At 42.2% G+C, this 144,179-nt stretch overlaps 6 protein-coding genes and 2 pseudogenes across 11 annotated transcripts in view; 4 read left to right on the top strand and 4 right to left on the bottom strand.

Annotated features, from left to right (window-relative positions):
* atp6ap1a (ATPase H+ transporting accessory protein 1a) overlaps nt 1-3,338 on the bottom strand; it is a 15,126-nt gene extending 11,788 nt beyond the window's left edge. Inside the window, exon 1 of the mRNA XM_061219970.1 lies at nt 3,068-3,338. Coding sequence (XP_061075954.1) covers nt 3,068-3,189 — 122 coding nt within the window. The 5' untranslated portion in view covers nt 3,190-3,338. The remainder of the gene's footprint in view (nt 1-3,067) is intronic.
* Nucleotides 3,339-5,328: 1,990 nt separating this feature from the next.
* Nucleotides 5,329-14,371, bottom strand: tafazzin (tafazzin, phospholipid-lysophospholipid transacylase). Of its 2 annotated transcripts, none has more exons than XM_061219761.1 (11): nt 14,299-14,371; nt 13,162-13,301; nt 12,072-12,200; nt 11,424-11,469; nt 11,084-11,169; nt 9,031-9,111; nt 8,742-8,783; nt 8,275-8,337; nt 7,821-7,873; nt 7,598-7,675; nt 5,329-7,427 (listed from the first exon to the last, which is right to left on the bottom strand). In XM_061219761.1, the coding sequence occupies exons 2-11, from the start codon at nt 13,268-13,270 to the stop codon at nt 7,323-7,325; spliced, it is 792 nt and encodes a 263-aa protein (XP_061075745.1). In that variant the 5' UTR covers nt 13,271-13,301; nt 14,299-14,371; the 3' UTR covers nt 5,329-7,322. The 2 variants fall into 2 exon arrangements, with proteins under 2 accessions (XP_061075745.1, XP_061075744.1); XM_061219760.1 differs by having other exon boundaries at nt 14,018-14,346.
* Nucleotides 14,372-16,080: 1,709 nt separating this feature from the next.
* On the top strand, nt 16,081-25,987 carry LOC133109805 (mitochondrial carnitine/acylcarnitine carrier protein-like). 3 transcript variants are annotated; one of them, XR_009704795.1, is made up of 10 exons: nt 16,081-16,209; nt 17,599-17,694; nt 18,038-18,165; nt 19,054-19,144; nt 19,284-19,401; nt 21,454-21,526; nt 21,621-21,730; nt 23,335-23,456; nt 24,731-24,878; nt 25,653-25,987. XR_009704795.1 is itself a non-coding variant. In XM_061219418.1 (9 exons), exons 1-9 carry the CDS (start codon nt 16,099-16,101, stop codon nt 24,791-24,793), a joined length of 912 nt encoding a protein of 303 aa, XP_061075402.1. In that variant the 5' UTR covers nt 16,081-16,098; the 3' UTR covers nt 24,794-25,040. The 3 variants fall into 3 exon arrangements, 2 of the variants coding, with proteins under 2 accessions (XP_061075402.1, XP_061075403.1); XM_061219418.1 differs by lacking the exon at nt 25,653-25,987 and having other exon boundaries at nt 24,731-25,040; XM_061219419.1 differs by lacking the exons at nt 16,081-16,209; nt 17,599-17,694; nt 25,653-25,987 and having other exon boundaries at nt 18,042-19,148; nt 24,731-25,040.
* On the bottom strand, nt 25,897-36,885 carry LOC133109804 (deoxyribonuclease-1-like). Of its 2 annotated transcripts, none has more exons than XM_061219416.1 (9): nt 36,727-36,885; nt 32,209-32,377; nt 31,669-31,757; nt 30,704-30,790; nt 30,229-30,341; nt 29,714-29,826; nt 29,319-29,476; nt 27,206-27,302; nt 25,897-26,734 (listed from the first exon to the last, which is right to left on the bottom strand). In XM_061219416.1, exons 2-9 carry the CDS (start codon nt 32,368-32,370, stop codon nt 26,612-26,614), a joined length of 942 nt encoding a protein of 313 aa, XP_061075400.1. In that variant the 5' UTR covers nt 32,371-32,377; nt 36,727-36,885; the 3' UTR covers nt 25,897-26,611. The 2 variants fall into 2 exon arrangements, with proteins under 2 accessions (XP_061075400.1, XP_061075401.1); XM_061219417.1 differs by having other exon boundaries at nt 36,601-36,734.
* Nucleotides 36,886-54,921: 18,036 nt separating this feature from the next.
* On the top strand, nt 54,922-84,352 carry LOC133110233 (protein-glutamine gamma-glutamyltransferase 2-like; annotated as a pseudogene).
* Nucleotides 84,353-86,870: 2,518 nt separating this feature from the next.
* LOC133109467 (uncharacterized protein K02A2.6-like) lies at nt 86,871-91,529 on the bottom strand (annotated as a pseudogene).
* Nucleotides 91,530-103,172: 11,643 nt separating this feature from the next.
* LOC133109659 (protein-glutamine gamma-glutamyltransferase 2-like) lies at nt 103,173-120,725 on the top strand. Its single transcript, XM_061219113.1, has 13 exons — nt 103,173-103,277; nt 104,384-104,551; nt 105,951-106,193; nt 107,721-107,839; nt 108,079-108,207; nt 109,621-109,798; nt 110,122-110,257; nt 111,216-111,328; nt 111,762-112,004; nt 112,766-113,050; nt 113,314-113,477; nt 116,218-116,351; nt 120,024-120,725. The coding sequence occupies exons 1-13, from the start codon at nt 103,268-103,270 to the stop codon at nt 120,181-120,183; spliced, it is 2,082 nt and encodes a 693-aa protein (XP_061075097.1). The 5' UTR covers nt 103,173-103,267; the 3' UTR covers nt 120,184-120,725.
* A 10,825-nt stretch (nt 120,726-131,550) lies between these two features.
* LOC133109657 (protein-glutamine gamma-glutamyltransferase 2-like) overlaps nt 131,551-144,179 on the top strand; it is a 17,447-nt gene continuing 4,818 nt past the window's right edge. Inside the window, exons 1-11 of one of the 2 annotated variants that reach the window (XM_061219109.1) lie at nt 131,551-131,678; nt 133,177-133,347; nt 133,857-134,099; nt 135,503-135,621; nt 136,554-136,682; nt 137,323-137,500; nt 137,976-138,111; nt 138,538-138,647; nt 139,565-139,807; nt 140,780-141,106; nt 142,537-142,700. In XM_061219109.1, coding sequence (XP_061075093.1) covers nt 131,669-131,678; nt 133,177-133,347; nt 133,857-134,099; nt 135,503-135,621; nt 136,554-136,682; nt 137,323-137,500; nt 137,976-138,111; nt 138,538-138,647; nt 139,565-139,807; nt 140,780-141,106; nt 142,537-142,700 — 1,830 coding nt within the window. In that variant the 5' untranslated portion in view covers nt 131,551-131,668. Of the gene's footprint in view, nt 131,679-133,176; nt 133,348-133,445; nt 133,746-133,856; nt 134,100-135,502; nt 135,622-136,553; nt 136,683-137,322; nt 137,501-137,975; nt 138,112-138,537; nt 138,648-139,564; nt 139,808-140,779; nt 141,107-142,536; nt 142,701-144,179 lie in introns of those variants that run through there. The other variant, XM_061219110.1, reaches the window with a different exon arrangement.

Below are 144,179 nucleotides of genomic sequence, written 5' to 3'. Positions count from 1 at the left end.
TTGAGGCAGCAGTATGACATTGGCTGGGACCCTAGGGGTATCAGTTGATACTGGCAGGGCGGTTGTTGTGCCTGTTCTTGTCAATGACGACAGAGGTATCAGCTAGTACTTCACCCTGCTGAAGTCTTACTCACCCTACCAGAGATATTCCTGAAGGAGGAGGAGGGGTCCGCAAAATTTTGCTGAGCCCACTCCGAGCATGGTTGCATGAGGGTGAAAGACGGATGGTGGATGTTGTAAAATATGTTGGCGCCAAGCAGTCATGTGCCAGCTCTATTTGGGTGAAGGCCATCTGCTGTGAAAAGGTCTCTGCGCTCCCAGAACAGATTAAAATAGTCAAGCCAGGCCCAGTGGTCTGCTGACCGATTGCAGGGATTGGACCCCATATGTGCACCTGTGTGGGTGCTTTGCTGAGAGAACCCAGGGGCGACATTGGCTTAGGCGGTAAGAGCAGTTGTCTGGCAGTCAGAGGGTTGCCGGTTTGATCCTGCCCTGGGTGTGTCGAAGTGTCCCTTAGCAAGACACCTAACCCCCAAATGCTCCTGATGAGCTGGTTGGTGCCTTGCATGGCAGCCAATCGCCATGGGTGTGAGTGAGTGTGTGAATGAATGGCTGAAGGCGAAGCATCAATTGTACAGCGCTTTGGATAAATGCACTATAAATGCCAACCATTTAACATTTACCATTTAACTCAACAGGTGGCTAAAGTCTCATTTTAACGGTTCAGAAAGTCATTATCCTCTGCTTGTCCAATGACTATGTTGACAGTTAGACATTTTAATAAAATTTCAGGATTTCTTTCAGTTATGTTGCTAAATGTGGTGACAGATAAAACAGTGTGTAATGGTCCTCTTACATCTCACTTCCTTGATTGGTAACACTTTACAATAAGGTTACATGAATTGGCATTCAATAATGTTGTTAACTAACCAACTACTGATAAGATATTCTGTACAGTTTTGTTTATGAGTTTGTACATGATTAATTAAAGTTAGCAACTACATTAGTTAATGCCAATTCATATTGGAATGGAAAAAAAAACATCATGCATTTGTTAATGGTAAACTAATTATAGGTTTATCCTATGGTTTGCTAATGTATACATATTCATGAAACTAATACGATAGTTAGTAGTTAACAAATACCTTAACTACTGAAAAGTTAATTTCATGCTTAATTAATGTATTCCTACATCATCAATTCATGATTAACAACGACATTAGATAATGCCAATTCCTGAAACTTATTGTAAAGTGTGACCCCCTGATTATAGAGTCACCCAAGTTTTTGGCTGGGACGACGGCTGGACGGTGAACTAACCAGAATTAATGTATACCCTTCCAAAGGTAATTGCCAATAGTAGGATTGTGCTATTTGCAGAAACAATATTTTTGTTGCTGGAAAAGAAAGCTGATTTTAAGCAGAATTTAGGGGTTCAAATTATAATTTTTAATACCATGCTGTTAGATCTGGAAGCCCACACATGAGCATCTGTCTGTACCACTACAAAATTATGTTACGAACATTCTACTTGTTTCATCAGGTTTTCAATTTCAAAAGTTATAAAAAAAAAAGTGATGAGTTCAAAGAAGATAGACAGGTCATTACTTTGTCAAGAAAATAACATTACAAGCTCAGTTCTTACTTTCTGCTTCTCAAATGTATATCTGATATATCTGACCATTTTATTAAAACCAAGCAGGAAATGTAAGTGAAAACTTTAAAAATGGTTTGATAATCTCTCTGCACTGGCCTACCTGTCTCCCACAGCAAACAAGTCAGCTGGCTAACAATTTCCTGAGCAACAACTGCCATTGACTTAAATGAAAACCATGTCTGCTAACCAGTTTGCCATCATAACAACAGCCTGCTGATGCAAAAGTAATCTGCAATGTTAACTGGAGGAGATGATCACACTACTGGTTTATGTAACTGGTAAAACAGGAAAATTGCACAAATTCAAGCTCCACCCTGCCAACAAAACACCAGCATGGTGCTTATCACAGTCTGGCATCCTGGCTTTTAGTTCGCCACAATAAAAAGCGCATTTCTAAACTCTGCCTTTAGTGCACATTCCAGATTAGCGGAAGACTTTGCGGGTATCGGGGGGCTGAATTCCTGGAGACTAACGGACCTTCCGGGAGAGGTGGTATGTCTGAGATACATAAGAATTAAGCTAAAACAGCAATAAGCTACAGCTAGAATAAACTGCAGCAGGAATAACATACAGCTACGAGGTGCTGAACGGACAGCGCTCTGAAGCACGAGTAGTCCTCCTTCAACGGCACACTGCCTTGTATCCTGCGATAACAGCGCCTAGTTTAGTAAAACGGAGGGAGGATACACAGAGCAACCTTATCCGTGCTTTCTGCAAATTGATTAATTCACACCGCCTACCACAGTCATATAAAAAACATAGGCTACCACAGTCTTAAAAAACTCCCCATTCCTGAACATTCAGTCGGCCAACTGATTCAAAGAATTTAGAATTTAACAATACAAAAAAGAGATTAACATTCCTGTCTCGCAAAGGAACACAAACAAGCAAATGGCATGAGGCTAATGGTAGGCTACATCTAGTGTAGAACACGTTCGATATTTGACGAAAATGATCGGCTATATAGCCAAGAACCCGAGCGTATATTAATGCGCCTTGAAAAAAAAGTTTTTTCGTTCTTCTGGCTAATTCTTTATTTATTATCTGCGCCGATGTAAATGCATGTAGGCCTTGCTATGTTTGTTAGCGGTGGGGCTACACGGCGACCTTCAACGGAGAATAGCCCGATAGCTGGCTCACTCATCGAGATAGCTAGGGTATTATTTTCACACCGCTTATGATTTGTAGTGTCTATGATATTCCTAGACATACCCAGGCAGAGTATGCGGTATTGTAGCAGGCTAAATAGACGAATGAATAGGCAAAAACAATATGCTCTCCCACAATGTTCTGACCAGGCAATCGGACAGCTCACTGGATAGGCTAACCATAACGTTAGACGTTTAGAGAGCTGGCTAACGCCAACTATTTTTGATATCAAGCAAAATAAATAGATAAGCGCTTACTTACCCTCCACCGGACCACATTATCAACGGCACCTGGTCGCTGCAGCATACCGTTAGAAATAAGCAACATAAGGCTGCACAGGTGGATGTTGTGAATCTAAACCGGTGCATCTTCGCGTCGGCCATCTTCGCGTCTGTCTCCGGCTATGACGTTAGATGCACCAGTCCTACTGTGCTACCCCAGAGAGAAGCCTCGTGTGCGTATCGGTTTCTGTTACAGCCAATCGTTTGATCAATACAGGTTTGCAACCTTCATGCTCCATGTTCCATGTTCGTGGCTATCAGTTACATTGCAGTCCGGAAGTATTTGGACAGTGACACAGTATCTGTGTTTTGGCTCTGTACTCCAGCACATTGAATTTGAAATAAAACAATCACTATTACGTTTAAGTGCAGACTTCTACATTTCATTTGAGGGGTTTTATCCATATTGGGCGAATAGTGTATGGATTGTAGCCAATTCCATACATTGCACCCCCAACGTTAAGGAACCAAATGTAATTGGACAATTGCTCAAATATTTATTGGACAGGTGTGTTGTTTCATCATTAGTTCATGCATAAAAGAGCTATTAAAAGTTCTAGTTGATTCTAGGAGTGCCATCTCCATTTGGAGTCTGTTGTTATCTTTCAACATGAGGATGAAAGAACTGTCAATGCCAGTAAAGCAGGCCATCATTAGGCTGAAAAATCTGAAAAATTGATCAGAGATAGTCAAAATCAACTGTTTAGTACATTGTTCAGAACCAAGAATGCACTTGTGAGCTCAGCAATGGCACACAACCTGGAAGACCATGGAAAACCAATGTAGTGGATGACAGAAGAATCCTTTGAATGGTGAAGAAAAATCCCTTTAACAGATCAAGAACACTCTCTAGGACTTAGGTGTAGATGTGTCAAAGACACCACCAGGAGAAGACTACACCAGCATAACCTCAGAGGGTTCATCACAAGATGCAAAGCCCTCACAAGCCTCAAGAATAGAATGGCCTGGTTACAATTAGCAAAAACGTACATTAAAAAACATACATTAAGTTCTGGAACAGTGTTATGGACAGATGAGACAAAGATCAACCTGTACCAGAGTGATGGAAAGAGGAAAGTGTGGAGAAAAAACGGGAACAGCTCATGATCCAAAGCATACCACCTCATCTGTCAAACATGGTGGAGATAGTGTTATGGCTGCCATTGGAACTGGCTCACTTCTGTTCAGCTGGATAAATACTGACGTATACAGACCCACCTACAGATTAAGATTGTTAGTGGGGGGGGGGTCACGGATGGTGCAGTGGGGGGGGGGTCACGGATGGTGCAGTGGGGGGGGTCACGGATGGTGCAGTGGGTAGCACTGCCGCCTCACAGCAAGGAGGTCCTGGGTTCGAATCCCCGTCGGCCGGGGCCTCTCTGTGCGGAGTTTGCATGTTCTCCCCGTGTCTGCGTGGGTTTCCTCCGGGTACTCCGGTTCCCTCCCACAGTCCAAAGACATGCACGTTAGGCTGATTGCAGAGTCTAAAATTGCCCGTAGGTATGAGTGTGTGAGTGAATGGTGCGTGTGCCCTGAGATAGACTGGCGACCTGTCCAGGGTGTATTCCTGCCTTTCGCCCAATGTATGCTGGGATAGGCTCCAGCCCCCTGCGACCCTGATCAGGATAAGCGGGTTCAGATAATGGATGGATGGATGGATGGTTCAGATCCACCACCACATCAATAAACATTGTTTCAGTGTTGTTTCAAAACACTGAGGGGTAGATCCACAAAGCTAAAACACTGCAGTTTGTGCTACTGACTGCGCAACAGCTGTAATCTCTGTCTGCCTCATATGACTGCACAATTCAGTCAAACACAGATGCAAATCAAGGAGCCATGGAAACATGTGCAAATCGGGATCCAGCGCTGACAAGTACAACATTTTTAGACGCAAGCCAAAACATTTACCCCCATCAGATTAGCACTCATAAGACTTTTTGGGCAAGGACCACAACAATCCTCTGAGTTTGTGCCTTGTTCAAGTTTTCTTTAGACTGGAAAACAGGTCTTGGTGTTGCGTTAAGCAAAACATTTCTCCCACAACGAGTTTTGAATCACAAGAGCCGATTTAATAACGTTCATTGGCTTGCCTGTCATTTTAAAAGGGATTCACTTTAGTCTGGAGCTTGAATAATGACACAGGAACAATAACAACTGAAAGGAACTATTGAGCCACAGATGAGATTGGTTGAATGACCAGCGAATGGACAGCTTCAATATTTCGGAGAATTCACAGAATCAGATTTCAAATGAATATTTTTTTTATTAAAGCAACATTGTTACTGGAGTTGTCCAAATATCTGTCTCTGATTTGCAAATAGCATATTTAAATTATAGCAGAATATAAATTACAAGTGGCAGGTTCAATGTCATCAAGCAATTCCAATATGCCTGTAATGAGAAATTCTGTCTCAGAGGGACACCCTCGTACAGAAGATCTACAGTAGGCCTAGCATGTTAGTGGCATCTCACTCTTGTAGCTATGTCAGCTACCATGAACACCAACAGGCTTAAAGCAGTGCATGGCTTTTAAATAGATGGTGCAGCATTACTGCCAAATTACAAGTTGGCTTAAAAATGCCGGCTTACCACGAGTGGTAATGTTCACTCACCTTATGAATCAGACATGCCCTTTATTGAGCTGCAATTGCACAAAATGTTGCAGTTTTGGCACTAAAATGGATGTAGGTAACAATTTAAATATGCATAACTCAAGCAGCACAATGTGTTGCTTTTTCCCCTGATACATAGTGCAGTTGAAAATGTTTCAATTATCGAATAAATAACTGGTCAGTGATCAGCATGACACTTTAGCGCGTGCTATGGATAATTCACATAAAGAAACCAGTAAAAGTTCTGCCAAGGAATAAGTAATCTTACAGCAGAATGGGCATTTGAACAGAGAACAGCACCTCAGCTAAAAACACTGCACTACAAATCCCAGCATTTTGTCTGTTACTCAAACGCCACAACTTAGTTTTCTAGTTGCTAAAATGTTTAAAAAGCACTCTGTGACCTGGCAAAGGCAACGCAGCATTCTTTTTTCTGAAAATACCTGAAAAAAATCCAAACTGCAAACAATTGTAGTAGCATCTGCTACCAACAGTTTGTGTGCGTTTCTGTGGAGCCATTTCATTGGGCTTGGGACTGAAAGGGTTAAGATCTACTGATGACAGCTGATTGGAAGGATGGCGAGGGCTTGGTCCTGATTGGTCTATTAACCATTTCTCCACTGCTAAGAGGGGATCATTACTCAATGTACTTAAATCCATCAGCTGTTCCCTAGCAACGCCTGCTCATGCCCAATCCCGGTATAACACTCAAAGTACAAAATCACTCTTCATACCATATCGCGCTTTACTGAATAAAGGACACTCGAACCATAATCTGAAGACTGTAATGCTGCCAATCCATACTGGGCTCACACTGCGATGCACTGCACTCCCATGTCCCTCTGACCAATTCATCCCCAGCAAATGGCAGCCTCTCCTCTGCACTACAAATCCCAGCATTCTGTCTGTTACTCAGCTGCCACAAAATCAGAGTCTTCTACTTTCTAAAATGTTTAAAATTGACTTTTTGACCTGGAAAACGTGACATTTTACCAGGTGCACCAATGAAAATATCTGAAAGAAATCCAAACCGCACACTACCATAGTAGCATCTGCCACCTACAGTTTCATGTTGTCTGTGTAATTCCATAAAGGCCACTATGTCACTGACCAAACATAGGGAACCGAAGAATACAGAATACACCCACAGTGAAATAAAACTGACCAAACCTCTCTGAATTAAAATACGTGATCATTTTCATGTTCAAATTATTTCATGTATCAAAGAAAACACGTTTTCATATTTCTAAGACTTATGACAACACAGATCAGCTGCTCTCGGGAGGGTGGAAAGGTCATTCTGGAGGCTATTTCCTGTTCCTGTGAAACCCAGCTCTGCCTGAGAGGTGCTGCAGAGCGGGAAGTGGTCATATTTGTGTAACCCAGGTTTAAAATGCATTAACCTGTAGAACTGCAAAGGGGTTCATGCAGAGGTTACACTCGCCCCTCGGCTCAGACGGAGTCAGGCTCGTGATGCCCTCCTGGCTCCGAGGAGCTCAGATTACTGCAGAAAGGTCTCAAAGCTGCCAGCCTTTCACACAAGGCAACCGTGATCAGTCTTCCATCTGGTTCAGGTGTGTATGAACTCTCAACTGCATGCAGGCCGAACACGAGGCCTGGCTATCGTCCGGTCTTCTGTATCCGCTGGTGAAGGGACTCTGCTTGGGACTTTAAGCTGCGAAACTCCCCCTGGATGAAGTCCGTCACGGCCTTCCTCACCTCCACCTGGACACAGATACAGACAGGTGACTGAACACACCTCCGGGGCATGTATATTAATACGGGTACAGACTGAACACAAGTCAGCAACAGGAAAGCCTGTCAGTGCACATGTGACACACACACACACACACACACACACACACACACACACAGGCACACGTGGAAAATCTCACTTGGTTTTTGTTCTCAGACTTCAATGTTTCCAGCAGGTGTGTCACAGTGAAAGGCTTCCCCACCAAAACAGTTATTTTCTGAAAAGTGAAAAGAACAATTTCACACACAATGATAAACTCAATCATTAGGGACTATGTAATGAATGTCAATCCTTCAAGGGAGGGGGGAAGAGATAGTGAGAGTGAGACAGAGAGAGAGAGAGAGAGAGAGAGAGAGTCTTACTTGTCCAGTCCTTGGGATGTAAGGGGCTTTATTTGGAAGAACATCGTTCATACCTGCAAGGGTAAAAACACGACAAAAACAACCTGTTAAGACTTTCAACTGAGCCGACCAATCAGATACTACATATTCTCTACTGGCATCACCTGTAGTCAGATCCACTAACTCAGTGTTACTATGCTTAGCTATACTACACAATAGCCAACCAAGTGGCTGTTGTTCTGGTGGAAACGCCTGTGGCTCTCCTGAACCAGAATCTACCTGAGAGTGACTCACCTGTGCCCTGTGGCTCTCCACAAGGTCATACTACAGCATACTCATCCAGACCTCCTATGTAGCGCTATACTCTGCTATACTTAACACTACATCAGCATACAGTTAGATCCAATGTAGTGGGAAACATCATCATAACACTATAGGTGTACCAGTACTACAGTGCCGTATTCAGCCGACTCACCTACATGCCAAAGAGGGAGGATTATTGGGTGAAGTGAACAGTCTGCTATCAATCGCCCAACTCCTGCAATTAGAACAGTGGTTACAAGGCAATATCGCTGCAGAGAAGTTGTAGAATTCCTTGTTGTTTAGGTGTTGACCTGTTGAACAATTACACCAGATCTGGGTAAAATAGGTCATTGTTTTGGATTAAAATACTTTTCTATGCTCTACTGAGCTTGGCTGGTGTATTGGAAACCCAAGCACAAACCCAACCTTTTGGTACTCTTGGTTGGATCAGTCAATCGAGGGCAGAAAAGTATTTGAATCCAAAACAATTATGTATTTCACCCAGGTCAGATATCAATAGAATATGACAATATAGTACAGATAAAGGACAACACATTTTTTATTTCCCCTTTCATTCCCAAGAAAATCCTCAGGCAGAACCCACATAGTCTGTGCTGTTTGAGATTAAAAATTACTCACCCCATTTTAACCGGATAAACTCCTGGGTCATATTCACCTTCCCTGCAGAGGAAATCATAAAACATCTTATGGCTGATTTGAGAATACATTTACATTTACATGATATCAATACATTTTCATTATTTACCAATTTGTCATTTTAATACAGGATCGTACTGAAATATTACCTGAAAAGTCTTGAAAACAATATTTATCCACTGGACAAAGACAATACTCAGTTAAGTTCAATTTGGTTAAATGCTTAATGAGTCATACAGCAGTATAGAGTCCATCGGGGGTACTGTCCTACCCTCTGGGAAAACATGAACCCATTCCCCTCTGTTTAGCTTCTCCAGGACGAAATCCATGCCTTTCTGATACACTCCATCACCTAAAGACACAGTACACGTTAAGACACCAGACTGCACAAAGTCCCCCATACAAAAACAAATTCATCCAAATCAACTCCAGAGTGCACTAAAGGGGTAATGGTGGGGTACACGGTGAGTGGGGTACTGAGTGGGGTACAGGGTGAGTGGAGTACAGAGTGGGGTACACGGTGAGTGGGGTACAGAGTGGGGTACAGGGTGAGTGGGGTATACGGTGAGTGGGGTACAGGGTGAGGTAATAGAGTGGGGTACATGGTGAGTGGGGTATACAGTGAGTAGGGTACAGAGTGGGGTACAGGGTGAGGTAATAGAGTGGGGTACAGGGTGAGTGGGGTATATGGTGAGTGGGGTATACAGTGAGTAGGGTACAGAGTGGGGTACAGGGTGAGGTAATAGAGTGGGGTACATGGTGAGTGGGGTATACAGTGAGTAGGGTACAGGTTGGGGTAATGGAGTGGGGTACATGGTGAGTGGGGTATACATTGAGTAGGGTACAGAGTGGGGTACAGGGTGAGGTAATAGAGTGGGGTACATGGTGAGTGGGGTATACAGTGAGTAGGGTACAGAGTGAGGTACAGGGTGAGGTAATAGAGTGGGGTACAGGGTGAGTGGGGTACAGAATGGGGTACATGGTGAGTGGGGTATACAGTGAGTAGGGTACAGAGTGGGGTACAGGGTGAGGTAATAGAGTGGGGTATACAGTGAGTGGGGTATATGGTGAGTGGGATACAGAGTGGGGTACAGGGTGAGGAAATAAAGTGGGGTACAGGGTGAGTGGGGTATACAGTGAGTAGGGTACAGAGTGGGGTAATAGAGTGGGGTACATGGTGAGTGGGGTATACATTGAGTAGGGTACAGAGTGGGGTACAGGGTGAGGTGATAGAGTGGGGTACAGGGTGAGTGGGGTACATGGTGAGTGGGGTATACAGTGAGTAGGGTACAGAGTGGGGTACAGGGTGAGGTAATAGAGTGGGGTACAGGGTGAGTGGGGTACAGAATGGGGTACATGGTGAGTGGGGTATACAGTGAGTAGGGTACAGAGTGGGGTACAGGGTGGGGTAATAGAGTGGGGTATACAGTGAGTGGGGTATATGGTGAGTGGGGTACAGAGTGGGGTACAGGGTGAGTGGGGTATACAGTGAGTAGGGTACAGAGTGGGGTAATAGAGTGGGGTACATGGTGAGTGGGGTATACATTGAGTAGGGTACAGAGTGGGGTACAGGGTGAGGTGATAGAGTGGGGTACATGGTGAGTGGGGTATACAGTGAGTAGGGTACAGAGTGGGTTACAGGGTGAGGTAATAGAGTGGGGTACAGGGTGAGTGGGGTACATGGTGAGTGGGGTATACAGTGAGTAGGGTACAGAGTGGGGTACAGGGTGAGGTAATAGAGTGGGGTACAGGGTGAGTGGGGTACAGAATGGGGTACATGGTGAGTGGGATACAGAATGGGGTACAGGGTGAGGTAATAGAGTGGGGTACAGGGTGAGTGGGGTATATGGTGAGTGGGGTACAGAGTGGGGTACAGGGTGAGGTAATAGAGTGGGGTACAGGGTGAGTGGGGTATACAGTGAGTAGGGTACAGAGTGAGGTAATAGAGTGGGGTACATGGTGAGTGGGGTATACAGTGAGTAGGGTACAGAGTGGGGTACAGGGTGGGGTAATAGAGTGGGGTACAGGGTGAGTGGGGTACAGAATGGGGTACATGGTGAGTGGGGTACAGAATGGGGTACAGGGTGAGGTAATAGAGTGGGGTACAGGGTGAGTGGGGTATATGGTGAGTGGGGTACAGGGTGAGGTAATAGAGTGGGGTACAGGGTGAGTGGGGTATACAGTGAGTAGGGTACAGAGTGAGGTAATAGAGTGGGGTACATGGTGAGTGGGGTATACAGTAGGTACAGAGTGGGGTACAGGGTGAGGTAATAGAGTGGGGTACAGGGTGACGCATGCTCTGAGCGGAGGGGGGGGCTCTGTACCTCGGCACACAGGCACACACTTCCCCCGGCTGAAGAAGCAGGAGTAGATCTCACTGGTGAAGCAGATATCAGAGGCAGCTGGAGTCCTGCAGGGGAATTTTTTGGGAAAATCTGATTTTCATATTTTCTCGGTATTGTAATATGTTTTATACTGAAACTGTATGTGCTACTTTTCTGTGCCAGGTCAAAATATATTTTCAATATGAAAGTGACCAACCGGGTAAAATAAAGGTAAAATAAAAAAACAAAATAATACAGTGTCCAGAGCTGAAAATGTGTATTTTTTGTGTTATTTACTCAGTTTCTGCAGGCAACCCTCATAGAACCACTCCCCACTCACCATCGCATCTTCCTGAAGTTCCAGAGATGCCTCAGTTTCAAAATCCCTAGGGAAAAGAGACAAACCACAACCCTGTCAGTACATGGGACACAGACCACAACACTATCAGTGCAAGAGATATAGACCACAATACTGTCAGCCCATGAGACCATGCCATCTTAGTTCCTGTTGCTCAGAATCCCTTCAATTTTAATAAACATATTGCACATCTATCTATACAGATTAACACTGAAGCTAGAGCTCCAGATAACAAATAGTTATTGAGAAATAAATAATGAATTATCATCCAAAATGGCAGCCTTTGACTGAGGCAACATTGTCTCATTCTTTATAGAAGGGTAAGGTACTCCTATACATAAGAAACAAGAAATGTATATAAATTTTAATACACAACACTGCTTGAGGAAAATTTGAAAAATAAGTCTTTAAAACACCTAAATCCTTGTTGAATTTTGATGGAGACACCACAATCCTACTACTGTGAGGCAACAAGATCCTACAATCCTGCAGTATCAAACAGAACAGAGAGGGAAATGTAACAAAAATGGCAGCGTGTGCCATGGAATTATCACTGGTGCAAAGCCCTCCTATTATTATAATAATTGTGAAATAGGTACAAGTACAATTATGCAAAAGGAGTGGCCATACCCCAAATGTGCGGGTCATCCATGCAGGACTGGTGATTGGACAGGGTAATAAGGGGCGTGTCTTGAGGTCGCTGATCTATCAAGTCCAGTAACACTTCCCGGTTGTGCACCGTAATATAGTTTAGGTACTCTGCAGAAATTACAGGAAAATTTACATTTGGAGAAATTACAGTTTAAAAACAGTTGTTAACGAATAACTGGTTACAGAAAAATAAAGAACAACCAACAAACAATGGGCCAAAAAGAAAACACCAGAGAAAGTGTTTGTTTTGATTGAGTGAGTTTGTTTGGATTTTTTTCTACAAGCAGCTGGAATAATAAATTAATGTTTACTTATTGCTATACAAGGGTTGCTCCTTTTATTGGGATGTTTAATGGTGTGATGTGAGGTTTAATGACGTGATGTTTCCTGATTAGCGGGGGGGGGGGGGGGCTGGGGGGTGGGCGCAGAAGTGTACCAAAGTGAGATTACAGGGTTAGTGAGCCAACTGAAGCTTTACCCCTAGGTTTTCTGCATCACAAATCTGAATATATCACCATGGTAATTTAGGCTAGCAGCAGCGACTGACATCTGAAGTAACCGTTAGCTAGCCAGCTATGTTATAGCATTAAAATAAAAAGTATTTGTTATGCGAATTTGTGGTTAACATACTGTATGTTGGTATAGATTTATTAAGGGGAAAAAGGGGAAAACATTTAGTAATATGTATATTGAGGTTAAGGTGAGAGAATGTGATAAACGTTAGCCATCTCCAGTCAGTGACATTAGCTAGCATATGTAGTTGTATGCCCCCATTAGCTGCATCATTGTATTTTCAGCTAGATAGCTTAAATTCCTTTATAGTTAATTACATATTTAAAATGACAATTTCTTCTTTATTCTTGGCTCTGAAGACTTGAATCGGTCTTCCCAAGTACAACAGAGAACTTCTAGTGAATTTGATGTGTACTTGGCAGTTTTTGTACTTGAGTTTGAGACGCAATTGACAGTTAACGTACTTGATTTACGCACTAACTAGTCCACAGCCTGATGTTATGCTGAGGATGTTTAGCGATGGGGTGTTTCGTGGTGTGATGTGCAAGGCACTCACTGGTCCAGAAGAGGCTGTAGGATCCAACCATACCCATGATCAGAGAACTCGAGAGCCTCCAGCCCAGGCGAGGGCGCTGTGGGAACGGCCATCTCACCTCCAAGGGCATACTGTAGCTGTCAGTGTCCTGCTCATGAAGGCTGGCATGAAAACAGGCAACAAATTACAAGGCAAGACAGTGAAAAGTATACACCATACTTCACTGCAGTCCTGTACAGTAATACTTACACAGACCAAAATCCTGAGCATGACGCGGATTCATTTAAAAATCCACATTCATGAAAATAAACCATTCACTTAAATACTATTCTGCGCGTACCCGTTATTGGTTTCTGGCATAAAATTAGGTTAGATGGCTGTTTAATGGGCTTTGTACAGGTTTGACCACTGCCTCCGGAACACGGCATTTTCGGGAAGATGATTTTAACGGCGAGTAAATAATCTAGTTCAAGTTTGGACCATGGTCTGAGTGTTATTAGTTTGTATAAAACAATATGTGATTAGCGAGGAAATATAACAGAGTTGCACATAAACATTCCTAAACTTTCACTTAGCTACCGTTAGTTAGTTAACGTTACTCCTGAAGGTTAAAATAACAATTACTCTAACCTATAGCTAGCGATCTGAATTACTAGCTGGCTAGCTGAACTAGCTATTTAAACCAGTAAGTACAGATAGTTTCACCAATGTTGGTTATACAGAACATGAACGTGCTAATTTGAAATTCAAATCACACAGCTAATGCCAAATTATCTTAATTAAGTTAAGTCGGAGGGTAAAAACATCGGAAAGGTCGCCGTCATCACAACTGCTGACTCAAGTTATCGTTCTTTGATGTTCGTGTCAACAACGTTACCTGCTAGTTAGTTGTAACAAGCATGCTGATCGAGTTGCTCGGAGTTACGTTAGTCGAAAGATCCGTTACTATTTGGATATCTGGGTAATCCAGCCATTACTGGGTTGCAAATAACAAGATAGCTAGTAACTCGGCTACTTCACTTTACAGCAAGTTCACTAGCCTAGCTAACTTCCCACATGTACATAGATAGCTACCGTGCTGGCTAATTGCTAACAATCCCATATACGATGACGTAATTCGGAGTTATTGATCAATACATTAAAAGCACTAAAGATCACCTTTTCTAATAAAATAGTAGTAGAAAAAGCTCATAACACAAGGGTCAAGTTAACAGATCGTGGAAAAAGTATTGACTTCCGGTAATCACATAGAGGGGAAAAGTCCAAATAAAAGCTTATGTGTAAAAAAATACAGCTGTAGGCATATAAATTTACATAATGTAGGCTAATATAATCCCAGCCAGTGGCGGTTGCACAAAGGAGGCAAACGATGCCAAGCCTGTTTTAAAAATGTGTATGTCGGTAAATGTTATATTTGTAATAAATAACACCAAACCTGACATGCTACTGTATGGCTGTATTTTATCTCCTAATATATTCCTCAGAAGCCCACATCTTCACCTTAGTCCTATAATAGCCTACTCTTATCAGCTCTATAGTTTCAAACAATACCCCCAGCCAGATTCCCTGTTAAAATCTCACATCCACAGCTGAGTCAAATACATATAGTCTCCTCCAAAAGTATTGGAACAGCAAGGTCAATTCCTTTGTTTTTGCTATACACTGAAGACAATTGAGTTTGAGGTCAAAAGTTGTACATGAGATAGATCTGAATTTCAGCTTTTATTTCCTGGTATCTCAATTTTGCATGTGACTGAAAGGTGTTTCTTCATGCCCAGATGTGTCCTGTTAGATTGATTGGTTAAACAATAAATAGTTCTGAATATCTATCTTGGTTTTAACCTTGGGTTTTGCCTGTAAAGACTGCATTGAGATAAACCAACATGAAGACCCGAGAGCTGTCTTTGGGAGAAAGGCAAGCCATTTTGAAGATTAGAAAAGAGGGGAAATTGGAGCCATTGCACAAGCATTGAGGATAGCTTGTACTGAGCAAAAGACATCGAACAGGTTGACCAAGGAAAACAACAGCAGTTGATGACAGAAACATTGTGAGAGCTGTGAAGAAAACCCCCAAAACATCAGTCAGTAACATGACAAACAATCTTTACAGGGCAGGGGTGAAGGTATCTCAATCAACCGTTCAAAGAAGACTTAGAGAGCGGAAATATAGAGGCTATACCACAAGATGCAAACAACTCATCAATAGTAAGAATCGGAAGTTGAAATTACAATTTGAAAAGAAGTACAGAGATGAGCCACTTTGTTCTAAAACAAAGTTTTATGGACTGATGATGCCAAGATTAATCTCTACCAAAGTGATGGAAAGGCCAAAGTGTGGAGAACAAAGGGGTCAACTGTGAAGCACAGTGGAGGAAGTGTCATGGCTTGGGCTTGCATGGCTGCTTCTGGAGTGGGCTCACTATTCTTTATTGATGATGTAACTCATGATAGTAGCAGAAGAATTAATTAATGAGTCTACAAAAACATTCTGTCTGCCAACTTACAGAGAAATGTGTCCAAACTAATTTGGAGGAACTTCATCATAATGACCACTGCCAACACAACAAAGGACTTCATTAGGGAGAAAAAGTGGAAGGTTTTAGACGGGCCAAGTGAATCACCAGACCTTAACACAACTCACCATGCATTTCACCTCCTGAAGGGAAAACCCCCTGAAACGACAGAAAGGGGCTGCAGTAAAAGCCTGGAAAAGCATCACAAAAAAACTTTTTTATTATAAATAGTGTGGTTCCAGTGAATGGTTATTTGATAAGATATAGGCTGTGCAACATTCCCTTTGCAAATAATCCACTCTGAACTGTAGGCAAAATGCAGTTACAGTTTGTCTCCATACAGTGGCTTATCAGGGTGTGGTATAACGGGCCGTTCGGGGAGGACAGACGCGCCCGCCGCTCCGTTGGCTGACCAGTTGACACGCTCCTTGAGCGTAAGAAAAGGATGACCGATACGGAGCTTCAGAGACGGATTTCCCCAACCAAAAACTTTGTTGCGGGGGGAGTAGGCGGAGCGTGTCTTTTACTTGCCGGCCATCCACTAGACACGATAAAGGTGACGTCTTATTTATATGAACAAAATAATGAGTTGCATGCATGCCCTGTAGCCCAAGCTTCGCATAAAATCAGTAAACACGGCATTTGAGGTGTACTGTAGGAAAAACACGCCGTTTAACAATGCTTCCAACATCCCACGGGTAATTGCATTCGTTTAGATACTAGATATCTATATTAACTCTTAGTTTGAACATTTTGGAACGGTCTGCTCTGTCTCCGTCTCTGAATCTCTGGGTCTGAGCCTCGCTGCTTCGTAAGGTGCGCTTATTTGAGTTCGCTACTTGAATTTTTTTCAAGGTAGTGTTATGTGGGGACAGTGAAGTGCTCAGGAATATCTTTGTCATGCATAGCAAATGGTGTTATGCCGGTATCCAACTGATCTCAATCGACTGAGCTTTTTAAAAACGATTTCATTGACAGTACATGTCTGAAGAGTACGAACTGTATTGAGCAAAGGTCACACCAGGTGCCAAGTTCAGCAATGAATCTAATGTGGAATTACGACCTGATTGTGGGTGGTAAACTTGTTTAGAACATTGGCCACCACTTCATTTATTTTCACACTGTGGCTTGCTGTCTTTTGTGACATTTTTGATAAAGATAAATATATATATATAGGAACCAGGAACAAACAACTAGTACATGTAAAGCAATCTGTGAAGGCTATAGGACTCTCACTAGACTTTATATGATTATATAAAACATAAATAAATTATTAAATAAACAAACAAGTCATAGTTATAGGATTCCCAAAATTCAGTTGGCTTCAGCGGTGTGTGTTTAATATTGGCTATTGGTTCTAAAAGGAAGCACAATTTGGCCCATCCTGCAGGTGAAGGTAGATCAACCATGGCTGCTGCATTCATTTCTCTAAACAGTAAACCACAGGTCATATATTTACCTTTGTGGCATCTATCCAGAAAGACTTACAACACAAACACAAGTGGAAAGATCAAGATCTTCCCCAGAGGGAGAAAGAACGGGTGATAGTGTAATATAATAGTTCGGGAATTGAGCTTGGGACAGAATGGTTGTATATAAAACTGTAACCTGTATAATAGCTATGCAAGACCTCTGTATACATGCAAAAATGAAATGGCGTTTAAAGTATAGCCCCAAGTGTCAGAAATCGGTGTCTTTCCTCTAAGATGTAAATCCTGAACAGCTGGACAGGGCCTATGCGCTCACACACATACCCTTAGCACCAGTGAGTACAGTGGTGCTTTCTACCAAGAGCACCAGTGTACATTTCAGTGATATGTTCTACTTCATTAACAACCAGGTAATATACACATAGAATTTCTGGAGGCATAATGTCACTGAAAAAAAGGTATTTTAGAGTTATTTGAAGTGCATTTTACCTGGTTTTATCTTTGATTATCTGTAGGTTCGTCTCCAGACTCAAGCCAGGGCCTCACACAGTCATGCAAGTGTCATCTATACTGGAACATATGACTGTTTACGAAAGACATTATCAAAAGAGGTGGGAAACTTTTTTTTATTGGTATTTAGTGTCAGTGTTTAATTTGTGTTTACAGCCATGCTCTCTCTCTGCCTGAATGGGTAGTAGCTCTGCCTCTGTACAGAGGCTAACACAGTGCTCTCTCTCTGCCTGTAGAAGGTGCTATCTCTGTACAGAGACTAACACAGTGTGCTCTCTCTGTCTGTAGAAGGTGTTATCTCTGTACAGAGGCTAAGACAGTGCTCTCTCTCTGCCTGTAGGGGGTGTTATCTCTGTACAGAGGCTAACGCAGTGCTCTCTCTCTGTCTGTAGAAGGTGTTATCTCTGTACAGAGGCTAACACAGTGTGCTCTCTCTGCCTGTAGGGGGTGCTGGGCCTGTACAGAGGCATGGGAGCTCCCTTGCTAGGTGTGGCCCCCATGATGGCGATAAGTTTCTTTGGCTTTGGTTTGGGGAAGCAGCTCCTGCAGCCAGACCCCAGAACTCCACTCACGTCAGTATGAACAAACATAAAGTCATACGGGTGCCATTGTGTGTGTGTGTGTGTATGTGTGAGCAAAGTGCCGTTGCTTCGTGCCATTGTGTGTTTTGTGTATGTTTCTGGGTGTGTCTGTGTGTGTGAGAGAATCTGTTAGTGTGTGTGCCTGGGTGTGTCTGTATGGGTGTGTGAGAGAGTGTGTTGGTGTGTGTGTCTGTATGTGTCTCTGTATGTCTGTGTGTCTGTGTGTGTGTGGTGACTATCATGCAAGTCAATTAGCCACCCTCCTGGCATGAATGGGTGTAATTTCAATGCACCTGCCTGTAGCTTCTGTTCATCATCCGTAATCCGTATCCAATATCCAACGAATTAAAGTGCTCTTAAAATGTCAAGTTACGGTCGGTATCTGTGTAGTCAAGTCAGTATCCTATACTGTATGTAGGCTTACTGTCTGTATCAAAAAATGAAAAACAATCTCGGCACATGCCACCTTGTGCGTGTGGTTGAAAAACTGTCACCCGTCAGGACTCAACTAACGAAACCAAAAAAACCACTTCCCTAAATTCCATCTTGTTTCCTTAAGTTGGGCGGGACCCACTTTCAATGGCGAATAAAAAGCTTGTATTTTTTACATCTCAGGCCAAACTACAACTCATAAATAGGAAGTTTTTCACAAATAATAACATAAAGCTATTTTGGCTCCAACAGTGTGTATGTGTGAAAGAGTGTGTTGGTGTGTGTGCCTGTGTGTGTATGGGTGTTTCAGAAAGTTTTTGTCTGTGTGTACTTTTGTCTGTTGGTATGGGTGTGTGTGTGTGTGTGTGTGTGTGTGTCTGTGTCTGTGTCTGTGTTCACACTTGTATGCTGCAGGAATACAGATAACTCACGCTCACTTACTCTCAGGCACCAGCAGATATACCTGTCTGGAATGCTGGCAGGGGTCTTCACTACTGTTATCGTGGCCCCTGGAGAGAGGATCAAGTGCTTACTTCAGGCAAGTAAGCAGCACTTACTTACTTACTTACTTACTTACTTACTGTGTGTATGCATATGTATGATGGTGTGTGTGTGTGCATATGCTCATGCATGATGTATGTGCGTATGCTCAAGCATGATGTGTGTGTTTGTTTCAGGTGCAGTCTTTGTCAGGGCAGCTGAAGTATGCCGGACCTCTGGACTGTGCTGTGCGGCTGTATAAGGAACAGGGGATCCGCAGTGTTTACAAGGGAACAGTCCTGACACTCATCAGAGGTATGGCTCAGCAATTCTTTAAATTCACTTTGAATGTGAACATGAGCATTGCATTTGATTCCTAACTTGAATTCTGGAGTGCGCAACTTACAATACAGTACCAAATTGTATTTTACTATTCAAAAGACTATTTGCTATGGTGTAGAAGCTATGGTCTTTTCATAAGGCTGGTCCCTTGGAGGTCTTCATTGGGCTTAGAATTGTTGACATTTCATCTTTAAAAATCTTTTTTTTTTTAGCCTTTCTCCTTGTGCCCTATTTCAATATTGTACCTGTTTATTTGCCCTTATATATGTTCACTATAGGAGGGCTTCCACAGTCCGAGGAATAGTTCCATTCCATTAGCGCCCCTTATTGAGTGTTCTAGGCAGTGCTGACACACAGGATATTTGTTTGATGTTTATTTTACTGTGGCTGATTGTGAAAACGGTCTGCTGTGCTATACATTAAATAATAGATTTCTACCATGCCAATACATATGGATGACTTGATTATGTACATAGCTGAGGCTTGTGGTTAGTATTAAAACATCAGCAATTACACAACTTGGCATTTTTTGACTATTGTAAGTAATATGGAACTATAATATGTGTTACATAATGAATATCCAACATCTAGGTGTTTATGTAAAGGAAAGGTGCGATGATATTTAAATAAATGTTGAATATTCTGATTTGCCATGGTACATCATGAAAACTACCGTAGCTAAGAATGGCTGACATCTTGGCTAAGCCCCATGGGAACAATATGAATATGAACAATATGAATAATGTGAATAAAGATAATTGTTCGGCCCTCTAAGGAACTAAAATAATATCATGTGTCAGGATTGAGGTCAATTCCAGTATATTCTTTAGCATTCATATAATTCCAATTCAGGATCAATTCCCCAATTCATGAAATTGATTGGGGATTGGAGATCTGAATGAATATTATGAAAATAATTTAAAAAGAGGAATTGACATGAAATGTGATATGTATATTAGTTAGCACCCTTTTCATAGCTCAATATTCACTTTAACTGTGAACGCATGACTCAATAGACATATTGTTAGTGAGCACTTTATTAGGTCTTCATTCGACTAATTTTTTTACTTATTAGCCTTCTGCTGCTGCTGCCCATCCACTTCAGGGTTTGGCGTGTTGTATGTTCTGTGTTCAGCGATGCATACCACTGTTGTAATGCATGGTTATTTGAGTTACTATTGCCTTCCTGTCATTTTGAACCAGTCTGCCCATTCTACTCTGACCTTTGTTTTTTTGCACCATTCTCTGTCAACTCTAGAATTATTTGATAATCCCAGGAAATTAGCATTTTCTGAGATACTCAAAACCATGGACCAGCTCCTGGTCCATATCTGCAAGAGTGTATGCATTGCACTGCTACCACATGATTGGCTGATTAGATACTCAAATAAGTAGATGTACAGGTGTTCCTAATTACATTACATTACATTACATTATTGGCATTTGGCAGACGCTCTTATCCAGAGCGACGTACAACAAAGTGCATACCCATAACCAGGGATAAGTTCGCTGAAAGACCCTAGAGGTAAGTACAATTTCAACTGCTACCTGTACAACAAAGATAAGGACATGGGCCTTTTTTTTTCTTTTTTTTTTTGAACAAACAAACAAACAAACAGAGCAAAAGTCACCAAAGTTAACTATCCAAACACTGCTTCCCTAGCCAACTAAAAATACCGATACACAAAGCAAGTCACAGAGACAACAATTAAGGTTCACAGGGAGGTAGGGAGGGATGGGGAGAGGTGCTGCTTGAAGAGGTGCGTCTTCAGCTTGCGCTTGAAGGTGGGGAGAGATTCTATAGTTCTGACCTCAACGGGGAGTTCGTTCCACCACCGTGGAGCACTAATAAAGTGCTCAGTGACTGTAGTTGTAACTTGTTGATAATATGCATTTCAATGTAGTCTATATTTCCTGTTATAAGTATCTCCTGTGTCTGGTACGCCATTAGGAAACAGAAACAGTTTGAGGTGGAATATGAAATATGCAATTTGGAAGGGATGCAGGTTCTTATGACTCTTTCAGATGTACCTTCTGGTGGTTTCTACTTCCTGACCTATGAATATATGAAGAATACTCTGACTCCTGAAGGTCAAAGGTCAGGGTCCCTTTCTACCTGGTTTAAAGTTTGGGGTACAATTTAGAGAGTTTGGGCGATATCCCTCACCTGACTCCTCTCCTCTTCTTTTCAGCGTCACGCAGCTTAGCACTCCCAGAATCCTCTTGGCTGGCGGTTTGGCAGGCATTGTGAACTGGGTGGTTGCACTCCCCCCAGATGTTCTTAAATCAAACTTCCAGACGGGTACGGATACTTGCAAACCTTTTTACAAATGCTTCACCCCCTTTTCTCCAGTTTGGAATGTCTACTTGTATTTATCAGTGCGCATTATGGACCATCGCAATTCAATGTACAAACATACATGTGTTTGATGCATGTGAAGTCCCTACCATGTCTTGTCACACTGCAGTTCAGAAGCCGGGCTCACACAGACATGAGTTTGAGGAAGACACTCATTTAATAAGACCTTTAATGTGTGCAAAACCTTTCAGCACATGCAAAACCAATAACATGACCAATGATTGGTCATGGTATTTGCTTTGCACCAGTCATTGGTTGTGTTATTAGTTTTACATGTGCAAAAAGGTCTAAGTAAAATCCAATCCTCCCATCCCTGGATGATATTAGCTTCATTTGACTGATGGCGAAGTGCCTACTGAAAATAGATTGTCAGAAACAGAGGTTAGAAACAGCTTGAGTTACTGAAGGTACAGGGATAGCCTGTGGCCATGAGGCTAAGGTAAATGACTGGGACCTAGACGGTCAGTGGTTCAAGATCCACACAGCTGTTGGACCTTTGAGTAGGGCCTTTAACCCTGCATTGCTCCAGGGGAGGATTGTTCCCTGCTTATGTAGCATGGTTAGCTCAGCTAGGTCGCTAGTAAGCATGATGAAGTGCAGTGAAAGCAAAGGCTGGTATCAGGTCCTCGCCAACACTCCCTGATGGCGTAACCTCAAATTCAAAAGAACGTTGTTGCCCTTGCTCAGCTGACTGGTAACGCGTTTGTTCAACAAATATTTGGACGAGTGAGAGGCCGGGGTTCAAATCCCACCTCAGACTCAATTTCTGACCCATTACACTTAGTCTAATCAACTGTAAGTCGCTTTGGCTAAAAGCGTAAACTAAATGACTAAATTATTATTTATTGTTGATTAATTGACTGAAATTACAATCAAATATTATATATAGGTAGCACATTTTAGAAAGGATTTGTCGTGATGCACACTTTACCCTGGCTTACAGAGCCAGAGGTAACAATGGCAAATTCTCTGCATAGCAGGTAGGAAGAAGCAGTCTGAATCTAACCTCTGGCTGGCTCAGGGACTGGGTTCACAGAAACAAAATCAGTCAGTTTTGGACAGACGATATGAAGCATCTGAAGACGGCGGTCCAGGGGTGGGGTGGCAGACATACAGGGAACAGACAGCAGGTTTGGGACTGACTCTGGGAAAGGGGCCAGTTGTCCCATTGGTGGGAGTGAGAAATAATGAAAAGAGAGTTCGGGATGAAACAAAGAGTAAAGTTTGCAACATACAGTAACCCCTGACATGAGTTCAATATGACAGCATAAGTATTGGGACAAAGACAAAGAAACTGCACAGGCATGAGAAAGGCAAGAAACCTACCCCCCCCTCCAAAGCAGTCATATTCAAGGGGCAGACTGATCATAATACTAAGTATGTATATAGGAAAAATATATGGGCATTCATGTATAGCTGCATAGCACACCCATTAGTTACAAAATCCAGGGGGGATAAGATTCTTGTATTTATCACATTTTCAAGTTGAAACCAGTGGTGAATGAAATAAATTGCATCTCTCTCTGATTTCTGTGTGCTGTTTGCAGCTGCAGAAGGGCACTACAGGGGTTTGCGGGATGTTCTTCTGAAACTGATCCAGGAAGAAGGGCCTGGTGCTCTCTACAAGGGATTTACCGCCGTCATGCTCCGTGCATTCCCTGCCAATGCGGTAAAATTACCCTTAGTGCTTAGCATGTTACATTACCCTTAGTGCTTAGCATGTTACATTACCCTTAGTGCTTAGCATGTTACATTACCCTTAGTGCTTAGCATATTACATTACCCTTAGTGCTTAGCATGTTACATTACCCTTAGTGCTTAGCATGTTACATTACCCTTAGTGCTTAGCATGTTACATTACCCTTAGTGCTTAGCATGTTACATTACCCTTAGTGCTTAGCATGTTACATTACCCTTAGTGCTTAGCATGTTACATTACCCTTAGTGCTTAGCATGTTACATTACCCTTAGCGCTTAGCATGTTACATTACCCTTAGTGCTTAGCATGTTACATTACCCTTAGTGCTTAGCATGTTACATTACCCTTAGTGCTTAGCATGTTACATTACCCTTAGCGCTTAGCATGTTACATTACCCTTAGCGCTTAGCATGTTACATTACCCTTAGTGCTTAGCATGTTACATTACCCTTAGTGCTTAGCATATTACCTTACATTTTACACCACCCTTAGCATATTACATTACCCTTAGCATATTACATTACCCTTAGCATTTTACACCACCCTTAGCATATTACATTACCCTTAGCATTTTACGCCACCCTTAGAATATTACATTACCCATAGCACTTAGTATTGAAGACTTCTTCTGCCTTCATCTTAAAATCAAGTTAGTTACTGTAGATTCGAATTGCGTTTCAGGAAAGGAAAGAGTCTTATCGAATTCAATGGTGAAAGACAAAGTTTAGCTATTTATTTCTGAGTTACAAATCTGCGCGGTCTTACGAGCAACTTTAGTCTAACACCAATCATCATTGAGAATGTCACAGCTTAAGTACAATTTCTCTACCATTGGGCTAGCCAGGGTGAAAGGCTTTTTGCATGTGATAATTCACTCCTACCTCCGACGAAGGTTTCCTTCCGATGGCTCTAGAAACCTACGTCTCGGGCCATCTGTTGGCTGAGATTTACATGCAAAGAAAGGTTTTCAAACTGTAGACATTAACGTGATGAATGTGGGGGCTCTGACAAAGGTCACAACTTTTTAACAAATAAATATATACTGAAAAATACCTATATCTAACACATTATATTACCCATAGCACTTTACACCACCCTTAGCATTTTACATTACCCTTAGCACTTAGCATTTTACATTACCCTTAGCCCTGTATTATCAAACCCAAGCCAGCCTATACAGGCTACGGCCTAACAGTAAACCAAATGTGTGCGGGCCTTGTCACAGCGCTTCATGCTTCCCACAGGCCTGCTTTCTGGGATTTGAGTTAGCTCTGAAGATTCTCAACTGGTTGGCTCCACACTGGTGACCCCTGGGATTGGTTGGCTTTAGTCTGGTGACCCCTGGGATTGGTTTGCCCACTTAAGACAAGATGACGACCTCTGGGAACTCTGGTATAAATTATAATTGACTTATTTACAATTTGTCTTCAATTGTTTTGTGCTACGAATAATATGCATCGACCTGTTGAGATATTGTAATATTTTTCGGTTTAAATATGCAGAATGTGAGAATCTCTGAAAGTTTTTGTTAAAAATAAACGGAATTAATACATATTACCTTTACCGCATAAAACATTACTATTTTTCCCATGAGCTAAATCACAATTATTGTAATGGGGTGTCTAATAAATTTGAAATAAACACAATGAAACACAGTCATTCACAAAATTCAGTTAAACAGATGTATAGAGGGAAAGGGGGCAGAAGCACTAGATTAGCCAAGCGGCCTTAATACACCGCTTTAAAGATGCACCGATTGTACATAAAACTAAAAAAACTACTCAACTGCTTAAGCCCCTTGAGGCACTGTTTATCCTTGAGGCAATGGTTAGAGAGCTACAAATGAAGCTACCAAAAAGCTATCAAAATAAAGCTACTGTCTCAATGTACATCAAGGCCAAGGCAAGCCTCACTTGCTTTGGGTAATCAGCCGAGAATGCTGCATACTTTATAAACACTGAGCATCACCCTGGCTGTGATAACTCGCATGTGGCCTGATTAATGGGATTAGCCTATTAAAAGGAAGTATGACATCAGACTGACACTGAAACGTACGCATTGCTTTCAGGGCAACATAAATGACTTACTCACTCACCCAAACTGAGCAGCCTCAGCAACTGCAATTCACCCTCATGGCTTTTGGATAAACTACCATCTCCTTTTCAGTGGACAGAACAGAAAGTTGACAGAAGCTTTCCTGCGACAGTACTGTCCTCAGCTTTTGCGTGGGAAAAACTGCTACTGTGAGCAGTGGTCAGTAGAATCCACAGCGTGGCATCTGTGTTTGGAAAAGCGCCTTCAACCCCTCCCTGGACCCCTGCTGAAATGTTAAAAAATTTACCACACAAGATCATACATCCACCACCAAACAGATCTGACATCGGCTGCCGAACAGAGAAGTGCCGCAGTATATCACACAAGCAACGTTTTTTTATTTTTGACATTGTTTACATAAAATCCCCAATGAGTTTCATTTTGCATTACCCCAAATAAAATGTCTTTTACAACAGACTACAAATAAACATTGACTTAAATAAGCATATACAGATAAGGCACAATTGGGATTTTTATTCCATCATTAATTATTACAACATACAAACCCAAAGTTAAAAAAATAAAATAAAAATAATAATTGCATTCAAAATATTTGATATAAATGTCTCGATGGCTTTTGGCATGAGTAAGGTCAAAGTTCATGAGTCCAGGCAGACTGGGGTGTATTCCCGGTGTAATAATTTGGTTCCTACAGATTACAGATTCCTGCAGAGAAAACGCTCCTGTGGTGCTTCAGTGCCTTTAATAGAAGACCAGTCAAATGACAGTGGTTTCACTGATTTGCCATGACTGGAGAGGAGGTTTCAGGGTTAGCCCTAAAGGAGGTCTTGTACGTTAGCGCTTATAATTCATAACTCCTCAGATGGTGCGTGCAGTCAATGCCAGGAGTCACACATACATACACACACACACACACACACTACAAACTGCAACACACACACTACAGCAGTGCTGGCCATCTTTAACTCTTGGGGGATGACGAGATGAAGAAAGGCAGGATGCATGCTGTATGTTCCCTGATGAGCCTGCCTTTATCCCAGTGCTCAGTGTGTGTTCTGCACAGAGCACGCTCAGGCTACGATGAGGAAGAGGATGCAGGCAGTGATGAAGAGGAGGGAGAGCTGCGCTTGCCATTGCTGTGCTGAAGACTTCATTGTCAACTGGATGATATAGTGGTCACTCAGCTCTAATGCCTGAAATACACGCATGTAATGATTTAAACATACACGCATCCATAACTAATGCCAGAAACAGACATTTACTGCATAGCCCTTTAATGTTCTGCTCTACCATTTGGTAGAGCACATAGATTTTTCAGCCATTATATCTTGTTGAAAGACACAGTATATGTTGGACTTAGGTCAACATAAATGTCAGAAAAGTAAAGGAGAAATGCATAAATAAATGTATGTTGTTATTTTCGATAAACATGCAAAGAAATAATGCTTTTTCCTTAGTGAGGACATTAAACGGTTAAACACACACGCGTGAAGTTAACCATCATCGCTGCAGCCGGCATTACAAGGCGTGCGGTCATTCATGCCAAACGGTGCACGGGGAGGAGATACACCGCAAAGCCATGATGATCCACCATGAGAGGCCTGACAGACAGACAGACACTGCTAGGGAGGGAGAGAAGGAGAGGAGGGGAAGAGCAGTCTGACCTTGTCCTCCGTGAGGTGGTACGCCTTGTCAAATCTGAAGATACCTGCGGTACCGGGCTCAATCCCTCTTAACAGCGTTCTGCCGTACACCACAAACCTGAGGAGAGGGAGCACGAGGTGAGAGAGTACAGGGCAACCACTCGAGCACAGCTACTACAGTTGAGAGAGCCACAATAAGATCTGCACAGCCGTTGGGCCCTTGAGCATGGCCCTTAACCCTGCCCTTAACACAACCACTCCAATCCAGCCTAGAGCCTATCCATTAACACAACCATTCCAATCCAGCCTAGAGAGTAACAATTAACACAACCACTCCAGCTGAAAGTAACCATTAACACAACCACTCCAATCCAGCCTAGAGCCTAACCATTAACACAACCACTCCAATCCAGCCTAGAGCCTAACCATTAACACAACCACTCCAGTCCAGCCTAGAGCCTAACCATTTACAACCACTACTCAAAATTATAGATTTGTATTGTAAAACATCACATGGTTAAAGTGTACATTGTCAGATTTTAATGAAGGGCATTTTTATACATTTTGGTTTCATCATGTAGAAGTTACAGCAGTGTTTATACGTAGCCCCCCCCCCCCCCCCCATTTCAGGGCACCATAATGATTGGGACACAGCAATGTTATGTAAATGTAAGTCGTCATGTTTAGTATTGTTGCATATCCTTAGCATTCCATGACCTGATGTCTGTGACCCATCAACATCAGAGTCTGGATATGTTATTTTCAAGTAGTACTACGAGCGATACTGACTGCATTTGAATGGATCTCAATGGGAATTGCGGGGTGGGACTAGATTCAGCAATGCAATGCATGCAATGACTGCTTGAAGTCTGCGATTCATGGACATCACCAATTGCTGGGTGTCTTCTCTGGTATTGCTCTGCCAGGCCTGTGTTGCAATCATCATGCTTGTTTCAGGGGCTAGCCTCAAACCACTGTGCTGCTGTCAGATATGTAGAAGATACGACAAGAATTGTTTCTCCTGAAAATTTTTTAAATTGAGTTCCACAGGACAATTTGTCAGGAGAAACAATTCTTGTAGTATCTACCGCATATTTGGCAGCAGCATGATAGTTTGAGGCTCATTTTATACCTTGGACCCAGCTGAATTTAGTCCCACTCCCCAATTCCCTAATGAGAGCCATTCAAATGCAAAGAGTTAGTATAGCTTGTAGGACAACCTGAAAATAATATCTCCAGACTCTGATGATGTTGATGGGTCACAGACATCAGGAAGGCATGGCATACAAAGGATATGCAACCAAATGCAAAACATGACTCTTATTTGAGATTATGTTAATTTAATTTACCCAAACATTTGAACGGTAGTGTACGTACGATAATTTAATTATTCTCATCTGACAACGCTGGTTATGACTCTCTCCCTCATTATGGCTGTCGCAGGTTATCGTCTGGTTGAGACGTTATCAATGCTCAACTCAGACAAGAAACACCCTTTCTGTATTTCACAAATTCGCTATGCAAAATGAAACAAGTAGTAACAAGATCAAGCATTCGCTTAAGGTCAATTTCATTCCTCTTAACGCCGAAGACAACAGAACGATTCTTCTCTCACCCATAAATTCTGCACTTCTTCATCGCAAAGATGCTTGAACATGATTATATACTGTAATTATTTGCATTAGGCTTACATTAGGGGACTGCATAGCCTAAAGGAAAGAAATTCTATAAATTTGAAGATTGCCTGAGAGAAATAAACCAAATCATGTGCACCGTCCGCAACGGTGACTCTCAAATAGACTAATCTGCGCATGATCATTCACTTTTATTACTTTACGTATTCATTTAAAAAAATACATAACCTACAGATCAATTCACGGGAACATAATGCCCACGTTTAATGATTTCGAGATGGGACAGCCCCGTTCAGCAGTGACCGATACGGAAGTAAACTTGCAGATATGGGAAAGTCCAGGGTCTGGTGTGAATGGCAAGGACACGGGACATTCCCGGGACCATCGTGCAGTGTGAATGGGTCAAATGCAGTTTGATCCTGGACTCAATATCCCAGGATTTCTGTGAGAAAGGGGTATAACATAAGCACTCCAGTCCCAGTGCAGTGACGGTGGCTCACCGGTCGTAGGCACAGCTGGTGCTCTCTCTCACTGTAGTGTCCACATCGTCTGCAATCAGCCAGTAAAAGTCTGGCTCCACCAACAGCCGAATGTTCTTCCTATTCTTCTTAGCCACGTAGCCGCAGGCCGCATTAAAGTCCCCCAGGAACATGATGTTCTAACAGTGGGACAGACCAACAGTGTTGTCTTTATCCCTCTCTCACTCTCTCACTCATAAACACACACACACACACACGCACACACACGCACACACACGCACACACACGCACACACACACGCACACGCACACGCCAGCACAAACTCTTGCCACCTGAAACACACCAGACTACTCACCACTCACAACTCACAACTTTGTTTCCTCCACTTTCATTTCTCCCTCCTTCAAGTCTCTTACCGCTATATTCCACTTTTCTTTCACCACCAGGAAAACATCGTAGAGTTCGTCAATCTCTTTGGTGGCATTTGTAGGGGAGGTGTGCTGAGGGATCAGGACAAACTCTCTTATAGCTGTGCAGAGAGAGACGTGTTATTTACAAACTGTCACTATGCAGAGAGAGACGTGTTATTTACAAACTGTCACTGTGCAGAGAGGGACGTGTTATTTACAAACTGTCACTGTGCAGAGAGAGACGTGTTATTTACAAACTGTCACTGTGCAGAGAGGGACGTGTTATTTGCAAACTGTCACTGCGCAGAGAGAGACGTGTTATTTACAAACTGTCACTATGCAGAGAGAGCTGTGTTATTTACAAACTGTCATTGTGCAGAGAGAGCTGTGTTATTTACAAACTGTCACTGTGCAGAGAGGGACGTGTTATTTACAAACTCTCACTGTGCAGAGAGGGACGTGTTATTTACAAACTCTCACTGCTGACATTCACTCCCCTGCTGTTTCCATTGGTCACCAACCTGTTTTTGGTGCTTTAAGCTTCACAATAAAGGGTGGTCTGGCGAAGGCATCTTCATCTCCTTTTTGGTTGTCGGGATACTGGTAAGTTTCCAGCACCTCTACTGAGGCTGTCCTGAGGGGGGGGTGGGTGGGGGCGGGGGGGCAGAGCACAGTTGTATACAAATCACTTGGTGTGGAAGCACCCGCCCCCCCCCCCAAAAAAAAAAACCAACATGAAAAAGTACACGGGTGCTACTAAGCAATAGAGAGACTGAATCCCTCCTCCCTTTAGGAGGGGGGCAAGAGAGTGTTGGCAAAAAGAGTGAGGGTGCTGGAGAGGGAGAGAGGATTACGTACAAATGGTGCTGCTACAGTAGCAAAGATAGAGAGAGGGAATGGGAAATCGAGAGATTGAGGACAGAGAGAGGGATCAGGTGAGGGAGGTCTGAAAGCAAGGGTGCATATTGCCATGGATACGGATAAAGACTGTCTCACCTGTACACAAAGACATACTGCTCCTTGTAAGCAGTTCTACCCAAAGGCTCACTGGACACATAATCATAATGATACTTTTCATCATACCTAGGAGAGAGGGAGCAAGTGAAGAAGGGGAAGGGAGGGAGAGAAGGAGGGGACATTTTTCTTTTTACATTTACATTTGACATTTTAGTCATTTAGCGTCCGCTAAAAAAAAAAAAGTTCCTCCACAAGTGAAATGGATCAAACCCATAAACACGCATGTAGAACAGTTATAACCAAAAACAATAGTCATTGTGCATCATAAGTTCGTTTATTTTTTTTTGCAAACTGTCACTGTGCAGAGAGTGCTGTGTTATTTACAAACTCACACTGCTGAGAGCACTGTTATTTACAAACTCTCACTGCTGAAAGCACTGTGTTATTTACAAACTCTCACTGCTAAGAGCACTGTGTTATTTACAAACTCTCACTGCAGAGAGTGCTGTGTTATTTACAAACCCTCACTGCTGAGAGCACTGTGTTATTTACAAATTCGCACTGCTGAGAGCTGTATAGAAGAGGGATATTGGGGGAAATATGGGGAGGGATTCTGCCGTTCTGACAGTGGTAGGCAGGTCATTGCACCACTGAAGAACCAGAACAGAGAACAGGCGTGAACGTGCAGCTCGACCACCTGGTGCTCATAATGAGGGGACCACAAGGCGACCAGAGCTGGCAGACCGGAGTGGTCTTGCTGGGGTGTAGGGAGCAATTAATGTTATTCTTCTCATTTGTCCAATGAATGTAATGTACACTTTTGAAATATTGTATTCTCACCCTTGATAAAGAAGGCTGTAAAAATAAACAATACACCCAATAGGCTATATTATATGCTCCAAAAATGTAAAAAAATATTACTTAATGCTAAGTCAGATGACAGTTAAAACCCAATGCGTCGTATCCCAAATTGCGGACCCGTGCGATGCTCATCGTCGGCTTACTTGTTGAGCGAAACCAACAGCTTTTTGAGGGCGATGTGTTGCACGTCTCTCACCTCTTGAAGCAGGCACACATCACAGCGAGACAAAATCTGATGGAAAACAACGGGCTTCACACACATGCAGTAAAAGTGCTAACAGCAGTCAACAGAAGCGGACTATTACTGAAATGGATCAGCTCTTAGACTCTCATTCTTCACTGAGCTGACAAAAGAAATTTCAGATTTTTTTCCTATACTTGCCCACCTTTGATGACCACTTAGGTTGTGTATATGTATGAGGCCAACAGAATAGAAAGACTGTTTAATCAATGAAGGCAGTATCGTATACACTTCTTTAATACAACAAAAAAGTGTCATATTAAAAAGTGACATATAAAAATTAAAAAAAGTCCTAACAAAGACACAGATCTTCGAATGTGCAGAAACCTGTTCAATACCAACTCTGGAGAACTGAATTCAAAGTAGAGCTTGTTTTCCGTAAAAAGGCCCTGCAGGACATCCCTTGGGGAGTCGTGAGAGGGTGCGAGGGGGTTATTCTCACCCGCACGAGGTTGTGCAAGACCTTGGGTTTGGAGGCCTTGGACTCGCCGAAGTGCTGGATGTTGAAGGCACAGATTCTGAACCCGAGGCTAGGTTGCGGTCCGGAGAGGCAGAGGACCAGGAGGAAGGGGAGGAAGCACTGGAGCGGAAAACCACCCTTCATCCTTCAGCTGCAGAAAGGAGAGAGAGAAATGAGCGTATCTGGACTACTCGCTCCAATGGGGACAATACCTTTCAATAGGACTACACTGACCGTGTGTAGGACTGCAGTAGGCCATTTGTAGGATAGCAGTAGGCCGTGTGCACGACTGCAGTAGGCCATTTGTAGGACAGCAGTAGGCCATGTGTAGGACAGCAGTAGGCCATGTGTAGGACAGCAGTAGGCCATGTGTAGGACAGCAGTAGGCCGTGTGTAGGACTGCAGTAGGCCGTGTGTAGGACTGCAGTAGGCCGTGTGCAGGACTGCAGTAGGCCGTGTGCAGGACTGCAGTAGGCCGTGTGCAGGACTGCAGTAGGCCGTTTGTAGGACAGCAGTAGGCCGTTTGTAGGACTGCAGTAGGCTGACAGCCCCTAAGGCTTCATTCCCAAAATTCAGCTGCTGCTCACCTTACACAAACGACACACACACACACACACACACACACACACACACACACACACACACACACATTGACACGCAGGCTCACCCTTGTAAAGGAAGATTGTGCAAAAAAACATCTTAGTAATACGGGACATTCCACTTGTGTAAAAGACATGCAGTGACTTGAATAGTCAAATTCAGAACAAACCAGTTTGAAAGAAATAACTGGACAAAAAAAGAAGACAACGCTTTTATTTGCATAAATCTGCATAGTGTTGAACACTTTCAGACCGAAACATTAGAAACAATGCATCGCTAAGACTTCAGTAACAAAGACACACTTTTGTGAAGAGTTAAATGCGTAATAGTAAAAGGTACAGAGTTGAAAACAAACAATCTCCACATGGAGATTATTCAATACAATAATCTCCATGTGGTGCCAGTATAACAGGTTCCCTGTATCCCACGCCCAGTACCCATGAGTCAGTGCTGCTGTGCTAATTCAGTCTTCCCGTTGATGTTTAAGGTCATGTCGAGATTTCAGTGCCCACACCCGCCCTTTACACAGACATAAGCTTATTCCAGGAGCTGACACAAAATACTCTAAACAATCAGCACAGCCTGCCAGCCCATTCAGAGGCTGTACAGATGAGTCCATTCACATGTAGGGTTTGGAACTAAAACCCGGTACCACTACGGCACTGGTTCCCATACAACCGGTACCAACTGGACCAAATCGCAACACAGAATTTGGTGCTTCGTGCCAGTGCCACAGGCCTTCACTAACTAATGCTACACTCGCTCTGTCGACACAGTTAGTGACAGCACGTACCGTTAGCAAGCTAGTCAATGGTAAACTCTGTCAAACTGCCAAAAGCAAAATGGTCTAACGGATAAATACAACCTTTTCACAGCTGGCCTGATACATCACCCCCAGCAGCGCACCCTCTGGAGCCTCAACCCAGTCTTCAGTAACCAACCACAGACACTGCGCATAACAACCACAAATCATTGTTACCATGTGTACAGCACACTGCAATCTGTAATTATAAGGCCATTTCCTCCAATCACAAGCACTGCATTATTAAAGAAGTGCGCTGAAGACAGCGGTATACACTCATACTGCCTCACTACTTGAAATACCCTGTACTGTAGTACTCTTCGCATTCTCACGCAAACCTGACACGGCTCATTGTACTCGTGCCTGACTTTAGCCTGCTCACCGGTAATTTAACAGCTTTGTTAACTAATATGCAATATGCAGTGTACTCTGAAAGTGTAGTTGGGCCATTCCATGTTACAGCATCTCTTGGATCTCTTTTTCTTTGTGTTGTTGGGGTGTCGCAATGAAACATGAGTCGTGACAAGAAATGTGATATTTAGAGGTCCATAACTTTCTACCACGGTGTGTTTTTCATTGTGATACTTGGCAAACTTTAATTTAGGTCATATTTGGTTAAATCATCACAGTTTGGAAAAAGAAACTTTAGGGCCAAAAGTTGTTGGTAGTTCCTGTAGTTAACCACACAAAAAAGTTATCAACTAAAACAATGGCAACTGAATGTAGTTCACCAAACTGCTGCAAAATGTAATTAAACTAGTACTTTAACTACACATAGTTAAGCTACTCCCCAATACTGGAAAATGGTGTTCTGAGGCTCTCCTTGGCGGAAGCTGCCTCACCATACTTGCGGCATTGTCAAGCACTTGCTGTTGCATTCAAGTCCAAACTGTGAATTAAATCTGACTGCTGAAGATGGCGACAGCAAGTTACTGACACGGACATCCCAACGGACAGATGGACCAAGTTTGGAAGAAGATTGCTGCACAGTACGCAAACTGGGGGATTCCCCCACACTTCTCAGTTCCTCAACTGTCGGTCAATTCATAACAGGACAATTTCCATTTCTAAACTTCACTTCCGCCTGTGGAGCAGATTGCTGATTTATAGCCACTTGTGGGCATCAGGAAGCCGCTGACAAATTTCCTGAGAGGTGGGATGCCTGCTGACAAACGATGAGAATATTGTAGAAATATTCTGGAAGTAAGCAAGTGTAGCACTGTCCGAGAAAGGTGTTTTCTGTTTTTGAGCAATGCTTTACCCAACTGATAATGTATAGAATAACCAGAATTTAAAAACAATCATTAGTTAAAATTATAGAAATAAAGTTTAGTTCTTATGATTATCACCAGTCAGATCCCATCCTGGATGTGTTGCTTGCCAGATAGCTTTTCACATTTTTACATTTTGCCATTTTGCTCATGCTCCTATCCAGAACCATTTATTACTTTAGTATGTATAAAAAGCGATTCAATTCCTACATGCATCACCCAATATGGATGTAAATAACCTCAAATTAAAGGGAACAGTATGGAATAAAAATGTTAAATTAGTTTTTTTTTTTTAACCAGAACTGTCACCAAACCAACCTCAACAGAACATCAGGAACACCATACCCCACTACGCTCCCAAAAGAAAAAGAAAAAAAAACTACAAGAGATGACTTAGCTCACAGGTATCTGTCTGCAGCATGTTTGGAAACAGCTATTGCACAACGCAATGCTATTGCACTCCAGACATGAAACTAACCAAACAACAAACAGTGATGACATCTTGTTTCTCGACATTTCACATTCGGTAACTGACAACATAAGAAAAGACACCATGCGCACCTGGTCCCTGGAAGCTGTGTACACGATACATGCGTGTACTACATGAACATACCATTCAACCGGGGGTCCAATCACGAGGACAGACTAAAGTTTATAGCAAAAATTATATTGAGCAATACACCATTTAAATACAGATTTTTCTTTTGAAAGAGAGCCTTGGTCAAATGAATCTAGCTTTTGGTCTTGGTTACAAGACACTTTCGTATGTTGGGCAGATTACTTGCATTCCAGCATGGTTTTAATACCTACAAACACTCTTCCGAATCATTTTACTATGGATCGTCCTTAATACACGTCACAAAGCATGTGACTAGGGGTGCAAATAGGTGTAGCCTACATGTTAATCATGTGCGCATTAAACTTTGAGCTGATAACAAATATCTAATTTTGTCTTCTTAAGTAGCTATCAGCATTATTAAGTAGTCCAGATCAACATACCAGACACCATTGCAAAAAAGAATTCCCATTACTCCAATGTCATTTAACAGTCATTCGCTGGTTGCGCATTCATAAACAATGGTTAACATGAAATTCAGTGAACAAACCTATGTAAAACCTATGCACTAGCCAGGACTACAACCCCGCAAGCACCGGGTAAATCGACGAGTGTTTTTAATTTAAAAGCGTTTCCCTATGGGCCAAAATGCAGAACGTATTTGTTTTGTTGTCCACACTAAAATAAATGCTTGATAGCTGCTTTTAAAAAGCAGACAAGCTTGCAATGAGCTGTTCCGCGGAGAAGCGGCGGTAATCCGCACGGTACGAACACGCAAGTAGCTAACTACTCCGTAAACAGTGGTTGACGTCAGAAAAGCCTGTTGATATTTCAGGAACAACCAGTCGATATTGCAGGAACAGCCACCGATCTGCATTACATCTGATTGATCCTACTATACACTGTGAGCATATTCTGTCAACCGATTCACACGGGATTCAGATCGTCTGATCAACGCAGTTGTCAAACAAAGCTCATATATCAGTTTAATTTGCAGAAAATGCAACTTCGCAAAACTCGCTTGAGAACAAAACCAGTAGAACTAAAGTGAAGCTAAACGTTTCACAAATGTGAAAAGAAAAATAATTTAACACATATCTTTTCGTCGCTAATTAAGAAACTAGGGAAAACCAGAAGTAGCTTACCCGTAGTAGTTGTAGCCTAACAACAAGAGAAGTTACCGCATGAAGAGGGAATGAATAAAAGGTCAGTTCATTTTTTTTTTTTTAAACCCATGTCTCCTAAACATTCGACAAATTGCATTAGCCTACCTTTTTTTAGACACTGTCGAGTTCAAAGCTCTGACTTCACAGTGTAATTGCAGTACCACTTTTAAGTTTCAGTTCCTGTCCCACCCTCTTTTTTTGGGGGGGGTGGCTTTCGGCAGCCGTGTCAACGAATAAATCCCACGAAGTGGAGAGGAAGGAAGTCGGACGAATTTCTTACAAAACAGAAAATAGAGACCACAAATCAGTATTCGTTTGGTCACATGCATCCGCCTATGTAGCATAATGGACAAAAACGAAGACGCATTAAGCAATACAGTCCATTATCAGTTTCCTATGAAAATCATCATTAGGGTACCTGTAATGTCTTGTTTGGGTGTGGTTAATTCATTTAGAACACCAAAGCGAATGCAACAAAGCTGAAAAGGAGAAAGAGGGAGAAAAACAAATCAAATATTTGAAAATGGTCTGTCTTGCAGCCTAATTTAGAATGGATGAAGGGATTAAAAATAACACACTCCCACACAGTTAAGAATAGTCCAGTTCTTTCGTTCATACAGCGCCCTCTGGAATTGTTGGCACCCTTGAAATATATGAACAAAAAGGCTATAAAAAATGTCATTGTTTATCAGCTTGATTTTGCGCTTAAAATATTCTAGAAGTCAAGCATCTAATTGAGATAAATGAAAGAAAATGCATTTCTGCGTCAAGAAATACTAAATTTTCTCAGAAACATGAATGTTACAATGATTGTAAGCCCTATAACTTTTTTTAGGAACTCTTAAGTGGCCATCTTTGACCTCCTTTTACACTGGGGCAGAAATATGAGGTGACATGTCAATCCCTTAGTCGTCAATGAACAAGAGGGAAGTTCAGACAACACAAATTAAGCAAAACAAAAAAGATCCTGTTGTGTTTTGTGTTTCTTCAAAAAAGTTCCTCCATAAGTCAGACAATGGCAAGTGAAAGAGATAAGATAAATACCTGAGGGGAATTAGGGGAATAAGAGGTTTTTAAAAAAACGTATTAATTAACTTATTTTGTTCCCTAGTGCTTTAGGCCACAAATAGCAGAAGTGTGGTTGGTATAAAAAACAATGGTCTTGCAGAAAATAGGCCAGTCCCTATTGGTGAAGCATGGTGGATATATAATGTGGGGCTGATATGGCACCACGGACTGATATCAAGCACCAGGAGAAGACGCCTGGCTTTAGCAAGTCTGCTAAAGCTGTGCCATGGCTGGATCTTCCATCAGGACAATGATCCAGAGCATTCCTCCAAATCTACAAATAATAAATAAATGCTAACGGACCATAAAATCAAGTTTTGCAATGGCTGTCCCAGTCCCCAGACTGAATCCCCATTGAATACTTGTGGGGTGAACTGAGGAGACTGAGGAGAGTTAAGTAAAGTAAGTAAAGGGTCTTTACATCATAGGAGTTTAGGAACTTGCATCATTGCCCATTAGCTACTTCATTCTCAAGCATATCGCGTACAAATCTGCGGAAACTGTGCCTCAGTTGGAAAATATATTCATAAAAGCAGACGATTGCTTGGGTGCTGTATACAATAATATAAAAATTATCACTGAAATGTTAAATTATCAGACAACAAAACACTTTACATTACATTACTGGCATTTGGCAGACGCTCTTTTCCAGAGCGACATACAGTTGATTAGACTAAGCAGGAGACAATCCTCCCCTGGAGCAATGCCCAACGGCTGTGAGGATCTTATTGTGGCTACACCGGGATTAGAACCGCGCCGCGGCCGCGCCCCGCGTGCCGCCGATTCCCATTCATTCTCAACGGAAGTTCTTATCACTTCGGATGCGATATATTCTTGGCCGCACGTTGATATCGCGGCGCTGTTACGAGAAAAACGAATGACGTCCTTACAGTGCGGATTCCTTAACTTTTCGAAATGGCCTGGGCTCCTGGGATCCGTTTCGGTAAGTCTATCTAGATAATTATTTTACTATTAACGGGTCCTCGAATGATATTTATGTTGTTGAGGTATTCCCACAATATTTTCAATTAAATTGCCTGTAGTTTAATCAGTTACTGCGATGTATTATTGTTATTTTGAATGTTCCAATTGTTCGTTTTTTTATGTGGGAAAATTACAGGTAAACGGGATAATGTCTCTGCATGTCTGTTTCTCAACGTCGTAGCCAGCTACATTAACATGACGGTTTAAAATATCACCGTCATTAATAGTATTGACAATTTGTATACACGTTTGATTCATGAAGGTTTAGACATAAAATGTATTATTGTTGCTCTTATTTCACTGCTATTGTAAAAGCAATAAGTAGCGCCAATGCCAATCGTTTATTGACATAGGCCTAACTTACTGTCATTCAGACATCTTGGTATATGTTCCTTTATTTTCCATTAATATATTGTTGTTGTTGTTGTTGTTGTTGTTTTTGTAGTTGGTGTTATTAACTTGCCCATATTAAGTAGTTGCCCAGCTAAGTACTTAAATAATAGAGCAGTTTACACAATAATTATATTATACAATATTTACACCCATGTTACCTTAAATTATATGAATGTACAGTAAATACATATACTTATTGTTCTGTTTTTTCTTTGTTTAGTACAATAATGACAAATGATGTAATGCCAGGCATTACAGTACAATTAGGCACACAGTATAATTAGTACTTAGTTACTTTCATACATTTCATAACTAATGTTACTTTGATATCTCCAGGTGATCAGCATGTGGGGGCGTGTATATTTTCTCCCCGGTAGGCTACAGATTTACTTCCGAAGAGGTCTGTGAAGTCCTTGGCAAAATCGGAACAATACCAGTACTTCAGGAGACCCAGCAGTTGTGGCAGCATCTGACTGTCGGGAGATAGGCTGTGTGCGTGCCAGTTGTCACCTTCCCTCCTGCCCTGGTTATTTCAACTGCCCCAGTCCCAAGCCCCGTCTCCTTTAATACCTGTGCATATCCATCATGCTAATATTGCTACAAACAACAATGTATAGTTATTCATTTATATTTTTGTTGCTGTTGTTGTGTTTATATGTTCATAAGAATTGTAATATGCAATGCCCTCCGTAATGCTTGGGACAAAAACATTAATTTAGCTCAGTACACCACAATTTTATATTCATAAACAAACGATTCAAAATGCAAGTCCTCATATTTTATGAAAGGGTACAGCACTTTTTATACATAATCCCCCATTTCAGGGCACCATAATGTTTGGGACATATTTATGTGATGTAAATTATAGTCATGTTTACTGCATATTTTCTGTATGCATGACTGGTTGAAGTCTGTGACCCACTGAGACATGACTGTAGTTGTCTGTGGACAGTAGTCTCTGACACATCCACCCCTGCCTCCTGAAGGGTGTTTCTGATCGGTTGGACACATGTTTGGGGATTTTTCTTCATTATGATGAGAATTCTTCAGCTATCAGCTGTAGAGGTCTTACTTGGCTTGCCATGCCCTATGCCCCATTACATGTTCTCTCTCCTTAATGCTGTTCCAAACAGTTGATTTTGTTACACCTAAGGTTTGGCATAACAAAACAGACATTACAGACTTTTTATTTTAATTTTTCAGTCTCATAATGGCTTCCTTGACATTCATTGGAACAACTCTGGCCCTCATGTTTAATGACAATAATACAAACCAAAGGCAAGAAAAAGCCTAGAAAAATATGGTGTTTATTGTTACTATGTATAAAACACACTGTAATTTCAATATAGTGAAACCAAAGTCTGTAAACATGCCCTTCAATATTTGCTGAGAATATGCATTTTTGATTACAAATCTAAAATTGTGGAGTACAGAGCCAAATAAAAAAATATGTCTTTGTCCTAAACATTACAGATGGCACTGTATATAACATTGTAATCTTTTTTTGTGTATGTAATAAATTGCAATAATTGATCTAATGTCAATAGTGATGTAATGTCAGTTCTACATCTAATGTAGAACTTTCCACATATTGTTATACACTGCTATTTTCACATACATACTACTGTACTACTTTTATGTTGCCTCATTGTGTAAGTGTAAATATGTTTATACGGTTCTGTACTTTAATAAGATATACCCTTCACCTCAGTTACATATTTTGCATCTTCTATTTGACAATATACACTCAATGAGCACTTCATTAGGTATTTATTAGATGTATTAGGTCTTCTGCTGCTGTAGTCTATCCACTTAGAGGTTTGACGCATTGTGTGTTCAGAGATCTGTTCACTGATGTTATGTACAGTTATTTGCATTACTGTCACCTTCCTGTCAGCTTAGACCAGTCTGGCCCTTCTCCATTACCTCACTCATCCTCAAGCCATTTCCGTCCGCAGAACTGCCGATCACTGAATGTTTGTTTGTTTTTTGCGTAAACTCAAGAGACTGTTGTGGATGAAAATCTCAGGAGATCAGCAGTTACAGAAATACTCGTACCTGCCCGTCTGGCACCAACAATCATGCCACAGTCAAAATCACTATTGGTTGATATGAACATTAACTGAAGCTCCTAACCCATATCTGCATGATTTTATGCATAGCACTGCTGCCACGATTAGATAATCGCATGACTAAGTAGGTGTACAGGTATTCCTAATAAAGTTCTCAGTGAGTGGATATTTTGGCAATTGTTGCCTGTATCTGTGTGCATGGATAGTAGACAAGTTGTAAATATTGTTCTCCTTCAGTTGCCATAAAAACATTTACCCAACATCCAACCAGCTGCCTGCCTTTCATTTTATTTCCTGCTTGATATTATTCATTTGAATGTAAAGTTTGTCAGGATTAGAAGATATTAAATTATGTACTTCATTATCTGTCACAACCTGGCTCAGTGACAAAGAGGGAGACGCACACTGACGCATTTAAAAAACAAGGTCAAATTTATTTGAAATAACCAGTTAACAAAAATGTGTAGTGTGAAAGTCAGTTGCATCAGTAGTGTGAGTGAGTGGATGTGTGAAAAGTATGCTGAAGTAATGTTGTCTGATGCAAACCCAAAAAGAACCAACAGGTACGTGGGCAGAGTTCCCTCCTTCAGACAAGAGTCAGGCACATTTTAACATCTGCTCCCAATTGCGCAAACGACCTGGTACTCCGCCAACAAGGCACCTGTGAAGTAACGCCAGAATAAGTAGCACAGAGCAGGGGGCCGTAACAGGTCCCTAATTTTAACAATTTGAAACAATAAAAGAATTTTTTTTTTTTAAGTTACAATAACAATACAGAGTTACAGAGTTACAATAACAGCCATTAAAAACAATGTACTTAAAACAAATTGCATATCCCTTATTGTTCAGAGTGAACAGCTGGGGGACAAAGCCAAATACCTTAATTGTAATGTGAGATAACTATTAAGTAGAATGATGGCAGAAAGGATTTCCTATCCAAAGTGAAATGGAGCTGGAGATCCAATGACACAACAAACATGATTATGGGACAATTCAACATGGAAATAGTTTCCATTATTTATGTCATGGTTTGCTAAAGGACGGATTCGAACCGTAGTGACCATTGTGGGGCTCTACACCTACACGCGAACTGGCCGCCGCGTCCCGGTCATTTACCTTAACCACTACGCTACAGGCCGACACTGATTCAAAATTCACCCTGCTTATAGAATGAAGGAAACACGGCGCCCCCTTCAGGACAAAAAGGAAAAAAGTTTTAAAGCACATGACGTACCATAGACATATTATACATAGACGCCGCATCGCCCGAGTCCGCCCACTGCTGCGATGCGAGAACCGTTCGCCATATTGGTCCGGGCAAGACCTGTCCTGTAAACACATACAAGTAAATGGGGAAGTTGCGGTCTTTCTGGATAAAAAGCACGATAACGTTTACATTTCTAAACTGATTTCAATGAGTCTTTTATATATTCAAGGATTTATGCGTACATTTTTTTTTGGTCTTCAGTTACTTCAAATCTGTGACCAAATATGACCGGTGTTTCTTCATTAAAAAGGAAGTGGACAACTTCTCTCCTGCTATCAAACCATGTATTTTCTGTTTTCAACAAAGAAACGAACCCATCAGGAAATCCTATCTCTTAAAAACAGCTCTTAAACCAAGACCATAACCACCATTAACGCCCCGAAGTCACAATGACAATAATAACAACATGACGGGACTGAGTCATCACTTTGGAGAAATGAAGATAGATCGTTTAGTTCCATCTCTGATCCTGACAAGCTGGCCCGTCCCGTCAAAGTCCTCCGGCTTGAAGTGTTCACTGCAGAGCACGGACGACTGGCTGAAAAACCTTCCCTTCTTACAGCTATTTCCCACTGAACTCCTTCTGTTTGGGAAACCTTCAAAGTGTGAGAAAAAAAGTTATCTAGCCAGCAAACTACAATCAGATTCATAACATGTCAGTCGCTCAGCCGAAACGAGCTTGTCATAAAAATCGGTTTGGAGAAAAGTGCCACTATAGATGAAAATATCAATATGGGCGCATAATCAATATTTTAGAAATCAACTTATAATTAACGTTATCGCTAACGTTAGCTATTGATAACCACAAAAACAGTTTCTTCCCATCTGCTGCTGGCCTCATCAGCAAGGCCCGGGGGACCCCCCACTGTCACAGAACCCTAACACCACCCCCATAGACACGTTACATTATCTCTCTGTGATCAACGTCAACAAGGCCCGGGACCCCCCATTGTCACAGACTCTTATCCCGCCCCCATAGACTTTAGATTTTTCACTTTAATAATATTTCACAATAATATTTCTTCAGTATCATCTTCTATTGTAAATATTTATTTTTATTTTTAATTTATATTTACATTCCACTTTATTTCATATCTATGTTTCTATTTTTAGTATTATTCTTTATTCTGCATGCACCCACTAACCACACAGCAAATTCCTTGTATGTGAAAACTACTTGGCGAATAAAGTGATTCTGATTCTGATTCTGATTCTGATAGTCTGACAGGTGTTCAACTAGTTCGCTCTCAAAATAATGTTATAATGCCCAAATACAAATAAAAACAATTGTTTAGTCTTATTGGTGAAAGGTAATTCCCCAACATCTGTTTTGGATTGTGCGATGGTTCATACAGCCCCACGCTACACATGACTCAGGCATCTGTATCCAGTAGAGTCCAGTCCATTCCTGAGTAGAGTTATGGTAAGTTGCCCGGACCAATATGGCGGCGATGTTGACATACGATCCAGCGGTCGATGCGCCGTCTATGTATACATGTCCAAATTAGTCAAACTCCTCATATCAGACTAGAGGTCTGGTGTACTATTCAGGGTGGAATGGCCACAAGTCTCAGTCCCTAAAATTGTACCGGGTGTGTGGTTGGACATTCAATATCCTTTCCTACCAACCCATATGGAAAACATATATTGTCATAGATTTAAAATATATGGCAAATATATGGCAATATACACTCACCAATCACTTTATTAAGAACATTTTTACTTTATTACACCTACTTATTCATGTGATTATCTAATCAGCCAATTGTGTGGCAGCAGTGCAATGCATACAATCATTTAGATATGGGTCAGGAGCTTCAGTTAATGTTCACATCAAGCATCAGTATAGGGGAAAAATTTGATCTAAGTGACCATGGAATGATTGTGGGTGGCTGACAGGGGGGTTTCAGTATCTCAGAAACCTTTGATCTCCTGGGATTTTCAAGCACACAAATCTCTAGAGTTTGCAAAGAATGGTGCACAAAAAAAATAAAATAATCCAGAGAGCAGCATTTCTGCAGACAGAAATGCCTTGTTAATGAGAGATGTCAGAGGAGAATGGCCAGACTGGTCAAAGCTGACAGGAAGGTGACAGTAACGCATATAACCACACATTACAACAGTGGTATGCAGAAGAGCATCTCTGAAGAGACAACACATCATAACTCTAAGTAGATAGACGACAGCAGTAGAAGTCTAAAAAATAAGTCTAATAAATACCGAATAAAGTGCTCACTGAGTGTATATGCAAATTTGCCGCTGCCCGGCAGATCTCTTGAGGAGGGAGCTCCAAATGAAACACGAAACCATTGTACCTAGAATGGTACATACTAGCTAATATATTTCCAGTAATTAACTTTACAACCTAAAGTTACCTGTAGCTGGTAACGTCACTTAACATTGCCTTCAGTGCAGCTCGCATCTGACTGGCGCTAGTAAGATTAAAAGTTGGGCTGGATGATATGGCAAAAACAATCACAATATTTTTTTTCATATCCGCTTTTCATATATCACGATATAAAGCAAACCATTATTTAAAATAAATCAAATAACATAATACTTACATTCTCAAATCTAAGTCCGCACACATCCATGTTCGCTTTTAAGTGTTACAGGAGAACAAACAAAATAGACACAGAAAAATATGTTCAATTCTGGACAGCATATCCTTTCTGCAGACTTGTAACGATAGCCCATGCTATCGTTTAAATTTAAATTGCATTTTTGGAATGCAGGATATTACAAAATCAGCGTTTTACATGAATTCACTTGTGTTTTGATGAAATCTTACTATTTCTGATATAATAATCCCACAATAATAACACAATAAATGTATAGTATACTCTCGCACAGGCAGAAATTAATCAGTGATACAAGTACATCTTTAAAAGGCCAACAATGACAAACATGAATAACCTGTTAACGGCTTGAAGTAGTAACCCCTGATTTAATCGCTGCGGTCACATCTGCAAATTTTTGGTCCGCATATTCATTGCGGTTTACGGTAAATTGTGTTTTGATTACTTTATACAACGGAAATCACACTACTCGCTCATTCAATACTCCAAATGCTACCGTTTGGTTATTTGAAACATTTAATAATAAATTGGTTTATTGGTTTTTTTTAAGTCCCATGTAGAGAATACAGTTACTTTATTTTGGAGGATTTCGCAATCCCGTAATTCCAAATTCCTACAGTAAAAAATTACGCAAGATTATGTTGTCGCTGTTGCCGTCTATGATGAAATTCGAACTCTTAACAGTATACCGGAAATGCCATTCAGTGGAACATCTGCTTTACCTCTCCATCATGGATGATAACATCACTGCTTCAAGCGATAAAATAAATGCTTGAAGCATGAATGAAGCAGGAATGTGGTATTACCGGGGGGTATATCAGGAAGGGTGATTAATGAGCTTGGTGGAAAATTTCACATAATAAAACCTGTTTTGTGTTTGTACTTTAAATAAAGAAAAATGTCGTCTCACTAAAAAAAGTATTTGTACCTTGTGACGGCCCGCTCATATCCGTTTCTGGTTTTTCTGTTTTTTGTCTTTCAAGTGGCTGGCTGAGGAACCAGAGGGTCATCAGCTTAATGAGGTGCACCTGTGGCCGGAGGCTTTGGCTTAAGACATCTGCCATTCCTGCAGTTGGGGTTTTGCTTCCTCCCATGCTGACGAGCCTTTTTGTTTGACTGGCTAACATTTACACGTATCCAGTCACATTCAATTTATGTACCTACATTAAATACATGACACATCGCTCTACACACCTCATTACTAATTTTTGTATATTTTGTTATCTTTTGTCTTATTAAATTCTATTATTTTGTTATTCTTTAAACTGGTGTGTGTCCTTCATGTTACGATTTACGAGCGATCGTAACATAATGGGGGCTCGTCCGGGATCCTTTTTGATCCCTTTATTTTTACTTGCATTGCGAGTTTGAATGCCTTATTTCGGAATAAGGCGGTTTTGGCATCTGTTTATATTTGGTCGCCGCGGCGTCGTTACTTTCAGGCAGCTTTGTTCTTTGGCATGAGTAAGTACTCACCTGATTCCTTTTGGTAGGACTCGTTTCGTGTCCGTTTGTTTGTATTATCTGGATTTGCTATCTGGATTTGTTTGTGTTTTCTGGATTGGCGCAGCCTATTTTCCAGTGGTCTAAGCTACCGTAACACTTTGAACAGATGCCAATAGACACGCATTGGTTTATATAGACTAGTTCATGCTTGTTTAAATTTATTTTTGATCGTGGGAGTGAAGAATAATTATTCTAGTTCCAGTTTCGTGAGTTGGAGCTACTATTTCTGTTCCCCGCTGCTCCATCCTTCCGAGGACCGGTGAGTGTTACCATACTAGTGTGCAATTAAAGTATTGATTTGTTCTGATAATACTTGTGTAATAATTACTGGTGCTTAAAGCTATATTCCCCTGATAGGTTGAGCGGCACGGCCGGGAGGCCTGTCGATTTATTTATTTTAGTTTGTTATTTTCGGGTTGTTCGTGACGGTGGGGGCACGCTCCGACGTTACGGTGGTAACTTGTCAATTGGTTATTCATTGTGCGTACGGTTTCAGCGTTTAAAGCCGCCCCGAGCCGTAGGGACTCCCAGAAGACTAGGGTATCAGGTAGATCTGTGGGGAAAGCTCCTTCAGTTTTTTTTTTTAATTAATTTTTTTGCACACTGTTTGGTTGCAAATCGTCGTCTTCTTTGGTTTCTTTTCTATTGGGTGCAATAGCGGAGAGTAAAGTGAGGGGATTTATGCGATTATAACTTTGGAATTTGTTTGTTCATTGCCATTCTGGTATAATCTCCACTAATTTAATTAATCCGTTTCAATTTACCTCATTATGTCTAAAGAGAAATCCGAAATTAAAAAGACTTTCTCTGGTGGTTGCTGCATTTTTGGAACAACCCAGCTGGTCTAGGTTAGATGCACTTCGTAAGGATTGCTTGATTGAATTGGCGGAGCAGTTGGGCCATTCTGACGTGGGGGCAAAACTTAGAAAGCCTGAAATAAAGAATTTATTGGTGGAATTGATTGTTAATAGGGGTTTATTAGAGGCCCCAGAAGCCGTAGAAGGTCCTTTGATGGCTTCTTTGATTGGTCCCAAACCTAGTTCAGGTAGTGTAGATGCGGATGGGCGTTTGGATTTTCAGCAACTCGCATTGGAACAGGACAAAATTGCTTTAGAGCAGAGAAGACTGGATTTTGAGGAAAGTGGTTTTATTGGTTTTTTTAAATTTCTTTGAACAATTTAAAATCTTTTTTCTTTTTTTTTAAAAACACACACAATAACACAAAGCAAATCATTTAAACAAACACTTCAACCAAAGGGAACAAAGACTTCAAAATGAATGAAAAACAAATTTTAAGAAAAAGTGATTCAGAAATTATCACAAAAAACACAAAATCAATATGTAATTCAAAGAAAACAAAAGTGGATTAAAACACCAAGAAATAGGGAAAAAGGAAAATCCATTTCACTAAGGTTTGCTGTCCTGAGAGGCTTCTGTGTCCCTTGGGGGGGGGGTGGACTATGATAAGTTCTTTCCAATGGTCCACCCCCCACTTCTCTCTCGCCAGGTTCTTGTTGCCGTGCATGTCCACCAGAATGCCGTCCTGGAGGAGGTTTTGAATCCTCCTCCGGAGAGTGATCAGGTCTACGGATGTTTTCTGGTAGACCTTGATGTTCCTCGTCTCCCACAGGACCTGCTTCACTGTGTTTATGATCCTCCACTGACGCTGGAGCATGATGGTCTTGCATCCCCCCGGCGGACCGTAGAGGATGCCCTCAGCCATCAGGGAGGACCTCGGCAGGAACCTGCTTAGGGAGACAGAGGAACAAACAAGGCCCCAGACCCGCCTGGCCACGGAGCACTCCCAGAACAGGTGGTGGATGTGTTCTGAGTCAGTGCATCCGTGGGGGCAGCGTTCAGTCAGGGCTAAGTGCCGGCGATACATAAAAGTTTGTGTGGGGAGACACCTATGGGCTGTCATCCAGGCAATGTCTTTTTGTTTGTTTGTAAGACACTTGTGTGTTACATTTGCCCAGATGACTTGCGGGTCCAGGTCTGGCCCCCCCCTCGGGAGCGTTACAATTTCTCCAGATCTTAAATGAGCCATAATCATTTTATAGCTCCACGAGGTTAGGCCAGCCCTGGGCAGACCCGTCCTGTAGGCAAAGTCCTTCAGGGCTCGATAGACATAGGGGGGGTCCCAGCTGTAGGGTATGGTGAGGTCCAGCACACCCAAGCCCATTGCTCTAAGGAAGGGGGTGGCATAGTACCTGGCAAAGGTACCAGAGGCCTTACCCACCTTCCCTGCGTTCTGGACAAGGGTGGCCAGACCCTGCACCATAATGATGTTGACCATGTCTGGGACCCCCCGCCCCCCATTCCGCTCCTCCTTGAGGAGGGTGACACGTTTCAGCTTTTCCATGGTGCTCCCCCAGACAAAGCGGAAAGCCATCCGGGTGATTAGCTTCCCGGTGGCTTTGTCTGGGGGAAACACCCTCCCCACATAGAGCAGAATGGGTAGGACAATTGCCTTCAGGACGAGGATCTTACCCGCCATGGTCAAGGGCCGTGCACTCCAGCTCCTGATTTTGTTTTGGACGTGGCGGAGGGCTCCCTCCCAGCTGGTTCTCCCTCCTCACCCACTCCAGGTATCTTCTCGAGAAGGAGAGACGCACCTGGGGGTCTTGGAGATGGCTGATATTCATCCGCCAGAGCCCCTTACCCACGGTTATAGGTTTCTCCCAGACCAGGGACACGGTTACCATGTGGTGGTCCGAGAAGTGCACCGCCTTGGTGGAATAGCTGTGCACCCTCAGGCCTGGGGAGAGCAGAAACATGTCAATTCTGGATGAGGAGGAGCCAGAGGAACTCACAAAAGTGTGTTGGGGAGGAGAGGCGCCCCCGGCGTCGCAGAGGGAGAAATCCTCGATGAGGGACCGCAGCAGGGTGCCGGAGCGATTCGGCCTTGGTTTGCTGCGGTCCTCATCTCTTAAAACACAGTTGAAATCTCCCCCTACGATGACGGGCATCGTGAAGTGTAACAGTGGTGGTAGTTTAGTGAATAGGGAGACTCTCTCGGCCACGCTGGTGGGACCGTACACGTTGATGACCCTGAGTGGGGAACCCCCGACCTCGAGATCGGTGACGAGGATTCGCCCACTCTCCACAATGCTGTGTGCTGTTATTTTAGCATAGGGATTTTTCATCAACGTGCCGACCCCATCAGCTCTGGCGATGTTTGAGCCAGACCAGAGAGACTCTCCCATTCTCCATTCCTCCCCCAGAACGCCATCCCACTCCCGAAACGGAATCCCACATTCCTGGAGCAGGACGACGTCTGAGGGGATCTGTGACAGAATGGAGAAAACAGTGGTGCGTTTATCAGGGTGTCTGATGCTACGGGTGTTAAGTGTGGTGAGTGTAAAGTTGTATGCCATGATATTTATTGTTTTTGTGTATCTGGTGATCCAGTATGGCTGTTAGCCATATTCTGACAAATTTGATTAATTGTATTGAAAATTGTATCCGGGTTATTGTGGTGCCTACTCACCCCCTGACCATGTTCTCCCATGGGTCTCCCCTCCTGACTGCCTGGGAGGTTCCGTCCTGGAGAGGTGGGGGTGGTTGTTTTTGCCCCAGGCCTCCCCCCAGGGCCTAGGAGGGCCTGGGAGGAGGGGGATGTTGTCGCCTCCCTTTGAGAGTCCGGACCGGGGGCTGGCTGGTACCTGATGGAGTGGGGGTGAAGTGTGCCAATGTTCTGTAAGTTTTCCTTATGGTGTACAGATTTTGGTGGATGGGTGGCAGGTTTGGGAAAGGTATTGGGCCTGGCGAAAGATTTGGGACTGTGTACCGGTTTTTTGTTTGATTGTACTGTTTGTCTTTTGGCATTGATCGGTTGGCGTGTTATTGCTGGGTTTGGAGGCTGGCTGGGTGTATTTTGCGCTTTAGCTGTTGTGGGTGATTGAATTCTTTTTCCCTTTCATTTGGGTTTTTGCCACGGGGTGATGGAGTTTGTGTCCGATTCTGCAGATGAGGAATCTGACCCCTCCACCACAATGGGGGTGTCAGAGTCAGGCTCCTCTTTGACTGTGGTGACAGTGGGTTGGGTAACAGGGGGTGCTGTTGGGGTGGGGGTTGCCGGTGTTGTGCTGCAGGGAAGGGTTAGTAGTGTTTGTGTTGTGGGGGTTAGGCTGTCAGGCTGGGGCAAAGGGGGAGTGGGTGCTCTAATGCGTGGTGCGGGGGTAGGGTGGGGTGGGGGAGGGGGGGCAGTCATTGACGGTGGTGGGGGCGCGGTGCTCCGGGCCCTGTTCGCGTACGAGAGGGGGGTAAGCAAATGCCGACCAGGAATTTCGTATGGCCCAAATTGATTTGCTCAAAGAGGGGGGGTGAGTCCTGGTGACTTGAATGCCACTTGGGGTGGATCTTTGTTTCCCTCTAGTAGTAGCCGTGGTGCGCCAGCGTTTGATATTGTAAAAAATGTAAGATTACTTCCTAGGTTCAATGAAAAAGACGTTGATACTTTATTTTATTTGAGCGTGTAGCTGATACTTGCTTCAGTGTATTTTTACTGGGAAGGCTCAGGAAGCGTATTCAGCACTAACATCTGAACAGTGCTCTAACTATAACATCGTCAAATCCGCTGTTCTAAAATCCTATGAGTTAGTTCCTGTGGTTTATCGCCAAAAATGTAGGAATTATAAGAAAGGTGCAAGGCAAACGCACGTTGAATTCGCTAGGGAGTCATTGAGTTTTTTTGACCGCTGGATTAAAGCATCCACTGTTACTACATTTGAACAATTACGTGATTTACTGGTACTTGAGCAGTTTAAGAATTCTGTTCCCGACCGCGTTGCTACTTATGTTAATGAGCACAAAGTGCAGACGGCAGCGGATGCAGCTGTGCTTGCTGATGAATTTGTGCTGACGCATAAAAGTGGGTTTGGAGACCACCGTTTTCGTAGCCATGTTTTTAATAACGTTGATCCTTGTCAGTCTCAATCAGAAGATCCTTCTGGTATTGGTAATGATGCAAATGCAGTTGAGAAAGATTGATCGTAAATTAACTGGGAAAAAGCTTAATGGGGCTTGTGCCTATTGTAAACAAAAAGGCCATTGGATTAGTGATTGTCCGGTTCTTAAAGAAAAAAATAAGTCCGCTCAATTTAGGGTTGCTGCTTTAGCAGCCCCTGTGCCATGCTCACGTAATTGTATTGATACTCCTAAGGTGACTCATTTGAAAATTCAGGATCCTGTTCGCTCTATAAAGGTTACTCCATGTATAGAGTTTGCTCCATTTCTCACTAAAGGTTTTGTATCTCTTGATGGTAACACAGTGAAGCAGGCTGTTACAATACTGAGGGATACAGGGGCAACTCAATCATTTCTTTTGGAGGGTATTTTGCCCCTTTCATCAAAAACTGATATTGGACGCAGTGTGTTAATACAGGGCATTGAATTGACCCATGTGAATGTTCCATTACATGAAATTAATCTATCTTCTGATTTGGTCAATGGCAAGGTTGTAGTGGGTGTGCGCCCCTCCCTGCCAGTAGCGGGAGTTACTTTCCTTTTAGGAAATGATTTGGCTGGTGGAGCTGTGTGGAAGGATGTACGGCGCCCTCTAGAGGTTGTCTCTGTCCCATGCATGCCTACGGAGGTGGCTGTGAATGCGCGGAGGTACCCAGAGGTGTTTTCGGCTTGTGCCATTACTCGGGCTATGAGCCGTAACAGCATTAAGGCCCCTGTTGATCATTTAAAAAAGGAGTATCCCTGTTCATTGATTGATCTAAGTGAGACCTTTCTGGTAGATCCAGTGGAAGCCGTTTCACCTGTAGACAAAGCCTTAAAGAGCCGATCTGGTAAGGTAATCAGTCCCCTGTCTGTTTCTTCTCAGGAGTTTATCTCTGATCAGAAAGCCGATTCTTCATTGGCTGTGGCACCGAAGGCAGAGGATGATGCAGTGCTGGTTACTGTCGCTGTTGCCGAATATATAAACCAGGTCCCTCTGTCTACTACTGCATCTGTTATGCCTTTCCGATATCCTTTTTCACAAGGAGTAGTAGGGGATGCTGCAGAGGATGTAATTTTGCCGGCTGACTGTGTTTTTCAGGGTAGACTTAATCACTCTGAGCTCTTATGTAACCTTGAATCTCAGTTTGCACATTTGTCTGTTTCTGAACGTGCTGACCTGGTTCAATTAATTAATTTGCTCTTGTCCCTCTTTCCTGACATCCCGTCACGTACAACATTGGTCGAACATGATATTGATGTCGGTGATTCTCCTCCCATTAGGCAACGGTTTTATCGAGTCTCGCCAAACAAACGGAAGCAGCTTGATGCCGAATTGGAATACATGCTTAATAATAACATAGCAGAACATAGTTATTCTAATTGGTCTTCGCCTTGCCTGTTGGTGCCTAAGCCTGATGGCACCTACAGATTTTGTACCGATTACCGTAAAGTTAATGCAGTAATTAAGGCCGACTGTTACCCATTGCCGTGTATGGAGGACTGTGTTGACCAAGTGGGTGTTGGCTGACGCCTTGAGCCGTACCCTGGTGCACAGGAAGGGGGGTGTGGAGGTTAGGGGGCCAGTAGAGGATTGGACTGGTTATTGTGGTGGAGGCAGAGGAACCCTGGAGTAAGGGAAGTATTGTTGTAATTTTCCTCTTCTCTCTTTTGCACCCTCTTCTTTTTTTTTTTTTTGGTGTCGACTCAAGCGTTCATTTGTACATTTGGTGCACATTATGGGCCGATGGGAGTTGTTTTGTTTTGTTAAAAAATAATAATAATAAATAAAAAAGTCAAATTGATTTATTGATAACTAGTGATTTATCTGTTTAATATTCGTTTATTAATTTTATAGAGGGCCCTATGGTCCCTCTTCTTTATGGGGGAAGGTGTGACGGCCCGCTCATATCCGTTTCTGGTTTTTCTGTTTTTTGTCTTTCAAGTGGCTGGCTGAGGAACAAGAGGGTCATCAGCTTAATGAGGTGCACCTGTGGCCGGAGGCTTTGGCTTAAGACATCTGCCATTCCTGCAGTTGGGGTTTTGCTTCCTCCCATGCTGACGAGCCTTTTTGTTTGACTGGCTAACATTTACACGTATTCAGTCACATTCAATTTATGTACCTACATTAAATACATGACACATCGCTCTACACACCTCATTACTAATTTTTGTATATTTTGTTATCTTTTGTCTTATTAAATTCTATTATTTTGTTATTCCTTAAACTGGTGTGTGTCCTTCATGTTACGATTTACGAGCGATCGTAACAACCTTTTTTATCCAAACTGTCTTTGCTTTTTGAGCTTGAGACTGTGGGTCATCACCTTTGTCGCTGTCACTCTAAATGTCCTTTGAATGAACGTTAATTTTCTCCCCTCCCCTCTACCAGTTGATGAAAAGTTCTAACGAGTTATAGCCTTAGTCTAGTCTAGTCTTAGTATAGTCTTTATCCTTTTATCGACAAGTTTATTTTAGTTGCATTCTTAAATATATAGCAGGCTGTATGCAGTAGTACTGTGTCCTGACAACGTAAGCATAGGCGACATAATCTAAAAGGAAAAGGGGCATACTTTTTCGTCTGTCTGGAAATTACCTGTTTAATGAACTGTTATATATTTTTAAAAAAAACATTGATCTCCAGTCATTCTATGAGTAGCTGTTTAGTTCAGTCACAAAGTTTAAAGAAAAATATTCTTTTGAGACAGAGATGCAACACACCAGCAGATGCAATTGCATTCTGGGATATGAGAATGGGTCCAAAGCAACTTTGAACACATTTTTGATACTATCTCTGAAATAAAGCAAATTGTTAATGTACTAAAGTCACAGAATGATGAAGGGACATACAAAGATAAATGTATGCAAAAGTGAAAAAAGCTGATTTCTCTGAACTACATTTTGCAAAAGTACAATGTTCTATTTTACATCACGGCCATGTTTATGGTAGTTTTCGGGTTTTCAAACATTCCTTCTAAACTCGCGATTCTAACTTCCTGCTTCTCTTAGTGCCAAATTCCTCGTAAGCCTAATTCTTGAGATTCCACAAAGACACCCCTTCGCCTTTGATTTCCGAGCCTGCCTTACCCTCTTGTTTTTGTTTGCCATTCTGATTTTCTGGTTTTTGATATTCTGCTTTGTTTACTGACTTCGATTTTTGCCTACGTCCTTTTGTACTTTCGCCTTTTGATTTTCTGGATTTTTGACCTTTTTGCCTGTTTTTTCTACCATTCTTTTGCCTTCTGTTTTTATCTTTGTATTGGATCTCCTGGCTACGATTCCGGACTAATAAACTACGATTTTTGGTTAGCCATTGGTCTGCGTCTGGGTCCTCAGCGCCGTACATAACAGGCCAAAGTATTTGGTCAAACTTGTTACGTGACGCCTCATTTTGTAGCTCTGAATCTACAGTTTAGTTTCGTGCGATAAAATAAAGATGCAAATTTTGTGAATGTGCCTCTCAAACAGGTGTTTGAGGTGACACCCATCCTAAACTGAGCCACACAGCCGGGCACACCCGAAACATGTAAAAATATTACAGGCCCCTAAGGGGACAACGTGAGCGTGAGGCGTCGCCAGGAAACTTCATATGGCGGCGGCATCAAGGGGTGAGAGAGAGGTTCTGTGCATGTACAGTACTCTGCAGAAGTCTTAGGCACCCTACACTTTATTATATATATGTTTCTTTTTTGTGTGTTTTAGTATAAAAGAACACATTTGAGATTTCCAAATATTCATTTTCCAAAAGATTAAATTTTACAGAGACATTTTTGGATTTAATAATTAATAATTACTGTAAGCAATTGACTACTTTTTACATGTTTGACATCAGAGGCAAGGAGCCAACCAAAGTCTGCAGAAGAACTGTGGCAAGTTCTCCAATATGCTTGGAACAACCTCCCAGCTGATTGTCTTGTAGAACTGCAGGACAGCGTTGGCTATCTCAGAGAAGTGATGCAGTTTTAACACCGAAGGGTGGTCACAAAAAATATTGATTTGATTCAGTTTTTAACTATTCTGCCAAATTACTAAAATGTAATGTAAAATGTATAGTCATATCATTGTTATGCCGATGACACCCAACTCTTTCTCTCCTTCCCCCCATCGGACACACAGGTCTCTACCCGTTCTCCGCCTGCCTGAGAGACATCCAGAGCTGGATGGGCAACCATCTAAAGTTCAACCCAGGTAAGACTGAAATGATATTCATCCCTGCTATTACCTCTCCCCATCTGGATCTCTCCATTTCCCTTGGGGATACCACACTTCACCGTCACCCAGTGCAAGGAACCTCGGCGTGGTGATGAACAGCAGAATGTCCCTCTCCAAGAATATTGCGGCGGTCTTTCAGCGCACTTATCCCTGGTTATGGGTATGCACTTTGCACTTTGTTGTCTGCCAAATGCCATTAATGTAATGTAATGCAACATATGCAAGTTCTTCCTACACAACATCTGGAGAATCCGCCCCTTTCTCACCCCCTACTCGACCCAGCTCCTGGTCCAAGCAATGGTTTTGTCCCGCCTGGACTACTGCAATTCCCTCTTGGCTGGCCTCCCAGCATCCGCCATCAGACCCCTCCAACTTAACCAGAATGCAGCACATGTCACATGTCACCCCCCTGCTTACTTCCCTCCACTGGCTGCCTGTCATGGCTCGCATCAAATTCAAAACATTGGTGCTAGCCTTCCAAGCAGGGGTCTGCCCCAGCTTACCTCCAAAAAATCATCAGACCCTACACCCCTGCCAGACCTCTTCGTTCGGCCTCCACAGGCCACTTGGCACCTCCCCCTCTCCGAACTTCCATTTCACGCTAGAATCTTCAGTAGAACAGTACAGTAGAATCAGTAGAATCTTCAGTAGAACAGTACAATCAGTCAAAAATCAAAAACTAAAGGTGACTGAGCCTTCGAATCGGTGGCGGAAATGTGACGCATTGTGGAATACTCTTCCACCGGACTTAAGAGCTGTGGCCTCTGTGGAAAATGTAAAAAAGCAGCTAAAGTCTCATCTCTTCAGACAGGCGTTTATCTAGCCGTTTTTTGTGACTGTAGTTCCGTTTGTTTCATGTCATGTTACCTTATATAATATATCAGAATTTTCACAGTGGAATTACAGGGAGCGGGAAGGTTGTTGGGCTACTAAACCTGGCAGAATAGAACAACCAAAAAAAGGTGCTTTGGCTTGTCTCCACTGCGGAACCCTTTTTAGTTCTTCATGGAAGGTAGGTATGCAAATCTGTGAAAGCTCCCAGATTTAACTATTTTGCCCAACAAAGAAACCATGCTAGAACCTTGCAATTTTGCCATATTTCACATTTATACTGTGTGGTACCGATAAGGTGTTTATTTTATTTCATTTATTTGACATTAAGAACAATACACTTGTATGAAACAAATACAAAAGCAGTATCTATCAGGTTTGTAAGTAAGTATATTTTATTTCTATAGCACCTTTCACAGACAGAGTGACAAAGTGCTTCACAGGGTCAAAATATACATAAAAGAACAGTCAATAAAACCAACAAATCACAAATAATAGGACATGAAACAAACGGAACTACAGTCACAAAAACGGCTAGACAAACGCCTGTCTGAAGAGATGAGACTTTAGCTGCCACAGCTCTTAAGTCCGGTGGAAGAGTATTCCACAATTTAGGAGCCACCGATTCAAAGGCTCAGTCACCTTTAGTTTTGAGGCTAGTACGAGGGACAACCAGTAGGTGCCTGACCGTGGCGGGCTCTATATATGATCACAAGAACCTTGAAGTGGATCCTGAAATTTACAGTCATTTGTGCAAAAGGAGCCCCGACCAAGTATTAAGTGCATCAATGAACATACTTTTCAGAAGGTCGACATCTCTGTATTATACATCCTTTTTTTGATTAGTCTAATGTAATATTCTAATATTTTGAGATACTGGATTTTTAAGCCGTAATCATCAAGATTAAAACCAAAAAACCCTTGAAATATCTTACTTCATGTGTAATGAATCTAGAATATATGAAAGTTTCACTTTTTGAATTAAATTACAGAAAACATTTTTCCATGATGCAGGTGCATTTTTTTTAGATGCACCACTATATAAAAATGCCCTTTATTAAAATCTATAAAAATGTGCACTTTAACCATATGATTTTTTTACAAATCTAAAATGATGGAGTACAGACGTAAATAAATAAATGATGGGTCTTTGTCCTAAACGTTATGGAGGGCACTGTATATTATATTCTTCTCAGTTATTTCTGTGTGTGCCTTAAAAGAGCAAATAATCCCTCAAAAAATATGAATAGCTTGTTAATATTCTGTGATTTCATTTGTGGTTGGAACAAAACCCAGCATATACAGCAATTCCCCAGGACCCCAGTTTGAAAACTTTATTGGTCATAAATCACTTCACTTTGCATTTAGTGGACAGTATGTTCTCTATCAGTTCTCAGGCTTAATTTGCAACTGCTACAATACTGGGAAAAATGTGTATTGTTTCACAGTTGCCAAAGGTGTTAAAGAGGTTATATTATTTTACTATAAGGAAATGTGTGCTAGATGGATGAACTAGGGTTAGCACTGTAACTTTCAATGAACGCTGTGAGGCTATAATGACCAACCCTAAATGGGGCCGGGCTACATACACTATAAACATCCAGCATCCTTACCCAGTCCCTGAGAGAAGAGTGACTTTACAGAGAAAACACTGACTCAGTTACTGCTGCCACAAAGATGACTTCTGGTGAGTGACCTACAGCTATAAAAGCTACAGGAATTCACTAAATTTCTAAAAATCCTTTTCAAAAACATTCAGAATGAAAAAATGCACTATTGTGACATATTTCAACTAATGATGCTACCATGTATTATTATTTTATTCATTATTATTATTATGAATTACCAGCTATTATTCATGGAAGAATTACTATTGTTGCCATATCAGTATTGCACTATAACACTGCTTTGGTACAGTAGTCGTTATAGCCAACTTACATTGGCATTACTCCTTCATCACCTTTTTATAAGCTTCAATATATTATAAATATTTTAGAAATATACAATGAATTAAACTGCTCTTGTTCTTATTGATTCTATTGCCCTCTTGCATGCTTCTGTACCCAGGTATTTATCAATTTTATTAATTTATTGTGCAATTTGTGTTAAATGGTTGGCATTTATATAGCGCCTTTATCCAAAGCACTGCACAATTAATGCTTCTCATTCACCCATTCATACACACACTCACACACACACCAACGGCGATTGGCTGCCATGCAAGGTGTCTTGCTCAGGGACACTTCAACACAGCCCGGGCGGGGGATCGAACCGGCAACCCTCCAATTGCCAGACAACTGCTCTTACTGCCTGAGCCATGTCACCCCTTTTAGTTGCACTAAGGTGTATGAAATCCCCTGAACAATTATATTTTGAAGTAGCATTTGGAGTGATACCAAAACAATAAACCATGTTAACAGATCCTTATTCAGTTGAATGTATGCAGTAGCAGATTAAACCCTGTTCCACACAGGGCCACAGTGGCTGTACTGGTAATGGCAATCTGACTCTTCCATTTTAGATTTTAGGGGTGTTACAGGTATGTTAAGATGTATGAAGTTACTTGGAAGTGTGGTATAAACAAAACCCACAGAGTACCAAAGCTAATTATTTAGTTTTTTTATGAGAATTAAATGTATTTTACATGTTTTACATTTTAATACAAAATAACTGTTTTTGAATTGATTGGGGATCATTTTTGATTGGGGAGTTTGAAATTGGGGTTAGACCCCAGTTGGTGACTCGTGTGTGAAAAATATGTTGGTTGCTTGAGGGTTCAGGCTGTGACTTCAACATATGTGAAGTAGAGGTTCGGCTAAAATTGATAAATGTTTTTCATGGGTCATATCTCTAATGTAATTAGTATCATGCTTATTTTAACACAATGACAAAGTGATCTGATATGACTCATTTACAAATAAAATTACACTACAAATATCTTTACTTTTGGAGATAAAAAATTGGTCCTCAGTGAAAAAAAAGTCGATGCATGTTTTCTGAGATCCTTGAATACATGAATTCTACATACAACTTTACCTCTAGTGGTCTGTGGTTATAATGATGAGTTGTATTGTCTGTTATATTGTGTGGTCTGTGGTTATAATGATGAGTTGTATTGTCTGTTGTATTGTGTGGTCTGTGGTTATAATGATGAGTTGTATTGTCTGTTGTACAGTGGTCTGTGGCTATAATGATGCGTTGTATTGTCTGTTGTACTGTGTGGTCTGTGGTTATAATGATGAGTTGTATTGTCTGTTATATTGTGTGGTCTGTGGTTATAATGATGAGTTGTATTGTCTGTTGTATTGTGTGGTCTGTGGTTATAATGATGAGTTGTATTGTCTGTTGTACAGTGGTCTGTGGCTATAATGATGCGTTGTATTGTCTGTTGTACTGTGTGGTCTGTGGTTATAATGATGAGTTGTATTGTCTGTTGTACAGTGGTCTGTGGTTATAATGATGAGTTGTATTGTCTGTTGTATTGTGTGGTCTGTGGTTGTAATGATGAGTTGTATTGTCTGTTGTACAGTGGTCTGTGGTTATAATGATGAGTTGTATTGTCTGTTGTACAGTGGTCTGTGGTTATAATGGTTATCACTGTGTATTTTAGCAATCTCTGAAGTGGATTTCCACTGTGAGAAGAACAATGAGGCCCACAGGACGGATGAAATCTCTACAGAGCGGCTGATCGTCAGGCGAGGGCAGAGCTTCCTGCTCACTCTCCACTCCAGCAGTGGCCAAAGTCTCGATACTAACAACTTGGAACTCACTGTCCAAACAGGTGCGCAATTATTGTGTTCTTTAGTGATGAGAAAGCTAGAAACATATAATATAAATCGAAAATTGATATGTTTATTGGTAAAACTTCTCACAGAAAAGTGGATAACTGTCAATAGATTGTCACTCAGTCATTTATATTTTTGCAAAACTTGGCAATGTCTATACTTACATTCCAAACAATCTTAAACTGTAAATCATGGATACAGTGGCTTCAGAAAGGACGCATACCCCTTCACTTTTTGCAAACTATATTGTGTTGTAGATTTTATTTGAAATGGATGAAATTGCCATTTTTGCCCAAAACTCTACACTCAATAACCCATAACGACAAAGTGAAAACATGTTTTCGCAAATCTATTAAAAATAAAAAACTGAAATCTGAAAACTGGCCAGGTGCATCCTGTTTGCTTAAATTATAGAAGTTTATTAATTGATTGGACATAGTTGAGAGAGCCACAAACCTGTGTATATAAGGTCCCACAAGGCAGGACAAGCCATGAAGTCCAAGGAACTATCTGTAGACCTTGATCAAATTGTGATGAAAAAATGGTGAGGACAAGGGTATAAGACAATTTCTATAGCTTTGAGTTTTCCCAGGAGCCCAGTGGCATCAATAATTGTGAAATTGAAGAATCTTCTGTCTACCCAAAGGGCAAGAAAGGCTTTCGTCAGGGAGGTGACCAAGAACCCAACAGTCACTCAAACAGAGCTTTGCAAGTCCTCTGTAGATATGGTCTTTATTATAAAGTTGCAGGTCAGACAGGTGAGGTTCAATAGCCAGCAAACAGGCAGTTCGTAATACAAAGTCCAGGCAATGGGTCAGAATTCCAGCAAACAGGTATATCAGGGATAACCCAAAACATAATTGTGGACACAGGTGAAGGGTCGTTAACAAGCGGGCTAAGCAGACAAAAACAAAATCCAGAAACAAATGTAGAAAAGTATACAAAAATACGGAAATGCTAAGGACATAGACAGAAAACAATACATGGAAAAACAAGAAACCTAAAAAATGCAGCCCAGATGCATAGGCAAGACAGAGCTGGAGTGGGAAAAGTATCTGACTGTCCTTGACTGGCCCAGCCAAAGCCCAGTCTTAAACCCCATAGAACATCTTTGGAGAGACCTGAAGTTGACAGTTCACAGATGCTTCCCATCATTACATTACATTATTGGCATTTGGCAGATGCTTTTATCCAGAGCGACGTACAGTTGATTAGACTAAGCAGGAGACAATCCTCCCCTGGAGCAATGCAGGGCTAAGGGCCCAACGGCTGTGCGGATCTTATTGTGGCTACACCGGGGATCGAACCACGACCTTGCGGGTCCCAGTCGTGTACCTTAACCACTACTCTACAGGCCGCCCCCATCCAATTTGACAGAGCTTGATTGGATATGCCAGGAAGAATGCGATAGTGTACAAAGCTTGGACAGACTTACCCAAAAAGGTGCTTCTACAAAGTACTGAATTAGGGGTCTGATTACCTATACAAATGAGAGATTTCAGTTTTTGCAAACCTAATATTGATTCCATGATCTAGGACCGGATCCCTCTGAAGACTTAGGGACCAAGTCTGTGTTTGGTGTCTCTGGGAAAAGTCTGTCAAAGAAACCCTGGTTTGCTAAGGTCGAGGAGACTTCGCCTTCAGTCACCCTGGCCATTATTAGCCATGACTTTGCCAGCATTGGGGAGTACACCCTCTCTGAAGACACAGCCGGGACAAAGGTCCCACAGTGCTGGGACTTTTGTCCTCCTCTTTAACCCTTGGTGCACAGGTGAGTTACATGGTCTCTCTGAGGACAGAACTTCACAGAAACACAGTCAGGGATTAAAAATTTGGATCATTTTTATTCTAACCAGCTACCTTGCTTTTATTTTATGAATTGCTTTAAAGTTTAACCCTTGCTGTGCATGTGAGCGTGTCATCTCTCCATGCTAGGAACTTTCTAGAAACACATAAGCGTGTATGAAGGCTTATTAAAGCTGTGCAGTGTGTATAAGTGCTTATTAAAGCTGTGCAGTGTGTATGAGGGTGTCAGGGCTCAGAACAAAGGAACCAATTGTGAACAGGGAGACAACTGATGGAACATCTTTATTTATATCACATCAGGTCAGGCAGGCAATAGTCAGACACGAGCAGATGGGAATATCATAGGTAACCAAGTTAGTAGTGATTAACACAGGTAAGTGTTCGAAACCGGGGCTGCTAGACACAGCAGAAATAATCCAAGATGTAATCAGAGTCACAAGCGAGAGGTCATAAACAGGCAGGCAGTCAGATCTGGCAGAGGTACAAAACAAAATCCGAAAGGCAATAAAAAAAAGACAGAAGGGTAATCCGGAGACGGTGGTCAGGTTAAATGCAACAGGTAAACCAGACTGGAAAAAACCCCTTGAAGGAATGGCGGAAGCACATTACAATCTGGCAATGAACAGAAGACAGACGTGGGTTTAAATAGACAGATAACAAGGTGTAATGACTAACAGGGGGGTAACAGAGAATCAGGAAACAATGAACAGGTGAAACAAATAATGACAGAAAACAGATCAGCGGAAATCATCATTTTTTTATCTTAAAGCTGCACAGTGTGTATGAGTGCTTATTAAAGCTGCACAGTATGTATGAGTGCTTATTAAAGCCATGCAGTGTGTATGAGTGCTTATTAAAGCTGTGTAGTGTGTATGAGTGCTTATTAAAGCCGTGCAGTGTGTATGAGTGCTTATTAAAGCCGTGCAGTGTGTATGAGTGCTTATTAAAGCTGTGTAGTGTGTATAATTGCTTATTAAAGCTGTGTAGTGTGTAAGTGCTTATTAAAGCTGTACAGTGTGTATGAGTGCTTATTAAAGCTGTGTAGTGTGTATAATTGCTTATTAAAGCTGTGCAGTGTGTAAGTGCTTATTAAAGCTGTACAGTGTGTAGGAGTGCGTATTAAAGCTGTGTAGTGTGTATAATTGCTTATTAAAGCTGTACAGTGTGTATGAGTGCGTATTAAAACTGTGTGGTGTGTATAAGAGCTCAGTAAAGCTCTACAGTGTGTAAGTGCTTATTAAAGCTCAACAGTGTGTAAGTGCTTATTAACACCTCTCTGTGTGTATTCTCAAGAGGACTGGGTGCATCTGGACAATGAAGAGAAGAGGCAGGAGTATGTGATTAATGAAGAGGGCCTGCTTTACAGAGGGACAAGTGACTATATTACTGATGTCGCCTGGGATTTTGGACAGGTACAAGGAACTTGAATGCACATGTCACAGATCTTAGCTTTTTTTCAGAGTAATTTGCAGGCACTACCAGTCATATTTTTGCCAATTTGATGATTAGTTCATTTTGGCGATCAGGGAATCAATACCCTCGTACTGACTACTGATTCCAATTGTCTGGCGCGTGTGGTCTGATTGCCGATGAGGGTCAGCTGTGTGCCTTTCTACTTTAGTCCCACATCTTTAATTTGTTTGTGCACTAATGTGAGGTGTGGATGGACTAGTATCATTTACACGTGGTGGTGACGGTCAAGGGAGCTGAACATGCAGCATTCCGTCATCATCTTAGGGGACTGAGTACAGTCCACCTCATCTGTACGTTCATGCTTTTATTTTTAGTGCACAAATGGCAGACTCGTGACAGTTGGAGGACAGGATTCCTTTGGGAATGGAGACCCGTTACAATCTTCCTTCTGTCTAGGCCAATGGTTAGGGGGGTTATTATTGGTTATTATTATTGGTTATTATTGCCATTTGGCAGACGCTCTTATCCAGAGCGACGTACAGTTGATTAGACTAAACAGGAGACAATCCTCCCCTGTGCAATGCAGGGTTAAGGGCCTTGCTCAAGGACCCCAAGGCTGTGCAGAACTTATTGTGGCTACACCGGGATTAGAACCACCGACCTTGCGTGTCCCAGTCATTTACTTTAACCACGACACTACAGGCCGCCCCATGTTTCACCCTGTGCTGCATGCTTGCTGTCAGATACTGTTTGTCTGTCTAGTTTATTTTTCGACTTCTGTTAACTGCTACTTTTGTTAAGTAAGGAGCGGTAGGCTGAGTTTGAAGTAGTGAGGCCTGCTTGTAATTAAGATGATTGGTTCAGACTTGAACCTGTGACTTAGGGCAAGAGTGAGGGAGAGGATGATGTTCTCCCTGATTGTATGTGGAACTTTCTCTTGACACTGAAGTATTGTTGTTTCGCCGTGGTGCACCAAGGGCGGTCTGTAGCGTAGTGGTTAAGGTAAATGATGGGGACATGCAAGGTTGGTTGTTCTAATCCCGGTGTAGCCACAACAAGATCCGCAAAGCCGTTGGGCCTCTGAGCAAGGCCCTGAACCCTGCATTGCTCCAGGAGGATTGTCCCCTGCTTAGTCTAATCAAATGTACGTCGCTCTGGGTAAGAGCGTCTGCCTAATGCCTATAAAGTAATGTGCTGTTGACAGCTGCTTTATGTTTCTTACTTTATAGCGTGGTGTTTCTTTGTGTCACTTCGTGTTTTCATCTTGTCATAATTTAGTTTCAGTTATTGTACGAGTTGCACTAAGGCTATACACCATTGTCGAAGGTAACATCCCTATGAGAGAGCGTTTTGCACCTTCAGTACCAAAGGAGGTGGTCTTTGTGGTGGGTTGTGTAGTTAGGTTACTTCTGCATGGTTCTCTGGGCGGGGATGTTATGCGTTTTGTTTCCTTCTTAGTGTAGGTCTGTTTTAATTGTAACACTAGGTTAAATATGTGAGTTTGGAGTGTTGCTCATCCCAGACGGAGTGTTGCAAATCTCTGACAGTGGTTCTTATATTAGTGGTTATCTCACGTCTTATGGGTAACTTTAAGAACCCAATTTGGTTGTGTTTGGTCCTCCGACCCCACTCCCTCACATAATATCATCAGTTACTGACACCTGCCCAAATCAACATACTTGTGATGCAATCATAGACTGGCCTGAAAGTTGTGAACAGTACAGGGCAGACGAGAAGTTCCTGCACATCACATTTTATAACTGTCTGATAAAGAGGCCTTTCTCATGCTTTCAGTTTGAAGAGGACATCCTTGACATTTGCCTGAAAATCCTGGACCTCAACCCCAACTGTTTAGACAACGCAGCCAAAGATTTATCTTCACGCTGCGACCCCATCTATGTCGGCAGGGTAGTCAGCGCTATGGTATGCCTATCTCTACACCCTAACACAAACTCACACCCTACACCCTAACACACACCACCCGAGACCCTAACACCCAATCAAAGCATAAAGTGATGCAAGTGAGTGAAAAGCCAAATGACACCAAAAAATCAATAGAAGCCAATTTCAATTAAGTTGTCTCGTCTGACAACAAACTGAGCCAGCCTTGAGCCCAAATATAATTTGTCTCCATTTTAACAATATTTTGCTGGTGTGTTCCACCTCTAAATTGCTCCTATAGGTGGAAAACCTATGATGATCCACCCTCACACACACCTCGCAAGACCCTAACACATACCATTACATTACATTACATGGCATTTAGCAGACGCTCTTATCCAGAGCGACGTACAACGAAGTGCAAATCAAACACAAGTATACAAGTATATATTTCTATGGGAATCTGACGAATGTCTACGCTCCACCACCCTAGTCTGGCCAATCGCTGCTGCAGTACAACGAATGCTGTTCCCAAACCAGACTGTTCTTAGACCTGTCCAGATCTGATGTTCTGAGTCCCGGTTCTGAGACTTGTAAAGACTCTCTGTGTGGATATCAATGTGAAATGAACCTGCTTGCTTCACTCCATCAGATTAACTGTAATGGAGACAAAGGCGTGCTACAGGGCAATTGGGGCAGTACCTTCACTGGTGGAGTGGCTCCATCGCACTGGAACGGCAGTGTGGACATCCTGAGGCGGTGGAGGGATTCTGACTACTGCCCTGTGAAATATGGCCAGTGCTGGGTGTTTGGTGCGGTCATGTGCACAGGTAAGGCATACTGTCAAAATCGTAAGGTAAGGCATACTAGGTGTGAATGGTTAAATGTTTAAACGGTTAACCAAAACTGATCTGTAAACATTTACAAAAAATGTCTAACCGATCATTTTTTTCTGAAGCTGAAATGGTAAGCTCAATTTAAAATAAATGTGCATTCACCACCAGTCCTATTATTGCAGTTTACATTCTAAACTAGCAATCAACAAGCTGAAGTAGTATTAGCAAGCAATCTGGCCATTCTAGGGGTTTTAAAATGCAAACACCATAGGGAATTAGAGTTATCAAAGACTCTCTGTAGCTGTTGATTGACTGGTGATCAAGACGTATCACTATCAAGACCTATACACCAGCAAGACCCCTCCGTTCTGCCACTTTGTGCCGTCTGGCGCCTCCCCCTTGCTACACCTGCACTTCTTGCTCACGAATGCTGTCTGACCTGGTCCCACGGTGGTGGAATGACCTCCCGGTGGATGTCAGAACGGCAGAGTCTCTGACCTCTTTCAAGCGCAGACTGAAGACTCATCTCTTCAGGCTACATCTTTCCCTCCCTAGCTCACCACCATGATTAGCCTTATATATGCCATAGACTGTAATGGCACTTATATAATGGACTCGGAACTGTACTGTCCTCTTCACACTTGTACTTGTGTTTGATCTGCACTCCATTGTAAGTCGCTCTGGATAAGAGCGTCTGCTAAATGCCTTGTAATGTAATGTAATGTAATGATGGCTTATTGTAACGTTATGTCTTATCTTATGGTTCACAGAAGATCCGTGTTTATTCGTTGACACGCAAATTCAAACTACCGGCAAACTGAATGTAGCTTTCCACTATGCTATATATACATAAAAATAAACAAAGCAATACAGTATTGGACAATTTTTGCACACAATATTACACTACACTGTTTACATTCTAAACTAGCAAATGACAAGCTGAAGTAATACTAGCAAACAATCTGCAGCAATTTCAGAGGGTTAAAAATGCAAACACCAAGGGAATTAAATGCTACAGTTGACTACTATAGCAATCAAAGGATTTCTGTGTGTTTTATATTTGTAGCTGTTGGTTCACTTATGCCTTATTGTATGGTATTTCTTCAGCCATGTATATTCATTGACACGCAAATCCGAACTACTGATCATCGCTTTCCACTATGCGGTATCTACATAAAAATAAATAAACCAATACATACTCATTAGGCTATTTATCCATCAGATATTGAAAGCGAAAATTCCCTGCTTTCAGCAAAAAATGGACCATCTTAATCTCACCACCACAATTGTCCCGCACCATATAAAATTAATCGGCAAACTTTACCTTTACATGAAAATATATAACATTTTACAGAGACCTGTATTGGCGTGATAGTAAAATCATTAGACCAGTCAAATAGACCTGGTGTTATATATTATATCAGGCAAATATTGCGTGACCACAGAATTTTGAGAGAAACCCATCTGTAACAAAGTTCTTAACAGCAGTATATTTACAGATTTCATGCCAATCAAGTCTATCAGGCAGAAGCCATAGGGAAGATTGATGAAGAATTATAATTTTAACTGATGCATTTAAAAAAACTACAGGGATTTAACTTCTGCAACTGTGAGGTTACATTGCACAATGTCAGTGTAAATGTAAATCTTTAATTTGGCAATTAGGCTATTATCTGACTTAGAATGTTGACATTTAACTATTAACCCAAAATAATGTTTGAAAATGCAATTCAGTACTTAAAAAAATATATGACCCATAAGCAGTATCGGTTACATGGTTAACTACTTAAAACATGTGATGGTGACATTTACAAAAACTGATGATTTGTCACATCCCTAGTCAAAATGCTCTTCACACGCTGCCAATATGCTCTCTACACACTGTGCACATGCTCACAACACGATTTTAAACTCATGGACATGATGCTGCACTGGCCCAGTCACACTACAGAAATACACAGATAACATTGCCATTTTAAAAGCACACTAGGTAAGATTTTTGTGTTAAAACACTGTTACAAGACCATTGTTACAAGACCATTGTAAATTGATTGAAATCATTGAAAAGGAGTCACTGACATGTTGACTCACCCTCTGCCTGTGTTTATAGTCCTTAAATTCGGGTTTCGAAATATGCAGTTGACGGGCCGGCACTCTGTACCAAAACATTCAATAATTCAAACTCATTGGTTGAAAAATTATTCTAATTGCCACAGCCAATGGCGTTTCAATGTTAGCATGTTCACAGAGAAGGGGTGGGATAAACAGTGCTGTGGTTTGAGCGTGTTTGTTGCTGAAATTCCTCTCTTGACCGCTAGAAGTCTGAAATGACATATTGTACCTTTAAATACACTGATAACCCTGTAATTTTAACTGATCATTATTACATTATTGGCATTTGGCAGACGCTCTTATCCAGAGCGACGTACAGTTGATTAGACGAAGCAGGAGACAATCCTCCCCTGGAGCAATGCAGGGTTAAGGGCCTTGCTCAAGGGCCCAACGGCTGTGCGGATCTTACTGTGGCTACACTGGGATTAGAACCACTGACCTTGCATGTCCCAGTCATTTACCTTAACTACTACGCTACAGGCCGCCCAGTCAGTAACTCTGAGGTGTTCTATGCCTCTGAATCGTATCGCTGTGGATATGACTGTAAAAATTTGTGATAGATATACACAACATAAAATCATAAGGAAACAAGACTAATAACGACCATCTATTTTCTGTCTCAATTGTATTTTTCTTCAGTTATGAGGTGCTTGGGAATCCCCTGTCGTACAGTCACAAATTTCCAGTCTGCGCATGATACTCATGGAAATCTGTTAATCGATCAATACTACACTGCCAATGGAGTCGACCCCGCAAAGAGTGATGACAGTATATGGTGAGTGCCGCCATTTTCTGCCAGATTACTCTACTCAATCACAAATTCTTTATCAGGGTTGACAAATCTTGTCCCAATACGATAAGGATATATATCATCCTCACTAGGGTGATTTCTTTTAGTTTTTTTTGGTTTTTACTTTATAATTTGCCTATAATTTGTGATCAGGTTAGAGAACAAATTTGGAGAGATTTCTGACCATCCTGACCATTCCATGTACAACTTTGATATCCTTGGGATACACTCTTCAGTTCAGACCAGATTATTGTTTTTACTTAACTATTTCTGTGTGGATATAGATGTATGCTGGGAGTCATTGTCCTGCTGGACAATCTACCTATAATAATCTACCTATGAAGTCATCCTAGTAGAGGTAACCAGATTTTCGAGGACTTTGTTGAATTCATTGCCATTGATCTTAAATAGTCCCCCCTGGACCACTGGCAGCAAAACATCTCCAGAACATCAATGATGCACTGCCATATTTGACAGTAGGTATGAGGTGCTTCTCCTTGTATGGATTCCATTTTGTTGCTAAACATGCCGACGGTGTGAATGGACAAAATCTTCAATTTTGGTCTCATCTACCCATAGAACTATCTTCCAGTTATACTTTCAACAAGGTTCAGCAAACTCTTGTTTTTTTATTTTTATTGTGCTCTGTAAGGGCTGTCTTCATGCCACCCGTACAAATAGTTTGCTGGTATGGAGGTGCCATTTTATGGGGTTTTTTGGTGACCCCAAGATACAACCAACATGAAACTGCGATTCTTAAACTGTGATCGTTGGGTTACTTATAGCCTCACTCACCATCTTCCTTGCCATCTGTGTGGATATTATGCACTTACAGTATCTTCCTGGCAAGTTTGCAACCATTCTATATGTGACCTGCTTTATTACAATCAGTTGTTTTGACCCTAAAATGTATTTTGAGTTTTTCGAACAAAACAAAACTCTATCTCTCTCCTCCAGATATCAAGGATTTTGAGTGCCACCAAACCATGTTTTTGAGAAAAAGGGGCTCAAAGTTTCATTGCGGTGATATAACTTGTATAAACTGTCACGGTTCTGCTTAGTTGTTTTAGAGAATTTCCAGGCACTACTCTTGCCGTATTTCTGCCAATTTGGAAATCGATTTAACTTTAGCAATGAGCGGTGCTCAGGTAATCAATACCATCATGCTGATGACTGATTGCAATTGTCTTCTGCATGTGGTCTGGTTACCGATGAAGATCAGCTGCCTGTCTTTCTATTTAAGTCCCGTGTTTCTTTGAGTCAGGGCTTATGTGTTATTTCCCATTGCATGTTTTCTGTCTTTTGATTTTCATTTGTGCACTATGTGAGGGATGTGACTGATGATTCTCATTTACCTGTTGTGGCGAGGGGTATGGGAGCTGAACACACAGCAATCCTTCATTACCATAGGGTAGTGAGAACAGTCTGTCACACTTTCACCTTAAAACATTTTTTTGTTCTCAAATGTCAGACATACGACAGTTGGAAGATGGGATTCCTCTGGGAATTGGGATCCCGTTAGCAGCTTCCTTCTGTCTAGGCTAATGTTAGGGTTTTAAATTATTGCACCCTTTTCCACACGCTTGATCTCATTTGCTGTTCATCCACACAATGTATTTTCACCTGGTTAAAAAGCTACCTTTAGGAAGGAAGGAGCTTTAGGTTGAGTAAAGGTGGACCCAGGAGTTCTGAGGCCCTTGTGTAATTAAGACTGGCTCAGACTCCCAAGAGCTTTCATCAAGTGTAAGGGATATGTCAATATTCCCCCTATCCGTATGTGGGGGAACTTAGGCAGGGAACAGATAAAAGAAAACACAGATCATGACAGAATGTGACACTTACCAGTTGTCAGATGTGCATAATATTTCTATTTTTCATTTAAATGTATTTTAAAACTTCTTTTTCTGAGCCTAAATGTCCCATTATTAAAGTTCACCCAAACTGTCTGGGAGTGGTAAGTGCCCCCACTTTCTACACATTATTGTTTGTTACCAGAGCTACCTCCATGATACACGCTCATCTTGGGAGACTGAATTTTCACAAGCTAGCTAAATTAGTATATCAACTACGACCGATTGCTAAGGTAAGGATGCTGACTTATCCAATAATAATTTTTGCTAGCTTGCTAGCCAAGTTAAGATAAAAGCACAACTATTACTAGCTAACATTATCGATAATGTCACCTTATGAAAGCAAACTAGCTAGCTAGCTGAATGAATATAAGCAGAAATAGTCTAATAGGCAGTCTAATTTATGTGAACCTAAAGTTAGTCAAATATTTGCATTCTTTTGCCTGTAGGCCAGTGGTGTAAACTGCATGGATCGGGGAGTGGTTATCCTCATGTTATCCTACGAGGAGAATATTCTGGTTTAAAATAGGACAATACATTTAAAAAGCTTACTTCTCCAAAAGTAAAGAATGGCAATATTTAATACGTTTGTCGTGTTTCTTCAATGCCCTCTTGTTCAAATGGCACATAAAAAGTGTGACCAACCACCATGTTACTGGTTTAACCACAAAATGATGGTAGAATTAACGTTTTTAACAACCATAATCAATAGAGTTTGGCTTTGGCAATATCCAGCATACACATAGGATCCCCAGGATCAGGGGTGAGAGACACTGCTTTAGATGAACAAAGGATTGATTGATTGATTTAATTAACCCTCCTGTTCTGATCTCTGTTCTGTATGCGCATAGGAACTACCATCTGTGGGTAGAAGCCTGGATGAGACGCCCTGATCTCCCTGGAGAACCATTTTATGACGGCTGGCAGGTTCTTGACCCCACCCCTCAGGAGCTGAGTGAAGGTACGGCCCTTCTCCCATCCTGCTCAGTCTTGAAATCAGGAGGCTACATTCACAGCTTGGTTTTAAAACATGCAGATACATTTATGCTAATGCATTAACAGACGCAACACACTCAAAAAATGAATAATTGGATTTACTTAAAAACTGTGGTTGGATGCAATTTTATTATATTGTACTGATGTACAGATATCAATAAGTCCCATATACTCAATAATACTTCATGTTACTGTCCATCTGTCCATCTTATGAAATATTCTTTGTTGAGTGTCAGTACACAACAAATGCTAATGTATAACACAGTAGGTACTGGCTATGCTAACGCATTACCAGACCAGTAAGTACTGAAATTGGCTAATGCATTACTAGCCCTATGTGGGAGAACAATTGTTTGAAGTATGGCAACTAGCCAGCAGATAAACATCTCTTTCTCTCTGTACCCCAGGGGCATACTGTTGTGGGCCAGCTCCAGTGAAGGCTATACATGAGGGTCACACAGACCTAAAGTACGACCTGCCTTTCGTATTTGCTGAGGTCAATGCAGACTGGGTTGGCTGGAAAATCATGGCCGACGGATCAAAGAAGAAGATCAAAATGAACACAGTGGCAGTTGGTAAGAATATCAGCACTAAATCAGTGGGCAGTGACAGCCGGCAAGACATCACCGCAAACTACAAGTATCCGGAAGGTAAGCCTGAGGCAATGGGATTCCTCATGCAGCGTTCATATGTTAATGAAAACGTTACACCGTATGTTAATGCAGAACAGATGATGAAAAGCTACAGAACAAGGCGGTAAATGTCATGTAAACATTGCTATGGCTATCTGGTGGGTAGTTTTATTATTTTGTAAAAGCGTACAAGTGTATAGCCTACAAGCATGAATAGGGAAGGGCAGGACTTCACCTGCCCTGGTAAATAGACAGGACAGAACAAAAAAAGTATATGAAGATTTTATGTTGGTTCTAAGAAACAAAATCTGTCCCTCCGGTACGGACAAAGTTAAAAGCTGGGAAAATTGAGCTATTGGTGGACGGTTCCATCGGCGGAGGCAGAGCTTTCCGTCACTGTGTCATTGAAAAACTTTACACATCCAGTTTGCGGTTGACTGCATCTGACGGCAGCATCACTGTGGATTTACTGTCATTCCGCATGAAAAGGATCCTCCAGCCAATTACTACGCCAGTATTTCTCCATAAGAATGCTTCACCTCTCATTTCCGTGTGGCATATAATACTTTCGCCCAAAATAAAGATAATGTACAGAGCCCTCCTGTCATGATCCTGGATTCAGTCTGTTTAATTCTTTATTTTTTTATTCTTTTATTTATAATTTTTCACATTCTTGTCTGGTTTTCTGTTTACATTCATATTTCATTGCACTCGTCTTCCCCTGTTATATCTGTCTCTCTATGGAGCTCTAGCTCGAGTCACTACCCTGTCTGTGTGATTCACTTTTTGGGTGTTTTCGTAATTTTCTGGTTTCCCACGATTCCCTCTCAGTCTCGCTTTTCTGACTTCCTGCTTTTTTCCATTCATGTTTGTAGATAGCACTTATGTACAAATAACAACTAACATAGATTTTGTACAGTATTAATTATATTAACACACTAATTGTCTGTCTAAGTAACCAATAAACCAATAAGTAACAGTCACTAGTTTGGGTAATTAGAATTTAATCACGTAAACTAACATACTGACTATCTCTATTTCTAGACTGCTCTAAAACTCTGCCTCCCTGTTCTATTTCTAATTGTCTGCCTTAATTCAGCAAAGTGTTCACACCTGCTCTCCACGATCTCTACATTCCTTAACTCTGTGTGATTGTCTACTCCCTGGTCTGGAGCCATTTGTATTACGTGCGTCTATGTCAGTGGTCAGCAACCCTGATCCTGGAGAGCCACGGGGTGTGCTAGCTTTTTTTGTTACTCAGCACTTAATTGATCAATTAAAGCAGTCGATTACTCAGTTAACTGGCCTCACCTGGTTTCTTGGGTATGAATCAGTTGCTGGTATTAAGGCGAAAACAAAAGCCAGCACACCCTGTGGCTCTTCCGGAACAGGGTGAACCCCTGTTCTATGTGAATCCAGTCTCACGTTTTCATTCCTCCTTCATCATTGTATGATTGCATGTGTCTCACCTGATGTTTATTTGTTAGACTGCCCTCACTCCCATGCCACGCCTAGGTTGTCTCATTCCCCTGTGTATTTATACCTGTCCTTTTCAGTTGCTCTTTGCTAGTTTGTCTCTTCCTGTTTCCAAGTTCCAAGCCTTTGTATTCCTTCTCCCTGGTTCTAGCTTCTTCTTCCCCATACTTCTGCCCTTTTGTCATTCTGTCTGGTTTTGCTCTTTTTGGATTTTTCTGGTTATTGAACTCCGCCTGTTTTCGATTATGCTCTGCATGCCCCGCATATACCTGCCTGCCTGGATTTCGACCATCTCCTGTCCCTGGATTACGTTTTGGATTTGCCACTTCCTATAAAAGAAAAGTCAGCTTTCTGAAACACCTCCTTTGATGACCTGCCAGCATAATATAAGTCTCACAGAGAGCAGTATTGTCGCACTGTATATCTCACAAAAAGCAGGATGGTCTTTCACGTGTGCCCATGGCACTCACAGGTACAGCTGAGGAAAGGGAGGCGTTCAAAGAAGCGCTGAGGAGAATCAATCAGCTGAGCGAACCGGATTATAGCACCAGAGCCCCATCCCCGCCCCCTGCCAAAATCTCAGTCAAGATCGAAGAGAAGAGCAAGCCAGTGAATGGCAAGGACATTGAGCTGGTGATCCAACTTTTGAGCCCCACGCCACAAAATCTGTTATTCTTCGCCTACGCCCAGGCCATGCTCTACAACAGCAAACTGGAATCTAACATCTGGAGTGAAGAGAACGAAATACAGCTACTGGCCAATGAAGGTGAAATGATATTCTCTTCTGCTGTACTGAACATGGTTGCAACACACATAGCATGGCATTTCAGTTACCTTACACACACACACACACACACACACAGGCTTATGTAAAATTTCAATAACCTTATGTGCACTCACACACAAGCATTTCTTGCTGTTCAGCAGTTACATCACAAAACCTCTTGTTTGTGTTTTGCAGTGCTGACGGTCCCTTTCCAGATTCCCTTCTCCAAATATGGGAGTCACTTAAAGGGAAACAACAGCATCAAAGTGACAGCATTAGTCGCTGACAAGGAGAACACTGACGAGTTGTACATGGCAGAGAGGAACATTGTTCCTGCAAATCCTCCCTTCAGCATCTTTGTGAGTCCTGCACGCTCTCCTATTGAAGCTTCATCATGGGCTATATAGGAGGATGACAAATTGGCCCAAAATTGGCAGAATAGTTGAGCAATAGGAAGCCCCTGCCTTTTCTTTTCTGTAATCTTTGAACCGTTTAGACCATTTAACGGTCCTGGAGAGCAGAGTGTGCTGGTTTTTATTTTTGCCTTAATATCAGCAATCAATTCAGACCCAAGAAATCAGGTGAGGTGAGTTAGCTGTGTAATTAACCACTTTAATTGATCAGTTAAGAGCTGAGTAATGATAAATCAAGCACAACCAGCAGCTCTCCAGAGTGAGGACCACTGTTTTTTTCCATATTCTTTTTTCATCTGATTCTCTCTACCAAACAAATTTGCCTCAATGACCATTCTAGTCTGCCATATTACAATTTTTCCTATTTTGAACAACTTTTAAACAAATACACACGTGACCGTTTGGCACATCAATATGAAATTTCAATTTGGTCCTCCAAAAACAAAAATAAATATAAAAATAAAATTAAAATAATATTTAAATAATATTAAGATATAATATAAAGAAAGTTGATACTCCAAAAAAACAAGGCTGCAGTAAGCAAATAAAAACGTATGTTGGCGTGCCTCATGTGAAAAAACATCCAAATGGTTTGAGAAGTTGAAGACATTTGTCAGGTATATTGACAGTCAAATGCTGAGCCAAATATTAAAATATTAGTCCAATTGAATGCTGGCACTATAGAGCACAATATTTTGTGCACATTTATATAATGACCTACTGTATGAAAGCTCCCGCAGTGGTACATGCTCCCTCCCAATGGAAATTCAGTGATCACTGATCACTGATTGGCCACTTGGTGGCACTCATTTCAATTTCCAATATTCAAACAATCATAACTCTTGCCTCTTTTGAGTTGAGTTTTGACTTGAATTCTACTTCAGAAGAGGCATGTTCTCATGGAAAATGGAGTTAATGTCCGTTTTCAGTTTTCCACCATTTACAATTAGTTGAAAATACCTTCAATCTCCTTGTAAAGGGTTTGATGCACCAACATGGTATTGAGATCAATTTGTTCAGTAAATGGTTCTCTAAAAAGTAATTTCTGTATGAAGAAAGATGATAAAAAAATCAGAAAAAGTTTTGCAGGTATATAAATTATATATGTGTATAATACCTTAAGTCTACACTTGAAGCTTCCTCCTGGGGCCTCCTCGCTCCTCCGAGGAACATTTAACAAATTGAAATGTCCTTCAAGCTGGCAGACCTTGATAAAACTTTTGGGTGACTCAAGACTGAAAAAATAAGCGATTGACAAGAACCCTTAGTTATGCTCCGCATCATTATCTTGATCCCTTTGAGCTCTGTGGCAGAGGGAACCAGGTCCAACCAAAGATGTTTAAGTCAAGATGCTTATAAATCACCCTTATTTTGGCCTCTCTACATGTTGCATTAAAGGAAAACGCCAACATTTTGGGAAATACAGCTTTTTCCTGACTTTGACGAGATGTTCGATTTCATTTACATTTTTGTGCACCTTTCACCTTTTGTGCTCATTTTCATTTCCATGCACCTGCTGAAGGTAAGTTTTAAAAGGTACAACTTCTACGAAAACGTCTCTAGTTTAGAAAAAAGAATTCCCACATGTGCATTTCAAATACACGATACCTTGTGTAAATAAGACAGCTTCGGAGTTGCTGTAAGGTGTATTTCTTCACAGGTTGGGTACTGACTCCTATAGGCTTCAAGTCTTTATGCTAAGCTAACACATTTTGCTAACATGGAAATTGAGCCATGAATGCACACAAATTAAAATGAAATAACATCTTGTTGAAGTCTGGGTAAATTTCCAAAATGTTGGAGAACTTCCTTTTGTATTTGTATTGCATGTTTATTTATTTAATATTTAAATTATTTTTATGCCACTGTGCATTCCTTACCATTGTAGCTGGCTCAACAACGGTGCTGTAAACAAACTAACAATAATTGAAATGATTATTATAAAAAAAAGATTATTAAACAATAAATCACTTTGTTTTCTTACATTATCCAAAGTACTCTGCACAATAAAGTAGATTAAAAAATCAATAAAAAAACAGAATAATGACATATTGAGAAGACAGTTGTATAGGTAAAGCCTTGTTGCACCATTGCCCAGGTGAGCAGGTCTTCAACTCTGCAGAATAAATGTCAGCAGTGTTTCTGGAGGAACCTCTCTGATATTTGGACGTGGGTGTGTAAATATGTCATAATTCTCTCCACCTACAGAAATATGGCACCTTTTTATGCTTATTATAACTGTATCCATGCTTGAAATGTGTCCATCTCTAAACCAGGGACATTTAGAGGGCTTTTGTGTGTGAATATTTTCAGGTCATTGGAAAGCCTAAGCAGTTCAAAGTCTCGGCGGCAATAATCAAGTTTGAGAACCCCTTGTCTGTGCCTCTGAAGGACTGCAGGATAACCATCTCTGGCAGCGGCCTATTGAAGCAGCCTGTAAAAACTGGGTGAGTGTCACCTTGTAAGGGAGCAGGGGCGGGACGGGATCACAAAGTTAACCAAGTCGGATAACCGCTGATATAATCTAGGAACCTCCTCTTGCGAATGCGTGGGGCCACTAGAGGAGAGTGGGAAAAACGAAAACGGGAAAGAAATTCCCTGCCGAAACGGCAACTGAAACAAAACCGCAAAATCAGTTGAACCGGGTATCTGCAGACTAGCACGGAATTACAGAAGAAACGGGTGAGTCTCGTTTGAAAAAATAACCAAAAAAGGAAACCAAAACTCCCCGGCGTTTCGGCAACAGAAAATCTAGATTACTCAGCAGAAGAGTCTCGACAAGGCTATCTCAGGGTTCTTCCAGAGCCCCAGAGGTGAACTCCGCCTCTCACTCCTCTAATGTGAAGAGGGCTTAAAGGTACAATAGGTAACTTCGGACTCTTAACGGTCAAGAGAGGAATAGGCAGCAACAAACAACATGCACTGAAAGTTGACGGTGACAAATGCAACAGCCTGCCATCTTTTCATAGTGTTCTAGTGAGAAAATGTTCGCCGAACAGGTGACATTATGAAATCTTGACTTTAGTGTGCTGCACAACAAGACTATGTTTTGTCTTTTTGAAGTTTTCACTTTAGCTAACCAACTATATTATGAGCAAGCAATTTATTTGGCTATGGAACTAGCTGGCTAGGTAACTAAGATATGATAGTGTACCACAAACGATGCAACTGCAACTTACAGTTTGAGACAAATAAAGGTTTAGCTAAACACGCATGATTCAACACGTAGAGAGATAAAAGGAACGTGCAGCTGCCGAAATTCCACTCCAGACAAGCGATCACTGAAGCGCTTGTAGGAATTTGGTCCTTTCTGAAGTAAAACTTATAGTTCGATATTCAGGTCAACGACAATTTATTAATAAAGCAAAAATAGTCTTTAATTACAGTATGAAGCAAGCAAAAAGTAAAAGCAAGGCAGGGTAATTACAAAGAAGTGTGGGTACAAGCTTTATACCCCACAATGCAGGTTCCTGTCCCTGATTGGGTCAGGACAGTCAGTTACCTGTGCATGTGATGTGGAATGAAACCAAATGGTAATTAAGTCAAAAGCAGACAGTAAACTCCCTTTCACACCTAGCTACGACTTCCTTCCTGGACTTTGTTCCTAACCCCCCCTTGATCATTCAGTATAAGCTTTGTTCCTAACTCCCCTTTTGATCATTCAGTATGATTGAGGTGTTAGGTGACCATCCAAGAACATTGAAGCAGGAAATCTTTTCCTTCCTACTCACTGTATACTATTGCTTATTATCCATGCAAATAATACATATCTGGTTATAAAACAAGACCAGTTTGTTATCAGTAGCAACAAGCTATTAGTTAGCTTGCTGTATTTACAAATATACACCTGAGACACAATGTGTGTGCAGCAATGCATGCAACGATCGCTACTATGTTTGTATTCCCTCAGATGGATATTTATATATAACTATGGCTAATTTGCTACCGACAGCGAACTGGTATTGTTTTATAACTAGATGTGTAGTCTTCCCTTGGATAATAAGCAATAGTATACAGAGTTTTATTGATAGCTTGTCTGGAGTGCAATTTGGGTAGCTATATGCAAACAATCCAAATAAGCCCCCACGCCATTGGCTGTCGCAATTAGAACAATTTTTCAACCAATGAGCTTGAATTATTGTATAGCTGTGCAATGTTTTGGTACAGAGTGACAGCCCGTCAACTGTATAATTTGAAACCAGAATTGAAGGACTATAAACACAGGCAGAGGGTGAATCAACATGTCAGTGAGCCTTGTTCAATGGTAGGAAGGGAACTACCATGTACCCTTACCTTGTAATTAATTCTAGAGGTTCCTGAATGCCTTTCAAGACTAAAAGCAAGTCAGTCCTCCAACTACCTCTTTACCGGTTCAGAGCACATGTCAGAATGAAACCCCAAAGCCCAGAGGAGTGCCAGGAAGAGACTTGAATAGCTCTCCATGCAGCTGACCAAGATCGGCAATGATTACACCTGCATTCCGCATGCGGAAGGTAATTTATCATGATCAACATGGCTGGCACACCCTCTCGTGGTCTAGAGAGGTAAAACCCAGAATTTCCACATGTAGGTCGGGGAAACCATGACACACCTGCATGGATTGTAACACAGTAGGAGTATTTCTTGAATTAAATTATTGTTGGAATGGACAAAAATTAATACCTTGCCAATAGCTAAACCAGGAAATGGAGGCCTATTTTTTTGGTCTCCTCCTGTCAACAGTTTCATGTTGTGTAACTTGGTATGGTCAATTCTGATTTGCATTGTTCAATTAGGGTGAATTCTGATTTGCATGACACATTCAGAACTCCAATTCTAACCCCCGGAAACTGTTCTCTATTTTCTCCTCTCTCCTCAACGCACCGCCTCCTCCACCTCAGTCCTCCTTCACTGCTGATGACTTGGCTGATTTTTTCGATGAAAAGGTCACAGACATCCGCAGACCCTTTACAACCTCCGTCCCCCTCACTCTACCCTTCCCCCCCCTCTAGGCCCATTCCTTCCTTTTCTACTTTCTCCCCCCTCACAGACTCTGATGTTTCTCAACTCCTGCTCCCCCACCGCCCTACAACCTGTGCCCTTGACCCTATCCCCTCTTCTCTTCTCCAGACTATCACACCTGACATTCTGCCATTTGTCACCTCCCTTGTCAACTCCTCCTTGTCTTCTGGCTGTTTTCCAGCATCCTCCAAGAGGGCCCACATCACTCCGCTGCTAAAAAAAGCCTACTCTGGATCCCTCCATCATCCAGAACTACCGCCCGGTATCTCTTCTTCCTTTTCTTTCTAAAACCATAGAACGAGCCGCTTCTACTCAACTTTCTTCTTTCTTTTCTAACAACAACCTGCTAGACCCCCATCGGTCTGGCTTCAGATCGGGCCATTCGACAGAGACGCGCTCCTCTCCGTCAGTGAATCACTTCATGCCACTCGAGCAGCCTCCCTCTCCTCTGTCCTCATTCTTCTAGATCTCTCTTCTAGTGCCTTCGACACTGTGGATCACTCCATCCTCCTGTCTGCCCTATCAGCAATGGGAATCTGTGGCACAGCCCTGGACTGGATTGAGTCCTACCTCTCTGGTCGCTCCTTCCAGGTTGCCTGGGCTGGTACGGTATCGACACCTCGGCCCCTTGCCACAGGAGTTCCCCAGGGCTCAGTCCTAGGCCCGCTTCTTTTTTCTCTTTACACTTGTTCCCTTGACTCTGTGATCACTGTACATGGGCTATCCTACCACTGCTATGCGGACAATACCCAACTCTTCATCTCGTCCCCACCTTCTGATACACAAGTTTCAGCCCGTATCTCTGCTTGCCTGAGTGACATCCAGAGCTGTATGGACAACCACCATCTAAAGCTGAACCCAGGTAAGACTGAAATGATATTCATTCCTGCTAATACCTCTCCCCATCTGGATCTCTCCATTTCCCTCGGGGATACCACACTCATGCCATCACCCAGTGCAAGGAACCTCGGCGTGATGATGGACGGCAGACTGTCCCTTTCCGAGAACATTGCGGCGGTGACCCGGTCATGCAGGTTCTTCCTATACAACATACGGAGAATCCGCCCCTTTCTCACCCCCTACTCGACCCAGCTCCTGGTCCAAGCGATGGTTCTGTCCCGCCTGGACTACTGCAATTCCCTCTTGGCTGGCCTCCCAGCGTCCGCCATCAGACCCCTCCAACTTATCCAGAATGCAGCAGCTCGTCTGGTCTTCAACCTTCCCAAATACTCACACTTCACCCCCCTGCTTACTTCCCTCCACTGGCTGCCTGTCATGGCTCGCATAAAATTCAAACATTGGTGCTAGCCTTCCAAGCAGTTAAGGGGTCTTCCCCAGCTTACCTACAAAAAATCATCAGACTGTACATCCCTGCCAGACCTCTTCGTTCAGCCTCCACATGCCGCTTGGCACCTCCCCTCTCCGAACCTCCACCTCACGCTCACGACTACTGTCTGTTCTGGCTTCACGGTGGTGGAACGAATTCCCGGTTGAGGTCAGAACTATAGAATCTCTCCCCACCTTCAAGCGCAAACTGAAGACGCACCTATTCAAGCAGCACCTCTCCCCGTCCCTCCCTACCTCCCTGTGAACCTTAATTGTTCTCTTTGTGATTTACTTTGTGTATCGGTATTTTTAGTTGGCTAGGTAAGCAGTATTTGGATAGTTAAGTTTAGTCACTTTTGCTTTGTTTGTTTGTTTGTTCGTTTAAAAAAAAAAAACCCCAAAAAAAAAACCTGCCATTTTTTCTACACCCACGTCCGCTGTGACATTTTGAATCCAAGTGTGATTTGGATATTATCTATCTGTCGTGCCTCTGTTAATTTCATACATTAATAAGGTTTTGTGTTCCTATTATCTGTTCTATGTCTAAGTAGGAAGGAAGTCCTTATCCTTATCTTTGTTGTACAGGTAGCAGTTGAAATTGTACTTCCCTCTAGGGTCTTTCAGCGCACTTATCCCTGGTTATGGGTATGCACTTTGTTGTACGTTGCTCTGGATAAGAGCGTCTGCCAAATGCCATTAATGTAATGTAATCTGCTGATAGATTACAATTCTTGAATTTGAATTGATATTGATTGTGGGATATAGAATTTGAATTTGACTGAAACAGAATTGAATTAATTTAAATGTAATTCCAAGACAAAGATTATTTAATTTAATTTAACCCATGTTTACTTTCATATCTATGGCATACGGTTACAAGGATTTTCTCTCAATTTAAGGATGTGAATCATAAAAAAAATCCAGAATTCCATTTTGAATCCAACCTGGTTGACTAGATCTGTATTAGAAAGCATTGCATAGCAAGTGTGCATTGTTGCTCAGTGTTCATTTAAAATCAACAATCTCAGTGAAAAATGTTTTCTATTCCTGTAAAATGCACTCTATCAGAGTAAAATGTACCGATCACAGTAAAATATTATAGTGAGCGTATTAGTTCTCACTATGTCTTTGCGTTGGTTGGCACATCCATTGAAAATAGCAAATTTTGAACCTCAATATCTCGCCTATTTCAATCTCAATACAATTGCGCAGGTCTACTACAATGGCAACGGGCTCACCAACTACCGATTTTGGTATTGCTTGTTATTATTATTGATTGTTAAAAATAACTCCATTCAAATGGATCCCGAGACAAGACAACTCATTATGTCTGTAATTCAGAAGCATGCATGCTTTTTCAAATTTCATGACTGTACATTTTATTAAATTTGAATAAGACCTCAAAATTCTAAATTTCAACAAGAAACTGTCCGTAGACTTAACATGGCGAAACACATTGCTAACAATGAATGACACTAATCACATTACTAAGTCGAGTGGATAATCAACGATGAAAACGTTCTCGTCCTTGTGACTTCCACTTGGTATCGTAGCTAGCTACTTGGCTAGATTGCTACTGAAACATCATATCCAAAAATTAAACCTCTACTTGATTACCGAGTTGCAAAATGCCATGGTGTTACTGAAAAATGATGCTGCATGATAGAAAATGTTTTACCGTTAGTGAGTGAATGACTAATTACTCTGGCTAAGTGTAGAGGTGGTGTCACCGCTTTTAGGTTAGCTAGTAATGCATAAATAAATGCACAGTAAAAACGTACTCTTTGCTGTCTGTGTCCTTCTTCCTACAGGGTTACAGATGTGCAACCAGGGAAGAAGATTCAAAGCCAGATTAAATTCACACCGTACAAAAGAAAATGGAAGAAGCTTATGGCTACTTTGGACTGTGACCAGTTCCAGAACATCAAAACCAGCTGCAAAGTCTTTGTTATACCTCGTCCCTGCCATCATCGCCAATAAGCTTGACAGTCTTTACAGGACAGAGCGGGTGGGTAACAGCCGGTTTGATTCTAGACACATGGAATGTGGGATGAATCCGGTGCCTGGTGGATGGGAGTCTGAGGCGAACTGCTGTGGGGCTGAGGATCTTGGTGATGGGGAAGAGGCCAATGTATCTGGGTGCCAGCTTACAATCTGTAGTTGTTTTATGCAGCTAGGCTGATGAAGAATTATACTCGCTCCATATATATATATATATAAACACGTAGGTATATACTCCATATAAAAATGCTAAGTCAGTCACCCACACCCAGTCAGTGTCCCACTCAAGTGATGGGACACAAAATCACACAAACCCATGCGCTCTTATGCCAGTCTTATACATCAACATGCACAAATAAAAAATAACAAAAACCACATGTTCTTACACAAAATCACATGAATCCACTCATTCTTACACAAAATCTCACACACCCAGATACATAACCACACACTCACACAAGATCATACAAACCCACAGGCTCGTACACAAAATCACATGAATCCCCACATTTTTACATAAAATCACGCAAAACCAAACATTCTTACACAAAATCACATGAACCCACACCCTCACAAAATCACATGAACCCACACACTCACACAAAATCTTACAAACCCACAGGCTCGTACACAAAATCACATGAACCCACACACTCACAAAATCACATGAACCCACGCACTCACACAAAATCATACAAACCCACAGGCTTGTACACAAAATCACATGAATCCACACACTCACACAAAATGCCTGCAAAATTATTCCTGGCGTTGAAGACAGCATGAGCCAAAGCATGTATTCATTGAAAATTTAAATACGCTTGATTACTTATTGGAGTGTGTGTGCCTCTTACTTTCATTTTACATAACATGTCCCAAACATTGTGGTGTCCAGGCCTAAAATGAGGAGCTATATATTAAAATCGTTGTAGTTTCTACGTGGTAAAATGGTAAGCAAGGTTATACTTTTTATCCCAATGGTTACAGAAGTGTACAAATAATATTGTTATCCATCACAGTCTCTACTCTGGAGAATGAACCACAGATGTGTCATAACGATGATTCAAAAATCTGATGGGCCCAAAGTTTACAACAATACATTATTGTCTATACACCAATATATAATGAATACACTGGATGAAGATGTATCTTTGTAATAACAGCTGTAAGAAATTGCCTAGGATATATAAGAGCTCAAATTCTCCATCCATCCATCCATCCATCCATTATCTGAACCTGCTTATCCTGAACAGGGTCACAGGGGGGCTGGAGCCCATCCCAGCACACATTGGGCGAAAGGCAGGAATACACCCTGGACAGGTCGCCAGTCCATCGCAGGGCACACACACCATTCACACACACACACACACACACACACACACACCTACAGGCATTTTAGACTCCAATCAGCCTAACATGCCTGTCTTTGGACTGTGGGAGGAAACCGGAGTACCCAGAGGAAACCCACGTAGACACAGGGAGAACATGCAAACTCTGCACAGAGAGGCCCCGGCCGACAGGGATTCGAACCCAGGACCTCCTTGCTGTGAGGCGGCAGTGCTACCCACTGCACCACCCGTGCCGCCGAGCTCAAATTCTCAACTTCTGAAAATAGAAACTTTAATGGATGATTACTCCAGTATGAATTCAGCAACAGTACTGTGCAGAAGTCTTAGGCACCCTACACTTTATTATATATATGTTTATTTTTTAGTAGAAAAGAACACATTTGAGATTTCCTAATATTAATTTACCAAAAGATCTAATTTTACAGAGACATTTTTGTATTTAATTTGAAAAAGTAATATATTACTGTAAGCAATTGACTACTTTTTACTTAAAAAAGGACATTCGATAACTCGAAATGGGACACAGCTGAATAGATAAAGGTGAATGTAGCAGGAAACAGATGATGGAAAGCACAGAGGTAACAAAAGGCAAAAACGCTGCAGACTTAGACATAGAACAGATAATAGGAACACAAAACCTTATTAATGTATGAAATTAACAGACAGATAGATAATATCCAAATCACACTTGGATTCAAAATGTCACAGCGGACGGGGGTGTAGAAAAAATGGCAGGTTTAATCGCAGATGGATAATCAAAAACAGGCAGAGTTAAAAAACCGGGAGGTCAGTCCAAATAAGGGAGAAGTACAGAGATCCACAAAAAACAAAGAAGAGTTCAGAGAAGCAGGCAGGGGTCAAACACGAGAATCCAGGAAACAAAAATAAACTAGACAGAATGCCACAAGGGCAAGGGCAAGGGCAAGGGAGCTAGAACAGGGGGAAGGTATAAAGGGCTCGGGACTCAAACAGGACAAGATGAACTAGCAATGTGCAACTGAAAAGGACAGGTATAAATGCACAGGGGAATGAGACAAACTAGGCGGGGCATGGGAGTGAGGGCGGTCAAACAAATAAACATCAGGTAAGACACATGAAAGGGTAATAATACAATAATGAGGGGGAAATGAAAACGCGGACTGGATTCACAAAGACACACATGTACTACACAAATGGCTCCGGACTAGGGAGTAGACAATTGCACAGAATCAGGAGATGTAGTGATAGAAGAGACAGGTGCGAACACTTGCTGAAACTAACCAAGTAATCAGTGATAGAATAGGGAGGCAGAGTTACAGAACACAATTGAAACCAGAGATGTAAGTTAGTTTCGTGATTAAATCTAATCTACCCAAATTAAGTGACTGTTAGTTTGTTAGTTAGACAGACAGTAAGTGTATTAATATGATTAGTACTGTACAATATCTAAATTAGTAGTTGCTTGTAAGAATAGTGCTTTACAACATTAACTAGCGAAAGAAGCCAGAAGTAAGGAATGCAAGATTGGAAGGAAGGTTGAACCCCGGAACTACCGTGAACACCCAAATAGTGGAGCACGCAGACAGGGGAGTGACTCGGCTGGTAAACATTCAGACGCAGATATAACGGGATCACAAATAAGAAACTGTAATGGAAAACAATAACCAAGGATGTATGATAATGAAAAAATAAGAATAAGAATAAATATAAATACAAACAGGACAGATACAGAAACATTACAGTACCCCCCCCTTAAGAAACGCCTCTTGGCATTTTAACAGGTGGCCCCGGATGAGTCTTATGAAAGCTTCTTTCATCGGGGCTATAGCCCTCCCAGTCGACCAAGTACTGGAAGCCCCGACCCCGATGGCGAATATCCATAATCCGCCGTACAGTGTAGGCTTCGCCCCCATCGATGAGTTGGGGTGGGGGGGATTCAGGGGTGGGACAGAGCGGGTGGGTAACAGCCGGTTTGATTCTAGACACATGGAATGTGGGGTAAAACCCGGCGCCTGGTGGATGGGAGTCTGAGGCGAACTGCTGTGGGGCTGAGGATCTTGGTGATGGGGAAGAGGCCAATGTATCTGGGTGCCAGCTTACATGTCTCGACGCGTAGTGGGATGTCTCTGGTGGTCAGGAAAACCTTCTGTCCAATGCGGTAGTTGGGTGCCTTGGACCGACGCCGGTCGGCTGTTGCCTTCATCCGGGTACTGGCGCGCTGCAGGTTAATGCGGGTAGCTCTCCAGGGCCTGATGCAGCGCCGGATGAAGGCTTCAGCCGACGGTACTCCCACCTCCTCCTGTTGGTCTGGAAACAATGGGGGTTGATAACCTAGGCAGCACTCGAAAGGGGACAACTTGGAGGCAGAGGAGGTGTGGGGGTTAATAGCATATTCAGCCCAAGGCAACAGTTGACTCCACGAGGAGGTGTTACGCTCACATAAGGACCTAAGCACAGTTTCAATAACCTGGTTGGCCTGGTCAGTCTGGCCGTTGGTCTGTGGATGGAAACCCGAAGATAAGCTGGAAGTGGATCCGATGAGTGTACAAAAAGCTTTCCAAAAGCGTGCCGTGAATTGAGGACCTCTATCAGTGACTATGTTGGAGGGAATACCGCGAAGACGAATGACGTGTTGGGTAAGTAAATTAACTGTTTCCTTGGCTGAGGGAAGTTTAGTGAGGGGAACAAAGTGCACAGCTTTAGAAAACTATCAACTATAGTGAGTATAGTGGTGAAAGTGTTGGAAGGAGGTAACCCAGTGACAAAATCTAATGCTATGTGGGACCAGGGGCATCTGAGCATTGCGGACAATGTCCTCGATTTCCAGCTGTACAGCATTGACAAAGCAGTTGGATGGAAGGATGGTGTCCGGTTTCTCCTCCTTACTGGAGGGTTCGAACTGTCTGGATAATGTGTCAGGCTTGACGTTCTTGGATCCGGGACGGTAGGCAAGTGTGAAATTGATCACTCCCTACTCCCCAGCTAGACCACTCCGGTCTGCCAGCTCTGGTCGCCTAATGGTTCCCTCTCTGCGTGCACCTGGCGGTCGAGCTGCACGTTCACGCCTGTTTTCCGTTCTGGTTCCTCAGTGGTGGAATGACTTGCCTACCACTGTCAGGACAGCAGAATCCCTCCTGATTTCCCCCGCCCCTCCTTTCTGATATCCCTATCCTTGTAAAAAAAACTAAAAAAATATATTAAAAAATTGCACTTATGATGACAACTATGTTTAGAACAGCATTCCATGTGTGTTTTCCTAGTTCTGGATGTGATGCTTTGACTTATGGTAGAACCTATGCACTTGTAAGTCGCTTTGGATTAAAAGCGTCTGCCAAATAACAAAAATGTAAATGTAATGTAATAAAATTAAAACGTGAGAAGAATAATGCCCACCGGGCTTGGCGAGAGTTGAGCCTCTTGGCGGTTTGCAGATAGTTCTTATGGTCGGTCCACACCAAAAAGGGGACTTGAGCTCCCTCCAGCCAGTGCCTCCACTTCCTGTAAGGCCAGTTTGACTGCCAGAAGTTCCACTCAGGTGGGATCTCTTCCAGATCCGGAACTTTCTCGGGAATGCTTCTCGAGACAGGAACGTAGGCATGGCGAAGGCAATGAGCTGAACAGAATGGGCTCCAGCCCAAAATCTCATGCCTTTCCCAGTCCATTTCAGGATTGTGTTTTACAAGCCATGGGTGGCCCAGGACAATGGGGGAATGTGGAGAACCTATGATGTGGTAGCTGTCAGTGGTATCACCTCCGGCCAACACGTGGTCCTGTCTACAATGGTTAATAGGTGTGTGTAACCCCGCGATGGAGGCAACGGCTCCACCAGATCCACATTAATGTGGTCAAAATGCCTTTCAGGGATGGCAAACGGGGCTAAAGGGACCTTGGTGTGCCTGTGCACTTTAGCACGTTGACACGCAAGGCAGGCGTTCGCCCAATCACGGACATCTTTCTTCAGGCCCTGCCACACAAACTTCTCGGAAAGCAGTTTTTGCGACGCCTTGCGGCCCGGATGGGACAGGCTATGCAAAGCGTCGAAAACACGCCGCTGCCAAACCTCTGGCACCACTGGTCTCGCGACCCCAGTGGACACATCACAAAGGAGTGGTGCGCATGAGTGTCCGAATCTTACCTCCTGCAGCTGCAGGCCTGTAGTCGCAGTGCGTAATGCTTGTACTTTGGGGTCAGACGTCTGGTCGGCAGCCATCTGAACGTAATCCACACCTAAGTGGACTGCGCCCACCGTAGACCACGAAAGACAGTCCGCCACCACGTTGTCTCTTCCCGCGACATGCTGAATGTCCGTAGTGAACTCTGAAATGAACGCCAATTGCCTTTGTTGACGGGCGGACCATGGCTCCGAAACCTTAGCCAAAACTAGGGCCAAAGGTTTGTGGTCCACAAAGGCAGTGAACGTGCGGCCTTCGAGCAGAAATTGAAAATGACGAACTGTTAAATACAGGCCGAGGAGCTTGCGATCAAATGCGCTGTATTTGCGTTCGGCAGGGCGGAGCTGGCGGCTAAAAAAAGCAAGCGGTTGCCAAAGCCCGTCCACTAGCTGTTCGTGCACACTGCCAACCACAAAATCTGATGAAAATCTGTGGTTATCGAGATCGGAGCATCGGGCCATGGGTGCGTGAGGAGTGTAGCATTTGCTAGCGCCTGCTTAGTGTTTGTGAACGCCTGTGACATCTCGTCCGACCAGACCACCACTTGTTTGGCTGTGGCCACTTTAAGGGCAGCATACAGGGGCAGCATGAGCTGAGCAGCCCTGGGAATGAAGCGATGGTAGAAATGAACCATACCCAAAAATTCCTGCAGAGCCTTGACCGTGACCGGCCGCGGGAATCTCTGAATCATCTCAACCTTGGAAGGGAGAGGCACCGCGCCTTCTCTAGTGACGCGATGGCCAAGGAAATCCACTATGGGAACCCCAAATTGGCATTTAGTGACATTGATAATTATCCCATGTTCGCTAAGGCGAGCAAAAAGGGTCTGAATATGAGCCTGGTGCTCATCTCTGGAGGTGCTGGCGAACAGGATGTCGTCCAGGTAGACATACAGGAAGGGCATGTCATGCAAAACACTGTCCATTAGGCGTTGAAACGTTTGGGCCGCATTTTTAAGCCCAAACGGCATCCTAAGAAATTCGAACAGTCCAAAAGGGGTTATTACGGCAGTTTTAGGGATGTCTTGGTTGAACTGGAACCTGATGATAACCCCTGACCAAATCGACCTTTGAAAAAATCACCTTCCCAGCTAATCGGGCCGAGAAGTCCTGAATGTGAGGTATGGGGTAACGGTCAGGGGTAGTGGTGTCATTCAGTCGCCGGTAGTCACCGCAAGGGCGCGATCCCCCCCTGGTTTCGGAACCATGTGGAGGTGTGAAGCCCAGGGACTGTTGGACCTACGGACAATCCCCAGGCGCTCCATGGAGTCGAACTCTGCTTTAGCCACCGCCAGCTTCTGTGGGTCCAGCTGCCTCGTCTGGGCATGGACCGGTGGACCCCCAGTGGCAATGTAGTGCTCCACTCCATGCTTGACCGCCGCTGAAGAGAACATTGGTGTGGTGAGGTCCAGAAACTCTGCTAGGAGGCGCTGGAACACATCCACAGAAGCTAAGGCGCTGGACAATCTGGACATCCCAGTGCCGCTGGGAGAGCCAGGAAGAGTGGATAAAGTCTCTGCATTGACCAGCCATCTGTTCCTGACTTCGACTAGCAGGCCGTTAGCACACAGGAAGTCTGCACCCAGCAATGGCGTGGACACAGATGCCAGCACAAAAACCCACTTGAAATGTTGTCCATCAAAACACAAGTCCACTGCTCGATTGCCAAAAGTGTGAATGTTGCTACCGTTAGCTGCCTCCAGAGGTGGTCCCCGGTCCCCAGACCGCACGTCCAATGTAGACGCAGGAAGGACGCTGACCTGCATACCCGTGTCACAGAGGAAACGCCGCCCAGAGACAGCAAACTACTAGCCTTGCCATTTCCCTGCACCCAGTGGCATGGTGGGCGGCACTTCTTAGCGCGTGGACCAAACCTTGCATGGAAGTAGCAGAAGCTTGGTGTAATTCGTTGTTGGGTGGCAGCTATAGCATCAGCCTGGTTAGCCGGCGCGCCGGTAGGACAAACCAGCCTCACTGCAGGGCCGAGCTGATGGTGGGTGTTGAAAACCTTGTCGGCTTCCCTGGCTAGGGCTCTGAGGTCCTTCAGCGGGGAACCTGCCAGAGCTGTGCGCACTTGGCTGGGCATCCACTGCATAAACAATTCCCGAAAAATAAAACAAGGTTGGTGGTCGCCCAGGAATGTCAGCATATGGTTTAGAGTCCCCTAAACCAGGCAGTGTAAGGAGCCTGCGAGCATGCTCAGGTTCAGACAGTTCATAGGTCTGTAAAAGGAGCCGCTTGAGAGACTTAGTACTTGAAGTACTTATCTTCCCCTGGAGGGTCCTGAATGAGGCTCAGTACGCGCGATGCTGTAGAGCTGTCCAAAGCAGCAACGGCAGAGTAATACCTCGTGTCGTCCTGTGTGATGCCTCTCACCACGAACTGAGCCTCCACTTCAGCGAACCAGACGGCAGCGTGTGTCTGCCAGAATTCCGGGAGCTTGAGAGCGACGGCTTGTGTTGCCATCTTTCGCAAGAAAAAAAAAAAGGAAACAACTCCGGAATCGTCCGAAGAAATGTCGAGATCACCAATGTGGGGTTTTGCAGAAAAAGACAAGTTGCTCGTTTTCAAAGAACAACTTTATTTTCGAACTCGCTCGGAAAACATGTTATTTCTCACTTGTCGGCTAAAACCACCAATTCAAGTCGCGTAACTGACGTCACCTCACTGGCACGTCTCTCAAACGCCTCCAGGCGCTACAGGGAATTCTGACTGTTACTAAGTGGTCTCCACACTATTACATTTTGTATTCTTTGTATTGCATTTTTATTTTGCTATATTTATTTACAATTACGGTCAATTTGTGAAAAATCAGCCAGAGGTGTGTGGGGTGACCACTTCAATTTTGCTCACACTTTGTGTAAATATTCAGTATCCCCAAAAAGTCACTTGCAAGGTACTCGGTGGAAACATGCTTGGTCTCCTTTCATATTATGAGACTTGCCTAGAACATTAAAAGGGATATATTCTAAAGAAGTATTAGCAGAGGGATATCCCCAAGTGCCATTCCTGTATCAGTGGCCCACACTTGCCGAGAGTAGATGGTAGTTTCTGCTCCTCAGTCTCAGGTGCATCTGACCTGTCTAGAAATGGATCCCATGCAGCATTGGAATCTGCACTAAAGCTATAAAATTATCGTCAGTCAATCCTGGCGTATTTTGTTGTCAGCATGTCATGAAATTCTGTCAAAATCATTTGGTGTATATGCAGAGACAAATTCTTTTTTTTGCCATAAGCCCGTGTCATAACCCAGTCTGCCTCCTGTATCTTCATTTATGAACACGACGGGGAGGCTTGATAAATATATCACTAGATGCTCCTGAACACATCATCAGTGATGGATCCTGGGGTCACTGGGTGTCTGGCTACCCAGCCATGATTGATTGATCAGACCACGACTTGTGTCCAGGTAGCATTTTCTCCTCCCCAGGGACCTCCTCTCCTAATCCAGAGCCAATCTGAAGCTTTATCTGCAGCCTCAGTGATATTCTTGATGGCTCTCTCCCCCCACCATGCTCAAGGCTTTGTAGAGTGATTGTCCTGCAAAACCTGTGCAGCCAGTCCCGATAGGCAAACACCTGGCCTTCCAGCCCTGCTTCTCACAGTCTATCACAAGCCCCTCATAAGGCCCTCTTCCGCCCATGGGCCTCCTCCAGCTGGTCATCCCACGGTACTGTCACTTCAACTAGGACCATGGTCTTGGTCGCCTCTGAGACCAGGAGGATGTCTGGCCTCAGGGTGGTCATGACAATGTGCCATGGGAAATTCTGCTATCCCCATTCTGATGGTTGATGTGAACATTAAATGAAGCTCCTGACCCGTATCTACATTCTATAATATTATTATTATTATTATTATTATTATTATTATTATTATTATTATTATTATTAATACATTTTATTTGAAGTGGCGCCTTTCTGGACACTCAAGGTCACCTTACATTGTGCAAAATACAAAATAAACATGGTAAAAACATGATACAAAATATCCCATTTAAAAAAGAACAACAAAAAAGAAAATATGATACAATATGTCCAATTAAAAATAATTTACAATGAACGTACAATTAATATCAAACAAACAGACAGCAGACAGAGATAGACACAACAACATGTAAAGGGAAGGAAGTTTTTTGAAAGATGACAGTGACTCTGTATGGCGGATGTGTATGGGTAGAGAGTTCCAGAGCCTGGGTGCTGTAGAGCTGAATGCTTGAGCACCCATAGTAGAGAGTCAGGTGGTGGGGATAGACAGGAGGCCAGCTGAGGAGGAGCGGAGAGTAGTGCTCTACAAATTAGTGGGGAGGACTATTTGAAACGTACACGTCTCAGTCCTCACGTTGGCACCCATTATGTAGGGGAAGCAGTGTATACTGCAATTAGTAATCAGTCTCATAAAATTGCTATTATCTGAAACATCTAACCACAAATCTAGTATTTTAATTAATAATTATAATAACAAATATCAGCGATTAAACATACAGATAACCTGAAGGTTGGATTTGACTCGGCTCTCATGTAATGCAACACCAAAACAGACACCGGGTTTAATAAGATAATTTATTAAACAAAACTACAAACACAAGGACTAATGTAATCATAGGGAATGAACGATAACAAGGAATGCTACGGGGAATGCTAACCAAGGAATGTGGGTGTGGGAGCATGTGTGGGTACGTGCGTACATATGCTTTGTCTTAAACAAGAGAGGGGAGGACATAAAGTGTTTGTATAGTGTGCGTTAGTAGTTATTATAGTTTGGAAGAGTTAGCTGTGGTTGGGAGTAAAACACGTGTGCCCTTTTCTGAACCTTTTCCAGTGCCTCTATACCTTTCTTATAGTTCAGTCCCCAGAACTGCACACAGTACTCCAAGTGTGGTCTTACAAGATTATTGTATAAGGTGAGTATAACTTCATTAGATTTCTACTCAATACCTGCCTATGTATCCTAGCATCCTGTTGGCCTTCTTTACTGCTACCGCACATTGCCTTGAACCTGAAAGGCTTTGGTCAACTATTACCCCCTAATCTTTTTCAACTTGAGCATTATCCAATGAAGTACTCTCCATGAAGTAATCCTGCCTTATATTTTTATTTCCCACATGTGGAACTTTATATTTAGTTATATTGAATTTAATTTGCTGGGTTTTCACCCACTGATTCTGTTTATGTCAGGTTCTGTGTTTTCTGTTATCTGTTATCAAGCCATTAGCATTTTCATTCATTTTTATCCTCTATGCGCACCGTAGTCTCTCTGTCAGTTCTATCACTACATTCATTCGTTTCACCTGTGTCTCACTTCCTGATTGTTTCACACACCTGCTTGTCATTCCCTCTCATTGCCTGTGTATATAAATCCCTCTGTTTGTAATACTCGCTGCCAGATTGTCATGTGCATTAGCCATACTTTCCAGCATTCATCTCTGTCTGATCTCCCGACCTGTTTTGTTTTTGGCTTTTTGGATTTCCTGTTTGTTCTGATTTGACCCGTAGCTTTTGAACTCCCAAAGTAAATTACCTATCTCAAGTTCATTTATGTAAATGAGGAAGAGCAGTGGCCCCAGCACCGATCCCTGTGGGACTCCACTTCCCACAATACCCTTCTTGGATAATTCCGGCCATCCTCATTTTGATAATGAGTTTGTCATGTGATACCTCACCTTACCCAAGATATATTTTTATACATCTTACACAGTTTATTCTTTTTTCGCAAACTCTTACATATAGCTGTATTCATCCACTGTGAATACAGTTCTCAACTTATTTTTCTGCACCCTAGGAATGAATTTAAATTGCGCATCCAGTATAACCCTTTTGAACCTGCTTCACTTTTCACCAAAATACATCGAAACCTATTGTAGAATTGACACTTGACCCAAATGGTTCCATTACCTCTATCCTGCAAATTTTGTCTGAATCATTGCATATCACCAGATCTAAAATTGATTGCCCTCTTGTAGGCTGACTGACCGACTGTGTCAAAAAAATTCCACCTCACCCTTTCTCTGTCTGGTCACCAAAATCTAGTTAATAGTTGGGTAATTGAAGTCTCCCATGATAATAGTTTCCCCTTCCTGACATGCTTGTTTTATATTTTCTCATTAAAATGAGAAGTTATACAGAAATATCGCTAGAAAATAATTTCCTAATCCTTGTTTTAATAACCACTGTACTTCCTACTTCCTACTCCACTCCCCAGCACCAGCATAGATCAAAGATACTCTACCTGTCATTGACCTGTGTTTGTAGAGGGTTACGTTTTCCAAAGTTGCTCTTGTGTTGTGTCTTAAAATAATTGTTAAAATAATTTGGGGCTCTACTATTTAGAATCCTGTGGACCATACAGAGTTGGAGCTGTCTGGCCCTGTCCTCAGCTGGTAACCACTGAAGCTGTATAAACTCAGCCTTCCCCATGTGGCTTCTATGTTCAAGGCCCAGTATTACTCTGATCAGTTTATTCTGTCCCGTTTCAGGGCTCTGTTGAGACCCCAGCACCAGGAACTGATGTCAAAGTTGCACTGAACTAAGCATGAGGCTAATATTTTTAGGCATTCCTTGTTCATCAGTATGGACTTCCTCTTTAGTTCTGGCATTTACTTTGCCCAGAACTTTTAGTGCCATAGAGGTCCCCCCTCGAGTCCAATATAGGATACAACCTAGATACTTAGGCCGTTTCTAGGTTGAGATTTATTTTCTTTACATGGTTTTGTCTCCATGAGATTTTATTAAATAAAAGGCAGTACGCAACCCATTTCTCTTGCTTTCATTTGTCTGTTCACCCTGTGATCAGTGGCCACCACTGGCCGCGCCTGACAACTGTTTTTGGACACCACTGAGCAAAGTTCTGTAAGTTTACATGCCTTTTATAGAGGCCCAGTGTGAAGCCCAAGGCCATGATTGTATTCAGGATACAGCACTGCTTCTCGTGTCAAACACGGTAATTTAAGGCTAAGTTGCTTTGCAAACTGCAGTTCATACCAGGGTGTGAGTTATTCTCACATTTGTTTGACAGAAAACCATTTGCATTGACCTCATTTTTTTATCCTAACCTATAATGTTCCAACATTTAGAGGCTGACTATTCCCTCTTCTGGACCAACAGCATTGCTCATGCTGATGTACGCAGTACAATGTTCAGTGTGAAACCAACTCTTACAGAGAGTATATTGTCTCTATTGGACTCGTATATACTCCGTCAGAGTTGAATTAACACCGGATATTTTACTGTGTAGGGATGTGTTTTTCCCTGTGACTGAAATGCCAATCTGTGTCTCCCCCTCTATATTCCTGCTGACCGATTATTGTGTTTTCTATTAATTATCATCAAGCACAGGTGTTTCTATTAACAGGCTCAACATATGCATGTTTGCATGTATGGCAAATATCTCTTCACTAACACGTTAGAAATAGGCACATGGCCTTTTGTTAGATTAAATAGATTGAGTGTATTTATAATATTTATTATTTCAGCTAACTACAGGTATTCCTCAAATAACCCTTCTTGCAACACAGTAAACTAGTGCACGTGCTGCACTAAATAGTGCTGCGCCGGGAAAACTTCCAAACAAACTGGAACTTGGTACATGCCCCGTGTATCACTGGCAGGGAAACAAACTTTGAATGGATGTGCTTTCTGTCTGTAACATTAGTTCACTTTATTATGCAAGTACGCTTGTTAACTGTGTAGCTTATTTATGTGAATCAGTTCGCTGATATCATGTATGTATCCTGTAGAGTAATCACACACGTGTTTTATTCCCAACAACAGCTAACTCTTCCGAACTCTAATAAGTACTAACTCACACTATACAAAAACTTCATGTCCTCCCCTCTCTTTTTTCACAGACAACTGTTTTCGGACAACGCTGAGCAAAGTTCTGTAAGTTTACATGCCTTTTATAGAGGCCCAGTGTGAAGCCCAAGGCCATGATTGTATTCAGGATACAGCACTGCTTCTCGTGTCAAACACGGTAATTTAAGGCTAAGTTGCTTTGCAAACTGCAGTTCATACCAGGGTGTGAGTTATTCTCACATTTGTTTGACAGAAAACCATTTGCATTGACCTCATTTTTTTATCCTAACCTATAATGTTCCAACATTTAGAGGCTGGACCAACAGCATTGCTCATGCTGATGTACGCAGTACAATGTTCAGTGTGAAACCAACTCTTACAGAGAGTATATTGTCTCTATTGGACTCGTATATACTCCGTCAGAGTTGAATTAACACCGGATATTTTACTGTGTAGGGATGTGTTTTTCCCTGTGACTGAAATGCCAATCTGTGTCTCCCCCTCTATATTCCTGCTGACCGATTATTGTGTTTTCTATTAATTATCATCAAGCACAGGTGTTTCTATTAACAGGCTCAGCATATGCATGTTTGCATGTATGGCAAATATCTCTTCACTAACACGTTAGAAATAGGCACATGGCCTTTTGTTAGATTAAATAGATTGAGTGTATTTATAATATTTCTATTTAGAAAAAGGAATTGAAGTGGACCCATATGCTAGGAGCTGGGTGTGTGGTGTCTAGCTGGTGGTTGCCTTCAAAGAATGAGGTGAAGTGGGGTTGCTTGACTGTGTGCATTGTAAAATGCTGTAGGGATTATTTGGCAGGTAAATTGCATACATTTGTTCTGAGTACTGTGTGTTCTAACATGTTTCTCAAAATAAGTGAGGCACCTTACACATGCATGTCATCCGGGACAGCCATTTATTTTCTAAAATATCTGTTGTAAATATTGATTTCCAACCACGGTACCTTTCAGAGTCTTGTTAGTTGTTTGCAGAGAACCAATTATTTCAGCTAACTGCAGGTATTCCTCAAATAAGCCTTCTTTTAGAGAGTAATATGAACATATAGCAGAGGTCATGGTTATGTCTGAGTTGACAATATTAATTTGTAATGCATGTTACCTAAATGCTCTTCACAAACTGTCAAGTGCTTTACGGCTCATATGACATTTTATCATTTTAGGGGACTCGTCCTGTAAGTAATGACAGTAAGCGGCTTGCTGATACACTTTTACCATGTTATTACATTCTTATGTCCTGCTCAGCTAATCAGTCCTCTTCTGCTGAGGCAAAGTCTCCTGGCTGCCACAATTCTCAGGGAGAGGGATGGTGGAACACATCCTGAGCCGCTGTCCGAAGGCTCTAGGGCACAGTCTTGGAGGGCCGCAGTGTCTGCTGGTTTTCGGGCTGATCCCGGCACCTGTGGTTCATTTAAGTCTTTGATAGGCTAAAGAATCCACACACCTTGTTCTCAAGGCCTTAATTGACAGCAGATTGAAAGGCAACCACGAAAACCCGCATACACTGCAGCTCCCTGGGAATTCAGTTTGACACCCCTGCTCTAGGGCAAGGCTGGTACACATGGGACCATAGTCAGTTGCTGAAACCCATGGCGGAGGCCCTAGAAAATGTACTTAGTGTTCTCCTGAACAGAACTAGTGGCGTGACCTGCCAAACCATGCCCAAAATGCAAAATGCAAGCAGTACCAAACAAACATCCCAGTTGACTAAGGTTGTGATTAACCCCACTGGCACCATTGATGCATGCTCAGTGCCACCGGTCACGTGTGGATTTTTAAATATGCACCTACAGTCTCCAGAACTATATACCACTTAGCTATAGGAGTGACTGAGGAGATTAGTTTTGATCCTACATTTAAAGATAGAAAGTGTGTCTGAAGCCCGAATATGCCCGGGGAGATTATTCCAGAAAATAGGAGCTCTATAATATAAATTCATCGAGCACTTTACTAGGAACATTTTGACTTTATTACACCTACTTATTCATGCGATTATCTAATCAGCCAATTGTGTGGCAGCAGTGCAATGCATATAATCATGTTGTAGGGACCACGTAACTACATTTCCCCCATTCCCATGGGACACTTGCAACACAACCTAGGTACCATTAAACTAATACCGTAACGTCGGGAGCAATGCACTTTCACACTATAAGAGCAAGGGGAATCCATTGTCCAGCCCTTCTTTTGCCATTTTTGCTCTTCACTTACCTCCATGCGGGCGGCACGGATGGTGCAGTAGGTAGCACTGCCGTCTCACAGCAAGGAGGTCCTGGGTTCGAATCCCCGTCGGCCGGGGCCTCTCTGTGTGGAGTTTGCATGTTCTCCCCGTGTCTGCGTGGGTTTCCTCTGGGTACTCCGGTTTCCTCCGACAGTCCAAAGACATGCAGGTTAGGCTGATTGGAGAGTCTAAATTGCCCATAGGTATGAGTGTGTGAGTGAATGGTGTGTGTGCCCTGTGATGGACTGGCGACCTGTCCAGGGTGTATTCCTGCCTTTCGCCCAATGTATGCTTGGATAGGCTCCAGCCCCCCTGCGACCCTGTTCAGGATAAGCGGGTTAAGATAATGGATGGATGGATGGACTTGCCTCCGTGCCCGCTCGGACAGAGGCCAAGATCATACCGCGTAACTTAGCTTACTTTATAGTAACTAAGTCTAGGACATTTTCAACACAGTAAACTAGTGCACGTGCTGCACTAAATAGCCACCGGGAGAACTTCCAAACAACCTGGAACTTGGTACATGCCCTGTGTATCACTGGCTACAGTGATTATTTTAAGACACAACACAAGAGCAACTTTGGAAAACGTAACCCTCTACAAACACAGGTCAATGACAGGTAGAGTATCTTTGATCTATGCTGGTGCTGGGGAGTGGAGTAGGAAGTAGGAAGTACAGTGGTTATTAAAACAAGGAAATGGGCAAATGGAAATTGGCAAAGGAGAAATTCCAGACAGATATTAAGAAATATTTTTTCACACAGCAAGTGGAATGTGTGGAATAGCTTGCCAGTACATTCAGTGGAGGCAGAAACATTGGGAGTTTTCAAGACCAGGCTTGATACAGTGTTAGATTACTATTTAGCTTTTAGGCAAACTAGTCAGTAGGTACATTTAGGGATATGAAAAGGCGAGCATTGCTGAGCTGAATGGTCTGCTTTCCTGTTATGTTATGTTAGAAATTACTCGAAACATATCAGAATTTTCACAGTAGAATTACAGGGAGCAGGAAGGTTGTTGGGCCACTAAACCTGGAAGAATAGATCAGACAAAAAAGAGTGCTTTAGCTTGTCTCCACAGTGGAACTCTTTTCAGCTGTTCATGGAAAGTAGGTGTGCAAAGTGTGAAAGCTCCCAGATTTAACTATTTTGCCCAACAAAGAAACAATGCTAAAACATTGCAATTTTACCAGCCTGTGTTTGATGCAATTGGACAGCCTGTAAGGTTTTTTCTCTAATGTAATATCTCTGTGAGGAATTATAGGGTGAAATATTACATTACATTACAAGGCATTTAGCAGACGCTCTTATCCAGAGCGAGGTACAACAAAGTGAAATTGGCACATTGAGTCATTGAGTCATTTGCTATGGTAAAACATTGCAAATTTTCCAAGCTGTTCCCCAACAATCTAAATGAGCAATATTCAAATGAAAAGAGTTTTAGTATCGCTTGTAGGACAACCTGAAAATAAGATATCCAGACATGACAACTTTCATTTCCATAACTTTGCTGTGTTCAAAACATTATGCTGCCCTGAAATGTGGGAACTAGGTATAAACACTGCTGTAACTTCTACAGGGTGAACCCAAAATATATAAAAATGCCTTTTATTAAAATCTATTAAAATGCGCACTTTAACCAAGTGATTGTTTTTATTACAAATCTAATATTGTGGAGTATAGAGGTAAATAAATAAATGATGGATCTTTGTCCCACACATTATGGAAGACACTTGGCTATTTCTGAAATAATGTGCCTTAATTGGTCAAATAATTGTAATTAAGAAATATTAACAGCTTGTTAAAATACTAAATACTAAAATAATACATTCCAGTGGTTGGAACAAAACCCAGCGTACACAGCAACCCCCAGGAGCGAGTTTAAAAACTCCTGCCTTATACACATGTTTTTCAATGATACAAAACTGCGTTATTGGTCATTAATTGTTTAAATCTTTGATGAGCACGTCAAAATATTAAATCTTTTTTTTTTTTTTTTTACAAATTCGATTTTTAGAAATGAGATATTTAGGCAATTCTCACTTGAAATGACTAACAACTTAACTGTTCTGGTAATATTGTGGTTAGTGCAACATCTAGATAGTGTTGTGGTAGATTTAAGGAATTCACAACATGGAGACTATTCCACTTATACCATGGCCTTTTGCCAAAGATTAAAATCGTTCAATCATATGATATTGTTAATAACAGCTGTCATTTTACACAAAAAAAGAAAAAGAAATATCTAAATATACAGTTGTTTCAAAATATTTGATTTTAGTGCAAAGGAAACCTCGCCTAAGTATTCAACTACACCAAGCCCTATAGGCTGATAATAATCATTGATCACGTTTGTTTTATCGAGTCAGACTCATAAAGGCTCATTCATTTAAAACTGTGATTGGGCTTTTGTCTGCAGAACAACATAGCTGGGCTTTTAAAGAAAACATTACATCCTGTATGCCTATCGAAATTGAATTGAATGTTTTTCATAAACACCAGTAAACTTAACTAACAAGAAAACTTCACTCTGACAGTATGTTCTCTGTTAGTTGTCAGGCTTAAAGGTGTTACACTACTGGCCAAAATGTGTATAGTTTGACAGTTGCCCAAGGATTTGTCTGTTGAATACTGTGTCATAAGCTAACACGATCCAAGCCTGTTTATTGACCAAAGATTATTAACTTCTGTTTTGTTGACCATTGCCTGTCTGTACCACGACTTTGCCTGCTGTTTTTGTACTTTTGCCCTGCGGAGCAGACTTCGGTCTTGACTCTTGCACCGTCATCGACCCTGAGCCTGCCTACTGTCCGCCTGTACTTCTGCCCCGCTGACAGCTTTCCTGGCTACCGGACTTCTTGCATGGTGTACCGATTACGAGACTGCCTTCTCCCTCGGTACTGCGCTTTGGTTTTTTGGCTGGATTTTTGGCTGGATTTTTTGTGTATGAACATTGCTTGTTTTTTGACCACGCTCTCTGGATATTCCCCGAATAAAGCCCTGACGGGACTTTATTACACCACTGTTTCTGAGTCGTGCATTTTGGGTCCAACCCCCCACGCACCCGTCTCATTTTCTAGGGCCTCCACAATGGGTTTCAGCAACTGGCCATGGTCCCATGTGTACCAGCCTTACCCTAGAGCAGGGGTGTCAAACTGAATTCCCAGGGAGCTGCAATGTATGCGGGTTTTCGTGGTTGCCTTTCAATCTGCTGTCAATTAAGGCCTTGAGAACAAGGTGTGTGGATTCTTTAGCCTATCAAAGACTTAAATGAACCACAGGTGCCGGGATCAGCCCGAAAACCAGCAGACACTGCGGCCCTCCAGGACTGGAGTTTGACACCTGTGCCCTAGAGCCTTCGGACTGCAGCTCAGGATGTGTTCCACCATCCCTCTCCCTGGGAATTGTGGCAGCCAGGAGACTTTGCCTCAGCAGAAGAGGACTGATTAGCTGAGCAGGACATAAGAATGTAATAACATGGTAAAAGTGTATCAGCAAGCCGCTTACTGTCATTACTTACAGGACCAGTCCCCTAAAATGATAAAATGTCAGTTTGTGAAGAGCATTTAGGCAACATGCATTACAAATTAATATTGTCAACTCAGACATAACCATGACCTCTGCTATATGTTCATATTACTCTCTAAAAGAAGGCTTATTTGAGGAATACCTGCAGTTAGCTGAAATAATTGGTTCTCTGCAAACAACTAACAAGACTCTGAAAGGTACTGTGGTTGGAAATCAATATTTACAACAGATATTTTAGAAAATAAAAATGGCTGTCCCAGATGACATGCATGTGTAAGGTGCCTACTGGGTAAAATGTGTATAGTTTGACAGTTGCCCAAGGATTTGTCTGTTGAATACTGTGTCATAAGCTAACAAGATTCGCAGACAGTCATTTTTTAAAAACGTTATATTATTTTACTATATGGAAATGTACGTTGGATGTGTCAAGTAGGGTTAGTGGAGGCATTCCAAAATATTTTGCAACCACTGTAATTTTCAATGAAGCCTGTGGGCTATAGTGACCAACCCTAAAAAGGGCAGGGTTACACACACGCTATAAACATCCAGCATCCACCATCCTTACCCAGTCCCTCAGACATCCCACAGAGAAGAGTGACTTTACAGAGAAAACACTGACTCAGTTACTGCTGCCACAAAGATGACTTCTGGTGAGTGACCTCCAGCTATAAAAGCTACAGGAATTAACTACATTTCAAAAAATCCTTTTCAAAAACATTCAGAATGAAAAAATGCACTATTGTGACATATTTCAACTAATGATGCTACCATGTATTATTATTATTATTATTATTTTTATGAATTACCAGCTATAATTCATGGAAGAATTACTATTGTTGCCATATCATTATTGCACTATAACACTGCTTTGGTACAGTAGTCGTTATAGCCAACTTACATTGGCATTACTCCTTTATCACCTTTTTATAAGCTTCAATATATTATAAATATTTTAGAAATACACAATGAATTAAACTACTCTTATTCTTATTGATTGTATTGCACTTTGTTGTATTTCTTTTAAAATATGTCATGCTTTTGTACCCATGTACTTATCTCTCTTTAAAATGTATTGTGTTATTTGTGTCGCACTAAGATGTATAAAATCCCCTGAACAATTCTATTTTCAAGAAGCATTTGGAGTGATACCAAAACAATAAATCATATTAACAGATCCTTATTCAGTTGATCAGGAACATATGCACAGTGGCTGTATTGGTAATGGGGCGGCCTGTAGTGCAGTGGTTACGATGAATGACTGGGACACACAAGGTTGGTGGCTCGATCCCTGGTGTAGCCACAATAAGATCCCTCATTTCCAAATAAAATGACATTAAACATATGTTTACTTTTGTGCCGTGATGTGTTCTTTGTCGTGATACCTGGCAAAATTCAAATGGCTCTACTGGCAAGTGAAAAATAGAGTATGAAGCTCAAATTTTCGTGAGTTCTATATCTCAGAAGAAAAGCTGTGATTCCACTTCCTGCAGTTGGCAAGGAATGCCCCCCTGCTTTTTTGCTCTATTTTTCTGCATTAAAAACAGAGAATCCTGTGTGAACACAACTTCAGATTGCAATTACTCACATTATTATATAAGCATTATATTACCATAGTGTTGAATCATGAACATTTGCATTGCATTTGTGGTCTGGGACTGTAATTACAATTTTGTGATTTAGAATGATTTGTGGCTCTAATTACGAGCTGTACTGTGTGGTCTGTTGTTATAATACGGAGTTGCACTGTGTATTTCAGCTCTCTCTAAAGTGGTTCTTAACTGCAAGGACAACAATGCGGCCCACAAGACGGATAATATCTCTAAAAAGCGGCTGATCGTGAGGCGAGGGCAGAGCTTCCAGCTCACGCTCCACTTCAGTGGCCAAAGCTTCAATGCTAACAACTTGGAACTCACCGTCCAAACAGGTGCGCAATCACCTTGCTCTTTAGTGATAAGCAAGCTAGAAATACACTCACTGAGCCCTTTATGAGGTATTTATTACACTTATTTTTAGACTTCTACTGCTGTAGCCTGTCCACTTAGAGTTATGATGCCAGGAGATTTTCGGAGATACTCAAACAATCCTGTCTGCCACCAACAATCATTCCATGGTCAAAGTCACCAAGATCACATTTTTTCCCCATTCTGATGGTTGAACATTAACTGAAGCTCCTGACCCGTATCTACATGATTGTATGCATTGCACTGCTACCACACAATTGGCTGATTAGATAATCACATGAATATGGAGGTGTAATAAAGTAAAAATGTTCCTAATAAAGTGCTCAGTGAGTGTGTATAATATAAATAGAAAATTGGTATGTTTATTGGTAAAATATTCTGGATAAATGTTGTTGGATTGTCACTCAGTCCTTTCTATTTTTTGCTAAACTTGGCAATGTTTTATTAATCTACCATGTCTATAATTACATTTCAAACATTCTTAAACTGTTAATCATAGATACAGTGGCCTCAGAAAGTATGAAGACCCCTTCACTTTTTACACACTTTATTGTGTAAATCATTATTTTGTAAGTTATTGTGTTGATGGATAAAACTGACATTTTTGACATCTGAAATCTCTCATTTACATAAATATTCAGTCAGGCTGTCAGCTGTGTATTTTGAAACCCAAATTTAAGGAGGACTATAAACACAGGCAGAGGGTGAGTCAACTTGTCAGTGAGACTTTTTCAATGATAGCAAGGGATTTACAATGGTCTTGTAACAAAAATCTTACCTATTGTACCTTTAATTCAGAGTAAAAAAAGTTAGTTTTGCTGTATGCTGGGATAGGTTCCAGCCACCCTGTGACCCTGTTCAGGATAAGCGGGTTAGGATAATGAATGAATGAATGAATAGTTTATAAATAAGGTGACAAGTTGTTAGCCCAGTGTCGGTAGTCTCCCAGCCAAAGCCCAGTCTTAAACCCCATGGAACATCTTTGAAGTTGACAGTGCGCAATTGCTTCCCATCCAATTTGACAGAGCTTGATTGGATCTGCCAGGAAGAATGGGATGTGCAAGTGTGCAAAGCTTGTAAAGACTTACCCAAAAAGGGGCTTCTACAAAGTAATGAATTAGGGGTCTGATTACCTATATAAATGAGTTTTTGCTAAAATATCTAAAAACATGTTTTTATTTTGTCATTATGGATTGAGTGTAGATTGATTGGCAAAAATAACAATTTTATCCATTTAACATGAAATGTAAATAATAAACATCAAAGTGATGTTACCATTAAGTGAGCAGGTGGCATGTTGTTATTCTGTGACTTCTTTGGAACACTCTAAGCCCCAATCTTAATATTGATTCCATGATCTAGGACCGGAGCCCTCTGAAGACATAGGGACCAAATCTGTGTTTGGTATCTCCGGGGAAAGTCAGTCAATGAAGCCCTGGCTTGCTAAGGTCAAAAAAACTGAGGCTACATCAGTCACCCTGTCCATCAGTAGCCATGACTTTGCCAGCATTGGGAAGTACACCCTCTCTGTGAAGACACACCCTGATATGACCGAGGGAGTCAGCGCTGGGACCTTTGTCCTCCTCTTCAACCCTTGGTTGGCAGGTGAGTTACACGGTCTCTCTGCAGACAGAAATTCACAGAAACACAGATTAGGATCATTTTTATTCCAACCAGCTACCTTGCTTTGATTTTCTGAATTGCTTTAAAGTTTAACCCTTGGTGCGTACATGAGCGTGTCATCTCTCTGTGCAAGGAACTTTCTGGAAACATAAGTCAGGGATGAACAACTCTGCTTGTATTTATTCCAACCAGCTACCTTGCATTGTGTATAAGTGCTTATTAAAGCTGTGCAGTGTGTATAATTGCTTATTAAGACAATAACATAACCAAGACAATAACTAAACATAAAACATGACATGACAAACATGAAACGTGACAGCTGTGCAGTGTGTATGAATGCATATTAAAGCTGTGCAGTGTGTATAAGTGCTTATTAAAGCTGTGCAGTGTGTATGAGTGCTTATTAAAGCTGTGCAGTGTGTATAAGTGCTTATTAAAGCTGTGCAGTGTGTATGAGTGCTTATTAAAGCTGTGTAGTGTGTATGAGTGCTTATTAAAGCTGTATAGTGTGTATGAGTGCTTATTAACGCTGTGCAGTGTGTATAAGTGCTTATTAAAGCTGTGCAGTGTGTATGAGTGCTTATTAAAGCTGTGCAGTGTGTATGAGTGCTTATTAAAGCTGTATAGTGTGTATAAGTGCTTATTAAAGCTGTGCAGTGTGTATAAGTGCTTATTAAAGCTGTGCAGTGTGTATGAGTGCTTATTAAAGCTGTATAGTGTGTAGAAGTGCTTATTAAAGCTGTGCAGTGTGTATAAGTGCTTATTAAAGCTGTGCAGTGTGTATGAGTGCTTATTAAAGCTGTGCAGTGTGTGTAAGTGCTTATTAAAGCTGTGTAGTGTGTATAAGTGCTTATTAAAGCTGTGCAGTGTGTATAAGTGCTTATTAAAGCTGTGCAGTGTGTATAAGTGCTTATTAAAGCTGTGCAGTGTGTATGAGTGCTTATTAAAGCTGTATAGTGTGTGTAAGTGCTTATTAAAGCTGTATAGTGTGTGTAAGTGCTTATTAAAGCTGTGTAGTGTGTATAAGTGCGTATTAAAGCTGTGCAGTGTGTATGAGTGCGTATTAAAGCTGTGTAGTGTGTATAAGTGCTTATTAAAGCTGTGCAGTGTGTATGAGTGCTTATTAAAGCTGTGCAGTGTGTATGAGTGCTTATTAAAGCTGTGCAGTGTGTATGAGTGCGTATTAAAGCTGTGTAGTGTGTATAAGTGCTTATTAAAGCTGTGTAGTGTGTATAAGTGCTTATTAAAGCTGTGCAGTGTGTATGAGTGCTTATTAAAGCTGTATAGTGTGTATAAGTGCTTATTAAAGCTGTGTTGTGTGTATGAGTGCTTATTAAAGCTGTGCAGTGTGTATAAGTGCTTATTAAAGCTGTGCAGTGTGTATGAGTGCTTATTAAAGCTGTGTAGTGTGTATAAGTGCTTATTGAAACTGTGCAGTGTGTATAAGAGCTCAGTAAAGCTCAACAGTGTGTAAGTGCTTATTAACACCATTCTGTGTGTATTCTCAAGAGGACTGGGTGTACATGGCCAATGAAGATGAGAGGCAGGAGTATGTCATGGAAGATGAGGGCATACTTTACCAAGGGACGAGTGACTATATTGGTGCATTGGCCTGGGATTATGGACAGGTACCGGGAACTTGAATTAACATCATCTCATAAGCAACCATGCCTGCTGAAACATCAAAAAAGTTACTGCCCAAGTCACCACGCTTGTGATGCAATCATATTGTTGTGTACATTACAGGCCGGACTAGAAGTTCTCGCACAAGTCAAATTTTATAGATTTACATAACAGCCAATAATATATATTTTAGAATATTTGTCTACTGTACTATCTGATAAAGAAATCTTTCTCATGCTTTCAGTTTGAAGAGGACATCCTTGACATTTGCTTGAAACTGCTGGACCTCAACCCCAAATGTAAAGAGAATGCAGCCAAGGATTTTGCTGCACGATGCAACCCCATCTATGTTGGCAGGGTGGTCAGCGCTATGGTGTGCCTATACCTTAAAACAGCCTCCCCCCTACACCCTAACATAAACACACACCCTATACCCAGACAACCTTAACACCCAATAACATAAAGTGGGGCAAGTGAGTGAAAAGCGGTTTCAGACTCCTAATGGTCTATAGAGGAATTGCAGCAACAAACAACCTCAAACCACAACTCGGCTTGCCACCCTGGATTCTCTGGGACTGTCCCAGATTTTTGTTGTCTGTCCTGGAAAAAAAAAATATATAATTTTGAGTGTTGCATACATTAGTATTGCTTCATGAAATGTAGACAGCATATCCAGTGTTCGTTCCTAAATGTAATGTAACAAATGGTGCAGAGATGTTACTAACCTTCACAAATTACACATTATTTGTGTAATGAAAGAGAAATTGGCACCAAGCACAAGGTTGCGCACCACATTCTTTCAGGCTCACGTACCCTCGAGAGCGATTGACAGTCCGGCTTACTCAGTTTGCCAGCTTTGTATGTGTCCAGGATTTTTACAGGACTGAGGTGGCAACCCTAACCACAACACTGTTTATCCTTCCCACAGTCTATGAATATGACATGTAATATAAAGTGTTATTATATAGTTCAGTGTTCTCCTGCACTGTTTTGGAAAGCTGACAGTGATAAACGCGACAGAGCCTGCCGTCTTTTCGTAGTGTTCAAGTCAGAAAATATTTGCTGAACAGGTGACTTGGTGCGCTACACAACAATACTTATATTTTTTGTCTTTTTGAAGTTTTCACTATAGCTAACCAACTATATTATGAGCAAAGTTATTTGGCTATGTAACTAGCTGGCTATAAAACTAAGATATGATAGTCTACAACAAACGATGCAACTGTAACTTTCAGTTTGAGAGAAATAAAGTTTTAGCCAAACACATGTAAAGCGATACAAATTGCACTCCAGACAAGCAATCAGAAACTCTGTATACTATTGCTTATCTAGTTAGAAAACAATACCAGTTTGCTATCAGTAACAACCAGCAAATTAGCTTCCAGAATTTACAACGCTTGTGCAGTCGCTACTATGTTCATGTTGCCTCAGGTGGATATTTATAAATTTGTCAAGCTGACTATCGCTAATTTGGCATTGCTAGATATGTAGTCTTAACTTGGATAATAAGCAATAGTATACAGAGCTTCAGTGATCACTTGTCTGGAGCCCAATTATTATACAGCTGCATTATTCAATGTTTTAGTACAGAGTGACGGCCTGTCAACTACATCTTTTGAAACCTGAATTTAAGGACTATAAACACAGGCAGAGGGTGAGTCAACATGTCAGTGAGCCTTTTTCAATGATAGGAAGGGTAGCAATGTCAACAATTGTCTTGTAACAATGTTTTAACACAAAAATCTTACCTATTGTACCTTTAAGTTGTGTCGTCTGACTCCATCAGATTAACAGTAATGGTGACAGAGGCGTGCTCCAGGGCAATTGGGGCAGTACCTTCACTGGTGGAGTGTCTCCATCGCACTGGAACGGCAGTGTGGACATCCTGAGGCGGTGGAGGGATTCTGACTACCACCCTGTGAAATATGGCCAGTGCTGGGTGTTTGGTGGGGTCATGTGCACAGGTAAGCAATACTGTCATAATGCTCTTAATATGCTCTCTACACACTGTGCACATGCTCACAACACGATTTTAAACTCATGGACATGATGCTGCACTGGCCCAGTCACACTACAGAAATACACTGATAACAATGCCATTTTAAATGCACTGTCAATGATAACCCTGTCATTTTAACTGGTCAGTCAGTAACTCTGAGGTGTCCAACGCCTCTGAATCTTATCGCTGTGGATATGAATGTAAAAATTGGCGATAGATATACACAACATAAAACATAAGGAAATAAGACTAATAACTGCTTTCTGTCTCAATTGTATTTATCTTAAGTTATGAGGTGCTTGGGAATCCCCTCTCGTACAATCACAAATTTCCAGTCTGCGCATGATACTCATGGAAATCTGTTAATCGATGAATACTTCACTGACAGTGGTTACGACCCTGACGCAAGCGAAGATAGTATATGGTGAGTGCCGTTTTCTGCCAGATTACTCAATCACAATTTTCATAAATGAGTTGGCCTACTTAAAAATAAACTTAATGTAGCCTATGTAATTAGCCTATACTTTTAAAAATACGGTTTGTAGTACATTTCAAGGAAGACTGGTAAGGAAGACTAGCTCCTGTTAGTGAAGATTTCTGTCAAGATCAATACACATTCAGTGGGCTCCAGAATTATTGGTAAATATGTACTATTGCTGTAAACTAATAAATAATACAGTTATTGACAAACTTTATTTTCCAACATGCAAAAAGTAGTTTGCTTTATTAATGATTCAACTAAATCAATGAAGCCTAACATTTTTTAAATATCATTTTTTTTTTCAAAAAACAGGTTCCACAATTATTGGCACGCCTAGTTTTGTGCAAATTATAATATAAATTAGTCATACGGTTAGAGAATACATTTGGAGGGATTTCTGACAACTCCATGCTGAACTTTTCAGAGTCTCGACACCGAGATGGCCATTGCAGAACATAGTTGTTGTTTTTACTTAACTATTTATGTGTGGATTTAGATGTATGCAGTATAGATGTATACTGGTATGAGGTGCTTCTCCTTGTATGCATTCCATTTTGCTGCTAAACATGGCGCTAAATATAGCCAAAACTTTCAATTTTGGTCTCATCTGACCATAGCACTCTCTTCCAGTCATAATTCCAACAAGGTTTGGCAAACTCTTGGTTTTGTTTATTGTGCTCAGTAAGGGCTGTCTTCATGCCACTTCAAAGTTCCGTCTAAATGATATTTTTATTATGGTAGAACATTTCTAACATTTTCGACAACCTTAATCAATAGAGTTTGGCTTTGACGATATCCAGCATACACATAGGGTCTCGAGGATCAGGGTTGAGAAACAGTGCTTCAGATGAACAAAGGATTGATTGATTGATTGAACCATCTCTGTCCTGTATGGACACAGGAACTACCATGTGTGGTTAGAATCCTGGATGAAACGCCCTGATCTCCCTCTCCCTGATCTATCTTATGACGGCTGGCAGGTTCTGGACCCCACGCCTCAGGAGCTGAGTGAAGGTACGGTCCTTCTCCCATCCTGCTCGGCCTTGAAATCAGGAGGCTACATTCACAGCTTGGTCTTAAAACATGCAGATACAGTTATGCTAATGCATTAACAGACGCAACACACTCAAAAAATGAATCATTGGATTTATTTAAAAACTGTGGACTGTGGTTGGATGCAATTTTATTATACTGTACTGATGTACAGATATTGAATCAGTTGTATCAATAAGTCCCATATACTCAATAATACTTCATGTTACTGTCCATCTGTCCATCTTATGAAATATTCTTTGTTGAGTGTCAGTACACAACAAATGATAATGTATAACACAGACCAGTAAGTACTGAAATTGGCTAATGCATTACTAGCCCTCAGTGGGAGAACACCTGTTTGAAGTATGGCAACTAGCCAGCAGATAAACGTCTCTCTCTCTCTGTACCCCAGGGGCATACTGTTGTGGGCCAGCTCCAGTGACGGCTATAAAGAATGGTCACACAGACCTGAAGTACGACCTGCCTTTCGTATTTGCTGAGGTCAATGCAGACTGGGTTGGCTGGAAAATCATGGCCGACGGATCAAAGAAGAAGTTCCATACGAACACATCGGCAGTGGGTCGGAACATCAGCACTAAATCAGTGGGCAGTGATGAACGGAGAAACATCACCGCAAGCTACAAGTATCTGGAAGGTAAGCCTGAGAAAATGGGATTCCTCATGCTGCGTTCATATGTTGATGAAAACATTACACCGTATGTTAATGCAGAACAGGTGATGAAAAGATGCAAAAGCTACAGAACAAGGCGCTAAATGTCATGTAAACATTGCTATGGTGAACTGGTGGGTAGTTTTATTATTTTGTAAAAGCTTACAAGTGTATAGCCTACAAGCATGAATAGGGAAGGGCAGGACTTCACCTGCCCTGGTAAATACACAGGACGGGATCAAATGAAGCACATGTAGATTTTATGTTGCTTCCAAAAAAACAACAACGGTTTGTCCCTCCGCGACATTAAAAGCTGGGAGAATTGCGGTATTGGTGGACGGTTCCATCGGCGGTGGCAGAGCTTTCCGTCACTGTGTCATTGAAAAACTTTACACATCCAGTTTGCGGTTGACTGCATCTGACGGCAGCATCACTGTGGATTTACTGTCATTCCGCATGAAAAGGATCCTCCAGCCAATTACTACGCCAGTATTTCTCCTTAAGAATGCTTCACCTCTCATTTACATATAACATATAATACTTTAGCCCAAAACAAAGATAATGTCCAGAGCCCTCCTTTAAAAGAAATGTCACCTCCTTTGGTGACCTGCCAGCATAATATAAGTCTCCTGGACAGCAGTATTGTCTCACAGATGATAGTATATTCTCACAGAGAGCAGTATTGTCTCACTGTATGTCTCACGAAAAGCAGGATGGTCTTTCACGTGTGCCCATGGCACTCACAGGTACAGATGAGGAAAGGAAGGCGTTCAAAGAAGCGGTGAAGAGAACCAATAAGCTGACAGAACCAGAGCCTGAGCCACCCTCTCCCCCTGCCGAAGTCTCAGTCGAGATCAAAGAGAAGAGCAAGCCAATGAACGGCAAGGACATCGAGCTGGTGATGCAACTGAAGTGCCCAAATCAGCGAGATCTGATTTTCTACATTTCCGCCCAGGTCATGCTCTACAACAGCGAACTGGAATCCGACATCTGGAATCAAGAGGGCGAATTACAGTTACTGGCCAACAAAGGTGAAATCTTATTCCCTTCTGCTGTACTGAACATGGTTGCCTTATGCACACACATAACACACATAGCATAGCATTTCAATTACCTTCCATACACTTGCATGCAACTGTCGCATTTCTGTAATATCACACACACACACACACACACACACACACACACACACACACACACACACTCATATAGAATTTCAGTAACCTTATGTGCACTCACACACAAGCATTTCTTGCTGTTTAGCAGAGTTACATCTCTTGTTTGTTTTTGGCAGAGCTGATGTTCCCTTTCGTGATTCCCTTCTCCAAATATGGGAGTCACATACAGGGAAACAACAGCATCAAAGTGACAGCATTTGTCGCTGACAAGGAGAACGTTTTTGAGTTCTACATGGCAGAGAGGAACATTGTTCCTGCAAATCCTCCCTTCGAAATCTCTGTGAGTCCTGCACTCTCTCCTACTGAAGCTTCGTCATGGGCAATATAAATTGCCCGGATAGTCGAGCAATAGGAAGTCCCTGCCTTTTCTTTTGAACCATTTAGACCAGTGGTCCTCACTCCTGGTCCTGGAGAGCCAAGTATGCTGGTTTTTGTTTTTGCCTTAATATCAGACCCAAGAAACCAGGTGAGGCGATTTAGCTGTGTAATTAACTGCTTTAATTGATCAATTAAGTGCTGAGTAACAACAAAAACCTGCATAATCAGCAGCTCTCCAGAAACAGGAGTGAGGACCCACATTCTGTTTTCCTCAGATTCCCTGGCTCTTACCAACCAAATTTCCTTCAAGGACCATTCTGGTCTGCCTTATTAGAATTTCTGCTATTCTAAGATTTAAACAAATCCACATGTGACTGTTTGGCACATCAATACAAAATTATAATTTGTTCCATAGACAGTCCTCAAAAAATCTGATAAAGAAAGTTGATACCCAAAAAAACATGGCCACAGCAAGCCAATATAAAATTGATGTGGCTTGGCTTGTCACAAAAATCCTAAAAACTTTTGCAGGTATATACATTATATATGTGTATACATTTTATAATAATGATAATTATTCTAAAGAAATACATTACATTACATTATTGGCATTGGCATTTGGCATTTGATAATTATTCTAAAGAAATACATTACATTACATTATTGGCATTTGGCAGATGCTCTTATCCAGAGCGAGGTACAGTTGATTAGACTAAGCAGGAGACAATCCTCCCCTGGAGCAATGCAGGGTTCAGGGCCTTGCTCAAGGGCCCAACGGCTGTGCGGATCTTATTGTGGCTACACCGGAATTAGAACCACCGACCTTGTGTGTCCCAGTCATTTACCTTAACCACTACGCTACAGGCTGCCCCAAAATAGATTATAACTTCAATGACTGCAATAAATATGAATCACGTTTCTCCTGCACTATAGTGCAAAACAATACCATTGATAACTTCTGTAACTGAATCAGTACATTACATATTATTGTCCACATTTCAGACCACATACCGCAGAAAGAGCAAACATAGTGTAGTGAAGTAGAGAATAAAGGATTCAATGTTCCTAGGCCTTAAGAGTTCTATTGCTATGGTCAAAATCTGAGGACACTGACCTGGGGTTTATTCCAGTCGCTTATTTTCGCTCCTTGCATCCTCTCCTCGCGTCCTTTCCTTGTTCCTCAGCTCCACCCAATGGAGGAGGCAGGGAAGAGTTGCAAGGACCGGGGTTCGATTCCCGGTCCTGCCAAAGCCAAATTTGTCCGGCTCACGTAGAGCGGCATAATTGGCTCGGCGCTCCTTGGGAGGGACTCGGCTGGGGTTAGCAGGATCACCGTGTACGACTAACCCTGTCATGGTCACGGGCACCTCGACGATACGGCTTGAAGAAGGCGTGGGGTTCTCAGGATCGCTAGATCCATCCGGCCGCCAAGGGACGGGGCCGTAAGCGGTGTATCCTCAGCTAACGCAAGTAATTGTAATAGCTAGGGTACAACTGGCTACCAAATTGGGAGAAACTTTCTAAACTTTTTTTTTTTTTAAAGAATTAGATACAAGGACGTGGCAACATGGATCAGGCAAATGGAACGATCTTGATCAGTGAAGTGCCATTTTGAAGCCACATCAATTAGAACACGTTGTGAGGTGGATCTATGCTTAGGATGATCATTTATAAGTCACAGGTTCCAAAAAAAAGACTTCGACAAAGGCTGCGCTCGTGTATTCTCACTGAAGCTTCCTCCTGGGGCCTCCTCGCTCCTCCTCCGAGCATTTAACAAATTGAAATGTCCTTCAAGCTGGCAGACCTTGATGAGACTTTTGGGTGACTCAAGACTGAAAAGATAAGCGATTGGCAAGAACCCTTAGTTACACTCTGCATCGTTATCTTGATCCCTTTGAGCTCTGTGGCAGAGGGAAACAGGTCCAACCAAAGAAAAAACACTAACATTTTGGGAAATATTCACTTAGACGAAATGTTTGATTTCATTAAAAATTTTGTGCACCTTTCACCTTTTGTGCACATTTTAATCTGAAGGTAGTTTTAAAAGGTACAAATTCTCCAAAAACAACTTTTTTTCCCGTACATGCATTTCAAATGCATGATACTTTGTGTAAATAAGACAGCTTTGGAGTTGCTGTAAGGTGTATTTCTTCACTGACTCCTATAGGAGTCTTTATGCTAAGTTAACACATTTTGCGAACAAGGAAATTGAGCCATGAATGCACAAAAATGAAAATGAAATGACATCTCATCTAAGTCTGGGTAAGATTGAAAAAAATATACATTTCCCAAAATGTTGGTATTTCCTAAGAATTTTCATTTGTATTCTTATTGCATGTTTATTTATTTAATACTTCAATGATTTGCCACTGTGCTTCCTTACCATTGTAGCTGGTGAAACAACAGTGCTGTAAATGAGCAAACAATAATTGAACTGATTATTATCCAAAAAATTATCATTAAACAATAAATCACTTTGTACAGCTTTGTCTTACATCACCCAAAGTACTTTGCACAATGAAGTAGAAAAAACAAAAAAAAACCTCTCTGATATTTGGATGTGGGTGTGTAAATATGTCATAATTTTCTCCACCTACAGAAATATGGCACCTTTTATGCTTATTATAACTGTATCCATGCTTGAAATGTGTCCATCTCTAAACCAGGGACTTTTAGAGGGCTTTTTGTGTGAATATTTTCAGGTCATAGGAAACCCTGAGCAGTACAAAGTTTCGGAGGCGAGAATTAATTTTGCAAACCCCTTGTCTATGGATCTGCATGACTGCAAGATAACCGTCTCTGGCAGCGGCCTATTGAAGCAGCCTGTACAAACTGGGTGAGTGTCACCTGCATGGTTTGCAACACAGCGGGAGTATTTCTTCTGATTGAAATTATGGTTGGAATGGGCAAAAATTTATATTACCTTGGGAACAGCTAAACCAGGAAATGGAGGCCTATTTTGTTGCCTCCTCCAGTCAACAGTTTCATGTTGTGTAACTTATTATGCAGGGCTGAGGTAAATTCTGATTTGCATTGAGAACTGCTGGTAGATTACAATTCTTGAATTTGAATTGATATTGATTGCGGGATACAGAATTTGAATGAAACAAAATTGAATTAATTGAAATGCAATTCCAATACAAAATGTATTTTATTTTATTTAACCCATGTTCACTTTCATATCAATGGCATACTGTCGGAAGGATTTTGTCTAAATTTAAGGATTTTTTATTTTTCAAGAAGCACAGTGAGACGGGTGCCTGGGGGGTTTGGACCCAAAATGCACGACTCAGAAACAATGGTGTAGTAAAGTCCCGTCAGGGCTTTATTCAGGGAATATCCAGAGAGCGTAGTCAAAAACAAGCAATGTTCGTAAAATCCAGCCAAAAAACCAAGGTGCAGTACCGAGGGAGAAGGCAGTCTTGTAATCGGCACACCATGCAAGAAGTCCGGTAGCCAGGAAAGCTGTCAGCGGGGCAGAAGTACAGGCGGGCGGTAGGCAGGCTCAGGGTCGATGACAGCGCAAGAGTAAAGACCGAAGTCTGCTCCGCGGGGCAAAAGTACAAAAACAACAGGCAAAGTCGTGGTACAGGCAGGCAATGGTCAACAAAACAGAAGTCAATAATCTTTGGTCAATAAACAGGCTTGGATCGTAACGGGTAGACAATGGCTTGACAAAACCGCTAAAGCGTGCACTGACGAACAGGAGACAACAATTTCACAAAGACTTGACATGGAACTGAGCTATATATGCAGGTGTAGACAGGTGTAGACAATTAGCTTGAAAGCAGCATGAGAATGGAAATCAGGTGTGGAGGATTGACAAGTTAACGAGGTAATTAGTAATCATTAGTAATAAACCTATCCTGCCCTAGCGTTAGTAAATTAGTAAATGACATGCACAAGAAACGTAAGGTAACATGAACACATGGTTAGAATGTTAGTATTACCCAATCCTGATCTAGCGTTAGTAGATTAGTAAGAAGACAAGGGAAATTGAAACAATTAGGGTGTGAGTGACAGAAAGGCAGAGAGAGAAAGAAAGATTTGCAGAAAGACACAAAAAAGTGTATGCTAATCAATGAACAGTACAACATAGCATGAAACATAAATTGTAACATAACAAGTTTGCAAAACTATGACAATAAACTATATTACGTGACATGACAAGAACATAACCAAGACAATAACTAAACATAAGACATGACATGACAAGCATGAAACGTGACACAGTCTGTTGCAAATTGTGAATCATCAAAAAAATCCAGAATTCCATTTGGAATCCAACCTGGTTGCCTAGATCTGCATTCGAAAGCATTGCAAAGAAAGTGTGCATTGTTGCCTTTGAGGAATAATTCAGTGTTCATTCAAATTTGCTTTTATGTCAGCTAGTAATGCATAAATCAAGATTATTATTATTAGTAGGATTTAAAGTTATAGCTAACTAGGCTACGTTTGAACAGAAATACAGCTGGTGCAACCCAGTCCTACAGAGGGCAGGCAGCTGCCTGATATGGGATATTTCTCATAACATTACAAATGAGAGAATATAGTAAACTCGCTAGTAAAGGTAACCTAATATTCAAATACCGTGTTGATGGCAGACCGTTGGGGTCTCCTTAAGAGCTGACTGAAGATATGCATTTCAGACAGTGGAATTATCATTGAAATAGGAAACAATGATACTAACTATACTGTAAAATAATGCATTGTTATGCATGCTAGCTATAAAAAAACACAACTTTTGGTTGAAAATTCACTTCAAGAAAAAATAAAAATACCAGTTTTTGCCAGTAGATGGCATCCACGTATAAGAAATAGAGACAGTTAAACAGTTAGCTAGTGGGGCCTAATAGATTCTTTCAGCCAAGTTCCCAGCCAAGGTTAACATTTTTTATTGCATATTCATAATGCCCTATCAAGTATTACTTGTACCTCCCAGTGTCAAAACTACAAAATCACAAAAAACAATGTTTTAAATTAAATGTTTGCATTTGCTGAAAGCCTCAAAAGACAGGAATTGATGAGCCCTAACGCTAACATTAGCCTGCTCTCCATCAAGGTATCAGCACAGATCTTTGACAACATGTTACTGCCCTATAGTTTATAGTCAGTTTGTGCAGAACAAGACTTTCTCATTTATACTAATTTCTGTGCGTAGCATTAACATGACAGCATATTATTATTTTGATAAATTCAATGGATACACAATTAATTCTATATATTACATACAACATTATAAAATTTATTCCTACAGTGATAATCAAAGTGACTTGGCAGTGCAATGCATAGAATCATGATATGGGTCAAGAGCTTCAGTTAAAGTTATCACCATCAGAATGGGGGAAAAATGTGATCTAAGTGACTTTGACCGTAGAATGATTGTTGGTGGCAGACAGGGTGGTTTGAGTATCTCCTGATCTCCTGGGATTTTCATGTACTAGTCTCTAGAGTTTGCAAAGAATGGTGCAAAAAACTAAAGAAATCCAGTGAGCAGCATTTCTGCAGACAGAAATGCCTGGTTAATGAGAGACGTCAGAGGAGAATGGCAACTCTAGTCAAAGGTGACAGGAAGGTGACAGTAATGCCAATAGCCTCACATTACAACAGTGGTATGCAGAATAGCATCTCTGAACACGCAACGCATCATAACTCAGAGGATAGATTACAGAAGTCTAAAAAATGTCTAATAAATACCTAACAAAGTGCTCAGTGAGTGTATATCTGCTGCTACACTTTTATCCTGAAGTACATACAGTAAACCTATATGAATGAGATAATAGCAATACACTCTATACTCGATATACACTTTATTGCAGGATCTATCAATGAATCCCACTAGTTTAAAAATTGTATGCTGTGTAACGACATAGTTTGTGGGCAAGCTATGTTGAAAGAGATCCAGTTCCAAAATGGTAAATGGTTGGCATTTATATAGCACTGTACAATTGATGCTTCTCATTCACCCATTCATGCACACACTCACACACACATGCAAGGCACCAACCAGCTCGTCAGGAGCATTTGGGGGTTAGATGTCTTGCTCAGAGACAGTTTGACACACCCAGCGCGGGATTGAACCGACAACTCTCCGACTGCCAGCCAAGTGATCTTACTGCCTGAGCCAATGTCGCACCAGTGCCCAGTGGTAAGCTGTTGTTTGACATACAGTAGGGATTATACATGGCCGATACCTTGATGGAGAGCAGGCTGATATTAGCGTTAGGGCTGATCAATTTAATGTCATGTCTTTTGAGGCTTTCAGCAAATGCAAACATTTCACTTAAAGCATAGTTTTTATGTTGATTAATACTCTATTAGTATAAAATGTACCTCATCAGTAATACATTTACTTTACTGGAGTAAAATATACTCTATCGGTGTATAATCTTTTCCATTACTGCAACATGTACTCTTTCAGAGTAAAATGTACTCCACAGTAAAGACGTACTCAATCATTGTTGATTTAAAGCCAACTGTTTTGCTGTGTGTGTCCATCTCCCTGCAGGATTGCATTTCTGCCAGCAGGGAGGCAGATCTTTGCCCGGCTTTTCTTCATGCCATACAAACCAAAATGGAAGAACCTTATGGCTACTTTGGAGTGTGACCAGTTCCAGGACATCCAAAGCAGCTGCAAAATCTTTGTTAAACCCTATGTGTTCAACTAAATGTTGCTTTACAGTTTCAAAAGTACAATGTAGGTGTTAAATGCTTATCTTTGGTTAAGATTAAGGAATATGGTAAGACAGGGATCTTGTTTATTTTCTGCAGCTAGGCTGATATTGTGCAGACTGCGAAGGATTATACTTGCTCCATATACATACATGTATGTATATACTCCATATAAAAATGCAAAGTCAGTCACCCAACATTCTTACACAAAATCAATTGCTCGAACTCAAATCATGGGACACAAAATCACACAAACGCTCTTATACAAAATCACAAATCAACATGCACAAACAAAAAATAACAAACCCACATGCTCTTACACAAAATCACATTAATTCACTCATTCTTACACAAAATCACACAAACCCAGTTACACAACCACACAGTCACACAAAGTCATACAAACCTACAGGCTCGTACACAAAATCACATGAATCCACACACTCACACAAAATTCCTACAAAATTATTCCTGCCGTTGAAGACGGCATGAACCAAAACATGTATGCATTGAAAATTAAAATACGCGTGATTGCTTATTGGAGTGTGTGTGCCTCTTACTTTCATTTTACATAACATGTCCCAAACAATGTGGTGTCCAGGCCTGAAATGAGGAGCTATATATTAAAAGTGTAGTAGTTTCTACATGGTAAAATTGTAAGGAAGTTTATGCTTTTTATCCCAATGGTTACAGAAGTATCCAAATAATACTGTTAAAGGTACAATAGGTAAGATTTTTGTGTTAAAACAGTGTTACAAGACCATTGTAAATCCCTTCCTATCCTATAAAAGACTCACTGACATGTTGACTCACCCTCTGCCTGTGTTTATTGTCCTTAAATTCAAGTTTCAAAATATGCAATTGGTTTTAATTGCTACAGCCAATGGCGTTTCAACGTCAGTGCGTTCACAGAGACTGGGTGGGATAAACAGTGTTGTGGTTTGAGCGTTTGTTGCTGCAATTCCTCTCTTGACCATTAAAAGTCCGAAATTACCTATAGTACCTTTAACCACAAATGTGTCTGAGATAATTCTCAAAGATTGGATACATAGAGCAAGTGTTTCTGACAGTTTGACAGGAATGCATTTTTGCTAAAGATGCACTTTAAAATTATAGATATGCCCACATTAAAAATACAGAAAGTATTTTGTTCCTTATTATAACGATGATTAAAAAATCTGATGTTAAAGGGCTCAAAGTTTATAACAATACATACTTATCTATACAGCAATAGATAAGGAATACACTGAATTAATTATAATAACAGCTGTAAGAAATTGCCTACATAAGAGTTCAAATTCTCAACTTCAGAAAATGGAAACCTTAATCAACGATACTCCAGTACGAATTCAGCAACTTAAGTGCTACGCATGAAAAAGTAAATTTAAGTAGGCCGATCAAAAGTAAAATCTAATTTGTTAGGTTTTTCATGATTAGCCCAATTCTGCAACATATCTGGTACTGTTGGATGAAAGCAGTGATATTGAAAGCAGTTGATATTGATGTGTATGAAATATTGTACTTTTTTGGTTCAAATAGAACTAGATGTAGATGGTGGAAAATCCTGATATTGGAGAAAATTAAATAGCTAAATACTTTCCCTATTTAAATGAAAATAAGAAAAATATGTTGATGCCTGCCTGACTCTTTCGATGTTTCGCCAATGACCTACCGCCTGTATTCCCTTTTGCCAACATTCCACACATTTTGTATGTGAATAAATACGTCTTCTTATGCATGAGTGAAATTAATACATGCAGAAGTTTTAGCAGCTTGGTTTTCACAGCTCAGACTTCCTGAGACATTAATGCATGCTCCCGTTGTGCCCCCTAGTGGCTACAAAAACCTTCTTTCCAGAATATCAGAATATTCATTTTCAACATCCGTAAACTCAATTGCACAAAACAAAGTTCCAGTGTTAATGCTTTTAAGATCTTTATATATGTGTGTAAAATGCTACATGTGTGGTGTTCAGATCATCATGCACACTCACCTTGGGGCAGAAGAGCAAAGCGGGATAACCAAACTTCCCCCGTAAAAGTCAGCTGGTACTGGGACAAACTGCAGTGCATGATTACTTTAAAAAATATTACAAATTTAAACTAGCTATGGGGCAGGAGCTTCAGTTAATGTTCACATCAATCATCAGAATGGAGAAAAAGGTGATTTTGACCCTGGAATGATTGTTAGTGGCAGAGAGGGTGGTTTGAGTATCTCAGAAACTGCTGATCTCCTGGGATTTTCAGACACACTAGCCTCTAGAGTTTGCAGAGAATGGTGCAAAAAAAATGCAGTGAGCAGCAGTTCTGCAGACAGAAATGCTTTGTTAATGAGAGATGTCAGAGGAGAATGGCCATACTGGTCAAAGCTGACAGGAAGGTGACAGTAATGCAAATAAGCACACATTACAACAGTGGTATGCAGAAGAGCATCTCTGAACACAGAACACATCATAACTCTAAGTGGATCGGTAACAGCAGTAGAAGTCTAAAAAATAAGTCTCATAAATACCTAATAAAATGCTTGGTGAGTGTATGTAGTCTTGTATGCAAAATAAAACATTCAGTAACACATTGGGCCTCATGCATTTTCATATTCTTATCTTAAATTTCTCAAACTTCTTTTGAACGATAGCCTTGTACGAGTGTGCCACGTGAGACTTAACAAATGCTTGTACGAGCTGGACGGTGACACAGCAGGAGGAAGGCAGCTTAGCCTAGTTTTGGGACTACATGATCAGAGTTGGCCACTTCAGGGTGATATAAACTGAAATCAGGATGGAACTTTGGCACATAAATCTTATCCTAGGTACTGATAAATTCTACAGTGCCAAAAATCCTTCTTCGTTTCCTTTTCCTGGGGCTCCTGCACCTTAACCCCTCCTATTCCTCAACGTGCACTCATTAATTATTCCCTTCCCTGTCGACTTCCTACAGAAAAAATAGCTCCTCTTCAGTTTGAAAGCACACTGATTGCATTTTATATCTTTGGCGGGAGGGAGGAAAAACGAGGGAGCAAGGGAATAAAATAGCTGCCTCCCCTTTCATAATTCGGAAACTGAATCCCACTTGGCATGGACTCCATATTGCATCCTGCCATTTTGGGAATCCCCCCCCCCCCCCCAATGGAGGCCAGCCCTGCATTCTCGGCCCTACATGGCATAGGATTGTGCCCCCCTGGTTCAGGCGGTGAGATAAAACACTTAGGTGAGGCTGCCTGCGAGGTGTGGAGGTTCGCTCCCAGACCGCCAGGGGGCTCGATGTGGCGGCATCGCGGGGCCAGGAGGGCTGCATGCAGGAGCTGCTGGCTCAGGGGACGGAGCTACAACTGCAGGACGGGGAGGAGCTGACGGCCGTAGGAGTGGCCTGGGTATTCAGATATTCGGGATGGAAGGCGTGTGTAAGGTGCCTCACTTGTCAGAACACAGCGTTAGAACGACATGTTAGAACACACATGCCAAAGAAAAAACCTACGCAATCTGTCTGCCAAATATTCCCCCCGGGGAATATTTCACAGTATGCAAACAGTTTTCCAGCTAACCCTACCTCACCTCATTCTCTTATCTCCACAGGCAACCACCAGCTACTCACACACCCAGCTCCCACGGTTTTGGTCTACCTTTCCTTTTTGTAAACATGCCAAATCTACTGACAAAGCAACAATTTACAACAAAAAATACCACAACTTGGCGGCACGGATGCTGCAGTGGGTAGCACTGCCACCTCACAGCAAGGCCTCTCTGTGTGGAGTTTGCATGTTCTCCCCGTGTTTGCGTGGGTTTCCTCCGGGTATTCCGGTTTCCTCCCACAGTCCAAAGAGGTTAGGCTGCAGGTTAGGCTGATTGGAGAGTCTAAATTGCCCGTAGGTATGAGTGTGTAAGTGAATGGTGTGTGTGCCCTGTGAGCCTTTTCTGCTTGCCCTGGACATGCCCTTCTGAAGCCAGGTCTAAATGAATAAATACCGGAGCCAATCGCAGCGGCGCTTGTGAGTATCTCAGCATTACCAGGAAATTACCTTCAAAAAAACAAACCCGGTTTTGGCTGCTTGGCCTGGACATGTTTCGATTGGCAACTAATAAAACATATTTGATCTTAATTGACTCCTATGACTTAAATCACTTGGCGCATTCACCAATTTTCTCCTATTTGGAATTTTGTCATGGGAACAAAAAATAAATGTACGAGTGGTCCCGACCTGTCGTATGAATCATGTACACTTAGCCTGCCATTTTCCAAACCCAGGTTTTTTTTTCATTAATTGATGTCCATACAATTTAAAAACAGACATAGGCTATACATTTTCTATAATATTATATCAAATATATATACAGTACTGTGCAAAAGTTTTAGGCAGGTGTGAAAAAATGCGGTAAAATAAGAATCTAAATCAAATCAATATTTGGTGTGACCACCCTTTGCCTTCAAAACAGCATCAATTCTTCTAGGTATACTTGCACAGTTTTTGAAGGAACTCGGCAGGTATGTCATTCTAAACATTTTGTCCATGAGCCGTTGGAAGGTGGCAGGAGCTCCATGGACTCCAAAGGGTAGGACCCGATATTGGAACAGGCCGTCCGGGGTGGCGAAGGCCATCTTGTCTATCGCCTGCGGGGTGAGGGGTACCTGCCAATACCCTCTGGTGAGGTCAAGGGTGCTGATGTAGCGGGCCGGTCCCTGTCGCTTGATTAGCTCGTCTACTCGGGACATGGGGTAGGTATCATACCTGGGGATTTCGTTTAGTCGTCAGAAGTCATTACAAAAGCGCCAACTTCCGTCCGGTTTTGGCACCAGTACAACCGGGCTGGACCAGGCGCTTTGGGACTCCTCTATCACCACCTGTCTTACGGTGTAGTTGACCGGGCTGACTTTGGCCACCACCTCGTAGGGGCCATGCCATTTGGCCAGGAACTTGCACTCATTCATGGGGATCAGGACCATCACCTTGTCTCCGGGCCAGATCTCACGCACCTGGGCATTCCGGTTGTGCAGCCGGGCCTGCTCTGCCTGGGCCTGGCTCATGTGCTCTCGGACCATCGGCCAGATTTTCGCCATTCATTGGTCCATGGCCTCCACATACTCTGTACTGCACTGTCGGGACGGCTGCTGTTCCCAGGCCTCCTTCGCTAGGTCCAGTAGCCCTCATATAGCAGCCCGAAGGAGGCGTACACCATGGATGCCTGTGGGACCTCATGGATAGAAAACATCAGATAGGGTAGCAAGTGATCCCAGTCCTTACCATCCGTGGCGATCATCTTTCTCATCATGGACTTCAGGGTCTTATTGAAGCGTTCCACCAGCCCGTCTGTCTGGGGGTGGTAGACGTAAGTCCTCAGCTGTTTGATTTTGAGTAGACGGCACATTTCCTTCAGTACTCTGGACATGAAACAGGAACCCTGGTCAGTCAGGACCTCTTCTGTGATTCCCACCCGGCTAAACAGTAGGAAAAGCTCTTTAGCGACGCTTTTCCCTGTCGCGGCCCGTAATGGCACGGCCTCAGGGTAGCGGGTGGCGTAGTCCACTATAACCAGTATGTAGCCGTGGCCCCGGCTGGACTTGGGTAGGGGTCCCACTATGTCCATGGCAATCCTGCGGAATGGCACGTCTACAATGGGGAGAGGTATTAGTGGGTTGCGATACGTTACCTTCGGGCTGTGAATTTGGCACACCGTGCACTGCCGGCAGTAGTCCTCCATGGCTTTCTTGATGCCCGGCCAGTAGAATCGGGCCAGGATCTGTTCCTGCATCTTCTCGCGTCCCAGGTGCGCCCCCAACAGTTGGGTGTGGGCCAGATACAGTACTTTGGAGGTGTAGGTCTGGGGGTACGAGGAGCTGATCTACTTCCTCATCTTTAATCTCACAGGTGCGATATAGAAAGCCATTCTGCACTTTAAAATAAGGTAAGGCCGGCCTACTCACCATGCCTTGTGGGACGCCCTCAATGTAGGCCACTGTAGGCCTGGGCGAGGAGGGGGTCTTGCAGCTGGGGAGAGGCAAAATCCGTCGGGGCCCTTTCTGACCCTGGTCGAAATTCAGAAAATTCCCGAGTGCTACCGCTTTCAGTCACCAGGGGTTCGCCCTGGCGCACGGATGCTGCGGCACGGATGCTGCAGTGGGTAGCACTGCCGCCTCACAGCCTCATTCGAATCCCGGTCGGCCGGGGCCTCTCTGTGTGGAGTTTGCATGTTCTCTCCGTGTCTGCGTGGGTTTCCTCTGGGTACTCCAGTTTCCTCCCACAGTCCAAAGACATGCAGGAGAGGCTGATTGGAGAGTCTACATTGCCCATAGGTATGAGTGTGTGAGTGAATGGTGTGTGTGCTCAGCGATGGACTGGCGACCTGTCCAGGGTGTATTCCTGCCTTTCACCCAATGTATGCTGGGATAGGCTCCAGCGACCCTGCGACCCTGTTCAGGATAAGCGGGTGAGGATAAAGAATGAATTAATTAATGATTTCCACTTTGTTTGATGGCCGGGTGCGCACACGTCTCAAACTGCAAAATAGAGAAGTTGGGATGGGTCTGGACTGGTGACTAATTGGTAGTGACTTGTCAACTATTAAATTAATTTAACTATTACATTAGTAATGTAAAATATTATTTTCATATCGAACCCTTTCTTCTTAATCTCAGTGACAGTATGAGCATCAGGTGACACTATCAACAGCATTAGTTTTTTGGGGGTCCCTTAATTCCACTCATAACACGGTGTGGTGGCCCGCTCAGGTGGCCCTCCTGGCCGCAGGCGAAGCACCGCCTTGTCTCCCTCCATCGGGGCCCCTCTGCCCGGACGTCATCCTCCCGTCTTGGTCTGGATCGAGGCTCAGGTCATCCTTTTTTTTTTTTTTTTTTTTTTTGTGTTCCCGGTATCTTGGGCAAGCAGTATGATTGATCTGGGTGCCGTGTGTTTTGGGGCCAGTTTGATCTGTAACAGGGGAGTATTGGTACCCTTGTATTCTTCCAGAGGTGTCAGTTGCTTATTTCATACTTTATTTAGGCATATGGGGATGGGATATGAGATGGGGGTGGTGGGGGTGGAGTAGCGAGTTTTCGTCTTCGTCTTCTTCCATGAGTAGGCTGTTACTGCTCTCCTCCCCCACGCCGCAGATTGAGGGGGGCCGGAGGGGGGGGGGGGGGGGGGGAGTGGCATAGGAGAGGGGAAGGGTGGGGGACACAAGTGATGGGGAGAGACACAAAACATAACAAGACATACGTTCAAGACAGTACAAAGACAACTACAACACTAAAGACTTGGCTGTAACAAGAGAAGAGGTTAGCATCAAGATTAACCAAAAATGAATTAAAGTGGTATGTATGTGCACGCATGTAAGTGGGCGTGAACAGGTTTGTCACTTCCTGTGGAACGTTGGTGGACGTGAGGGGCGCGACAGGGCGCGGCAGGCCCCGCCATCCAGTGGCCCCCAAGCATCGGGCCCCCCGCGCACACCCCGGCCGGGTCCCGGGGCCCCAGCCGCCGCCGGCCCTGCGGGGTCGGGCATGTGGCCGTCTGGGGGCGGGGGCCAGGGGCGGGCCGGGGCAGCCGGGCGACAGAGAGCTAGTCTGCCCCATCCCTCCCCCCGGAGCCCTAGTGACATATGGTGACTACATTACATTACATTAATGGCACTTGGCAGACGCTCTTATCCAGAGCGACGTACCGTTGATTAAACCAAGCAGGAGTCAATCCTCCTCTGGAGCAATGCAGGGTTAGGGGCCTTGCTCAAGGGCCCAATGGCCCAATGGCTGTGCGGATCCCACTGTGGCCACACCGGGGATCGAACCGTCGATCCCGCGGGTCCGTCATCTACCCTAACCACTACGCTACAGGCCGTCCCCTCAGTCAGTGAAACTGAGTGATTGTTGCATCAGCATTAGAATGCCCAGACCATTCTAATCATGCGTTTCTGATCATACACCTTAATGTTAATGTTTTCTTGGTTAAGTGGAGTCATTTTTTATTTGTTGACATCGTCAGAACACCTGTAGACCTCTACAAACACATCAACGGCGGTGAGAACGGCAGACCCAGAAAAATGTCCGTCAAAAAAAAAAAAAAAAAAAAAAATGTCTCGACTGAAGTCATCGTGGGTTCCGGTGATTTCAGAGTGCGGGCACCGCAGTGTGCCCGCGTGACTAGTGTGTGTTGTTACATTTGTGGGGCGCAACAAGGCAGGGTCCGGCAAACAGGACGAAGCTGCCCCGAACCTATCCCCCCTCCTCACCGTCCCCCCAAAACCCTAGTGACATGTGAACGGGAAGGGAGGAGCGGCCAGGGCGGCCCGGGGCGGGAGGAGAACACCGGCCATGCGCAGCCCCACACCCATCCGCCCATCCGCCCCCCCACACACCCCTCACCACCCCCCGCACCCCCACCACCACGGGACCCAGGGCGCCCCCCCTCAGGCACTGCAGCGAGCATCGCCCCGCCCCGCCCAGGGGCCGGACCCGACAAGCGCAGCCCCACCGCAAGCGGGCAGCCATGCCCCCAGGAGCCAACACGGGCACCATTGCCGGCCACAAGGGCGAGACGGGCCCCAAGAAAGTGTCATTTAAACATTCCAGCTCCATGCACTGCACGGAAAGAGATCTACCCGGAAATTTGTGACAAACAATCTAAAGCAACTAACTGTGTGCTTAATTCTGCTGAGAAAATCTACTTTTGTAATGCGTAGCAGCAGTTTTAGTGGAATTACTGGAATATACAATTGCCAACCTGCATGGAAATGATACAATGCATACTTGTCTGACTAGTGAGAAGAAAAAGAACTACATTAAAAAAACAAAAAAAAAAACAATGCACCAATCATTTAAAAAATATTACAACATAAGATTTTCTGGGGCAGTGTGGCCAACTGCAGTATCTTTTCACACGGCCCCAAATCCCTGGTGGTCTCGCTCCTGGTAAGTCCAGTATTGGTGTTTGGTGTACATTGTCTGCTGGTTTATGTTGTGGTTTTAAGTGTGTGTAATGTGTGTACTCCTGTTGGGTGTCAGTTGTGTGCATTATTGGAGATAGGTGCATTCAGTGTGTTTTGGTGTTAGGCGTATGGTATGTGTGTTTTATTGGTGATAGGCATGTGTAGCATTAGTTTGTGTGTATAACTGGTGTTGGTGTGTGTAGCATGTGTTGGTTTGTGTGGCGGGTGCTGGTGTGTGTAGCATGTGTTGGTGTGTGTAGTATGTAGGGTGCGTTAGTGATGCATGCATCTATGCATGGTGTTAGGTGTACATTGTCTACTGGTTTGTGTGCATTATTGGAGATAGGTGCATGTATTGTGTTTTGGTGTTAGGTGCATGCTGTGTGTGTTTTATTGCTGATAAGCATGTGTAGCATGTGTTTGTGTGTGTGCTGTATGTTGATGTGTGTGCTTTGTGTTGGTGTGTGTGGCGTGTGCTGGTGTGTGTAGCATATGCTGGTGTGTGTCGTGTGCTGGTGTGTTTGGCATGCGCTGGTTTGTGTAGCATATGCTGGTGTGCGTAGCGTGTGCTGGTGTGTGTAGCATGTGTTGGTGTGTGCTGGTGTATGCATGTATAAAATGCTTTTTCTTTAACAAGGCTTGGGCTTTTGCCACAACTTGCTTCCTGTGTACTGCAGAATCGGATGATGGATGGATCACACTAGTTTCACAGACCGGACCATTAGGTGCTGTCATTCATGACACTATGACTAACAGAAGCATACAGACGTTTGTCTGACGACAACAGGCATCTACTTGCAGTTGTGGAACTAAAGGCTTAGTATCTACCAAACCCTATCCATTGGAAATGTAGTAATACCAGTTTTCCCAAGAAATGCATTTACTAATAGTAGGTCCATTGTTCTGGCTTCCTGCCAAATCCTGAGAAATAGTCTTCTTGCCCTGAACATAGATTGCGTCAGGTGTTTCGCATTGATGAGTTTTGGGACCAGCTGTTAGTCCAATGCATTTGTTTTCAAAGGCTCACTTACAAAAAATAAAACATTTTATAAAGTTTTTTTGGTATATTGGCTGTGTCACAAAATTGTGAACTGACAGTAGAAAATTGCATGAAAATCACACAAATGGAAACAGCTCAGCTAATGCCAGTCATTGAACAAACAATATAGTGTAGGGTTCAGATGCTCTTCAGCATACCACTGTTGTAATGTGTGGTTATTTGTGTTACTCTCACCTTCCTGTAAGGCTTTGACCAGTCTGGTCCTTCTCCTCTGACCTCTCTCATTAACAAGGCATTTCTGCCTACAGAACTGCTGCTCACTGGATGTGTTTTGCCCCATTCTCTGCAAACTCTAGAGACTGTTGTGCATGAAAATGCGAGATCTCGAACCACCCTGTCTTGCACCAACAATCATTCCACATTTTCTCCCCATTCTGATGATTGATGTGAGCATTAACTGAAGCTCCTGATCTGCATGATTTTATGTGCTACACTGCTGCCATACAACTGACTGATTAGATAATTGCATGAATAAGTAGGTATACAGGAGTTCCTAATAAAGTGATCAGTGAGTGTAGTGTGTAGTCTGATTTTGGATGCAGACCAAGATAACAGAACAGATAACAGAAACTGGCTTGGGCAGCTATGTGCTACACAAACAAAACAATTCCCCAACACCATATGATTCACCACAGAAGGCAAACCACTTCATATCTAGGATCCTTGAAAGGTTAAACTATGAAACTATGAAAAACAACCAAACTGCACACTGGGGATGAAAGTGAATGTTCTCAGAGACACACCCAGTGAGGTACCAAATAATAAGTGCACAAAATGTTTACGTCAGCCCTGATAAAATACATTTTATCTTTGTCCTTAGCAGACTCTAATACAGTAAACATGGTTGGAGCCTAAAGGTACAATTTTAACGGTCAAGACAGGAATTGCAGCAACAAACACCCTCAAACCACCACAGTGTTTATTCCTCCCCCTTCTCTGTGAACACACTGACATTTAAAAACGCCACCATTGGCTGTGCAATTAGAACCAATTTTCAACCAATGAGCTTTAATTATTGTACAGCTATGGTACAGAGTGTTGGTCTGTCAACTGTATATTTTGTACAGGCAGAGGGTAAGTCAACATGTCAGGGAGCCTTTTTCAATAATAGGAAGGGATTGGGATTGGGAGGGGATTTGTGTCTTGACACAAACATCTTACCTATTGTACCTTTAACTAGAGAATTTAGAGGCCTGTATGTTAAGTTGTCATGCATCATTTGTAAGCTGTGTAAAATGCATGCATGTTTGACAGTTGCCCTAGGCTTCCACTGTTAAATATATCAAAGTCAATTGCCCAGAAACAGTGCAGAGACAGAATCAGGAAACGATACAACCAGTTGAACTTACATTGAAGCCTATAGGGCTATAGCGACCAACCCTAAAAAGGGCAGGGTTGCACACCTGGTATGAACATCCAGCATTCACCATCCTTACCTAGTCCCTGAGACATCCCACAGAGAAGACAGGCTTTACAGAGAAAACACTGACTCTGTTACTGCTGCCCTAACATGACTTCTGGTGAGTGAACAGCTATATCCAGTTTACAGATAAAGTACTGTAGGAAAGAACTGAGTTTCTAAAAAGCCTTTTCAAAAGCCTTCAGAAATGCATGATTACCATTATAATGCTACTGCAATTATGAATAACTATAATGAGCATTATTATAGTCATTAAGCCTGCATTGCTCCAGGGGAGGATTGTCTCCTGCTTAGTCTAATCAACTGTATGTCAGTCTGGATAAGAGCGTCCGCCAAATGTAACAGTAGTAGGGATTTTGTACCAAATGTGACATTTCAACCTATACTGTAAACACCAGGTGTTCAGCATCACAATAAATCACCCCTTTAGTCTAACTATTCGGTTTGGTCCCTTGATGAATTAGTTTGATAAACTAGTGAGAAAAGTTGAGGAGCTGGGCAGCTGAAAAACCGGACCGCTGTAGAGCGGTACCACGGACGGAGACAATAGCCGGAAACAGGGGTATCGTTTTCACCGGCGTTTTTTTAAATTAATTTTTTTACCTTTTGCTCTTCAGCCAGGTTACTTTCGATATCTTTTCTTAGCTGTCTCGTTCTCTCTCGGCGTGCATGTTTTTCACAACTTCCCCACTTTAAGGAGTGTGAGCCAATTCGCCAATGCAGCTCAGGTGTGCGTGTGTGTGCGCCCACATGTAGGCAATGCTATTCGTGTCTCTAGCCCGCCAGTGGCCAAAAAGGCTGCATAAATTACTGTATATAGGCTACTGGTATAATATCGATAGGCTGTATAATGTCGACACTGGTAATTATATTGTGTGCAAAAATAGTGTTATCAATCACAGATAACGTCTTTCTACCCAAATTAGCTTTGTTGAGGAGGGTGAATTCAGCAATGATTCACAGCCATCATCGTTCCATTATTACCAAAGATGTCAGGTTACAGAATACATTTGCGTGCGACCGTACATCAAACCCGGAAGATGAACGCAAAAATACCAATAATGCTAGGGACCGTGGTGAAAGTGCGCAATGACAAAAATCGAAAAAATTCTTTTTAAACGAACAGTTCAAAAACTTAAATCAGTAAAACACCTGTTCCATCAGCAGGTAGCGCATGTACATTCCGCGGAGCAACTGAATAGTTATGATATCACGGATAATATTTCACTAAATCATATTGTCGTTTCATTTTCTGAAATAAAAGACAACATGACTGAATTACTGCTAAAAAAAAAACCCCAAATGATATGAGAACTCGAAAGGTATTGAAAGAGGAATGTATGTACAGTAACACTAATGCCTACTGCAAGCGACAGTGAGACAGAAGCAGGAAATTGTATGTTTGTCAAGTGTACAGTATAGGTTTTTGAAAAAATAATGTCTTTAAACATTACCTTATGCATTACCATAACTATTACTCAGGTTATCATAAGCAATATATTAATATAACTAGTAATATAACCATTACTGATTTGAATTGTACTGTGTGTTTTAGAGTGATCTGTGGCTCTAAATAGAAGTTGCACTGTGTATTTTAGCTCTCTCAAAAGTGGATCTCCACTGTGAGAAGAACAATGAGGCCCACAGGACGAACAAAATCTCTACAAAGCGGCTGATCGTGAGGCGAGGGCAGAGCTTCCAGCTCACTCTCCACTCCAGCAGTGGCCAAAGCCTCAATGCGAACAACTTGGAACTCACCGTCCAAACAGGTGCGCAATCACTCTGCTCTTTAGTGATGAGCAAGCTAGAAATTACACTTGGTAGCGTGGTAGCATTATTTTATGTTATTCACCAAGATAAGACAAAAGTTGCCAATGTTGTGTGAGCTGCAGTGGCACAAGGCTAAGATCTGCAGTCCGATGCAGTCGCTCACTGAGGACGGGGTTCACATCTCGGTCCTGCCAAAGCCGAGCAGCAGCATAATTGGCCTGCCGCTCCGAGGGTGGGGGGAGGGACTCGGCAGGGAGGATCACTGCATACAACAGTGCCCCAATCGCCTCGGAATCATGGTCACGGGATGAGGCGATGCAGCTTGGAGAAGACGTGTCGTTCTCCGGATCATTAGATCTCCCCAGCCCACCTACGAGGTTATAGGCAATTAACATGGGTAATTGGAATAGATACGGTACAATTGGCAACCAAATTGGGAGACAAATGGGGGAAAAATCTTAAACAAATTGATAAACAAATGTTGCTGATGTTCTACATCCATTTCCAGGACCTGAGCCCTCTGAGGATTTAGGGACGAAGTCTGTGTTTCGTGTCGCCAAGAAATGTCTGTCAAAGAAGCCCTGGCTTGCTAAGGTCGAAGAGACTCCCCCTACATCAGTTACCCTGACCATCATTAGCCATGACTTTGCCAGCATTGGGAAGTACACCCTCTCTGTGAAGACACACCCTGATATGACCGAGGGAGTCAGCGCTGGGACCTTTGTCCTCCTCTTTAACCCTTGGTGTAAAAGTGAGTGCGCCGTCTCCGTAGAAGGAACTTTCCAGAAACACATAAGTAAGGGAGAAACACCTCAACTTATTTTCCAAATGGCTGTACACACAAGTGCTGGTTCACTCCTAAATGAGACTATAGAGAACCACTTTTCACCAAAGATACTTGAGCATTCTGCAGCTGTCACTCAATCCAAAAAATTTTTTTTTACATAAGTCACATAATATCTAACAGATTCTCCATCGAAATAGGTGTGAAGGAGTTCAGTAGATTAGTGCATTGGAAAGGTGCCTCAATAAAATCTACAGGGCGATACATCTTAGATCAATTATGGTCAATTGTTTCAACAAAGAAACTCACAGTCAGAGATGAGGCAAGAGTACCAGTAGGTGGAACGTTTACAAGGCGATCAATGGTACTAAATAGAAAGTTGTGACTCTTTGCAGTGATTAAATCAGAGGAGTATTTTGACCTCACATTTTTAACGCATTTAACACATTTTAAAAAGTCCTTTAATTGAAGGTAGTGAACTTCATGATTCAGTGATTAGCAAAATGTCAAGGTTACAGCTTTTTTACTAGGTTTTGCTTGGCAAAGATCTGACATGTTGTAAGCTGAAACAAAATGATCAGATGTAGCTGACATAGTCTTGCACATTATATTAATTAGATCCCTAAAAAACAGCTCAAGCTAGGTTTTGAAACAGCTGGTTGACCAGTTCAGAACAGCTCTTAGCTTGTCATGGTTTAGCTGGCTGACCCATTTAGACCAGCTCCCTGCTTGACATGGTTTGACCAGCTGAAGCTATGTTTTGTGCTATGGTTGTGCACATGTTCAACTCTTACAGGACATAAGTGCAACATCAAACAATATTTTTCCGAAAAACATGGAGGTATAAGTAAACGAAGAGCCACATGAGAACCAAACAAACACAAAAGCTAGGCCAGCTTTATGACCAGTTTGGCCATGCTGGTTGACCAGCTCATAGCCAGCTAGACCAGCTCATTATCAGCTTGACCAGCTCAATTTTCAAGCTGGTCAAACTGGTATAGCTGGAGTTTATAGCAGGGATTGTCAGGATTTACAGCACAGTAACTCCTTTATTTGGGTCAATTCTGTCCCATTTGTAGGACACCGGCCTTATAAAATACGTTATGCATGACTGGTAAAGCCATGAAGCTACAATAAAGCAAGCCATGGAGAGCTAGGACCTGCTGCAGCCTTGACTCAGTGAGCACAAGGGACTAGATATTACAACATGCTAACCCGAGTCAACGAGGGTGGAGATCAGCCGTTTCAAATCCGCTTTTAGCTTCTCCGTGCTACTAAGGCAAATGTTGTTAGATCCAACATGTACAAAGCTGTGCAGTGTGTGCAGTGTGTATGAGAGCTTATTAATGCCATTCTGTGTGTATTCTCAGAGGACTGGGTGCACCTGGCCAATGAAGAGGAGAAGCAGGAGTATGTCATGAATGAACAGGGCTTGCTTTACAGAGGGACATGTGGCTATATTACTACTTTGGCTTGGGATTTTGGACAGGTACATGGAGCCTGAATACATAAAGACTTCCTGAATTAAGATCTCATGCGTTGATGAAAGGTCTTTCTCTGACTCCCCCCTATGCAAGCTTGGCTGCAGTCTCCAATGTGAAAAGAAGTAAAAACAGGGGAACTGAACTGTCTACACTTGACTTGCCAGTGGGAATAGTGCATGAATGCAGCTGCAGTTGCAAACTGGAAATTCCAAATTAGGGTGGGAATTAGACCAGCCCCACAGTGGGAATGAAATTATAGTTATTGGAAGATAGATCATTGCATTTATATAACATTTTTCTAGACACTCAAAGTGCTTTGCAGTGATAAGGGGGAAACTCACCTCCACCAACGTGTAACACCTACCTAGGTGATGCACGGCTGCAATTTTGCACCAGAATGCTTATCACCCACCAGGTGAGGAGACTTTTGCCAATTAAATCAGGGGATGATCAGGTGGTAGACTGAAAGAATTAGCTAGGACACCGGGGACTCTTTGTGAAGAGTCTTTAATGACCACAGTGAGTGCTTGGGTTTAAAACATACCTCGGTTTAACGTCTCATCCAAAAGATGGCGTCTCCTACTGCACGGTGTCCACATCACTGCACTGGGGCATTGGGGATCATTTGGGCTTTGGGAAGATCGTCTCTGACTGGCCCAGCAACACCACTTCCAGCGGCAACTTAGTTTTCCCAGGAGGTCTCCCATCCAAGTATTAACCAAGTCCACACCAGCTTAGCTTCAGCCATTCAGCAGAAGCAGGGTGCATGATAGTATGGCTGCTACTGATATACAGTGCAGTCTGTAAATATTTGGACAGTGATACATTTTTTGTATATCATGTTATAGATTTACATAACGGTCTGTAACGTCTTTTAGAAGCCATTTAATATTTGTCTCTTGTACCTTATGGTGAGAGGTCTTTCCCATGCTTTCAGTTTGAAGAGGACATCCTTGACATTTGCTTGGAACTGATGGACCTCAACCCCAAATGTAAAAAGAACACAGCCGAGGACTTCTCTGCACGATGCAACCCCATCTATGTCAGCAGGGTGGTCAGCGCTATGGTATGACCATCTCTACACCCTCACACACAACCCTACACACACACACACACACACACTCCCAAACACGCACCACCCCTCACAGACAATCATATATCCCTGAACCCTGACACACACCTCCCTACACACGAACATACCCCCTACACCCTAATACACACACACCATACTACACTTTAACACACACCGCCTTCATACACATACTACACCCTGTATACACCACCCTACACATGCCTCCAAATGTCTTATACTACTCAAACCTCTGTCGACAGGGGCATTGTAATATTGCAACACTCCTCTCTGTGGAAATGTAGTGCTTTAATATGGGGTGAAGATAGTCATGAAATTGGAGGTGAAGTGGGTGTCAAATGTCACACTTCCATGTACCACCTCTCTGAGAACCTGACTAATGAGTCAAGGCTGTTTTATACTGCAGGGTACAGGTAAAAATGGGTCTGTGTAGCAGTTGTGCGGAATGTAAGAAGGTTGCAAAACACGTCCGCACAGATGCCACATGTCTCAAGAATTGAAAAGCAGTAGTTCGTAGTTGCTCGCATACAATGCACAGCTGACGATTAGTTGACTGGTGATGTAAAATGTCACTCGGTCTGAATGTGAAACAAACCCGTTTGCGTCTCTCCGTCAGATTAACTGTAACGATGACAGGGGCGTGCTACAGGGCAATTGGGGCAGGACCTACGTTGGTGGAGTGGCTCCATCGCACTGGAACGGCAGTGTGGACATCCTGAGGAAGTGGAAGAAGTACGACTCCCACCCCGTCAAATTTGGCCAGTGCTGGGTGTTTGCTGGGGTCATGTGCACAGGTAAGGCGTGCTGTCAAAGTGATGTCATTCCCCCTTTCATTCAGGTACAGTAGGTAATTCCGGACTTCTAACGGTCAAGAGAGGAAATGCAGCAAGAAACACCCTCAAACCACAACACTGTTTATCCCTCCCTCTTCTATGTGAACGCGCTGCCGTTGGCTCTGGCAATTAGAACCAATTTTCAACCAATGAGCATGAAATATTGTACAGCAATGCTATGGAATTGCTTTGGTACCGAGTGTCGGTCTGTCAACTGTATATTTTGAAACCCGAATTTTAGAACTATAAACACAGGCAGAGGGCAAGTCAGCATGTCAGTGAGCCTTTTTCAGTGATAGGATGTAACACGGTCCTATACCTCTGGATCTTATGACTGTGGATATGAGCGTAAAACTTGGTGAGAGAATTCACAAGATATAAAATCACAAGCAAACAAGATTAAACTATGATCTGTTTTCTGACTCTTTTGTCTTAGTCCTGAGGTGCTTGGGAATTCCCTGTCGTGTGGTCACAAATTTTGAGTCTGCTCACGACACCCATGGAAATCTAATAATTGATGAATACTACTCTGACTATGGTGTCAGACCCAAGACGAGCAATGACTCTATATGGTGAGTACCGGCATTTCCTGCCAGATTACTCAATCACAAATTCTTTATTAGGGTTGCTAGATCCTGTCACTATTCAACTGACAAACTGGCTGGGCTTGTTTTGTATACACAAGTTTGAATGAATTATTTGGCCTTGGCTGTGAAGAACAACTCTCATTTCCAAGATGATACACTTATTATACGTCAAAAGCTCTCCAACTGTAGGTCTAAGGAAAATTCAATTCTAACTTGTCCGCTATCTGTTACACCCTGATGCAAGTTGAGACTCATAAATTACTTTTTAGCCTCCTGGTAAACACCCATCCAATGTAATATATTTAAAATCTGTATATATTATATGTTGGCTGGTATAAATGGTGCTTTAGATAAACAAGGATTGATTGATTGATTGATTGATTGAACCATTTCTGTCCTGTATGGACACAGGAACTACCATGTGTGGATAGAAGCCTGGATGAGACGCCCTGATCTCCCTGAACAACCACTTTATGACGGCTGGCAGGTTCTGGACCCCACCCCCCAGGAGCTGAGTGATGGTACGGTCCTTTTTTTCCCCATCCTGCTCAGCCTTGAAATCAGTTGGCTACATTCACAGTTTTGGCTCTCAACATGCTGCATCCACAGAGCTCTCTTTCATCTGGAGATCCAGCTATGGGGAGCGACACCCGTCATGACCCGTCCGCTATCTGCTACACGGCTCGTTCTAAGCCCACCGCTTCCCTTGACTTATCTGAGTAGCTAGCCCCGCGTGTGGTGCTCTCATTGCGGCAAGCAACAGCCACCTCTTTATGTCGTGTGCTTGGGTTTAAAACATGCCCAGGAGGCCATCGACACTCCTGAGGGCTGTGAAGCTGTCCCTCTTATTAGGCGGGGTGGGCTTTTCAATAACTTTTCCATGAATGCTCTGTGACTTCAGTCATATTTTCTGTGACAAAAACCCAGCCTTACTTCTTTCTAATCAATTGGCAGGCAAAGACATTATCTTTCATGTCATGTCATGTCAGGGAAATGAAATGATGAAGTTTTAGTTATTGATCTCCACTTCATTAACAAAAACACCACTCGGTAACTAGGCTACCACATCAGTTTTAGTAAAGGCAAAAAACTCCCCTTTCAAGATCATTTAAATGACCAAATCTGCCTATTGCATATCTTTTCCATGAATATTCTCAGACTGTTTAAGGTGATTCAAGCCATACTACTCAGTAGACAGGGTATCAGTGTCAGCCAATACTGTTGCAGTAGGTACTTAACTAACACACTGCCAGACCCCGTAAGTACTCAGCTATGCTAATGCATCACCAGAGCTGGTACTAGTTAAATACCAGACCACTAGGTACTTGGCGATGCTAGCACCTTACCAGACCAGTAATTACCACTTACCAACCTTCTGTGGGAGAAAACATGCTTGAAGCAGGCAACAGATTAAAGTCCCTCTCTCTCTGTACCCCAGGGGTACACTGCTGTGGGCCAGCTCCAGTGAAGGCTGTACATGATGGACACACAGACCTGAAGTACGACCTGCCTTTCGTCTTTACTGAGGTCAATGCGGACCAGGTCACCTGGCTACTCATGGCCAATGGGTCAAAGAAGAGGATCATATGGGACACAGCATCAGTGGGTCAGAACATCAGCACTAAATCAGTGGGCAGTGACAAACGCTTAAACATCACCGCAAACTACAAGTATGCAGAAGGTAAGCCTGTGGAAATTGGACTCCTTCCTCACTGCAGATGTTCTGTCACTCTGCATGAAAATGATCAGCCAGCCAAATATCAGTATTTTTCCTTTAGAAGGATTCACCTCTCATTTCTGATCGGACTAATTTGAAGTTCTAAAAGAACATGAAACGTTATTGCGTGCAGGTAGTAGCTGGATGACATTACATAGCACACTGACAGGCAAGCAGCCTGACTGTCAAAAGTGGTAAGCATTCAATTTGTGAAAAAGTGTTCGATACAGTAAAGCGAGGGCAGCCAAAATGAGAACAGCTACGTCGGTGTACATAAGCAGAAAACGTACAGCTAAATTGGTAGCTATTTTAGCAACCTAGTTTATTAGGCTAGTCATAAACATCAACAAAGTGAGTTCACTGGGCTAGCCAGTTAGCTCTAACTATACGGAAAATGAGTGTTAATGCCAGCAAGATAACTAGCTAGCTAGCCTGATATGCTGATATGGGATATTTATCATTACACATGTGAGAACATACAGTCTCACAAGCAAACTGTAACTTAATATGCAAATACCATGTTGATGGCAGAGAGTTGATGTCTCCTTAAGATTTGACAGAAGAAATGAGTTTCAGACAGCAGAATTATTGTTGAAATGGAAAAGAATCATGCTAACTGTATTTATAAATAATGCTAGCTATAAAAAACAAAACTTTTGGTTGACAACACCCAAGAATTGATCATCAATGAATGGCAAAATAACTTTACGACTTTTTGCCAGTAGACGGCATCCATGTATAAGAAATGGGAAGGAAGGGCTTGCAGACTTTTTCGTCAATCTATTGTCTGCGAGCATACCCAGTACCAATATGGGTCTGTAGTGGTAGATATACTACCAGCGTGGGTGTGTAACCATAGAGGTACCAGAGTCTGTAGCCAAAGAAACACAATAATGCATCTCAGTGCTAATGCACGTGTGTCCATGGCACTCACAGGTACAAAGGAGGAAAGGGAGGTCTTTGAAGAAGCGGTGAGGAGAACAGATAAACTGAGCAAGCCGGAGCCTGCCCCTCCCCCTCCCCCTCCCCCTGCCTCTGCCCCTACCCCTACCCCTGCCCCTGCCCCTCCCAAAATCTCAGTCAAGATCGAAGAGAAGAGCAAGCCAATGAACGGCAAGGACATGGAGCTGGTGATCCGACTGCAGAACCCCACGGCGCGAAATCTGTTACTCCATGCCAACGCCCAGGTCATGCTCTACAACGGCAAGCTGGAATCCAACATCTGGAGTGAAGAAATACCAGTAAAGTTACTGGCCAACAAAGGTGAAATATTTACTCTCTTCTGCTGTATTGAATGTGGTTGCCTTTTGCACACACACAATTTCATAGCATTTCAGCTACCTTACACACACTCATGCTACTGCTGCAATTCTATAACATTACACACACATAGAAACATACCATTTCAGTAACACGCATTCTGGTAAATGGAAAATGGTTGGCATTTATATCGTGCCTTAATCCAAAGCACTATACAATTTTTTATTTATTTATTTATTTAAATTAATTAATTAAAGCACTGTACAATTCATGCTTCTTATTCACCTATTCATACACACACAAGAAACCAACGGCTATTGGCTGCCATGCAAGACACTAACCAGGAGGGGTTAGGTGTCTGGCTCAGGGACACTTCGACACACCCAGGGTGGGAATCGAACCACCAACCCTGCGACTGCTTTACTGCCTGAGCCAATGTCGCCCATTATGCTAGCATATAATTTCAGTGACTTTACACTTTCATGTGAGTGTAAAATTTCAGTAACACACATCCAAACATATCCATGTAGAATTTCAGTAACTTTGCACAAGTGCTGCACAAGATATTGAATCGCGGTTTAGGCGCAACAGGAATAACTGTCGCCTATATTTTTTTTTTCCTTTATCCTTTAATTACACTTGATGCAGTAGTAGACAACCAAGAATTATCAGAGGCCATATTAAAAACACTTCTGGGGAAAACCACTGATACATACACTCAGTGAGCGCTTTATTTGGTTTATATTAGACTTTTTTTTTTTGTTGTTACTGGTCTTCTGCTGCTGTAGCCCATCCACTTAAGAGGTTTGACACGCGTGTGTTCAGAGATGCTCTTTTGCGCACCACTGCTGTAATGTGTGGTTATTTGTATTACTGTCACCTTCTTGTCAGCTTTGACCAGTCTGGCCATTCCCCTCTGACCTCTCTCATGAACAAGGTATTTTTGCCCACAAAAATTCTGCTCACTGGATTCTTTTGGTTTTTCACACCATTCTCTGCAAACTCTAGAGAACCACCCTGTCTGGCACCAACAATCATTCCTCGGTCATATGGTGTGAAAAACAGCTGAACCTCCTGAACATATCTGCATGCTTTTAGGCCTTTAGTTGCTGCCACATGATTGGCTAATGAAAAGGGTTTGATATATTCGGCAGATGTGTGTGGTAGTTGGCACTGACCACTGATGAGGCTTCCAGGTCAAGGGCCAGTAGGGACAGACAGGATAAAAATAAGGAAAGAACACCTATACACGGAAGTTCTTCGTATTACGCTTAAAAAACTGTGTAGCCTTATTTACATATACTCTCATACTAGTCTAGCATTTATGTGACCTTACATACACTAACATACCTGCATTGGATTTCAGGCTTGCTGTTTAGCAGTTACATCACAAACATGATTAAAAGGCCCCAAATATTTTGTTTCTTTGGCAGAGCTGGCAGTCCCTGTCAAGATTCCCTTCTCCAAATATGGGAGTCACTTACAGGGAAACAACAGCATCAAAGTGACAGCATTAGTCAATGACAAGGAGAACACTGAGGAGGTCTACATGGCAGAGAGGAACATTGTGCCTGAAAATCCTCCCATCAGCATTGCTGTGAGTCCTGCACACTCTCTGTCTGACACTTCATCCTGGGCTATTCAGCTACGAGGAACATGCATCACTGTACTAGATCAGCACTAACTAGAATAATGTTTACACGTTTATTTCTTAAAAGAAAAATGCAAATGTTATATTTGACAACAATTTCTCTTTTATATACTACTGCATATTATATTTGAAACAATTAAGTTTAATTTTGGTTATTTTGGTTAGATATCTAATATGGGAACCACACATTTTTTTGCAGGTAGGGCATGTGTAATCTGTTCTTGGTGGAGCAGCCATGGGCGTGATTCACCTCTTGTGCCTCATTTGCGGGGCCTTAGTCCTATCTTATTCATAATGTTTTACCCCTTCAGGGCAAAGCTGTACCCAGCCAGATCGGTCTAAGGCAGCATGTTCCAAGTTTGAAAATGAAAGTCTTGAGCTGGTTCTTGTACCTGTACTTTTCCGTCTGCCCCACCCTGGCATCGAGGGGTGTGTCCCAATACTCAAAAAATGCATCCTCCTTTCCTTTCCCCCACAAGTGTCCTCCCCCCATACCTCCGAATAGGAGTGAGGGAAAGGACCTTTTCAAGTACCTAAATTGAACCAAATTGCTTTTCATTTATCAGTGTACCTTAGCTCCATGAACGTAAATAAAACAGAATAAACAGAATAAACTGCGAGAAAATGGCAATAAAGGTAACATTTTGTGTCCTTATCTTTGTTGTACAGGTAGCAGTTGAAATTGTACTTTCCTCTAGGGTCTTTCAGCGCACTTATCCCTGGTTATGGGAATGCACTTTGCACTTTGTTGTACATCACTCTGGATAAGAGCGTCTGCCAAATGCCAATAATGTGACATAGTTACCCGAAAGCAACCAAACAAAGCCTAGTTGCACCGTTTCCCCGGTGACCTGGGGCCTCATTTATAAAACTGTGCTTAGGATTCACGTCAAAAGGTTGCGTAAGCATGAAACCTATTCTGATTTATAAAACAGTGCATACACACGTCCCACGCCAGTTTTCCTTTATAAATCACAATCAACTCTAAATGTGGCGCAACTTTGCCAGCTTCATGTCCCGCCCACATTTGCCTATAAAGGCAGTGAAACACCCCTAATGAATATGCATTTCACGAAGACGACAAGGCCAAGAAAAGCGATTTCAGCCATTTGATTGCCTCTGAAAAGCTACAGGTGTGGGAATTATCCTGATTGATTGTAAATGACGAACAGTTCTGCAATAATGTTAATAAAGTTCTGATGATAATAATAATAATAATAATAATAATAATAATAATATTGATAATAATACACGTTATTTGTCTAGCACCATTGAAAACACAGTAAAAAAATTAAGAGATAAAACGAACAAAAATGTATAACAATAAACACATTATAAAACATAATATATGAATATGATAACAATATGTGAAACTATGCTCGTATCTGCCCGACTGACGCATTGTAAACGGCATCAGTGCAGCGC

The sequence above is a fragment of the Conger conger genome, chromosome 14, assembly GCF_963514075.1.
Source record: "Conger conger chromosome 14, fConCon1.1, whole genome shotgun sequence".
Taxonomy (NCBI): domain Eukaryota; kingdom Metazoa; phylum Chordata; class Actinopteri; order Anguilliformes; family Congridae; genus Conger; species Conger conger.
Note: the sequence above shows the minus strand (reverse complement) of the source record. Positions and strands in the feature narration are given on the sequence as shown.

What these genes read in the sequence shown, in the direction of transcription:
- tafazzin (XM_061219761.1), bottom strand. Translation starts at nt 13,270, where the DNA reads ATGCCCTTGGAGGTGAGATGGCCGTTCCCACAGCGCCCTCGCCTGGGC. An exon ending in CTACAGCCTCTTCTGGACCA is followed by an intron (nt 12,201 to 13,161) that starts GTGAGTGCCTTG and finishes TAATTTCTGCAG; the next exon opens with AGTACCTAAACTATATTACG. An exon ending in GTTTATCCGGTTAAAATGGG is followed by an intron (nt 8,338 to 8,741) that starts GTGAGTAATTTT and finishes TTCTAATTGCAG; the next exon opens with GAGTTGGGCGATTGATAGCA.
- LOC133109805 (XM_061219418.1), top strand. Translation starts at nt 16,099, where the DNA reads ATGACCGATACGGAGCTTCAGAGACGGATTTCCCCAACCAAAAACTTT. An exon ending in TAAATCAAACTTCCAGACGG is followed by an intron (nt 21,731 to 23,334) that starts GTACGGATACTT and finishes TGCTGTTTGCAG; the next exon opens with CTGCAGAAGGGCACTACAGG. An exon ending in GTGCATTCCCTGCCAATGCG is followed by an intron (nt 23,457 to 24,730) that starts GTAAAATTACCC and finishes TGCTTCCCACAG; the next exon opens with GCCTGCTTTCTGGGATTTGA.
- LOC133109804 (XM_061219416.1), bottom strand. Translation starts at nt 32,370, where the DNA reads ATGAAGGGTGGTTTTCCGCTCCAGTGCTTCCTCCCCTTCCTCCTGGTC. An exon ending in ACCAGCTGTGCCTACGACCG is followed by an intron (nt 27,303 to 29,318) that starts GTGAGCCACCGT and finishes CCCTCTCCTCAG; the next exon opens with GTTTGTGGTGTACGGCAGAA. An exon ending in ACCACCTCACGGAGGACAAG is followed by an intron (nt 26,735 to 27,205) that starts GTCAGACTGCTC and finishes CGTGTATTTCAG; the next exon opens with GCATTAGAGCTGAGTGACCA.
- LOC133109659 (XM_061219113.1), top strand. An exon ending in AAGCTACAAGTATCTGGAAG is followed by an intron (nt 112,005 to 112,765) that starts GTAAGCCTGAGA and finishes TGGCACTCACAG; the next exon opens with GTACAGATGAGGAAAGGAAG. An exon ending in ATCCTCCCTTCGAAATCTCT is followed by an intron (nt 113,478 to 116,217) that starts GTGAGTCCTGCA and finishes GAATATTTTCAG; the next exon opens with GTCATAGGAAACCCTGAGCA.